We start from the raw sequence: 144179 nt of genomic DNA on the forward strand, positions 1-144179 counted from the left end.
AGGTATGTGTGGGTGTACATTATGTAAAACATCAATAATGATGTGTTTCTTATAAATAAATATATATAAATACAAATATTTTTCACAGGAGCACTTTATTTCTGCAGCTTTCTATTAAACTAAAGTAAATATACTTGCATTTACAGTTTACTGTTATATTAGTGCACTTTATATATAATAAACAAAAGATTGACAAATATTTGGAGTCATTCCCCTTTAAATGACAACATTGTTAAGGTACCCCTCCATCATAAACATAATAAACTTTTTTATACATTTCACACTTTCGTAAAACTGTCGAGGAATATAATGTTAAGGACTTTAATAGGTCAGTAGGGACAATGGTTGCTGGTATAAATTAACCTTTAATTTAACCTGCTGGAAGCAAATGTGCCAACAGAAGTTTTGCTCTTGAAATATGGACTGTTCCAATTCAAAAGCTGGGCACAGGTGGCAGTATCAGTGTTTGGACACCCCACCCTGCCCCTGGACTCCTACTACAACCTTGAAAAAAAAATTCAACACTCTAAAGCTTACTTTAAGGTACCAAATACAAAACCATCGATAAAATCATAAAAAAAAAATCCACTATCAAATTTATAGTTATAGAAAGGTTGTAGTAGGGGTCCAGGGGCAGGGTGGGGTGGTGTGTCCAAACACTGATACTGCCACCCTCTGGTCATATGTGGAGAAATTGGTAATTACTGGTTAGTTACCTAGGAAAAACATATCAGGGAGATAGTTGCTACCTTATAAAAATGTTAATTTAATCAGCATAAAGAAACAAAAACATCTCCATGTTCATTCCAACCTCTTGCAAAAAAAATTGAATTAATGAGACAATGCTAATTTAAATTAGTTGGTAATCTATTGCAATAATTATTGCTGTCATTTTGTGTGGATTATATAATCATATGGGATTAATGCTGTATATTTAAGGTTAAGATAACTATTAAAATCTTTAGAGAACTAATTGTCATAATGTTAGAATTATATAAAATTATTTTTATATTGATGTAAAAATAAATTGCTAGTACTGCAGCGCCAATTCCCCCAAAAGGGCCAGTTGGCCTCTTAAATTGTCATTTCAAAAGTATTCTTAATAAGTGACAGTAATTAAACTTTTCAAAAGTGATAATAATTAATACTGTTACCTCAGTAACAGTGTAAGCATTACAATTTTGCCTCAAAAATAAACAAGATTTACAGTCTCAAAGATTCAGATTTAAAATTGGGAAAATTTGGGTACTCATTGAATGTTTTGCACTCAATTGTTTATTCAGATTATAGCAAGAGAAAAATCTTTGAAGCTTATGAATAACAATTGCATTGCACTGAATGTGGCATCCCTGTGTTTTGGCTATAAAATTTTTGAGGTGCTAAATTAAGTGTGATGCACTCACGTCGCACTGAATTCCGCTTTTTAAAACATATAATTGCAGTTGGAAAATTTCATTAATACAGTATTTTGCAGTTAATAAGTGAAATGTTATGTTAGAATCATTTTAAATTGTAGCGTCAAAACCATCTGAAAGAATATCATGGCACACCCCTGTTTTAAGTAATGCAGGACTATATTAATGTTCTTTGATTAAAAAGGCCACATTTAGCCTTTAATATGCAATAATTTGTATTTTAGAAAAAAAGCTCCCCTTAACAGTCCTGTTACAGTTTCCAAAACAATACTCATTTACCAATAACCCGTAAAATTGAGCTTTCTTTTGGGGCAATTTGGGCAAATAAGTTACAATTATAGTGGTTAGTATTTTATACAGAAGTCAAAATATTACTTTGTTAAACATTACACCTACCCTTTATCAGAAAAATGGTGTTTTCACATTCAGCACTAAACTTTCTTCAGGTGATGAAGCATTTCACATGTTCTTCATCTGTTATTACTGTTTCAAACACATGTTTGCCTTTCCCAAAGAAAGAAAAAAAATCTTCATTTCTGAGGCATAATGTGCCTTTAAAAAAAACTGTTCTTGCATAGAAAAATCTATTTTTGAACAATTTGAGTTGGTTTCATTGTTATAGGGCAAAAATCTGAGCTTGATAGCAAAGACTAAAGCAGCTGAAATAATTCCTACAAGTATGAATTTTATTACCATAAGTTTAAACCCAGATTCAAATATTACAGTTTGAGCCTTCCATAGTTCTTCTGTAATATTGTCAGTTCAAAACATCTAAAACATACATCCTTCAATATTATGCCATGATCGACTTTTATTTAAAAGAGCTGACCTCTAAGAGGTAAAAAAGCCTAAAAACCTAATTGGAAATTCTGTTACACAGATCAACTAAGGCACTTAAATCAGAAAAATATACAATTGTTATTTTATGGAAATATACTCAGAATTAAATTGAAAGTTTTTTCTGTGCAAATCTTAGCCTGATTTGAATTAAAAGTGTTTGAGCCCTTTTCAAAATGGCAAAAAAATGAGTTAGCAAATGATGTGCCATTTTGTACACAATTTATTGGTCAACAGCTATGTCAAATGGGGCACAAATCTTGAAAAATAAATCATGTCCTTACATGCTATAAAACCTCTTCAAAGTCCCTTTAAAATTTGTGTTATTTAACTATTACATTCTTGCCTTGCTTTATTTTAAATATGGCAGTTTGAGTCTTCCATAGTTTTCTTGCGGTAAACCAACACAATCAGGAGATATCATTTGTAAGAATATTGTTCTGTAGAATTTCGAATCATGTTGTAATTGTACAGTAGAAATCACTTCTTCCTAATTGTTTTGCGCTTTTTTACAGCAATTACTGACATGTTTTGGCACAGTGTTTCATTGATGCCAACAATAATTCCGAAGACTTATTACTGTTATTTTTCCATTTCAAACAAAAAATATGCTTAGCAGTCTTTGAGCAGTCTTTAAGTAAATACTTTATACCTTCGCAAAGATGAAAATTATCATAGTGTTAAAAAGTGATCAGATAGATTGTTTTTTACTCTTTTTTTCCTGTGTTTTTATGAACTTGTCTGTGTTTTTATGTTCTTTTCGGTGTTTTTATGTAAAAAAGGCACAAAAAATAAATGCAACTCCTGTGAAAATTATGTGAGGAATGAGTAAAAGCATTCATTATATGCATTTAGAAAAAACATCAAGTTAGATTTGAATAATCCCCATGTGACGTTTGTTACATTTTCAAGTCTCTTTCTCAATGATCACCAAATAATTCCACTTCCATTTAGCATTCAATTCTTGACAATTACACTGTCATTATATTTTTTGCCACTATTCATAAATTTGTTCCTGGTTTAAATGTCATAACATTTTATTTGGATGTTTTGAATTTATTCCACTGTTATGAATTTTTTCTTTCAACTGTTATAAAAGCCATGTTTGTCAGTGTTCATGAATTTATTAAATTCAAAATTGTCCACTGTTATAAAGTTATGTTTTGTTAATGTTAATGACTTTATTCAGCTGTTATAAAAGTTATAATTTTTCAATTATTCATAAGTTTATACTACTGTTATTTAAGTCATGTTTTGTCAATGTTCATGAATTTATTTCAACTGTTATAACAGTTATGTTTTGTCAATATTCATGAATTTATTCCACTGTTTAAATAGCCATGTTTTGTCAATGTTCATGAATTTATTCCACTGTTATAAAAGTCATGTTTTGTCAATGTTCATGAATTTATTCCACTGTTATAAAAGTCATGTTTTGTCAATGTTCATGACTTTATTTCACTGTTATAAAAGTCATGTTTTGTGAATGTTCATGAATTTATTCCACTGTTATAAAAGTCATGTTTTGTGAATGTTCATGAATTTATTCACCTGTTATAAAAGTCATGTTTTGTCAATGTTCATGACTTTATTCCACTGTTATAAAAGTCATGTTTTGTCAATGTTCATGACTATTTCACTGTTATAAAAGTCATGTTTTGTCAATGTTTATGAATTTAGTCCACTGTTATAAAAGTCATGTTTTGTCAATGTTCATGACTTTATTTCACTGTTATAAAAGTCATGTTTTGTGAATGTTCATGAATTTATTCCACTGTTATAAAAGTCATGTTTTGTCAATGTTCATGAATTTATTCCACTGTTATAAAAGTCATGTTTTGTCAATGTTCATGACTTTATTCCACTGTTATAAAAGTCATGTTTTGTCAATGTTCATGACTATTTCACTGTTATAAAAGTCATGTTTTGTGAATGTTCATGACTTTATTCACCTGTTATAAAAGTCATGTTTTGTCAATGTTTATGAATTTAGTCCACTGTTATAAAAGTCATGTTTTGTCAATGTTCATGAATTTATTGCACTGTTATAAAAGTCATGTTTTGTCAATGCTCATAAGTTTATATCAATAATAACATTGTTTGTCAATGATAATTCATGTGATTAATTAATGGACATTTATACTCTGGCAAGGAATTACTTAAGTGTTCCTTTATTTAAAAGTGAGAAAGATTGTGTTTTCTATTGCTAAAAGAGGAGCATTGATGTGATTAATCTATAGTTAAGTCAGAAACATTGGTGTATCTAAAGGTAAGTCAGAAACATTGGTGAATATTATAAGAGATAAGATGAGGAAAATTTTTATATTACCGTAATTTATCTTTGGTTTATTTTGAATCTTTGTTAATATTAGTTCAATATGAACCATTAATTTTAGTTGGATCATTTATCTGTTCAAGGTCAGTTTAATTGGACATCTGCAATATTGTTTTGCATTTTTAAGCCAAATAATATTTGTTAAAGGGAGGTAATTATATTGCATTTATAATACAATCAATTTAAAATCATATAAAAAATGAATAGTTATGATAAATGAATTTCAAAAGGATCTGAGACACACAAAAAAGTATATTATTGTAATATAGTTTTCATAGCACTTAATAATTATTTCAATGAAAATGAAAAATACCTTTGATATTTTTTTATATGTTTATTGTCAAAACAGACAAGACAAATAAAAAATGATATAATAATGAGCAGATTTTATAATGTGGGGCCTTTAATTAATCCTGAACCTGCTAAAATAATGATAATTATTGAAATATTAATGCCACCAGTAGAGCTGTCATTGATTCAGTGCAATTTGCATATCATCAATATATATCAATATCAGATGACAAATATCAACGATACACTGATATCTCAATAATTACCTAAAATATTCACTTTCATTGCTGTTTAAATGATTTCTGAGTTAAAAAAAACATTGTTCTTTTCAGTGTCTTGTTAATAAAAGCCCATTGCAAGACTTTTTTCAAGACAATTCTGTTTTTGTCATGATTGCTGTGAAAATTATTTCCCCTGTGTAACAACAACATAATGTTAGATATGGACACCTGCTTCTGTATATGTTTTGGGTGAAATTTTCATTCAATTTCTAGAAATTTAATTAATTAGTCAAAATTATTGATCTTTTGAATTGTGTATCAATTATTGATCAACAGAAAAATATCAATGATACATCGATACTGTTTCTATGGATGACAGCTCTAGCCACCAGTATAGAGCCAGCCCAGACAAAACCTCTGTAACCTGACATTAGGCTCAACACTGTTGGTTGATATCCCCCCCAAAAAAATTGGCAAACATTGATATTGGACAGTTCCAAAAAAAAAAAAGGTTACTTGACAGGTCCAGTTAAAAAATTCAGCAGGTTAAGGGTTAAAAATGCTGATAAAAGTTTATTTTTTTATAGCCAGAATGATTTTTTCGATTTTCGCAATTATCGGGGAAAGATGAAATCTTAAAAAATATGGTATGATAATATTTTGGTGTTCTTTTCTAAAGTTCAATGCTTTAACACTTAATTAGTCAAGTCTACTGTTTTATGCCATTGTGACTAAATTCTCCTTTAATTTGTTTGGTGCAAAATAAGTACACGCGTACAGTAAGAGGAAAGGACCGATTCCTCGCATTAATTAACCAATTACAATGCTGAAATCTTAATTTAGCAATGGACTTTTCCAAATTTAAAGCCTTTGGCACCAATATAGAGCCTTCGACTACAAATGGACTGTTCAAAATTAAAGTTTATTATTAAAATTCAGCACTGTACAGGTTAATCATTTTGCAAAACGTAGGTTTCTTCGATCACTAAAAATGTGACATAACAGCTGTTTAAACTGTGACATTTTTGTGACAGTGACCCCACAATGTTTAAAAGGAGAAATCTTATTTTATCTACCTGTTTACTAAAATTATTGGCAGTGAAATTGGAAAAAAAAAATCTGTTTGCCTATTGGCTAATGATGATATTTGATACATGTATATTTAAATGATTACATACAAATCTTACCCATCAATCATTTATTTTATCAAAATTGGACTTCATTTAAATTTCCATCAGTATTTTCAATGTAGTCCTCGTTGGCAAATATCACATGTTGTTGATCGAACATATATTCCTCATTTGTCCGCGGTGAAAACCCATCGCTCTCCACCCGGTTGATATATGTCGGGTTTTCAACAGTATTATTAAAGTCTTCATGATAATCGATCGGTGCTGGATATGGTGAATCATCGGGTGGTATATTTGAACAAGGATTAATCTGATTGGTTAAATCCAATATTTCTACACTAACATTTGAATTGGTAACACGATTATGCACATTTTGGTTGGATGAATTTTGTACTACACACATTTCTTGATGCTCTCGGATGATATCCACAAGGTTTGTGCGTCTGTTATCGGAATTATTTCTCGAAGGACTAGGGGCTAATGTATCGGAATCTGTTGCACTTGTTCTATGCCTGGCATTTGAATGATCTACGTTTCGTTGGCGATGCATCATGTTCTGGATTATGTTGTCGAAGTCATGCTTATCACAATATACATATTTGGATAAAATGTTCAAATTGCGGTCAAAGAGAATGTATAGGATTGGTTGAATGGCGCCATGTGACCAAGCGATGAAAGCAAATGCTTGATAGACTTTTGGTGGCACTTTAAAATTTTTGTCTATGATAATGAGTAGGAAGAAGGGGTACCAGCATAGGATAAATACGGCGGTGTTGAGAATGAATATTTTGGCACGATGTGTAGCATCCCGAATGATTTTACGAAGGCGACATGCTGAGCTTGTTGCTGTGTCCAACACAGTGATTGAAGTGCGTACAAGAAAGGAAACTCGGTTTGGTCGGTTAATTTGAATTTCCTTGTACAGTCTATGAATGAAATGGAAGACCGCTATCATGGCAACTGTTGTTATAACAGCCCACATCACATTTGCTACATATCCCGTCTGCTTACCAAAGGTGAATGAACAACTTCCAATTTCCGGTTGAAATTCAAAATGGCCGCCTATAAGTGTTGGACCCAGATGTAGAATGATACTACCTATATAAACTAACACTACTCCGAATGTAACACAAATAACGGTTCCTTTGGAATTGCCGCCAATATTTTTCTCACCAAATGTATACGCTTCGGTACACACCATGGCGACCATGTTGAACACTGAAATGGTTATTAATATCACAAAGGTAGCTCCGAAGAAATTACAGTCAGTGGGTCGGGACTGACTAAGGAGATTGGTAGCTATAGGAATGCAATAAGCAGATTTGGTAAAATCCAAAAAACATGCGTGTATCATGAATCCGCTCGTCATTTTTCGTAGTGGTTTTCGGACAAATATTGCTCCAACTACGAAAATATTCAGGAGCATGCCAGTTATGGCAATGAAGTATAAATAATATGCTTCAGAGTGTTCATTTGATTCCGGGGGCATCACATCGTGTTTCTGGTCATGTGACACAGTGATTTCGGTCCGTGGTTCAGCCACTTGATAGTAGTCATGTAGGTTTTGCTCAAGTTCTCGGGAAACGACCTTATTCACTTTAGAGGTGTTGTACACGTAGTAAGTAGACATTTTTTGCCATGGCACCATGGGGATATAATCTGTTCATTGTGGTTGTTCTTTTCGTTGGCTGATAATTTTCCCGTCTGCAAATATACAAAAAAAGAAGATTAAATGCTTTTTGTTTTTAAAGATTAGAAAATTATTTTAATACAGTTTCTAATATACACTGACTACATACATGTACAATACTAATGAGGTGAGGTGATAATATGATGTTTTCCTATAAAAACCTTGATTACAGCATGTGTGGTAGAATTCTTTTGAAGTGGGTGCATTAATTAGGGGAAATATGGTACTTGTATATATATTTGACCACTGTATAGAAAATTAAAAAATTTTTGCAATGTATTAATTTGTTTTTTCTATTATCACATTTAAAAGAAATCATAATTCTAATTCTTTAAGAATTGATTTAATAGGTGTTTGTAATTTTACATATTGTAATTCATTTTTCTTACAAATTAACCTTTTTAGGGTCAAAGAATTGATTGCATTGAAAAATGACTATCAAATTACAGATTTCTTTTTTGAGGGAAAAGAAGAAACAATACTATACATTGTATTGTTTTAACTTTTTGTATTTATTGTCAATGAATTGATTATTTAATGATTGTACAACTGTAATTATTTTCTATTGTTTATAAATTGTCTAGTTTTCAGGTATTTGGTTTCATTTCATTTTAAAGTCATGTGTTCAAAAATTTGTGTACTACAATGTATATCAGTACACTTTTTTCTGCCTTAATTCTTTATTAAGGTTGCTTATTCTTCGTACTGAAGTTCGATATTATTAATTTCATTGTGTTTATTACAAATACACTGGAAAATCATTTCATTAAAGAAATATTTTTAATTTTTTTTTTTAAGATTTTTAAAATTTTTGAAGTTTTTTGGTCATTACATTAAATTTTATGCATTTAATTTTAATATGGGTGGAGTTAACTCGCGAGAAACTGACAAAAACATTCCTAATGGAGATACAAAACGCAATTATCGAGAGGTTGAGACACTTATAATGTGTCCGATGTGTTTGGACAAATTTACCGATCCACGGATGTTAAAATGTCAACATACGTTCTGCTTCGATTGTCTTAAAAATCAAGTGCAAGCTGCAGAAGACAGCAAGTCGGGCGATATAATATGTCCGGCCCCAAATTGTAAACAATGGATCGTTTCTACGAAGTCACTTCTCTCAACTTCGGTTGATAAGTGGGATTCCTATTTCCCCAAAAACATTACGATTTCTAAAATTCTGGAACACTTGCCAGATGACGAGGAGTACTGTGATTCTCATAGCGATAAACTGTATGAATATTTCTGCGAGACGGAAAAAAAAACTGTGTTGCAGTACTTGTGTTATAGAATATCACAAAAAATGTGACAGAGTATGTCAAGTGAGCGAATTTACTAACAACGGGAATAAATTTGCCGCAGTTTGTAAAAATCTTCTCGGAGAACTGAAAAAATCACGCGGTCAAACAAACACCATGCTGAATCAACTGAATAACAATGTCCGAAAATTGGAGCAGACAAGAGATTCAATTTTCAAAGAGCTTGAAGAGTTTAAAAGGGAGATAATTGCAGTAATTGAAACCAATCAAGAGGCAATTAAAAGTGAAGTGGATATGATCCTTGAAACAAAGTATGAAGAGCTGGAAGCTGTTAAAAAACTTGAGAAGAAGTTTACTGAATATACAGAAAAACTGACAAACCATAAGGAACTTAAGCCGCTGTGGAAATTAAAGACATTGTTTATCATCGATAAATTCTCAGCCGAAGAATTTCAAAGTATGAAAACAGCCCAGAGCAAAATAAAAACAATACACATTGAATTTATGGTTGATAAACATAAAGAAATGATTGTTCAAAAACAGCTGAGCAATTGTGTTAACCATTTGTTAGTGGTTGAACGCCCAATTTATTAACATTTGTAGAAATACTTTATGTAGATTTTTGTACTTTTTTGCAGAAGTAGGGATGTAATTCTTTTCCTTCTATCTGAGATAGTCTGAAAGAGCATCGGATTTATTCAAAGTGTTGGTTTTGGATATTGTATTCTGTATTGCTTTTAAGGTGCGGCAAGGGGTGATGAAAATTGCACCAAACTATAATATTGTCTCCAATTTATTAAATATTTTGGAAGCAATAAATTCCTGATGCCAATAAAATGAATAATCATCATGGAAAGAGCTAATATTATTTGTAAATGATATAAGTACTGGGAAAGAGGGGGCTGTGGGTACTGGGGTGGTTGTGTGTCCGAGTGGGTGGTCAAGATTTTTTAATGGTGGGGGGGGGGTGTGTTGACAGGAAGTTACAAAATATGTTACACAGGTATTCAAAAATGCATGTTAAATCAATATATATTTTTTTAATCATGTACGGTATGTTCCAGAGCATTTGATAAGCAAAATATCTTGAAAAAATAAATGTGTGTGTGGGGGGGGGGGGGATGTTATCTGAGATGTTAGTTACTATCTCAGGTATGCTAGAATCTTTTTTTAAACTAATTTATCAGCCAGGATGGACATATTTTATACATGTTTTATCAAATTTATGCAGAGTAAATGATGATAGATAGAGAATTTTTTTGTTAGATTACCTGATTTTAATTCCACACGCTACTTTGAGTTAAAGTTTATTAGCTCTAAATCAGTTTTGGATTCTGATAAAATATGTTTTTATCGCTCTTTATGTTGTTGTTAAGCAATACATGACTCGGTTTATGTAACAAATGATCAAATTTTCACATCGGAGTGCAATTCCTATAAAATCATATAACCAACTGAACCCATTTAAACGTATATAAACTTGACACCTCTTTACTTAATTGTTCTAGAACAAAATATTATTATTCATGAGCATCATAAAAATGTTCATACTAAATCACCTATAACTTAAACAACATTTTTTTTTCAAGAAATATTTTATAAGAATATCCAAATGATACATTTATATTGTTCTTAATATCAATATTTGAAATATTACAGGAAAATGTGCCCATTGTGGACCTTAAAATTAATGTATGTATGTATTTGAGGCTTAAAATGAGGGTCCATCTGTCCTTTTAGGGAGAAGGGACCCTGGACATGTCATCATTCATGTCCTTAAATTTTATTATCAACCAAAAGCTGACCTATAAATATTGAATTCAGTAAAGTAATTCACTAAATGATACTAAATATGTATTCAAGTTGCTTTTTGTGATGATACTATTTTGATACACTGGAGGCCAATGAGACCATTATATGCATCATGGAGAAAAATAAATGGGACCTTAAATGGGAAACACTGTTCGGGAAAAGTCAAATGTACCATAAAATTCATATTAGGGAATGGGTGTTTAATAGAAATTTTACGGTATATAATATTTCATGAATGATTTTCTATGCTAAATTCCAATTTGTACTAAAAGTTCTGGAAAGGGGAGATCCCTCGGGAGCAATGAGAAGAAAAACTTTTTGTTGAAAAACATAAAATCAGAATAATTAATAGTGCAATACTTCACACTTAAGTGTCAGTTTTTAAATTCTTTTATTTGATTTTGTCTGCATTTCAAATGACTATATATATGACACTCTTGGATATCAAACTGATTAAATGCTGGTTACATTTAATGGACTGGAAATCTGTATATTTCCTGGTGTTTGTTGTCAGTTTTGCAATAATGTTGTCAGAGTTATCTTTTCTTGTTTGTAATATGGTAGTCAATTTTATACAAAGTTTTTCAGAGTATCTTTTCTTGTATGTAATAAGTTTTGTAGTCAGTTTAACTTAAGCTTTGTCAGAGTTATCTTTTCTTGACTGTAACTTGCTAGAGTTACCTTTCCTTGTCTGTAATAAATTTGGAGTCATTTTTACCACAGCTTTGTCAGAGTTATCTTTCCTTGTCTGTAATAAATTGGTAGTCAGTTTTATCATAACTTTGTTAGAGTTATCTTTTCTTGTCTGTAAAAATTGGTAGTCAGTTTTTACTATAACTTTGTCAGAGTTACCTTTCCTTGACTGTAATATGGTAGTTAGTTTATCATAACTAAAAATTGTCAGAGTTATCTTTCATTGTAATTTTTATCTCTTCCTTATCCTGACTGTTCATCACTAATTAGAATGCAGAATTTATCTTATCTCCCCCTGTTTTTTTTTCTAAGAATTTTATCACCAACTACACTGTTAACTAGTTATCATTACCATCCTATCTTACTATACTCTTTCAATAACTTTTTCTTTCCTTTTTGTTGTTTTTATTTCTTTGGGCCAATTTTCTCGGTTAATTATGTATTTTTCTTCAGTGGAGATGGCCTTTTTTCTCTCAATAAAATGCACTTCTTTATTTGAAGAGTAACATATGTTTTTTAAGCAATGATTTGCCCATTTCCATGAACCTTTTCAAGTTTATAGCTATTTTAATGAACCATTATGTTTCAACTTAAGCTACTGTGAATTCTGTAAATTATTATATTGTTTTAGAATAAATTTGAAAAATTTCATATATTCTCCGCCAGTAAAGTTTTTATCATCGTTTGATGTGCCTTTGAGTGGTTGGATTCTTAAAAAGTACAAATTTGATTGCCAAAAAGCATTAAAATTATTGAATAATAAAATTTTTATTCATGTGAATTGTTGCCGTAAGTACTGTTTACATTTTTGAAATGTTAAAAATAGTTCAAGTCACGTATACGGAAAATTCTTTTATCTTGATTTATTTATTAAATAAAATACTTTTGATGTATGGGTATTTTATATTATTGAAGAGTATTTGTGTATTAGCTTAATAACATGAAATAAGCAAAAGAAAATTTGACGATTATTAATTTAACCCTCAGCATTTGGGCTACAACTGATTATAGTTCCATGCAACCAGTGCAGTTCCAAGATTGTTCAACACATCTGTTCTCAGCCTAGCCTGATCATGGTCTGCACTGTTCGCTTTTCAGTCAGTAGATATTTTGAAATTTTTTCTAATAATGCATGATGAATGGTTTTGTCCAAAATTCTGGGTGGAAAGGTTATACTGATGTTAAATTGCAACATTTTGGCATTATATTTAATTATTGCTTGATACCTGTATTATATAAACTTCAAATGAAAACAACAATCATACTTTTTATATGTATGGTCATATCTAAATGATTAACTGTAAAAATAAACAAATGTTTGAAATGCTAATATTTTTCTTTTCATTTTAAATTATATACTTGATAAAAACAATTTTTTTTTGCTTCAAAATGTTTAACAGAAATTGGGGCATAAAGTATACAAAATTTCTATATGTTTTGCTCATGTGTTTAATGTAATTCCTATGTAACCGATTTTCTTACTTTGACATGCATTTTTTCACACAATATTTTAGAGAGTTTTACTTATGGATAAATCTGTCAGAATTGTATTACAGAAAAAATTGAGTGATAAAACTGTGGCACGAAAATCCTGCCATTCATATTTCATAACAATTTATGCCATGTCTGTGAGCGGAAAATGAATTTTTCAGGAAAAAATTGAATTTTGGTTAATTTAGGTGAGAGAGCAATTAAAGTGTACATTGTGTACTTATATACGAATGTAATTATGAGTAAATCTGCTCTATTTTTTGTTTGGTCTTCTGTTTTTTTATGCCGATTTTTGACACATTATTTGGTCTTATCTCGTTGGTCTTTCCATCTTGCAGGGTTTTCCTGAATCAACTTCTCTGCATTTGGCCATCTTGCAGGGTTTTCCTGAATCAACTTCTCTGCATTTGACCATCTTGCAGGGTTTTCCTGAATAACTAACTTCTCTCCATTTGACCATCTTGCAGGGTTTTCATGAATAACTAATTTCTCCATTTGATAATCTTGCAGGGTTTTCCTGAATAACTAACCAGTAATTACCTATTTCTGGACCACATTTGACCATAACTTAATCCAGTATGATATTTGAATCAGTAAGGAGAGACAAATGACCATGTCCGATATCAATTGTCACAGGAATTAAGCCTTGCTAGAGGATGGAGAGACAATCGCACCTGGATGACCTATCCAATGCTTTGAGCTAAACAGCCAGACATCTGCTTTATTGTAAAGGTTTTGATGTATTTTTGTGAATCTTAATGGTTACTAATTTTGTTTGGTGGTAATTATGTACATCCTTGCATTATTTTTACCTTGACACAGTGCTTTTTCTAAACAACTCTGTAACAAACCTCAACTGCAATTATTCTCAACTTTTCCAGAAAATGAATGGTTTAATTTCACAATTGAGCTGTTGTTATAATGTATTTTGTTTCTCAGTTTTCCAAATTTCATGATAAAAAATAATCCCAAAGGGGTTATCAAAGAGGTGGAAAAAAAGTTTTGAAAATGGAAGAATTACATGCGGAAAATGTTTGCTGAATATAATAATGATAATAATAATTGTTAAATACAATACTATATTAAGAAATTAATGCAATAACACTAATGTTACTTTTAGTTCTATGCTGAGTGTTAACTGTTTATAATTGACTTGACTCAATGCTTTTAGATTAAAACTACATGTCCATAATGTTAATGTACAATATTTCAGTAATTGGGAAGCCATAATTATACAGTCTGGTTGACAGTGAGCATGGAGCTACAGGCTGGCCTGACTCTATGCTGTTTGTCAATCATGACCAAATGGTTAACACATCAGACTAGTTAGTAATCTAAGGATTGCAGGTTGTGTGGGTTCAAACCCCGTCAGGGGCAAAATTCTGGATACAAAGTGATCCCTTGGAAGCATTAATCATTAAGCCATTTTTTCCGTGAGCAAGAAACTTTACACGCATTGCTAAGTAGTACCGGTTGGTTACAACATCAAATTCGAGAGTGTTTCAATAAGCTTATAATAGCTTCCAACACAATCAAACTAAATTAAATTAGTATAAACTAACCATGTCTGTAAAATATCAGAGCTAATTTACTCTCATTCGTTGTCAGCTTTAATATAACTAAAATATCTTTATTTCAATAAATACATTTAAGATTGGATAAACATGGCATTAAACTAGGGGCATGAGAAATGTTGCACTTTTACAGCAAAATCTGTCAAACATGAGCTTCTGCAATTGTCACATAATATTTTCATTGCTTTCATGATTTATCCCCATTTCCAGATTCTTTTTTAAAAAGTTTCACATATTAACATTGTACTTTTACATTATCTTTCTTGAATAAACTCAATCAAACAGAGTCTGCAATTTTCACATAATATTGTTGTTTTTATTGCTTTAGGGGGATTTTCCAATTTCCAGATTCTTTTTTAAAAAGTTTCACAGATTAACATAATTTTAGTGCTCATATAATGTACAACAATGACTTATTCTTTGAATTTCTTGAATTTCACAAGTATTGTGCCAGTAAATCTGTGTATATACAGAAGTATTCAACCATAAAGTCTTTTATAATTTCTTATATAATTTCCTAAACAGGATAAGGAACATGGTAAAATTACTCATGTTCCTTATGAATAAAGATGAACGCTTGAATATAATCAATGCAATTTACAGAAGAACATGTTCATGATTTAAATATTTACCAGACAGTAATAAAATGGAACACTTTAAATGCTGTAAAAGTAGTGTTGATTGAAATTGTTGTGTTATCGCAAGAATGCTGTAAGTGCATATGAATGAAATAATTAGATACAATTATCTTGCAATATGAGATGAAATTAATGTTTTAAGAACAGATTTCTATGTGCATGAAGCAGTTTTTTGTTTACATCATAAAGAAATTCTCTGAAAGTATTTGAGTATACTCTAGGATAAGTGTTTCAAATGAATCAAGTTTTTTTTTTTATAATTAGAATTTAACAGTTCTTCATTTCATAGAACTTAAAGCGCATGCCTGCAGATTTCTGCTAATTTTCATGAAAGTTTTAAAACATGATTGTATTTAAAAGTAAAATTTTGTGAAGTGAACAATGTAATTAATTTATACCAACAATCCACGTAAATTACCAAAATGAGGTAAAGAAAAGCCCAATTGAAGTTAGTTACGCAGTAGAAATATCATTGGGTGATCAATACAGCATAATCAGTCATTAATCGCACAATGTAAATTATTACTTGAATCTTATTCCTTTTCTTAAAATATTACTACATTTTTCTCAAATTTGATTTATTGAAATTTTGGCACATCTGGAGGCATGCAGCTTTAAGAGATGTATGTACATTATCTGATGACTTGTTTTTGGAATGTGATAATCACCTTAATATGCCATCTATATTATTTATTTTTATTTTATTATTTATATGCCATCTTTATATTCCAATTACAAATGTACATAATTATATGATAGACTCAACATTACTACAATATCCATGCATATATGCCTTATGATATTGGTTGTGGGTTTTTCCATGCTAATTCCACAGTACAAACAAAATTTTGCCATTATACCATCATAGTCAATCTGTTGCGCTTAATTTCAGAGCTGTAACTATAAAAGTTTGTACCCAACCTACCCCCTAAGTGCCGATTTATTATCTTGGAAAAACCCAAATATTCTTAACTCTGGAGTATGTCTATTCTACACTGCCCCTAGTCCTAGATTTTAGAATTTAACTGTACATAACATTCCAAATTTCATTAATGACAACATTCCAAATTCAGTTCATGACAAGATCATCACATAAAACCAGCAGGAATAGGGTTAATAAACTGAGTTTATTTATTCTGAGAACATAAATCTCATGTTAATTTCTTGTTCTTTGAAAGAGGCAATGTCTCTAGTAAAGTAAATGCCCTCAGAAATTTGAAAGTATTCATGTTGAATTTGATGTTCAACCTGTTTAACAGAAGAGCCAGTGACCTAGAGCTCTTTTCTCTGCACAATTTGGTCTGTAATAAAAAATCATGATAAGCAAATAAAAAAAGCCATAAAATCAGACACAGAAAGGAGTTAAAAATGAGACATAGAAAGGAGTTAAATAGACGAGACGAAAAGAAGGCGAAAAAATCTAAAAAACAATTCCATCTTGTTAACAAATCATCACTCGACTCGTCAGACATTTTTGACATTCTGATTTGTTCCGAAGCCATTAGGCTATTTAACGACTCAGCTAATTGACATCTTAAGTTTTCCGATGCGCTCAATTTCATCCAAAGTTTGTAAGGTCTAGAGAAATAGAGGAGTTCGGTCTTCACACTACCAGCTGTTTATATGATGGTTTGTTTTGTATTTTATTGTGTTTGTTGTCAGATTTTCGGTAATTTTTCTGGAAGATGTCTGGTTCATCTGATATTGTAGGATGATCCCAATGGGTACTGCCGTACTTAATTTTTTTACGGCAAATTTTTACAGCAAATTTTAATAAGAAAAAAAGGTCTTTAACTTTCATTACTTTATTTTACTTGTATTATTATTGTTGGATCATGCTTTAGGCTACTTTAAATGCGACCATATCAGCCTTTGGATGTTAACCAATAGATCTGACCAGAAATTTCCGACTACGTGTGTTAAAGAGTTAAAGTACTGGTGGCCATCAAAATAAAAGTTTAAGTTGATGACTAATGACAATAGCGTACAGCTAGGTTAATCTACCATGTTTGCAGGTAGCGCTACATTAGCATATGTTCAGATTACCATATTCAGTAACAGCAGGAACTACTATCCATACAAGTAATAATGACTTGAATAAATGTCTTGAAAATGTTGAATATATTTGTCACAGTCTGTCACCTTAATGTGATGAAAGTATAACAATGTAGTGTAGATTATCAATGTATTTCCATGACAAATAATGAGGAGATTATAGTTGTATTGCCTTGACAAATAATGAGGAGATTATAGTTGTATTTCATTGAGAAATGATGAGCAGATTATAGTTGTATTTCATTGAGAAATGATGAGCAGATTATAGTTGTATAGCCTAGAGAAATAATGTCCAGATCATTGATGTAATGCCTAGAGAAAAAATGTCCAGATCATAGATGTAATGCCTAGAGAAATAATGTCCAGATTATAGATGTAATGCCTCGAGAAAAAATGTCCAGATCATAGATGTAAGGCCTAGAGAAAAAATGTCCAGATTATAGATGTAATGCCTCGAGAAAAAATGTCCAGATCATAGATGTAAAGCCTAGAGAAATAATGTCCAGATTATAGATGTAATGCCTCAAGAATAAATGTCCAGATCATAGATGTAATGCCTCGAGAAAAAATGTCCAAATCATAGAATGATGTAATGCCTAGAGAAATATTGTCCAGATCATAGATGTAATGCCTAGAGAAATAATGTCCAGATTATAGATATAATGCCCTGAGAAAAAATGTCCAAATCATAGATGTAATGCCTAGAGAAATATTGTCCAGATTAAAGATGTATTGCCTAGAGAAATAATGTCCAGATTATAGATGTAATGCCTCGAGAAAAAATGTCCAGATTATAGATGTAAAGCCTAGAGAAATAATGTCCAGATTATAGATGTAAAGCCTAGAGAAAAAATGTCCAGATTATAGATGTAAAGCCTCGAGAAATAATGTCCAGATTATAGATGTAATGCCTCAAGAAAAAATGTCCAGATTATAGATGTAATGCCTCAAGAAGAAATGTCCAGATTATAGATGTAATGCCTTTAGAAATAATGTCCAGATTATAGATGTATTGCCAAGGGAAATAATATCCAGATCATAGATGTATTGCCTAGAGAAATATGTCCAGATCATAGATGTGATGCCCAGGGAAAAGTGTGATGCCTTGGGAAAAATGTCCAGATTATAGATGTATTGCCAAGGGAAATAATATCCAGATCATAGATGTAATGCCTAGAGAAATAATGTCCAGATTATAGATGTAATGCCTAGAGACATAATGTCCAGATCAACAGTACAGACCTTGATCAAAATGGCATGGATGTGCTAGCTGATGTTGGTCTACACTGGGTTGGTCACATTGGTAGAACCTGCACATGTTGCCAGCAGCAGGCTTAGATTTAACATGTTATACTAGTACCAGCTGTTCCATTTGATCAATACAAAATATTACAAAGATTATGTCTTACAGCTACAGCTATTTTTTTGCATAAAGTAATGAAACAGTGTGCAATGAAAAAAGAATTATCTAAAGTGGGTGGGTGATGTTGTTAAAAAGTTTCAATGTTGTTTTTTTTTCCTGCTTAAAATTATGAATTGCACAGCCCTGCACCTAGCAATAAAGGATGAAAATGAAGACATCAAACTGTATTTGACCAAAGCACTCATTGTTTGGGAGTCTTAAAAGAACTGTGAAACATGGCTCAGCCCTACATATTAATCAATTCCTTAAGACCTTTATTCTTAGATTTATGGCTGCACTGAAGACAATCCTTGCTACCAATATAAAGCCTTTGAGTTATGTGAATTTGATTTTGTTTTAGTTTTATTGTGTTAAAAGTTTTAAGCTTGTTGAAACACTCTCCAGTCTTAACCTGGAACCAACCAGCAATAAATGTAAATCTTCTGTTCATGAAAACAACAGCTTGCACCTAATGTGGTTAATGTACCTGGTGATGCGGCCAGCAATCCTTAGATTACTAGTCCAAGGTGTTAACCACTTGCCACCCTTAGCCTTCCCATTCCAATGTTGTATGAAAATACAATGTTGTATGAGTGTTGATCATGTTTAAATTTAAGAACTTTGGTCTGTAAAACTGCTGCTGGATATTTCAAGGGTTTACTGCAAAACTGCAGTAACTCATATGAAGTAAAGAAGGACTTACATGTACAACAGTCTCATGGTAAACCCTCAATTTTCAAATTTAACTTAAGGTAAGGTAATTACACAAATAATAGGTGATTAGCCCCGTAGCCTGTGAGCGGCAACAGATTATACAACATAAGTCGGCACTTTCATGCATCTGATCAGAGGGTCTGTCACTGTTCACTATCTTGAGTTTTAAATATATATTTTGAAATTTTTCCCTGAAATTTATAAAATTTAATGGTCATGTCCAGATTGAATGATGGACATGATTGTGCATTTAAGATTAATTAACATGGTAATGGTTAAAAATGAAAATTTATAGTTGCAATGTGTATAGTAGTTTTTCTCTTTGTTTTTTCGACAGATCTGAATCATAGTCACAAAACTGTAATAACACATTCGAAATAAAGCACCTGTAAGTGTATAGACATTGGTCTATTTTCAGTTTGCTTTCAACACTTGAAATGAACAGATTTCAGATTCTGATAAATCCAAAAATGATTACAAAAGAATACAGCTTTCTTAGCAACTGAGCTTTTAGTTTAATACAAGTATTAAAAGGATGTCTGTGGTTGAGTAGTAATTATAAAGGTTGTTGACTTCAAACCACTTGCCCCTCATCACTGTGGGTTCGAATCCCGACAGGGACATTGGATTTCCCTCATGTGTCTCCAGGAAGCTGTCCATCTAGCTATTTTGCTGGAAAATCACCATATGACCTACATTGTGTTGGTGCAACATCCCCCCACCAAAAAAAAAAGTTAGATACTTATCAAATATTCAATTTACTGTTTGTCGAAAGTTCATAACTGCGGCACATTTCACTCGGGAAAGCTTACACATATATATAACTACTAGAATAAAATGTGTTTTTATACGATTATCTGAAACCAAGTTGTTCAAGCTATTCAAAGTCCCTTGTTCGTATTTTTGTCTGTAGAAATTTCGTATTGAAAACTCATTAACTTTCTGAAATCGTTTTTAACGAGAAAAACATACTGCATTGTATATAGAAAGTAAATAGTATTCAGCAATTGTAAATAAACTTTGTTATTCTGTAAATAAGATATTTTGTGAAGTAAGAAGGGAAAAGATTATAATAACTGGGCAAAAACAGTTTAAAAATATTTGTTGAATTAGTTACTCTTCAGTAAAAACATTCAGTATATTATCCATAAAGTACATAACAATGTTATTGTTTCATTAAGTATTCAAAAGTGAATTTTGTTGCAAGTATACAAGTTATTTTAAGGGGTATACTTCATATAAAATTTAATTTAAAATTTGGGATAGTTAGCAAAATTGTGTGCTATTGATTGTGAGACCATGATATTTCTGCTACACAGTATCTGTCCAGTCTGGGGACAATCAGATTGATAAACAGTCCCCAACCCCCCACCCCCCTTGCCCACACCCCCCTCAATAATGAATGCCATGATTGTGTAATAATTTGAATTAAGGGGTATCTTCTACAAAAATAGTTGTTGAGATAAATTATCTCAACTGATTTACACAATTCCAGTGGGTGGAATGGTCAGAGGGGTGGGGTAGCTGAAAGAGGGAGGGGGAGATTATTATGCAGATTTTAATAATTCATTTGTCTATGCAGGTGAGAGATTTTTACATAAATTTGCTGTTTTTAGATTAATAAATTGCTACTATTCTCTAAAGATGAGGGAGACTGGAAAAACAAATAAATTGTGCATAATCTAAATTGCACTATGAGAATGGATGCTGAATCAAATTCCTCAGAAATCGTGAAAACTGAAGATGAAAATACAGAATCCCTCCAGGATTTAGTGTAAACATAATACAATATTATGTGGAACAAAACCAATATGTGACTTAGTCATTAGTTGAGAATTTTCTGTGTGCATATACAACACCTACTGTGTGACCTAAATGCATGAAGTTTTAATTACCCCACCCATGACAATTATTATAAGCCGAACATTTCTTGGATTCCTAGGGAAGGTACTCATTATCAGCAATGTTTTTATTCTCTTTATGATTGATAAGCGAATGCTCAATTCTTAGACAATTTGTAGAAGAAAAAAATAATTATGTAAGAAAACTTCAATTTTTTTTCTAATTAGTTAAATGAATGACGATTTTTAGCTCGACTTTTCTATGAAAAGGGGAGCTATCCTACTCGCCCCGGCGTCGGCGTCGGCGTTGGCGTCACACCTTGGTTAAGTTTTTCGTACCACCCCACTTTATTTCAGAAGTATTACAAGTATGGCTTTGAAACTTACCATACTTGTTCACCATCATAACCTCCATCTACAGACAAGAGTACATAACTCTGTCAAGGTTTTTGACAGAATTATGGCCCTTTTTTGACTTAGAAAGTGTATTGAGCTTGGTTAAGTTTTTTGTACCACCTCACTTTATTTCAAAACCATTGGAGGTATTGCTTTGAAACTGACCATACTTGTTTACCATCACGCCCTTCATCAACAGACAAGAGGACATAACTCTGTCAAGGTTTTTGACAGAATTATGCCCCTTTTTGACTTAGAAAATACATTGAATATGGGTAAAATCCACTTATTGCCTTAACCCTTTGAGATATTGCTTTGAAACTTTTAATGCTATTTCACATCATTACCCCCATCTGTACGCAAGAGAAGGTAACTCTGTCAAGGATTTGTTTTAAAAATTAAGGCCTTTTATCGACTTAGAATCTTGGTTAAGTTTTTAGTACCAGTCCACTTTTTGACTGAACTGTTTGAGATATTAATTTGAAAGTTGGAATACTTGTTTACAATCATGATTCCCAAACATGTCCAGGAGAAGGTAATTCTGTCAAGCATTTTTTTTTACTATCAAGCACTAAGAATAGTCGAGCGTTGCTGTCCTACCGACAGCTCTTGTTGTTAATTTTGTGAGTGTGATTTCTATTGATTACTTATAATAGTGCTGTTAACTATTAGGGCCGTTCCAAATTCAAAATGGGACAAGGCTATTTGCACAAAATTAAGGTGCGGGCAAAAGTCTAGTCGTACAGATTATTAGTTATTACACGTATTTATGAAAGTATGAGACCACATACACAGATGGTCACTAATCATTTATATTAAAGACGTCTGGAAATCATGAAATATATGAGAATTTCCATAATACATTCTCATAAAATGTCGTATTTACTTTTTATTCGTCCAATATGCTTCATGCAGACACGTAAACCATGGTCACAGCTTGCCTTATACTCATAGCGGAAATATTCTTTGAAAATGATATTTACAATCAAGTAACCCTACAAAAGCTGTGTTTGATTCATCAACAAATCAAAAGTACATTATTTGTGAAGCATGTGATTTGAATGTGCTGATTGATAAATGCAGTTCTACATTTTGCATGATTTTGTTTTTCCTGAGAAAGCTTAGGGTGATGAGATTTGAGGTTGTTGAGGGGTGAGTTGTAAGGAACTACCTGTGCTTTAGAGTAAACATAAAAACTGTAATCTCAGGACTGGTACATATATAAATTAATTATGCATCTTTGTTGTACGTCTTTAAATATACCTGACTCAGCTTACTGCATTATATCAGTCCTAATAAATTAATATTTTCATTATCAATAAAATACCGTCAAATGTTATCATATCATGACAAAACAAGATTTTTTTTTATATGAAAAACAAATAACCAAACCAAACAAGCAATTACCAATAGGATGTATGCTTTAATGGAAATAATAGTGCTTATGCACTTTTGTTTGTGCATTAAAGTCTGCAGACGCCCTGCAAACTTATTAAATACCTTGTCCTAAGAATAAACCCGGCACAAGCTTTAAATTCTTGTGCTCCTGCAGCTGTTTAAATGCACAAAAAGGGGCCATCATGACCCTCTAATATAATTATAATCATAGCATATCAATAAATAAATTGCAACTTTTCATTGGAAACCTCTTTGTACATTAATTCATTTAAGGAAAAGTGAGCACTTGAAGTGACAGAGAAACAAAATAGTTATATGAATAAATCAAGTGAGCAACATAAGAACAAAATAATTATATGAATGAATCAAGCAAGCCTCAGAGGAACAAAATAATTATATGAATGAATCAAGCAAGCCTCAGAGGAACTAAATAATTATATGAATGAATCAAGCGAGCCTCAGAAGAACAAAATAATTATATGAATGAATCAAGCGAGCCACAGAAGAACTAAATAATTATATGAATGAATCAAGCCAGCCTCAGAAGAACTAAATAATTATATGAATGAATCAAGCGAGCCGCAGAAGTACAAAATAATTATATGAATGAATCAAGCGAGGCACAGAAGAACAAAATAATTATATGAATGAATCAAGCTAGCCTCAGAAGAACTAAATAATTATATAAATGAATTAAGCTAGCCACAGAAGAACAAAATAATTATATGAATGAATCAAGCAGCCCACAGAAGAACTAAATAATTATATGAATGAATCAAGCAAGCCTCAGAAGAACAAAATAATTAAATGAATGAATCAAGCGAGCCACAGAAGAACTAGATAATTATATGAATGAATCAAGCAAGCCTCAGAAGAACTAAATAATTATATGAATGAATCAAGCAAGCCTCTGAAGAACAAAATAATTATAGTAATAAATCAAGCAAGCCGCAGAAGAACAAAATAATTATATGAATGAATCAAGCAAGCCGCAGAAGAACAAAATAATTATATAAATGAATTAAGCTAGGCATAGAAGAACAAAATAATTATATGAATGAATCAAGCAAGCCTCAGAAGAACAAAATAATTATATGAATGAATCAAGCGAGCCGCAGAAGAACAAAATAATTATATGAATGAATCAAGCGAGCCACAGAAGAAAAAATAACTATATGAATGAATCAAGCAAGCCACAGAAGAACAAAATAATTATATGAATGAATCAAGCAAGCCACAGAAAAACAAAATAATTATATGAATGAATCAAGTGAGCAGCAGAAGAACAAAATAATTATATGAATGAATCAAGCGAGCAGCAGAAGAACAAAATAATTATATGAATGAATCAAGCAAGCCACAGAAGAACAAAATAATTATATGAATGAATCAAGCAAGCCTCAGAAGAACAAAATAATTATATGAATGAATCAAGCAAGCCTCAGAAGAACAAAATAGTTATATGAATGAATCAAGCAAGCCACAGAAGAACAAAATAATTATATGAATGAATCAAGCGAGGCACAGAAGAACAATATAATTATATGAACGAATCAAGCGAGCAACAGAAGAACAAAGTGCCGTTTATACCCTGTTTATACTCTGGCTTGTTGGTATGATTGACATAAAGTTTGTTTTATAGTCTGAGAGCTTAATCTGGTACTTCATTAATCTTTGTTTTAAAGCGATGTTTACAGTAGCTTAAGTTACTCCTGTTTAATGTTTTGTGATTTTGTGGCTGATACTAAAACTATCAGATCTTCTTCAGGGTTTTTTTGTAACTTAAAGATGAAGTAGCATTATATAAATGTAAACGTTTTTGAGTGCAATAGAATATATTGTTTTTTTTTTTTATATAATTGGATCAATTTATTTGTATAGTTAACACTTCTGCAAAACAGTTCAATAAGAACTTGTGGTTGATAATAAAATTATCCTCTTCAGGGTTTTGCAACTTAAAGATGAACAAGCATTATAAAAATTTTATTTTTATAAGTACATTTATTTTTGTTTCTTTTTAGTACATTTGTTGTTGTTTGTTTTGTTTTTTACTATAACACATTCATTTTAGCTTGAGATTTTTCTAGAAGCATTAAAGCTAGAATAAGCAACACTCTTATTAATGTCACAAAGGGAGAACTGTGCAAAATTTAGCACAGGTGCCATAACTCTTCATTTACTTATTTTTGTATGATTTCCCTTTACACATGTTTTCACTTTGATTAATGTCTTGCAATGAATCTTTGCTGGAAATAATTTGAAATAAATTTCATAAATATTCATGTAGGGATGTATTACATTATGAGGGAAGTGGGTGGGGGAGTAATTAAGATGCAGAGATGAAAAATATCCCTTGATTCATGATTTAAAAAAGAAAGAATATTCCCATGATAACTTAAATTTCTTAAAATTCAGCAATGAAATTTACTGTACAAATAGCTGCCATGTTAACTCAGAAAGCTCTTAAAATTCAGCAATGAAATTTAGGATACAAATAGCTGTAGAGAGTGTACTTAAGTATTGATAGCTCATCTTTAAGTTGGAATGGATTTGATACAACAACTATCAAGATCTGTTCCCTCCAGATGCTTTCCTGCGGAACTTGTTGTATTTAAAGAAACAGTAATCTTTCAAACATGATGAAATTTTGTGATAGAATATATTTAGAAGATATTCAGCAATTTTGGGATATTAATAGAACATTTTCTAATTTTGATTTTAGTTGATTTTTTTTATATTTTATTTTAGATGTACTGCATAAAAATCTAGCATATTTGAATTATTGATGATTACAATGTGAATATGCCACGCTCAAATGTTAACTCTTTCTGTTATGGCATTCATACTAGGTATATAATTATTATCATTCATTCCAGACAACTATAAATATATAGTTTCAATCAAACATGAAGCAATTATCTACATTTAAACATGATCATATAATTTATATTAAGACAACCATGATCATATAATCTGTATTTCAGATAACCATGATCATATTATAATTTATACTTCAGACAACCAGGATCACATGTTATCCACATTTCAGACAACCATGATTATATAATTTACATTTCAGACAATCATGATTATACATTTATATGATTTATATTTAAGACAACCATGATCATATAATTTATATTTAAAAAACCATGATCATATAATTTATATTTTAAAAACCATGATCATATAATTTATATTTAAGACAACCAAGATCATATAATACTGTATATATTTCAACCAAGAATATCAAAATCTACATTCAAGATAACCATGATCATACAATTTACATTCAAGACAACCATAATCATATAATTGTTTCAGTCATCCAGGAATATCAAAATCTACATTTCAGACAACCATGATCGATCATATAATTTACATTCAAGACAACCATGATCATATAATTTACATTCAAGACAACCATGATCATATAATTTACATGCAAGACAACCATGATCATATAATTTACATGCAAGACAACCATGATCATATAATTTACATGCAAGACAACCATGATCATATAATTTACATGCAAGATAACCATGATCATATAATTTGTATTTAAGAAAACCATGATCATATAATTTATACTTCAGACAACCAGGATCATATAATTTATACTTCAGACAACCAGGATCATATAATTTACATTCAAGACATTATGACCATGATCATATAATTTACATTCAAGACAACCATGATCATATAATTTACATTCAAGACTACCATGATCATATAATTTACATTCAAGACAATCGTGATCATATAATTTACATTCAAGACAACCATGATCATATAATTTACATTTTCAAGACTACCATGATCATATAATTTACATTCAAGACAACCGTGATCATATAATTTATGTTTCAGTCAATCTGTGAGGAATATCAAAATCTAAATTCCAACAACAAGGAATATTGAAATCTATATTTCAGACAACCATGAATCATATTTATATTATCTGTCTGTAGCAGTCTTAGTCCCATACTCTTTAAGTTCATATAACTTGTTAATCATGGAAGAAATGGTACCAATTAACTCAAACTGCTGACATGGCTTATCTAAACTTGCTTAGTATGTACATCGTTTATTTGTAAAAGCAAGGCTGATTATGCAAAGCATTTTTTCCAACATTCAGTTGACATTCTGTATGTCATAAATATCATAAAAAATCATTGCTGAATGTTTTTATAGCAATTTACAAACTTTTGGGTTATTTGTACTACCATCTTAAAGGCTTAGGTTGGAAAAAATACCAGAAGTTTCACTAAGCCCCTGTAGGTACCGTAATAAAACATTGCAGTTTTTACCACATGCAGTATGAAGAAGTCACAGTTATAATGCAGCCGGTGCCATTGCCTTAATCTAGATATCACATGGTTTTGTGGGGTTTTCACTCCCTGTAGCTTGGCAGTAACAGATTATGCAAAATAGCTTACATATTGTTCTTTAATTGCTCATAGTTTCTGTATGCATTTATGACTTGTCAGATTTGATTTATTACCTCCCTGTGTTCATTCATTTGGCAAGGCTTTGTGTTTTTTGACGGCCTTTTTTTTTTGTCCGGGTGAATCTTTTCCTGCACAGCTAGGCATGATGATTTTTTTTTTATTTGTCTAAGTAACATTGGGAGGCAATTAACAAGTGGCACAGTGTCTTCTCAACTTAATTATAAAGCCATTTATTCATTGGAAAGCAGATGGAATAATGACACTGTCTGATAATGATTTTTGGGGGCGCATGCGCAATGCGCCCCCAATGTAATAACGACAAATTCAGATTTACTATGATGTGAACACAATTAGTCAGCTACCTACGCTAAGCAAAATAGTTCCAAAACTTCGCAGTAACTCCAAAATCATAGTTCCCTATCTATTTTAAAATTGACTGGCCAATTTTGTACTAAATTTAGCAATCGTCTTTTAAAATTGTATGTATATTTTTGCTTTACGCGATTTTAATATTACTACGCCAGCGGTCGATCATAGCCAAAGTACTTGCATAAATATAGTACAAATTACATGTAGTCACAAGTTAATAAAGTGTCATAGAACTCAAAAATTTAGCAAGTAATGGAATACGGATTTCAGATCAGCTAACTTTAAAGCTTATAGGGCCTAATGCTTCATAAGTGTAAATTTAAGAAAAACAATGCATGCGTATGAATACGAACTATTTTCGCCCTAACGTCATTTTACCGCAATCGCCATTGTTTACAAGTTCATCCGTGAAAGATAGAGACGTTTATATAGAAGTTCCACGTGTTAAAACGAGTTGTAAGTTTTATCTTACAAAAACCTTATCTCCCATTTACCTTAATGTTGTATAACTTTGCTTGTTTTGCATTTATCCATTTATCAGTGGCGAAATCGTCGTCAAATCGTTGGCGATTCTGGTTGCTTACAAAAAATACAAGGACTTAATACCGGATATGACTTTAAATACAACGTTATTCAAGATGACTGATGTTCATTGTTTATATTTCATAACGTTGATATTTAAGTTGCAATCAAAAGCTGTATTTTTTACAAATTTTCTTCACAATCGGCCATTATCGGGTAAAGCTTTTTTGTACTGAATTGACCTTATCAAATTTTAAGTTTAGCAGTTCCTTCCCTTGAAAGTCCTCCCTCAAACCATTTCCTACCCAGACATTTTTGACCCATTTTTTTTTTATATATTTTTTGGAGGTGAGTTATTTACATCTAGCGTATACATATTGTTGATGCTTACCTTACTGGCATGCGAGCAGTTCCCGTACAAAAATCGTAGTGACTTAAACATTATTTTTTGTTACGCTCACTCACCACAATTTGAATGTTACACATCAATATTCAGCTCGTCACACAAATCATGGAAATTCCATCATGTTCTAAACATAGTATAACCCTTAGTTATGAGGCCTCATATGGGGTACCGAAATTATCCATTATTTTGTATGAAGAGAAGTAGTTCCCGTACATAAAATCTAACCCATTATAATTATACAATTTTATTATATCGGACCTATTTTTCATTTACAATTGTTGAACAGACCATTATCTAAGAGATAAATAGATGTAATTCAGGAAATAGAGCGTAGACTAAACGCGGGTATCAATTACCCGGTACCGTTACCCCAACGCATTCACATGCAATAGCATGCTTGTATGCATTATATTTTACGCATCAAAGCCATAAAATTATTATATATAGTAATATTGGTCAACATTCTGATAATTAAACAAGTTTACATTACATTGCCTACTTATTTGTAAACAGGTGGTATTAGTGGAAAACCCTTTAACAAGCCTCACGTGTAAGTATTTTTGCGCATGCGCACAAGGACGGAATCCCCCAGAGAAAACAAGGTCACGTTTTGACGACGCACAGGTGAAAGTGATTTAAAATGAGATTTTATATACGTACTGCCGAACTGACACTTAGATTTTGTCTCGTTTATGTATCTGCTTGATTTGAAATGAATTTTTGAAGAATGCAAGTAAAAATCAAGCGTTTAAATGAAAAATACGGGTACTGCTTCTGTACGGGAACTGCTCGCATGCCAGTACAGCTTTTTTAAATAAAAAATATACAAGTTCAGTAATGATGTCTTATTACATTTTCTCAAAGAATGAACTGGATCACGGTGCATAATCCATATTTGTACCCTCTTTGCGAAATCTGCTGAAACGGTACCTATCATTCACTGCTTAAAACAAACCAGCGGTGGATAACAATCATGTAAAATTTCATTGTAATAAGGAAAAGAGCTGAGGTATGACACTTAGAAACCACAGAACACTAGATTGTTTTATTTATGTGCTGATTCATCATGTGCCAGTCTCTCATGTACTGCAACTTCATAATAAGCTAAAAAAAATCGACATGTCTTGCCTTGTCCATCACCTCGGCTTACAGACACTTTACCCCCCAGACACTTCACCCTAGGCCCTTTTTTTGCAGACACTTCACCCCTCATTTTAAGAAATTTGAGTAAGGTTATAATTATATTTACACTGGGGATTAGCATTGAAAAACCCTGACATTTGCTTAGTTCTGTGTAACATCTATACGCTACCAGTACAATTTTTTTTGGAAAAAATGCGTTTTGACTCAAATTGATACTACATAACTGACAGGTATTCATGCCACATGGTTAATTTAGAATTTTATCCAGGGAGACATGAGAATTATGCATAATATTTATACACATTTAAAGTTAAAACCATGCATAATATATTGATTTCTTATTGGAGTGAAAAAAATGAGTACATGTACATAAATAATGTTCGGAAGTATAAATGAACTAGGTACAAATATTGCTCTGTCAGATGTAGTTATACTTGGTTTTTATCACATATCACTTATCAATATGAAATCATCCATTTTTATATATGCCAATTTTGGATGGGAATTTTGACAGTAATTTTGGGACTTTAAAAATAAAACATTTGAAAATTTGCTGTCTTTTTTTATTGGGAATGTAAATAGTTTTATAAGGGAAAAATGCTGTTCTATTACAAATAGAATAGATAATAGTTACAAATACTACAAATAATATATCAGGGATTGAAAAACGAAAAACAACAACAACAACAATGCTTAAAAAATATAAATTTCCTACATGTTCTGACTCATTTTTCTTTTTTGAAGACAATTTTTCTTTTTTGAAGACACTGTTTAACTTACTTCTTTCTGGCTAAACATTTGCCAAATATTGCATTGTGACATTTTAAAAAAATTTTGTGGAACATACTGGAATCGCCGCACGGGCTTTTAGTAAGTTTTTACAAAATAGAATCAGACAGTATTAAGCATTGCATTCAACAAATCAACATCAGTTTTGCCCATTAAACACAGGGGAATTATTTTGTGCTCTGTCCTACTAGTAAAACTTGAAAAATGGTTTCAAAAGAATTGAATTCAATTGAAATTTGATTAATTTATGCTAGAAATTTCACACGTCCTGCAGGACGGGCATTTTTGGGAGATTAACTTGTCCAGAGTCATTTTTACTCGTATTTATCATTTATGAGCGGACAAGTGGATTTGTCAAGCCTTGATTAACTGCAAGTGATTAACCACATTATTTCAATAAAACTTATACTACATGTAATTACATTGTTTGAGATAATAAATCATTTGACTTACTAGTGAAATAAGTTTAAGACTGCATAATATTGATATAAAAGTGAATTCAGTTAGTGGGTTCCAAACTACAGGTGGAAACTGTTCTATTTTCTATTCAAGTTTTTTTTTGATGAAACAAAACTTAATCCTGACAACAGTTATATATGCTTAACAGTGTTGTATTTGATTATTTTTAAAATCTGTTGAAAATATTCATATTAAATTCATGAAAAGAAGTTTAAAAAAAAGAGAAAGAAATGAGATTTGGGCATAATTTTTAAGAAGGTAAAGATACTTCAATGAAAAAGTAAGATAGTAACAAAAATCAATCAAACGAAAAAACTCATTTAAATTTCAAGTTGTTCCTGACATGTCTAAGTTGTTTCCTGACATGTCAGAACAAAATTAATAATTTTTTTTTTTTGAAATCTGGTAACCTCGAGCTATGTTCTCTACCGATTGAGCTATGATTCCGACAATTATTACTCACTTTTACAATAATTATTGTTAGTCAATCATATCTGGACATGCAACATTCAACTTACCCATATATATGCCTTTAAAAAGGACTGTTTCGACTATAAATACTTGAAATTATAAAGAAATTGCCCTATTATTCTTTACAGTCTATTGTGTATAGGCTAAATTTAGGAGACACTTGTGAAAATACGCAATGAAAATGAATAATTACATTGAAAATACAGGAAATGAAAATGAGCATTTTACTTTATCAATATTTCTTAATGTTTCAATGAAGTATATAATAAATTAAAAGAACTATTGTATTGATTAGGAAAAAGTTTTTATTTCAGGTTGTGAATAAAGGCTTGTTTGTTAGATTTCAATTGTGGCTCAGTTGGTTGTTTGCTGAGAAGCTGTGAAACATAATTATACAGGCCATTAAGGTAAAAACATGTTAGCTTTTTTTCTGACTTTGATATATATATCCATCTTACTGTAGCATAACAAAGAGAACAATAGAATTCATTCCATAACAATAGAATATGGGGCCATGGCCCTTTAATAAACAAAAGGAAAAAACAATAGTAATGGTCCTTAATCCCTTTTCGGTCACACGGGCAAACATTTTCTTCAAGTAAGACCATACATTATATATGTTAGAAAGTTAAAAAGGAAATGTTCATTGTTATATATATATTTGGTTTGAAAATCTTTGTATATTTATAATTTTGACCAAATAGTTTCTCAAAGTATTTATTTGACATTAACTGACATAATTAGTGGCATATGTTTCTAACTTCTTTTCCAGGAGGTTTTTGTCAGATTGATGAATGTGAAATTAAGAGGACCCATTTTGAGGATGCTTTTTATGAATGGAATCACGAGAGATGAAGTCTAAAATGTGATACTGTCAATGTGACTAACTTGAAGTAAACAGATGACACAATGTTTTTTCAATGTCATGGGCATATAATGAAGAGGTACATGATTATTTGTATACACTTTTCCTTAATAAAATACTTTCTAAATGTTTGACATGTTTAAAGGCCAACACAGGGCTCAAGGTTTATTTAAAATCTGTAAGCTTGGCACTTAGAGCCAATTGTATATTAATTATTTCAATATCTTTTCATTATGCAATCTGTTGATAATTTAGGAACAAAAGTCGATAGCAAAAAACATTTTAGCCCGTGTCATGACCAAACCAACATAATGGGCATCCGCCCAGTCTGATCAGGATCCATACTGTTCGCTATCAGTTTCTCTACTTGTAGTAAGGTTTGTAAGCGAACAGCATGGATCCTGATCAGACCAACCTGGTCTGGATCCATGCTGGTCGCAAACCCATTATGTTGGTTTTGTCATGACATGGCTCATTTGTGACATGTAATTCACTTAAATTGTATTTTGAAATTCAAAGTTTTCATTCCTTTCACCTCAAGGCATTTGACATTGAAATAGTGACTTCATGTAGTAAGCAGTCAGTAAAACCTAATCATCTCATCTTGACTTAGCTGTATATAGATTATCAGAATCACTCACATTTACAAATTTTATATGACTTTAAAAAGTTGTGTTACTAAGCAAATAAATAGATTTAATTGGGGTGACCATAGTCAAAGTAATGCACCTAAACCACTTACCTTTAAAGATATACTATGCTCATCAGTAAAATATTTTAATCATGAAAATGTATTGAATTCTATGCAATTCTTTTTGAATATGTCTAATTTGAATGAATAAACTATGCATTGGAAGCCATGTTCCTTCTTACGAGACAAAAAAAAATTTGGTCCTTCTTAAAAAAACTGTCAGTTTCCTAACAACACTATATATTTATATTGTGACCAACTATAGCATGTGGTGTTTAACATTACATAGCTACTTTATGTAAACACAAACATGCTTATTTTATGTTTACAAAGAGACTGTGTAGCAATTATCAATGTTCTATTATATTTAATATGGATTCTTTAATGTGAGAAAGCAATCCAGCTAGCTTTAAAAAAAGGCGGTGGTTCTACTCAGATGCTCGTTTGTGAATCTGATCAGAGGGGTTGAGCTCTGGCATTGGTCGCGCATTTTTTGGTTTTATACCTTTATAAATCAGAGTAATTCTAACAGAAAAATGCTGAAAAAAGTTAAACATACAAGTATGGAATATCTCGGTCAGCAATAAACTTTTTCAAAACTCTATTTCAGAAAACAGAGATGCTTGTTTGACAGATACAGTAATAGTAGGAGTTATGAGGGAAGATAGAATGCAGTGATAACTATATTGAGGCACCACTTCATCACCAAGAACATGAAATGAATTATCAATGTTTTCAATGTGTTTGAACACCCATTTTAAATAATACAGCTCAGAGTGAATTTTTCAAAATAATTAATTCTGTTTTCAAAGTTTTTTATTTAGATGTTAGTTGATCTTGTCAAGTACTTAATTTTTTTAGGGATGGCAAACAATTACTAAAATCAATACTCGAGTACTCGGTCATTTAGAGTATTCGGTTACTGGGATGATTTCCAATGATCTTTAAATTTTTATCACACAATATCACACCGTCTGCATGCTACCCTTCATTTTCTATTTTAATTCATAGAATTTGTAGCTATAAATAGGATTGCAAGAAATACATATAATAAATATAAGCATAAGAAATGTCATTGACGGCATTTATTATATACCTATAATTTTCTTCCTAAAAACACAGGATTATCTTGAAGCGCAAATAGTTTTTCAACGGTTAGAAAATTCTGTATTATGTTAGAGACAAATACAGTACCATATATGAAAGGCCTGGACTATTTTTATGCTCCCCAAAAATTTCGGGTGAGCATATAGTCGCCGCCTTGTCCGTCCGTCCGTCCATCCCCTTTTCTTGTCCGGGACTTAACTTTGAAACAACAACAGGTATTAACATGAAACTTTGTAGGTAGATAGATCTAATTGAGTAGGTGTGCAGTGCACAAGAACCGTAACTCTGCCTTGTCTAATTTTTGAATTATTCCCTTTGTTTATTTTTACACTTTGAACTTTGTCCGGGACATAACTCTAAAACTATAAGAGGTATCAACATGAAACTTTGTAGGTAGATAGATCTAATTGAGTAGGTGTGCAGTGCACAAGAACCGTAACTCTGCCTTGCTTAATTTTTGAATTATTCCCCTTTGTTTATTTTACACTTTGAACTATGTCCGGGACATAACTCTAAAAGTATAAGAGGTATCAACATGAAACTTTGTAGGTAGATAGATCTCATTGACTTGGTATGCAGTGTACAAGAACTGTAACTCTGCCTTGCCTAATTTTTGAATAATCCCCCTTTGTTTATTTTACACTTTGAAATTTGTCCGGGACATAACCTTTAAACTATAAGAGGTATCAACATGAACTTTGTAGGTAGATAGATCTCATTGACTTGGTATGCAGTGCACAAGAACCGTAACTCTGCCTTGCCTAATTTTTGAATTATCCCCCTTTCTTTATTTTACACTTTGAACTTTGTCTCTAAAACTATAACAGGTATCAACATGAAACTTTGTAGGTAGATAGATTTCATTGAGTTGGTAAGCAGTGCACAAGAACTTTAACTCTCCCTTGCCTAATTTTTGAATTATCCCCCTTTGTTTATTTTTTACAACTTTGAACTTTGTCCGAGACATAACTCTCAATGTAAAAGAGATATCAACATGAAACTTTGTAGGTAGATAGATATCGTTGAGTAAGTTTGCAGTGCACAAGAACTGTAACACTGTCTTGCCTACTTTTTGGAGTTATTGCCCTTTGATCATTTTGACACTTTGAACTTTGTCCGGGACATTACTCTAAGCAGTGGCTTAAGAATTATTACTCTGCCTTGCCTTATTTTGAAGTAATTGCCCTTTGTTTATTTTTACTTTTTGACTTTTGTACGAGACATAACTTTAAAACTATTAGAGATATCAACATGAAACTTTGTAGGTAGCTAGATATAATTGGATAGAACTGCAATGCTTAAAGAACCTAAAGAAAGCCTGGTCTAATTTTGGAGTTTATTACCCTAATTTCATTTTTACACTTTGAATTTTACCTTGGACATAACTCTGATATCATCAGGCAACTTTATAGATGGATAGATCTAATTGAATAGAAGTGCAGTGCAAAAAAAAACATAACTCCGCTTTGCCTAATTTTGGAGTTTTTGCCCTTTGTTCATTTTTTATACTTTCCTGTGTCCAGAACCTTCTCGGGCAGCATCACCCGGTTCAACCGGTTCTTGTTGACGTTGGTTCTGATCTTAGCTGTGTATAACGTAGTATATGGAAACGGCAACCAAAATAATAAAAGGTGTGGCTGGTTTTGCACAAATTACGTATTCATCTGTCAGTCATAATTTATTTCTTGACAGCTACATTTCTTTTTCTGAAATTTCTTATATAAGTGTAGTATAATGAATATCATTTATACTTTCAAATGAAAAGGTATATTATTAAGGAAAATTATGTTTGTAGTAGCTTTCTGAGGCTATGCATTTTTCTACTTGCAATGTTGGAAAATTGTTATCTAGCTCGCCCTTTAGTCTTGCAAGATATCAATTTCCCACCGCTGCTCATAGCAAAATAAAAAGCCTCAGAGAGCTACTACAACATAATATTCTGTATATATATTTTTTTATAATTAACAAGTTTGGGCTATCCTTGAACTTTTTTTTTATTTAATCAAGTTTGATTTTTTTAAAATATATTTATATGAATGCATGCAGCTTTGAAATAGATTTTACTTATGTATATTTGGCAGCAATTTCACATGTAGCTCTTCGAAAAAAAATCACTTGAGCAAAAAAAAATTTATAGGCCTAAAGTGATACCCGTTCTGTCATCATCAGTTTTTGGTTTTTAGCTCACCTGAGCTTGCTCAGGGTGAGCTTTAAGGATCGGTGAATGTCCGTCGTCCGTCCACAATTGCTTGTGAACACTCTAGCAATCGCATTTTTGCCTCAATCATCATCAAACTTGGTCAGGATGCTTATCTAGTTGAAAGCATGGATGAGTTCGAACATGAGTCATCTCGGATGAAAGACTAGGTCACAAGAGCTAAAAAAAAAAAAACCTTGTGAACACTGTAGAGGTCACATTTTTGACCCAATCATCATTAAACTTGGTCAGGTGATAGCTCGGATGAGTTCGAACATGGGTCATCTCTGATGAAAAAGTAGGTCACAGGAGCTATAAATAGAAACACCTTGTGAACACTCTAGTGGTCACATTTTTAAACCAATCATCATCAAACTTGGTCAGAATGCTTGTCTAGTCAATTGCTTGGATGAGTTTGAACATGGGTCATCTCTGGTGAAAAACTAGGTCACAGGAGCTAAAAATAGAAAAACCTTGTGAACACTCAAGTGGTCACATTTTTGACCCAATCATCATCACACTTTGTCAGGATGCTTATCTGGTTGATAGCTCGGATGAGTTCGAACATGGGTCATTTCGGATGTAAAACTAGGTCACCGGAGCTATAAATAGAAAAACCTTGTTAACACTCTAGCAGTCACATTTTTGCATCAATCATCATCAAACTTGGTCAGGATGCTTATCTAGTTGATATCTTGGATGAGTTTGAACATGGGTCATCTCAGATGAAAAAGTAGGTCACCGGAGCTAAAAAATAGAAAAACATTGTTAACAATTTAGCGGTCACATTTTTGCATCAATCATCATCAAACTTGGTCAAGATGCTTGTCTATGTGATAGCTCGGATGAGTACAAACATGGGTCATCTCGGATGAAAAAGTAGGTCACCGGAGCTAAAAATAGAAAAAACCTTTTTAACACTCTAGCAGTCACATTTTTGCATCAGTCATCATCAAACTTTTGTCAAGATGTTTGTCTAGTTGATAGCTCGGATGAGTTTGAACATGGGTCATCTTGGATGAAAAAGTAGGTCACCTGGGGTAGAAATAGAAAAACCTTGTTAACACTCTTGTGGTCACATTTTTGCATCAATCATCATCAAACTTGATTAAGATGCTTGTCTAGGTGATAGCTCGGATGAGTTCGGAAATGGGTCATCTCGGATGAAAAACTAGGTCACAGGAGCTAAAAATAGAAAAAACCTTGTTAACACTCTAGTGCGTCACAATTTTGACTCAATTGTTAGCAAACTTGGTCAGGAAACTTGCCTACGTCATTGCTGGGAATAAATCGAAAACATGGGACATCTCGGATGAAAAAACTAGGTCACAGGAGATAAAAATAGAAAAATCTTGTTAACACTCTAGTGGCTACTGTTGTGATCCAAATATTCTGTTAATTGGTCTAAAAGTTTGTTTTGATGATTTCTAAGTCAAGATCCAACATGGGTCATCTTGATGAAAAACTAGGTCACACGCCCAAATATGGAAAAGCCTTGTTAACATTCTATCTGGTCACATTTTTCGACTCAATTATCATCAAAATTGGTCAGGATGCTTGTCTAGGTAATTGCTTGGATGAGTTCGAAATCGCATGTGAAACTAGGTCACCGGAGCTAAAATAGAAAAATCTTGTTAACACTCTTGTTGCTACTGTTTTGATCCAAGTATCCTGGAAATTGGTCTGACAGTTTGTTTTTGATGATTTCTAGGTCAAGTTTGAATATGTGTCACCTGAGTTAAAAACAAGGTCGCACTGCTCAAATATGGATAATCCTTGTTAACACTGTAGTGGTCACATTTTTGACTCACCTGTCATGAGACTTGGTCAGAATGTTTGTCTAGGTAATTGTTTGGATGAGTTTGATAAGTCAGGTGAGCGATCTAGGGCTATCATGGCCCTCTTGTTTTGTATGGTTTTATTTAAGAAATATTTTGTTCCAGTTATTTACAGATGTTTGTATGATTATTGGATTAAAGTTAAAGTACACTGATTTTCTTGTTATACACTACAATCCATTGTAACATCTTGAAATGTTTTCCATGATATATTACATATATATTTATATATGGAATAACTATATGGTCTCAACCATGACTTTGGTAGTTTTAGCTCGACTATTTGAAAAATATGAGAGCTATTGTAGTAGCCAGCGTCCGCGTCTGCGTTGGTTTAAGTTTATTTTAAAGTCAAATATCTCAATTATTGCTTGAGATATTCAATTGAAACTTACAATAGTTATTTATAGTAACAATGTACATCAGATTGACAAGTTGGATAACTCTGCTTTACAATATTAAAAACTTCACATGCATTTAGGGTCATAATTGTACATGTAGGTTACTGACCAAGATCCATAATTTTATCGAGAATTTAGGCTTATTTTTCTCCCCTTTTTCAACTTAGAATTTAATGGTAAAGTTTTGCTTGTAAGCATGTTATCTCCATAACTACTGAAGGGTTTGTGCCTTTTTTGGGACAATTTTATGCATTCATGATAATAAAGCAGTGATTTACTTGATAAAACATCTTAATCCAAGCCTTTGTACCTTTTCGGTCAGTTTTATGTATTCATTGGTAAGCATTTTTATACTCAATAAACACCCTTGTGACAACTTTTTTCGAATAGTCGAGCCTTACTGTCCTCAGACAGTTCTTGTGTTTGTATATAATAATAACTGAACAAAAGTTTGAAGGAGTTATATTTTCACAAGGTATGCAAACAATAGCTGTTGGTAGGACAGCACACTCAACTATATGCTTAGTGCTTGACAATAGAAGAACCTTGGTTATTTAAAATATTTTAAGTTCACAAAAGGACCAAAAATTTCTTTAAACCCAATATTCTACAGATATAAGCATTGGAGAGAGTCCTAGCTAGTATGCTCGCAAAGAAATGTATAACATTTCAATTTATTTCAAAGCCAGATGTCTATGGAATACGAAAATATCTTGAAGCCATAGGCAATCTTTAACAAATAGGTGCCTGATCGGGATCAAGTGTGCAAAGTTTCAATGCCATATGTCAATGGACTTCGGGAAAAATTGAGGTGATAGACGCCAATGTTCAGATGACTAGGATAATTCTACTTATTCTTATCGAATAATCGAGTAAAAATGTGACATCTGCTTTGAAAGTAGGAATGGCATCTGCTTGTAACAATAGACCACTATACAATCAACATAATGCGCCCCCAGCAGTGCTTTCAGCGCTTTGATTCTATTAATGGAGAGATATGATGCCATACTGTTGTAACTGTCTGATCGAAGATTGTTGTGTAAGGACAGTATTGCATTGACCTAGTAGCATGTTGTCTTATTGTTACCGCAGTTTTCTTATAGACATAAATAAGACAGTATTGATTTACCTTAAATTAGTGGGAGTAAATGAAGGAAACGAAATATAGAAGATTCGACATCCAATTAAGAAAAAAAATCCTCTTTAACCCTTACCATGATAAGTTCCAGTATTGACTGCAGGCGGACCTGTAAATTATCTGATTTTGATACTATCCCTTGTTACTTTAAAGATATAGTCTACTCATCTTTGAGTAAAATAATTTTATCGTAGAAGAAAAAATAATTGAAATCTATACAATTCTTACTAAATATGTCTAATTTTGAATTAAACAATGTTAAAACTATGTATGAGAAACTGCATTCCCTATTACCGGTCAATAAAGTTTTCCCTTCCTTAAATAACTGCCAGTTATTAAAATCATCATGCTTCCTATACTGGTGGCATATATTGTTACCATAGTGCAATAACAGATTAAATCTTATTAAAGGAACTCCACTGAGGTACAAAAGCATAAAGATATAAAATTTGATTTTTTTACAAAGATCACCTAGGGAACTTAAATCAGAAAGATATGCAAAAGATAATTAAGAAATGTACTCAGAAATAAATTTGAAATGGTTTTTTTTTTGTGTAATCCTTAGCCCAATTTGAGTCAAAAACGCTTTTCGATTTTGATCATTTTTCACAATTAGAATCATTATTCAGGAAAAACGGAGCAGACGTTTTGCATATAAGTTATTGGTCAAGACCTACATCAAATATAGAATATCATTCTTGGAAAATTATTTTCAGTTCCATCTAGTCAAAAACACTAAGTGGAGTCCCTTTAATTTGTGTGAGGAATTCACCCATTACATAGAGGATATTTGTTTGTTTGTGTGTAAGATGAAATTTTATTTCATCGAGTGGGCTTTAAAAACAGTATTCTCACGAGTGGCGAAGCCACGAGTGAGAATACTGTTTTTAAAGTTCACGAGATGAAATAAAATTACATCTTACACAACAAACAGACAAATTTTCTTTTTATTTTATGCTTAAAAACAAGTTAAAACGAAATTTCCATAATTTTAACGTTAATATTAAAACTGTTTCTCCCATTGAGAGTCCCATTTATTCGGAATTTCTCATTAAAAAAAAGAAGTCTTGAGCCGAAAAATAAGTCCGCCAATCAACATTAAATGACGGTGATATTTATTAATTTTATTAAAAAAATATGAATGATCGCTTGTTTTGATAATAAAAACAAACAATTCTTGTAGGAGAAAAAGTCCAACCATCCATCCATATTTCTGTTACTTAGTGCGAATTTATATTAGACCTGGCTTTGTAAATTGTAAGCGGCAGCCATTTTTTAAAGTTGTGTATTTCATGGGAGGAAAATAATTGTGTAAGAATCAGAGGGATATAATTTGGATTTGTTAGTCATACACATTTTTAAAAGAAAGAAAACTTATTTGAGGATTGTAACAGACAAAAAATAAGTGTTGACAGATGTGAAAACATTCAGAAAAGGAGCTAGGAAAATGGAAAACTTGGAAACCTGCTCAAGAACGCTGGGTTGATTTAACTTATTCTTCGAGTTAAGGCTGTCAATGCTTTCAATTTTTCATAAAGCATACGGCAGTTATTGCTCGTAGGATACTTTAATATGCCCAAATGTCATCAAGAGCAGTTTTGCATGGGGAAGGAATGTATTTTTGAGACTGTCAAAATGAAACAAAAAAACGAAATTTGGTGATTGGAATTTCATGAATTTGAATGAATAGAAGTAAGTTTTCTTCTTTTTATTACTTTTGACATTTAAGTTATTTATCAATTTCAGTTTTGCTTTTTCTTTAAACAGCCTGACATTGTCAGAATTGTCAGCAAAAATAAAATAGAGGTACCACATGGGGAAAATCTTAAAAAAGTAATTTCGTCATTGAAAAGAGTGAAATTATATTTTGATAATTTTCACTGTGAAATTACCAAATATAATTTTCACGGATAAATCAGTAATCCACTGAAAAGCATAAAATAAAGTACAATAAAGTGATAATATAGACAAATCATTTATCATAGCCAACATTCACCTTGATAACATTTTATTTTTTGAATAATAACTATAATGATAATAATCTTTATTTATTATTTTGTGGGGGAAAACTGTAAGATATTGTTGATTATTTTGAAAATATGGGAGTTTGAGATTTTTTTACTATTTCAAAAATTAGGAAGTTGAAGACGTCATCAAAATTGAAGACGCCATTTGACCATAACAGATAAGACTTTCACCCTTGTTTGGCCGTAAACCAAAATATCAGAAAGTAAAATAAGAAACTTAGTATCATTTCATAATAAGCAGAATATTGTCCTGGGTTACAAAAATATTTGTGTCTGATGTATTTGTTGATTATTGCAGATAATAGAGGTCTAGATATATATACTGTACCCCAATAAACAACACTGAACAGTTATATTTGAGCCGTGCCATGACAAAACCAACGTAATGGGTTTGCGACCAGCATGGATCCAGACCAGCCTGCGCATCAGGATCCATGCTGTTCGCTTACAAACCCTAAAGCAAGTAGAGAAACTGATAGCGAACAACATGGATCCTGATCAGACTGCGCGGATGCGCAGGCTGGTCTGGATCCATGCTGGTCGCAAACCCATTATGTTGGTTTTGTCATGACACGGCTCATTTCTGTTTTGATAAATGGCCAAAGTATCAAAGACAGATGACCAGTGCTTTATTGCTTCAAAGTGACTTGGCACTTTGTACCAGAGATGTAATGGTTCTCTAATTGTAGATGTACTCTTTATCACAAACAGTGCTGTAAAGTCACCTTCAATCAATAGAATTATTTAGTAAACAGTCTGTAAGTAAGATAACATGGAAGGCAGTCATGGAAAATATTGTAAAAATATATCAGTTTGATGTTACATAACTTAAGTTATAATCATTAGAAGTGTCAGGAATAAATTGATTAAGAAACTGTCACAGGAGAAACTGTGATCTCCTTGATTTCCTTGAATTTCTAAGACTTAGTATCAATTCCCCTCATTTTACAGATAGTACATTATGATGGTGAAAAGTAGGTTCAAACTTAGTTCCTATTAATTCCCTGACCAAATTTTGTTGCTTTCTGGTGAGGGTTAGCCAATTTTGGGAGTATAGGGCTGATTATAAGGTGACTGTGGTGTGATAACTCATGGAATTTTTGGACGGTGTGCTAAAAGTTTAAGACACATTTACACTTCTGGTAAACAGAAAAAGATTTTTGAGGCCAAACTCTAATTATCTAATATAGCATGTTCTTTGAAAACAATGTGGAAATTATTATCAGGGTGATAAATAGCTAATAAAGAATAAAAGTTATTATGAATACAGTTTTTCTCAGCTGGTACCCGAGTACTGTCTGATTGTAGCATTATAGTAGGAGGAACCGATCAAAGGAATGTCAGAAAATAATATATCTGGTGCATACTGGTTAATAAACTGTAATAAACTTTTCCCATGCTGAAATGGTAACATTTTTATCACTTTGAAGTTGTGTCATGTCAAATCAATCAAAATTACATAATCTCATAAAACCTGATAACTGAAGATGAGATTAAAGAAATTAAAAGTATGAATTTTATGAAATATTACAGATATATTGCCGAAAAATCTTGCTTGCAGGGTACTAAAATGTTATAATCCTAGGATCCAGGATCTAACCTTTAAGTGTCAATATAAAATTAAAGCAATTTATCAATATGGTACATTATTTTGATTAATGTATGTTATCTTAATGTATTTTATTATAAGAATCTTACACCCAGTCTACTGGTACAGAAATTAATATATAGGTAGTGCCAGCTTACTGCTTATGATAATCAGTTACCAGAGGATGTCAGTGACCATTTAAGGACTCAAAGCAATGATCCTTGGACTGACAGTCAGGCAGCATTAGGACTCAAAGCAATGATCCTTGGATTGATAGCCATGTACTAAGGACTTTAAGCAATGATCCTTGGATTGAAAGCCTGGCACCATTAGGACTCAGAGCAGTGATCCTTGAATTGAGAGCCAGGCACCATTAGTACTTCAAAGCAGTGATCCTTGAATTGAGAGCCAGGCACCATTAGGACTTAAAAGCAATGATCCTTGGATTGAGAGCCAGGCACCATTAGGACTCAAAGCAATGATCCTTGGATTGAGAGCCAAGCACCATTAGGACTCAAAGCAATGATCCTTGGATTGAGAGCCAGGCACCATTAGTACTCAAAGCAATGATCCTTGGATTGAGAGCCAGGCACCATTAGGACTTAAAGCAATGATCCTTGGATTGAGAGCCAGGCACCATTAGGACTCAAAGCAATGATCCTTGGATTGAGAGTCATGCACCTTAAGGAGTCAATGCAAGGATCCTTGGATTGAGAGTCATTGCACCTTAAGGAGTCAATGCAAGGATCCTTGGATTGAGAGCCATGCACTATTAGGACACAAAGCAACAATCCTTGGATTAAGAGCCAGACACCATTAGGACTAAGCTAGTTATTGAAGGGTTTAGATTAAATTGAGTAACATAGTAATTCAAGGTTACTTAATTAGGTTGCTGTAAATACCAAGCAGAAAATGCAGACTTTTCAGTGTAACACTTTTATTATTGAAAAAGTACTATTCTTGTCCAGTCACAAGAACTATTGAAAAGTACACAATATAAATATATTTCTATCTATTTGAGACTGACACAAAAAGAAATTTGTTATTTTTCTGGAAGGAATTTTCTCATTATCCTGTGTATATTCAGAACGCCAGACTTTAGTTGAACATATAGTCAGATCCTATAGTTTGATTACACATGATTTATTTCCATTCATTTCAAATACATAAAGAAGAAGAAGATGTGTTAAAGATTCAATAAAATTTTACATTTATCAAGAATTCGATATAAAGTTTACATTTATAATGTAATGTCTGCACCTCTAAGGGAGGTCTGTGAACAGTGAATTTCTTGTTTCTGTTTTCCTATTTCTCATTGTTAAGAAACAAATGTTAACATTCACTCACTGGTAAGAAATTTCATGATCAAAATGATTGTTTCTAAACAAAATGTTTAATAAAAATATTACAGCCCTTTCATTATATTACAAACATTTTAAAGCATATTATATATAAACATGCATATATTATGTGATTTTTCAAACAAATAATTATAGAGAATTCTATGTCTGTATTATTTGACTGTAGCTGAGTTACAGCCCCTGTTTTTAAATTCTTAAGCATGCAGAGTAATAGCCCTTGCAAATTATTTTAAGGCATGTGTACATGCATTACTGTAATTGTCCCATTTTGCAACGAAAATTTGGCTACATAATTACATATTCCCTCTCTGAATTATTATAGAAACAGATTCAGTGAAGCATTCAATCAAAGTCAATATTTTTTGTTTATTAATTAAATCTGTAATGAATATTTTCATGTTTTTCCATTGTGAAACAAATTCCAGAAATTGATAAGTTTCGTGCACGTTCTTTGTCATGTTTTTGTAATTGAAGAAAATGCTTTCAGATTAAGAGGGTATTTGTTTCGTTTTTTTATTTGCCAAAATATTTGATAACAAATTTATTTCTCTTTTCCTATTCTCATAAGCGCTAAAGGTTGCCAACTTATAAACGAAAGTCAAGAATCTGTTGAAATTTAATAAATGTGGAATGCATTATTAAATGATTCTTGGCATGTAAAAGAATTTGAGAAAAATTTTTGAATGAAAATTTGATTTGAATTATGTTTCATTTACACTATCCTCCAAAACTTCTGTCACACATTTTGTTTTCTTATTCAGATTTGGAGTGAAACCCTTAATCTGTTAAATTTCTTAAATTGACTTATGTCCAGTGAACACTTTTGGAACATTACATATTAATTTAAGGGGATATCAAGTAGAAAATACCAACAGTTTAGAGTTTGGCCAAACTGACACTCCAGTCATTTTTGTTCCAGCAAGGTATAGGTTAAAGTTTGTCTCAGTTCGATTAAGGTTATTTACCTTTGATTTGCAACTCTGCATGCCATTAAAACCAGTTTCTTAATATAATTTTTTTTTAAATTTGGTAACATTAGGAATAACCGAATCAGATGCATTATTTTATGCAAGAATAGATGCAGTCTCAGGCTTTAAATACATCATTGTGTTTCTGCATAATAAAATGCTAATGCACAAAAGAAGTGTTTAACTGTCAATTGTAACAATGTTTCATACTATTCCCCTATCAAACACATAGGGCAATCATCATGTGCAAATATCACATGATATATGCACAGCACAAAAAACGAATCCTTACATGTCATATGACTTCATATATGACATCAATAAACTAAACAACGTTAGGAAAATTACTTCTAATCTCAGGGCTAGTTCAACATATTTTTATTCAATTCTCTTTTTTTAGCATGTTAGAATGGAAATAGATATTAATTTTTTTGGCAATATAGTAAATAGTTTTATTATGCATGGTTTATTTTTCAAATGCTTTGTAATTAATCACTGGGATCCATGGCCTTCATGATTAATATTCTTGCTCATTTAAACTCAAACCGTGCAATTCACTCAAAATTAGTGTTTTTTCCTAATTAATTTTTTATGACAAATATTCATGGTCTTGAAGTGTAAGATTTTTAAAATGAATGACTGTGAAAATATTTTATTATTATGTTATGAAATTATTCATATGAATTCATTGTTTAACTATTTCAAAGTGATTCATTATTAACCAGGTTTTCCGAAGGAAAAAACTAGTTATTAGATTGAGGTTAGTCGGCGGGCGGGCGGGCAGATGGGCGGACGGGCGGGCGGGCGTAAACAATTTCTTCTGTGCGCAACTCCTCCTACATTTTTCATAGGATTTTGACCAAACATTCACAGAAGCTTTGTCATCAAGTGACCTGGCGCATATTGTCGGGGTTTTGTGATTGGATAATATTTGACCTAATTATGGCCCTTTGTTTTTTTCCTTATATAGAATATATAGTGAATAATTTCTTCTGTTCCCAACTGTTCTTACATTTCTCAATGGATTTTGACCAAACTTTCACAGAGGCTTTGCCATCAAGTGCCCTTGCGCATATTGTCAGGGTTTTGTGATTGGATAATATTTGACCTTATTATGGCCCTTTGTTTTTTTTCCTTATACAGATTATATAGTGAACAATTTTTACCATGCGCAACTTCTCCTACATTTGTCAACAGATTTTGACCAAACTTTCACAGAAGCTTTGTTATCAAGTGCCCTGGCGCACATTATCGGGGTTTTGTGATTGGATTATATTTGACCTAATTATGGCCCTTTGTTGTTTTTCCTTATACAGTATATATAGTGAAAAAACTCTTCTGTGCTGAACTCCTACATTTCTCAACGGATTTTGTTCAATTTTTCACAGTAGCTTTGTCATCCAGTGCCCTGGCGCATATTGTCGGGGTTTTGTGATTGAATAATTTTTTATTTAATTATGGCCCTTTGTTTTTTTTCCTTATACAGAATATAATTATAGTGAACACTTCCTCTGTGGCAATCATCCTCCTACATTATTCATGTTTTACATTGCACATAGTTACATTGTTTGTTGCTTGTATTTGTATTTCAAATACAACATATTTATCTACAATGGTGATAATTGAAAACCTGGTTTCATGGCATTGCCATGTTTCTTGTTATGATTAAATTAATGGAGAATAAAAATCATGTTAAATACACTTAATTGACAGAAAATTTAGCAATAATTATCACATGATACATCTTATATAATTTCTTTGCTGTAAGCTGCATTGGGACTGTATAATTTCTTTGCTGTAAGCTGCATTGGGACTGTATAATTTCTTTGCTGTAAGCTGCATAGGGACTCTATATTATATTATCCCAGACTTTTTTTGTAATGATTTGATTACAAAGTTTGTTGAAGATACATTGATTACTTTATAATGTAGTTGATTATGTTCTAGAAATATCTTTATAGAAAATTTGTGAAAGAAAATAAAACTAGGCACAAGAGCAAAAATAGAACAACTTGCATGGTGCAATTGCAAGGGTGTTCTATGATTTCTGGAAGAAAGTTTTGGATATGATAAACGGAGAAATTGTCATGGTTATAACTAGGATAATTATGATCGCCAGACCGAAAATTAAAGAAAAGGCATTCAATAAAGTGAAGGAAATCATCAAGGAACAGCTCATTAGAGCCATTATATATATGGTAGCTGATTTCTGCCATTTCTTGTCTTTGCTCCTCAAAAGTCAAAGATGAAGATACGATAATATGTTCACTTATTATTTCTTCCCCTCATTTTAGGCAAAAAATAACAACATTTTAAAAGGCATAGACACAAGATCTTCTGTAGAATTATTGTGTCAGCGGGTAGAAATCTTCGTATCGGAGCCCTATATTTTTGTGTCGTTGTGTATTCGCCCCAAAAGGGGAAAGGCGAAGACACAATAATTGACCAATTTATTGAGACTTCATGTTGTTGTGTCTTTGCCCCTAATTCTTACTGACAAGTATTTGGTGAGAATAATATATTTTATATTAATATATTATAAAATGCGTTTGAAGAATGCTGTCAATATAACAACCGGAAAATACTAGTAAATTGTTGGCTGAATTCTGGTCCAAATTTTGTTATCATGAGCATCTGTTATAATTATCACAGCAGACAATAATTTTTGGTCTGAAATAACAGGTGGCATCTTAATTAGGAGATTATAAGTTGATTATCAGTACTTACACATGTTAATTGATTTAATGGAATAAAGATTTATGAGTTTTGGATAGGCATCAGTTTTATACTTTCTAGATTTAGTCATTACTTGCCCACGGGCAGTTTGCTTCTGATAAACAGTATGTTCTTTAATAAACACCCCACCCAAAAAATAATATAATTATATTTTTTGGTATTTTTTGTTTCCATGGCAAATGATTATAAAAGAAACATAATTTTTATATCAAAATACTACATTGTACATAATATATCTTATAAATAACTTTATAACTGTTATATTTTTGTTTATTTATAACAATAAAAAGGGAATATATGATTTTAAATGTTATGGCGATAACACAAAAATTAGAATATTTCCTTAAATATCAAGCATTTTAAAAAATCTTTTTTTCAGCAATCTAAAAGATGTTGTTCTACCTGAAAACTGGTCCTAACTCATTGTCGCCCAGATACCCTATTTAGGCCAAAAATTTCTGAGCTTGTCACAATAATAATTGCTGTCTAAACCTACCAAGTAGTGTGCTAGTCATATTGAAGGAATTTTAAGCTCTTGTTTGTTTATATTGTCTTTTATAATACTGCAAGTTTGTAACGTCGCTTTTAATTCGATAATGGTAACGTTTATAGACAAGGCTGTTGTTGATTTATGAAGAAATCTCATGTTTTTCTTTAAAAAAATGATACTTGCATGCTGTATCATAAATTTGTTAAAAATATTTCTAACAGGCTATAAGGCCGTATATTAACAGTTATTTGCAATATAATGCTCGCCTTGTGGCTAGGGTTATATTTCCAAACAACTGTTTATATATGGCCATATAACCTGTCAAAAATCTTTATAACTAATACTATACAAAAGCAGAATTTCTATAATGATATCCTTTGGTAGCCGAAAACCATTGAAAACAACAGATTATTATATCATAGCCTTAAAATGCTATATTACTGGAGGAATTAGTTTTGCCATTCCCCAGGCATCTATGGTATAACATCATATATCAACATGTCTAATAGAATTTGCAGATACTGTAAATATATCATGAGATGTAACAGGATAAAAAACAAGACATCTTGTTTGTTGTAATGTAAGCTGTTGACAGACAGAATATACCCTCTTGTTTACAAGGAAACTGTCAACATCATAATAAATTGTTGTTGTAAAGCAATAACTATGTTTCCTCTGGGAAACAAATTCCCTTAAGATGTCAGTGTGCCATGTGGAAGATGGACAATTTAAAGTTTCTAGAGTAACTTTAAGACAGTCAGAAAAGATATTGTTTAAATCAACAAGGGACATTATACTATGGGACCAGCAACTACGGACTGTATTAGCGACCTTAGATATTGGTGTCAAATTGGCAGCTGGTCAAGCGATATTAGCCTATATAATATAAGAAATTACATTGATAAATTTACATAAAATCATTTGAATACTGTTTATATACTTAACGACATTAAAACCTTGGCTTATATCTTTCAATCTCATGTAATGATGTAAATGGCGGAACATGCACCTGATTGGACGAAAAGATAATGCATCACTAATTTCCAGTTGTTTGTCCCCCAAAAATCAACCAAAATTTGTCCAAAAAAAAAGAAACTGATGTAGATTTATGACACAGAAAAAATTTGTAACTGTAAATTATACAAAAGTGTTTACAAATTAAGGTACAAGTATTTAACTCTAAACATTATCAGAACCCTTTAGATACTGGTGATGATTTAAAATTAACTTGCAGATGTTACCAGTGTTATAAAAGCATTCAAACAAAAGTGATTAGACTTTTAACACCATTGTAGATCCAGGCCAGCCTGCACATCCGTAAAGTCTGACACCATTGTAGATCCAGGCCAGCCTGCGCATCCCTAAAGTCTGACACCATTGTAGATCCAGGCCAGCCTGCGCATCCCTAAAGTCTAACACCATTGTAGATCCAGGCCAGCCTGCACATCCGTAGAGTCTGACAAGGCTCTTTACTTTCGGCTGACTTATATATAACTTTAATTTCTTTTTCTTGATATCCCCACAAAAATGGAAGCTGAACAAGTCAATTTAAGAAATTCAGCAGCACATACTAAGAGCTATAGTTACAGGCTTTAGGATGATACTTCAGAAATATATTCTCTTACTTACAAGGACATAATGTCAGCATTAAAATAAATTGTTCTTGTAAAGCAGTAATAAAGTTTCCATCGGGAAGAATTTTCTCCTATATTGCCAAATGTGCCATATGTAATAAATTCAAGCTTGTCACACAAAAATGATAAAATAAAATGCGATCTTTATCCTCTGGGAAGAAAAGTATCCTACAATGTAAGTATGTCTTGGAAAGGAAACTGTCCACATCATAATTGTTGTCTAGATAATTGATAATTAAACATCAGTTGGGATCAAAATATTCTGTGATATACAGTCAGTAAGTTTGTAAATTACCATACATTTATAACAACAAGCTCAGAAGGGAGTTTCAAATTGAAATTGGGACAAAAATAAGCAATGTATAGTTACAAAATAAAAGCAAGGCATGCAAACGCAGGGATTGAGCAATGTACAGTTGCAAAAAGCAGGGCAAAGTTAGCAATGTACAGTCACATATTAAAAGCAGGGCAAATTAAGCACTTTTAACAGTTGGATATTAGACATCAGGGAAAAAATAAGCAATGTATACAGTTTCAGGTTAATAGCAGTGCATTGAACAAAGCAATGTACAAATTGCAAAAAGCAGTGCAAAATTAGTAACATACAGTCCCAAATTAAAAGCAGGGTAAATTAAGCACTTTTAACAGTTGAAAATTAGAAAGCAGGGTAAAAATAAGCAAAATTAACAGTTGCAAATTTAAAGCAGGGCACAAGTAATTAAGCAATGTACATTTCCAAATTAAAGGCAGGTCAAAAATAAATAAAATACAGTTCTAAATTCAAAGCAGGACAAAAATAAGCAGTGGACAGTTCCAAATTAAATACAGGGCAAAAATAATCAATGTTTACAGTTGCAATATACAAAAGCAGGGCAAAAAATAAGCAATGTATAGTTCTAAATTCAAAGCAGAGCAAGTACATTAATAAACTATTTCTTTGGAATGATCAAATTGATGAAACCTTTGGAAATTGCAATTTAAAACTTTTTTTGTTTCTGGAGGTAGAATTGCTAGCAATCAATTCAATTGCCAGTTTCAAGTAATTGCCATTATGGTGTAGAGATAAAAGAAACCTAAAGTAAGAAACTGTCAGGTTACATGCTGGTACATGCTGGTGCATGCTGGTACTTACTGATACATGCTGGTAAATAACATCATTTAGGTGTTCACATGATTGTTTCTTTTTGGGAAATTGACATTTAAATCAAAGCAGACAATGAAGCTAAAGTCGGTGAAATAGAAAAAAGTATTTTTTAGTAGTTGTAATAATTGATGCATCAGGCCAGAGTGTGACCAAATTTTCTTCATAGTGATTTTAGTGTGTGGTATTATATTTGAATAAAATGGACCTGAGTATTGTAAATTGACCTTTTCTGTTTTATTTTGAATTGGCTCATCAGTTATTTTGGAAAGTTTGAACATAATACATGAGGGTATTTAAGAAATTTTGGGTATTCTCTGGGACATGAATACTTTTGGGTAACTTAAATGGTGCTTCTGCCATAATGCAGAGTACAGCTGCACTGTCATTTTTATGCACCAGTCAACCATAGCAACTTGGGAATGGGACTGCAGATTCCAATCATGTATTTTTTATGGTTTTGAAAAATGTTTCTCCTACATCTAAATACCTTTTCATTTTATTCAAGTGTATGGTCTCAAAGAATATAATATCAATTAAAAACAATCTGTTAGTTTTAAAATTGGTCAAATCTTACAATATTACTAATTATACCATAAATTTGAGTGATTTTTAAACTAGCAGATTATATTAATTTAAGATTATATATTATCAAAAACCACCCACTTGGATAATATGAATTATATTCAAAGGTCTGACAAACACTATGTAAAGCCGGTACAGACTCGTTTTTATGCGCCGCAATATGCGGTCTTGAGTTTCCCCTAGTTCCTATGCAGTCAACTGAATCCTCTTCATCTCACTTGTCAATATGACTGCTAGCTCCATTTTTTTTGGGTAACTGCTCTATACTAGACTTCTGCATCTGATGTTTTTGGTGAAGTATTATGGACATGAATATTTCATTACCTATGTTAATTTCTTTGAGTCCATTAATTTAAACATCTAGTATGCCTGCAGTGCTTGAGACATGGGAGAAATAATTCCTTGTTTGTCCATCATGAAGTCAAATATTGATATAACTCTGTTCAGGCAGATCTTTTAGCCTTTAGCTTGTCAAAGAACGCAAGATGACAGCTTGATATTTACATTCCATGAGAACATAAGATGCATTGTTCAATAATCTGTATAAGAATTATGTCCTGGAAAGAGGGGATGTAGAAATTTAGACCATTAAGGTAACCATTAAAGTTCTTTAGGATGTAAAACTATTGCCCTGAGGTACCCTAAAGCTCTTTGTCTTGATGGCTTTAAGGAAAGGGTAATCTGATTATGATAGACTTAAATATTCCACCAGTAAAGAACAAGGCCAGTGACAGCACTTACATGGAGTTTCACAAGATTCTGTGCTTTTGGTTCTTTTAGTACTTTTGGTTTTGAAATCCTGCACTATAAATGAATCCTGGACAGTTGTAAACAGAAGCAAAGATAATTTAGCAAGTATAATGTTACCGAAAGTAAATGGAAAAATGTTTGTATTAATTCACTGAAAGAATATATACATTTTCCTCGAAATCAATGTTAAATTGTGTGTTAAAATCAAACTGTCATGAAAAAATCTACCATTTAAAGACTAGATCCACCGAAAACAAGAGCTCCAAATCCAGATACTTTTTCTTTTTCAAAAACTTACTCCATGCTTGATTATCTTTTTGCATAGAAAAAAAGCCATTCAGTCTTCAAATTGGTTCAAATATTAAGAGCGAAAATGTTTAGCAAAGTATACCTGCCAAACAGACAATGATTATACTATACATAATTATATAAGAAATAGAAAATAGATGAGATCTGTAAATTGTTTCATACAGAAATAAATAACAGCAATAACGAAAAGCCTGCCAGAAAATTTGTGAAACAATGCGAAAATATCTCTTGATTTTCGTGATACTATGTCTGTTTGAATTTGATCGAGGATTGAAGAAAATATTTAAATGCTCTTGTCTATATACTCTATATATCCAAATTGTTACCATTTGATGCAGTACTGATGTAACTTAATGGATGTTGAAAAGTAAATTAAGACTTTGTTGCGATGAACTTTTGAAGTGTTTTGAAAAAAAGGTGGGAGGACTAACTGGAGTTGATTTTTTAGCTTTAAGTGTTGAACATTTTAAAACAGCATGGTGTTGTATAATGAGAATTGTTAACACGTAAATGGCAGTCGCTGTGATATGGCAGCTTGCACATTGTTCTTAAGAACATTGTATGTGAAATATTGTTTAAAATATATATATATTTTTAAGTGGATATAATTATATGAACAAAGCAATGCAACTGATTGGCCAGACTTTTTCTTATTGTTTTGTACTTCATAGATTAATTATTATGAGAATTATTTTGTTTTGAGCAAGTGAGTTAAAAAATAATCAGCATTGATCAATTATAAGTTGAAATTTTGGAAATTTCATAATGTTGTTTTCTTTTTTTTGTTTATTTTTTTTAAAGGGACATGTTTCTTTTAGGTCATTTTTGGAAAGGGCAAATTTACCAGGAGACCCGGGGGCGCATAGGCATATGAGCACTCTCATGCAAAAAATCTTATACTTCAAATAACTTGGCTGCATCATGTTCCTTTTTACACACCCTTTAACCTTAAAACGGGGGGTTTTTTCCAGTACAAAAAAAGATAAAATTTTGCTTTTTTTTTTATGGATCTTTTTTTTTTTTTTTTTTTTTTTTTTTTTTTTTCCAGGCCGCACTTTTTCCTATTCACCCATTACTTTTTATTTTGTTAGATTGAAAGACCAACAGGTTTGTTTGAGATATTTTAATAGTTGGGTGAGGTATAAGCTTAAATGAACTGGATGAAACCTTTTGATTTGTTTAAATGCTTGTCCTTTGTTTAGTTTTTTTAATATCCCAAAAAAAAAAAGAAATAAGGCAGTCCACAGTATATCAGTTCAGAACTGTGTCAGGACTTGTCCAACAGAAGCTTTTTATATTTTTATTTAAAAAAGGGGGTCTTTCTGTTTAACTGTTAATTAAAACCATAAAATTGTAAGCATGTTTGTTAAATCAAAATTTACAGAAAATCGGACAATAAAAATATGTCATGTTATCGCTGGAATATCTAATAATGTTAATTCTTTATTTACTCATCATCTGATACAAGCATGATGATCAATCAAATCTGTTTTGGAGACAAGATGCTTAAAGTGAGCATTTATAGATACAGGCTGTATTCATCTCTCTACAGAATCTAAACATTCTATATTGACAATATCAGATTGCTGGCTTTACTGAATGCCATTAGGGTAACAGCTATATAAATATGAGTTGTTTATTTTAAGTTTTTTTTTTTTTTTGCTTTACATCAAAAGCAATATGGGCGCCTGTGACTCTCCGTACAGCCTGAAGATCTGATTGTGCAGGACTGTTTAGTTTATTAACTCTAAAATACCCTAGGTGACTAAATTGTGTAAAAAGGACTTGCCCTGAATATTATATTTTAAAGGAACTCCAATGAGGTCCAAAAGTCTAGAAAAATACAAAAATTAAATTTTTTTATATACTGTAGATCAGCTGGGGCAATTATGCAAAAAGATAATGAAGAAATATACTCAGAAATAAATTGAAAATCATTTTTTGTGCTATTCTTGGCCTGATTTCAATAAAAAGCAATGCAACACTTTTGGGTCATTTTTCAAAATCGGATATTATTCTGGAAAAAGGGAGTGATCGAATGATCTGAAATTTTGTACGTCTAGACTTACATCAAATGGAACAATAATCCCAAAATATTATTTCCATTCCCATCATGTCAAAAAACTTAAGTTGTGTCCCTTTAAATTTGTCCATTGTCTTGCAGAAACAGAATCTACCCATGCAAGCAGAGTATAGACAAGCCCACCACCCAGCATAATCCATGCTGCCTAATCATGATCAACTCTGTTTACTATTGAGTTATATTTCAATATTCCCTAAAAATGATAAATGGTTTTGTCCATATTGAAAGATGGACAAGTCCATTTAAGATATTAAGTGTGACAAGGATAAATTTAAAAAATTCAAGGTCATCATGCATTGACCTTTTAAAGCTGAGAGCTAAAATCAAAGTGACCTCTTTTTATCGGGTGACAGGTAAGTTAATTAATATGATGCCAATATTTAAGTAAAATTTTTGCTTTAAATTTTTACATTAAAACCTAGTTTTAAAATAAAATAAGACACTCACATTAATTATTGCCCTTTTAGTGTATGTAGAATTTTTTCAAATACAAAATTTGGTTTATTATAAATTTTTTTTTATCAGACGACGTTTTCCCCAGAATTTTACGGCCTTTTGTTAACATTTTTACGTACTGTAAATTTTTGTTCTGTAAAAAATTAGTTTATCTATTAATATTCCCCACAACTAAAAATAATGCCCACTTATTTTTCACAGTTAAATTTCTAAAGGCACACGACACTTAAGGAAATTTTGTTTCCAAGAAAAAAATTTATTGTTTACAACAAAATTTTAAGATTTTTACATTTTCCTGAAAACAAGGGGGTAACTGTCTTCAACAGCACATTACAACAAACAAATTTTGTTTTTTTTCCTGTTTCTCTCAGAATTTTACATACTGCAAATCATTAAAATGTTGATAAATTTCTTAACCAAAGATCCCGGGGGAAAGGCAAAAATAATTATCCATAAAATACATTTTTTGGGATGATATAAAATCTTTGTTCTCAAAGCTTAGGGGCAGATTGTATGTTACAGGCAGATTTTAAATAAAAATGTTGTCATTTGTTTTTAAAATAATTCAAAATGGGAGATTTTGTAGATTCATGTTTATTTCTTTGTATCAGAAATTTTTATAAATAATTTTTAATATGCAAACATGAACCATTAATTTTTTGACCCTTCACTTAGTTTGGTAAATTTACCCGGAACTATGATTGTAGCCCTTTATTTAAAAAATTTTTTTCTCAGGTGTGGCCCTTTGACTAAAGAAGCATTTTCAACTGTTGATTATAGCCCTTGACTTAAAAAGTTTGCTATTTAAGTTAAGAAAGAGTTTTTACAGAGATTACCTTTGACTAAATAAAAGTTAAACATTGACTAAAAAAATAGACATACTTGAATTGTAGCCCTTGACTATAAAAAAATGTAGATATAGGGTAAGTGGTGACCTTTTTAACCAGGTTTTCCGAAGGAAAAAATGTTTTAGATTGAGGTTCATGTCCGGCGGGGCGGGGGACATCAGGGCGGGGCGGGCGGGCGTAAACAATTTCTTCTGTGCGCAACTCCTGCCACATTTCTCAACGGATTTTGACCAAACTTTTCACAGAAGCTTTGTCATCAAGTTGCCCTAAAGCGCATATTGTCGGGTTTTGCGAATTAGATAAGTATTTGACCCTAATTATGGCCTTTGTTTTTTTTTTTTCCTTATATAAAATATATAGTGAACAATTCTTCTGTGCGCAAACTCCTCTACATTTTCTAAACGGATTTTTGACCAAACTTTCTCAGAAAGCTTTGTCATACAAGTGGCCTGGACACCATATTGCCAGGGTTTGCGATTTGGTATATATTTGACTAATTATGGCCCTTTTTTTTTCCTTATATAGAAATTAGTGAACAATTTCGTCTGTGCGCAACTCCTCTACATTTCTCAACGGATTTTGACCAAACTTTCACAGAAGCTTTGTTATCAAGTGCCCTGGCGCATATTGCCAGGGTTTTGCAGATTAGATATATTTTGACCTAATTATGGCCCTTTGTTATTTTTCCTTTATATAAAAGTATATAGGTGAACAATTTCTTCTGTGCGCAACTCCCTCCTACATTTCTCAACGGATTTTGACCAAACTTTCCTCAGAATGCTTTGTCATTCAAGTGCCCTGACACATATTGCCAGGGTTTTGGCGATTGGTATTAATTTGCCTAATTTTATGGCCTTTGTTTTTTTTTTCCTTATATAAGAATATATAGTGAACAATTTCCCTTCTGTGCGCAAACTCCTCATACATTTTCAACGAATTTTGACCAACTTTCTTTAAGAAGTTTGTTAATAAGTGCCTGGCCATATTGGTCGGGTTTTGGGTGAATTGGATAATATTTTGAACAATAATTATGGCCTTTGTATATTTGATTTCCTATACAGAATATAGTAGTGAACAATTCTACAGTGCTCACTCTCCTACATTTCTCCAAATGGATTTTGACCCAAACTTTCACAGAAGCTTTGTCATCAATGATGGCCCTGGCGCTCACTAAATTCCCATGTTTACTTTCAAGACATCATTCAAGTATTTTTTTTAAATCTGTGAACATTACTTTTTTGATATCGCACAAAACACCACACGCCAATATTGTTGACAAAAGAAAATGAACAAGAGACGCAAAAATGCAAAAAAATTATAAGCAAAAATAAAGGTACTGTTTACCTTTCTAAAACATTTGGGAAAAAAAAGGCGAATAGTACAACATAAAATTTCTCAATCATTTTGTTTGAGGAATATTAAAAAAGCCATAATTCCTCCTAAAAAGTTTCAATTAAAAACAAATGCCCCTTCATTGACAAAAGCTTTGTGAAATATTTTTGCTGAAAACGAGCTGGGGTTGGCATCGCATTGCGATGTTCCCTTTGTTTTTAACCAGGTTTTCAATTTTTGGAAAATCCTGTTATTAGATGGGGTATGGGCGGCGGATGGGCCGGCATGGGCGGCTTGGGGATGGGCGGCTGGCGGATGGGGCGGGTGGGCGGGCGGCGTCAAACGAAATTGTGTCCGCTTCTGTACTCTTCAACCCCCTTTTGAAGAAATTTTGATGAAACTTCAGACAAATGTTTACCACATCAAGATACGTGCAGAACGCATGTTCCGCGTGGCTGGCTCCAAGGGCAAGGTCACAGTAAATTAACATTTAAAAACCTGTCCGGTCTTAATCTTCAACCCTTTAAGAATTTTTGATGAAACTTCAGACAAATTTTCCACATCAAATACGTGCAAACTATGTTCCCCATGGCTGGCCCCAAGTCAAGGCACAGTGACATTAAAAAAAATCCCCGTTTTCATATTTTAACTTTGGGGGCAAAAAAATTTCCGCTCTTAACTCTCAACCCCTTTGAAAATTTTTTATGAAATCAGAAAATTTTACCAACAAGATGAGGCAGAACGCAGTTCCCCCAGGGTGGCCCAAAACAAGGGCACAGTGACATTAACTGAAAATTTTCCGCTCTGTAATCTTCCCCTTTTAAGAAAATTTTTTAAACTTAGACAAAAAGTTTACCCAAAACAAAATAGGCAAACGCATGTTCCCGCATGGCTGGCTCCAAGGTCAAGGTCACTAGTGACATAAACATTGAAAATCCTGTCCGCTCTGTAAACTCTTCAACCCTTTGAAGAATTTTGATGAAACTTCAGACAAATGTTTACCACATCAAGAATGACGTGCAGAACGCATGTTCCGCATGGCTGGCCTCCAAGGTCAAGGTCAACAGTGACATTAACATTGAAAAATCCGTTTACAATGATTTTAACTTGATTTGGCAGTCAAACGGTCATATCAATCCTTTGGAGGTAAATTTAAAAAAGATATGATATATTATTTCATGTCTACCTGTAAATTGTTTTTGAACAAATTGCTTCTGTGCTGAACTCGTCCTACATTTCCTCAAGGGATTTTGTTCAAACTTTCACAGAAGCTTTGTCATCCAAGCACCCTGGCAAACATATTGTCGGGGTTTTGTGATTGGATTAGTTTTTGACCCTAATTATGGCCCTTTGTTTTTTTCCTTATACATAATATTATAGTGAACACTTCTTCAGTGGCAATTCCTCCTAATTATTCATGTTTTACATTGCACATAGTTTACAATTGTTTGTTTGCTTGTATTTGTATTTCAAATACAACATATTTATCTACATGGTGATAATTGAAAACCTGGTTTCATGGCATTGCATGTTTCTTGTTATTGTTTTCTGGTTGGAATTGTTGATTTGTGTTAGCTACAAGTTATAGAGATTGTAAGCAAATAAGTTTTAAACTACTGGTTTTGTTAGTTTGTTTGATTGGGGTTTTATGTCACAGCCAACACAGTATAGGTCAGGATATGGCGACATTCCAGCTTTACTCTGTGGAGAAAGAGCTTCAGGGCCTTCCTTGCATTATTTCAGGCATGAACGGGCACCTGAAGTAGATAACACCCAAATTCCATAAGCCCTTGCGTGATAGAACTTCCCTCACATGAAAGAATCCAATAATCCTGTCGGGATTCGAATTCAAAGCAGTGATGGGCATGTGGCTTGACGTCAATGGACATTAATCACTCGGCCACTGGATGCTCCTAAACTACTGGTGAAATATGTTGAAATTATTGTTGGGTAAATAATAATTCTTAAACATATTTTGATAAAAAAATTGTCATGTTTTAATAATTGATTCAGAATGTTGATAATAAATTAGAGGATATTCAAGTTTTTTCTATAAATAATGATTTATTTTCTTTCGAGGGTAGGGAAAATAAATTTTTCATGAGGGCGGTAGCCACGGGGAAATATTGAAATTTTTCATCCCCCCCCAAACAAAAAAAAATTAAAAATAGTTTTTTTAAAAAAATTTGAATTTCGTTTATTTTTAACTTTTTTCTCTTTCTGGACTTTAAAAATTGAAAAGTTTTCCCTTTTAAATTTTTGGGAGTACGGGCGGGAATTTTAAAAGAAAGGCCCGGGCAAACACCAGTGAAAATACGGAAAATAGTTTCACTCCCAGTAAAAAAAAATTTTTTTACATGAAAATCGGAAAATAAAAATCGCATTTTAAATTTCATCAATATTTCTAAAAAATTTAAATTTAAAATAGAAAAAAAAGTGAATTATCTTTAAACCATAAATTTTTGAATAGCAACACTAAGAAGAAATTAAAAATTATGCAGGTTCACATTTTTTTCTTTTTTATTTTTTTATTTTTGCATAAATTGTTGAAAACCCGGGGGTTTTCAACGGGGGAGGGGACACCCGAATCAAAATCATTATCTGCGTTTAATTTGTTTTCCAACGATAATTTCCCAAAACAAAAAAAATAGACGGGAAATTCTCCGACAATTAAATTTTTCCCCGTTTTTAAACAACAATGACGTCACTTTTGATAACCCCGTCAAAGTTTCCCAGTTGGCATCGTTTCCTCGATCGCAACTTTTCTTCAGTTTTTGTTCTTTTGCCTTATTTTCTTAACTTTACACTCAATTTTTTTGCTCATTCTTTTCCGTTCTTTTTTTTCCATTTTGTAAAATAATTTGCAGGTAAATTATTGCCACAGATTTTGGAAGATATAACTTATTATAAGGTTCAAGGTTGATATAAACACCTACGCTATAGTGGAAATTGGAATACAGCAGCAACTTGATTCAAGTGTTTAATGTAAATTTGAAGCATAAAATGTTTGACAATTCATCCAAACTAGCTATCTTGCTGTTTGTACATTAAAAAAAACAGAAGCAAAAACTGGACATAAATGTATACAATGCACTTAAGTTTGCAAACATATAATAATAGTAATTAATTTTCAGCTTAAATTTTGAAGCACAATTGTAATTTGTAATTAAATTTTGTTGCATTGTTGCAGTTTGTGACTACATTTTGGTTTAAAAAAAGTTTTTTATTTTAAAATCCTTTTTATTTGCAATACGGGTAATAATTCTTTTTTAAATTTTTCAAGCATTTTAAAATATATAAAAGGGGTTACTTATTTTTCTAAATTGTATAAAATTTTTTTTGTCCCAAAAATTTGTTTTCCAAAAAATTTTGGCTCATTAAAATTTTTTTAAAAAAATTTTTGCACATCAAAAAAAAGAACTGCGATCTTTGAAAAAGATTTTTACATTACCGGGAAAATGGGCCCATTGTGGGTTTTTCCCACCACCCCGGTTTGAACAACGAAGCTTTTGCCGTAATAACTTTTTTGTTTATTTCTACGGGATGCCAAAAATTAACAAAAGGGGTGATCAAAATTTATTACAATATATTTACCAATTTTTAAACTTTTAATTTTTATTTTGTTTAAAAATATAAGAGGGGAAAAAACTGACATTTTTCAAAGTTCCTGAGTACTAAATTAAATTCCCAAATTTTGATTTGTATTTTTTTATAAATAAATTCTGGGGCTGATTTTTTTAATGCATTATTTTCCATAATGCGAAATTTGAAATTTTCCGCGCAGCTGCTATGCAGCTTATAGTAAACATCATAACAAGTGTTTCTCATGCACCGTTTTGGTTTTCCCTCATTGCATTAAAATTTTATTCTTTCAATGGGATATAAATTCCTGTATTTCTGAATTTAATGCAGAATTATTAAGATTTAATTGGTTTTCAATGTTAACAAGTATGAGTCTGATGATATGAAGCCAAAACATAAAGATATTAATTATTCATAAATATGAATAAGTGCAAATGATTAATTTAACAGTGAGTGTAAAATGGTGGCAACTAGGGGACATCATTTGCTGTAAATGTAAATCGAATGCTGTTTGGCAAATATTAGGAACATTATTTATTGTAAATGTAAACTGCATACCATCTTACACTATGGTGGCAAATAAGGAACTTCATCTGTTGTAATGCTGTTTTTTACTATGGTGGCAAATAAAGAACATTATTTGTTGTAAAAGTAAATTGCATATAAACATCATCTTGCACTATGGTGGCAAGTAAGGAACTTCATCTTTTGTAATGCTGTTTTGTACTTTGGTGGCAAATAAGGGACATTGTCTGTTGTAAATGTAAATTGTATACCATTTTGCTCTATGGTGGCAAATAGGGGACATTATTTGTTGTAAATGTAAATTGCATAGCATTTTGTTCTATGATTGCAAAATTCAATAAAAAAGTAAGTAATTTTGCATTCTGATTTTAGAGCAAATTGATATTCATTTAAAAACAATCTTTGCATCAGTATTATTTTAGTTAAAGATACAGGAAAGACATTACACTAGAGGGTTAATGCACACCTTTTTTGTGCTTTAATTAGTATCTGCAGAAGCACAAGGATGCTTTTAAAGCCCAAGTGAGGAGAGCAAGGTGTTAAATAAAGTCAGAGAGTGTCTATCATTGACAAAACGGGTATGTCATTAAAAGTGAAACCAATTTGTCCAACTGTGACTATAATAGTATTAGGCTAATACACCTGAAAACCTCCCATCTCCTGCACATCTGATGCAAGCTTAAGAATGTTTTGTTGGCTATGAGCATTACCAGCATCTATTAGGTACTGAAGTAGGCAATATTAGACCATGATAGTTCTCTTGCTTTAACATAATGAGTGAAAATAAATCATAGCCAGTCTATCTGTTACAACATTGAAAATTGGAATGAAATTAGACCCTTTAAATGTATTGATTGTAGTATATTAGATGGGACATCCAATATTAGTACAAAAAACTTTCACTAGAGCCAGAAAACTTAATTTTCTCCTCATTTATATCATGCGCTGAATACAAATGAACCTGTTTAATTCATTGCCTTATATTATGGAATTATTCCAGGCAACTGATTGCCATTGTATTGGGTCACATGCACTGGTGTAATTTCTAATTTGAGAAAATGGATTTGGATGTTAGTTTTTCTCAACTTTCTGAACTAGAAGACATTAGTGCTGTTTTTTTTTGTTGTTTTTTTTAATTTTGTGATTTGAATGACAACAGTTTGATTTTATATTATTAGTGTCACAATATTCGTTGAAAAAAAAAAAACCCAAAAAAACCCCTTAAGTATTGATATATAATCATATCACCACTCTTTGGTCTGTAATATGCCATTTTGTCTTTCTTTAACTGCTGAAGTTGCCCCTGTCTGCAATGTTTCCGGCATGAGTGTATGAATATGCAGGTTGTACCATCGACTTTCCTGCTCACTTAAAGAAATTCATTGTCTTTAGCAAGATTCAAACCAGAGGCAGTGAACTTGGCAAAAACTCATATCAGTAATAACTATCCAGTTGCCAATAGTGGCTATTAGATTAATAATCTTTGTATGAATGAGTAAAACTCTTTACAAAGCTAGCGGCAACTAACTCTGCCGTGCCACTAGGACAAGACCATTGTACAAACTACTTGTAGCACATAGTGAGTTCAGGGTTTTAAATCAGGACAAGACCATTGTACAAACTACTTGTACAAACTACATTGTAAAACATGTAGAATATAGGGAGTTCAGGGTTTAAAATCAGGACAAAACCATTGTACAAACTTCATGTAGCACGTAGTGAGTTCAGGGTTTTAAATCAGGACAAGACCATTGTACAAACTTCATGTAGCATGTAGTGAGTTTAGGGTTTTACATCAGGACAAGACCATTGTACAAACTACTTGTAGCACATAGTGAGTTTAGGGTTTTAAATCAGGACAAGACCATTGTACAAACTACTTGTAGCACATAGTGAGTTTAGGGTTTTAAATCAGGACAAGACCATTGTACAAACTACTTGTAGCACATAGTGAGTTTAGGGTTTTAAATCAGGACAAAACCATTGTACAAACTACTTGTAGCACATAGTGAGTTCAGGGTTTTAAATCAGGACAAAACCATTGTACAAACTACTTGTAGCACATAGTGAGTTCAGGGTTTTAAATCAGGACAAGACCATTGTACCAACTACTTTGTAGCACATAGTGAGTTTCAGGGTTTTAAATCAGGACAAGATCATTGTACAAAACTACATGTAGAACATAGGGAGTTCAGGGTTTTAAATCAGGACAAAACCATTGTACAAACTTCATGTAGCACATAGTGAGTTCAGGTTTTAAATCAGGACAAAAACCATTGTACAAACTTCATGTAGCATGTAGTGAGTTTAGGGTTTTACATCAGGACAAAGACCATTGTACAAACTACTTGTAGCACATAGTGAGTTTAGGGTTTTAAATCAAGGACAAGACCATTGTACAAACTACTTGTAGCACATAGTGAGTTTAGGGTTTTAAATCAGGACAAGACCATTGTACAAACTACTTGTAGCATATAGTGAGTTCAGGTTTTAAATCAGTACAAGACCATAGTACAAACTACATGTAGCACATAGAAAGTTCAGGGTTTTAAATCAGGACAAGACCATGCATTGATCAAACTACATGTAGCATGTAGTGAGTTCAGGTTTTTACATCAGGACAAGACCATTGATCAAACTACATGTAGCATATAGTGAGTTCAGGGTTTTAAATCAGGACAAGACCATTGTACAAACTACATGTAGCACATAGTGAGTTCAGGGTTTTAAATCAGGACAAGACCATTGTACAAACTACTTGTAGCACATAGTGAGTTCAGGGTTTTAAATCAGGACAAGACCATTGTACAAACTACATGTAGCACATAGTGAGTTCAGGGTTTTAAATCAGGACAAGACAAATGTACAAACTACATGTAGCACATAGTGAGTTCAGGTTTTTACATCAGGACAAGACCATTGTACAAACTACTTGTAGCACATAGTGAGTTTAGGGTTTTAAATCAGGACAAGACCATTGTACAAAGTATTACAGAGGGTTTGGTTTTAGTTCAGGATGCATCAACAGATACAGTTATATAGCAACATTTCAGCTAAAGTTAATGTAAGATTTATTTTCAAGCTGTATGATTCCCCTTAGAGTGATGTTTTGTACAAACCAGAGTGCAGTAATGTGACTTGTGAATGCTGACAAATAGAGCACATTTATGGAATTTAAACATTGACCAGTAATTCATAAAAATTTTGCACACAAAAAAATGGCATTGTAAAATCAAGTTTACAATGGTTTTATTGAGTGACAATACAATACACAAATGTAATTTGAAATGATCTTTATAAGTTTGTTGGCATTTAGTTTTGATTTACAACAGCAAAAAGACACGTTGGCAAAATCATTGGAAATATTAATTATTATAGAATTTATGGACTGTCTGATATAGTTTTAAGAGAAAAGAAAGTTCCTACTTTCTTTGGGATCTAGTTCTTGGATTAAATTACAACTTTACAGGAAATAATTATGTTTTTTCATAATTTAAAGAGATTCTATCATTGCATATGTAATCTTCTTCTGCAAATGTCATACTTTACAACTTTTGATATGGGACTTGTTAAAATATGGTACTTCTTTGCAAAAATGGTGCTGACATTTAAAATATTGATGGATATCCATGTAAAATGCTGCTTCTTATTTCAACAACTGATGCACCTATAAATTACATAATTGTGCAAATCAGAAATATCTGTTTCCATTTAAAATATGTAGCCCACTTGAAATATGACTATATGACACATATATATTTTTAGAATATATGTGCCCATTTGAAATACTGATGCCCATTGCAAATATGTGCATGATTGTGCTCATTTAAAATACTTGTACTCATTTAAAATACTTGCACTCATTTAAAATACTTGTACTCATTTAAAATACTTGTACTCATTTAAAATACTTGTACTCATTTAAAATACTTGTACTCATTTAAAATACTTGTACTCATTTAAAATACTTGTACTCATTTAAAATACTTGAAAAAAAAAAAAAAAAAAAAAAAAAAAAAAAAAAAAAAAAAAAAAAAAAAAAAAAAAAAAAAAAAAAAAAAAAAAAAAAATTACTGTACTCATTTAAAATACTTGTACTCATTTAAAATACTTTACTCATTTAAAATACTTGCACTCATTTAAAATACTTGTACTCATTTAAAATACTTTGTACTCATTTTAAAATACTTGTACTCATTTAAAAATACTTGTACTCATTTAAAATACTTGCACTCATTTAAAATACTTGTACTCATTTAAAATACTTGCACTCATTTAAAATACTTGTACTCATTTAAAATACTTGTACTCATTTAAAATACTTGCACTCATTTAAAATACTTGTACTCATTTGCAACAGATTTGCACATATGAATTATTTTGCCCATTTTAAATTCTTAATTCTGGCCATTTGTGTGCCCATTAAAAATACTTGTGCCCATTTGAGATAGTTTGGGTTCATAATATTGCCATTGTGCTCATTTAGAAAACATTTTATTTGAAAAAAAAACTTGTGCTCATTTAAACATTACTTTAGATACATCTTGCGCAATCAAACTTTTTGACACAAAGACTGAAATTGAATTTTATGTCCAGATCAAGACTTGAACTTATTTAATATTGGGGCAAAGGGAACCAAGTGGTTCAAAAACAGAAAACATTAACACCAGAAGAGTGCAGGCAACCCTAGGAGAGATAGCATTAGATTCAAACTTTGACACAGAACATAAGAAACAGATTTATTGCAACACCAGAAAATAAAAAAAGTTTTTTCATCTGTTCTCCACAGACAATCTAGAGTAAAAAACAAAGCAAACTTGTCTGTTTTAATTAACATCAAGGTACTTAGACAGAAAAAAATGCCAGTTGGATAATAAGGAAGAATAAAACAGTTCCTGTAATCAATTTGGACGAATTACAGAATGGCTAAGTATACTAACACTTTAAGTGATTTCCCCGTACCATCCATTACTTAATATCATACTTCGTTTTCTGTTGTTTGTTGTTGTTTTTTTTTTTTTCAAATAAGAATGAAAAAAGGGGTTGGTACAAGTCATATCCCCCATCTGTTTGAAATCCAGGAGTTTAGATATAAAAAATTTTTTCCAGTGCATTATGATGAAAGATGTGCGAAGAATTTACAAAAAATGAAAAAAAAATTTTTCTGACATAAAATGGATAATTCAATGAAAATAGATTTTACCCGGGGAACTCGAAAATTTTGGGTTTTTTTTTCCCCAAAGAAACCCCCCTGTACAAACAAATTTTTTTAACTACTATAGTTTTTGGGGTCACTTACCCGACACAATAGATTAGTCAACCTTTGCGCTTAAAGCTTAACTGCAAAATTTTTGTTTGCACACCCCCGATTAGCTAGGAAAACAAAAAAATTTTTTTAAATTTTGGGTCCCCTAAAATTCCTTTTAAACGCCCCCGGGGTAAACTTTTCCCAAAAAGGGGGGTTTCCCCCGAAAACAAAAAACTTCCCACCCCTAAAAAAGCAGAATTTCCCGCCAGCTATTTAGGCGTAACCCGTCTAAGGCTTTTTCAGGTTTAAAAATATACAGATTCCTCCTATAAGCGGGAATACGCTGCAAAATATGCAAATTTTTTTAGGAGGAAAAAGGGGGGTAGCAGGAAAAAAAAACCCTCCTTAAAAAAATTAAAAACCAGGAAAAAATCAGTTAAAGAAAGCACTACAGGAAAAAATTCCGCTTAAAGGAAAAATTCTTAGGGGAAAAAAAATCCGCCTAAAATATTTAACTAGGAAAAAAAAAACCTATTTAAAAAAACTCATGCAGGAGAAAATTTTTCCCAAAAGGAAACTAGCAAAAATCCGCCTGGGGAAATAAGTTATTCAATTTTTGATAGTACAAAATAAAGCTAAATTTTTTTGATGGATAAAAACATTTTTTTTTTGGGCTGCGTAAGAATAATTGGAACCCAAAATTGCAGAAGAAATGGGTATCAAAATTTAAAAAAAGTTTTTAAAAAGTTATTTTTATGAGTTTACCTAATGTTTTCTACATTAGGGTGCATGTACAGTACGTAAAGATCAACAAAAAACAGAAAACGATTTAAATTTTTTTTATTACTTGCTTTTGTATTGTTTTAATCCAGGGCAAATTATTTCATTTTTTTTTCACTGTAATGTTTTTTGTTCACCAGTTTTTTTTCTTTTCTTTTCCAAGCTTTAACTGTTTTCTGTTTAACAAATGGTATGTAATACCCTTGCCTGCTCCTCCCCCCCTTTTCTTTTTACACCAGCTTGGACATTTTCTAAAAAAACAAAAAACAGTCATCAGTAAAACACTGCCACCACTATATTTATATTATTGTTTCTTGTAAATTGTATGCATTTAAAAAATTATACATGCATTTAATTCATACAAAACTTAGTTAAAATTTATCTCAAACTTATGAAATTATTAATTTATTTTAAATAATTTTAATTTGGTTTTGTTGCCCAAAATTTACTTTCCTATTTGAGATTGGTTTTATGCTTCATTATCCCATTGTCCCATTTAAAACATTCATTTAAAAATAAAATTGTCATCATTCAAACAATTACTTTTTGTACTCTTCGCAATTAAAAATTCTTTTTACACAACAAAAACTAAAAATTGAATTTTATACCCAACAAACTTTTAACTTATCAAAAATATTGGGCAAAGAGGGAACCAAGTTTTCCCAAAAATAGGAAAACGATTAAAACAGGGTGCAGCAACCCTCCTATAAATAGCATTAATTAAAATACCAGAAAATAAGAAAAGATATCCAACAACAAAAATATTAAAAAATTTGTTCATCTTTCTTCAACAGACTCGATAAAAAACAAAGAATTTGTTGTTTTAATTTAACATCAGGAACTTGGACTGAAAAAATGCATTGACACTGGTGTATATACAGTTCTTGGTTAATCATTGGGTAGAGATTACAGAGGCAAGTTTTTATTTAACCTGTTAAAAAATTTTCAGCGTATCCATGAAATTATATTAATTAAAATCTTTTGTGTGTTAGTTTTTTCCAAATTTAAGATATAGAAAAATATTTTGAAAAGTCATATCACCATCTTTTTAAATAGAGTTAGATATAAAGTTTTTTGTGTTTTTTTAGTGAAAATGTTAGCGTATGTTAGTTTACAAACAATTTATTTAAAAAATTTACAATGAATCAAGGAAAATAATTTTTCTCTAATAATCGATTTATTATACTCCTGTCAATCTGGGTTTCTCCAAATCAAAATCTGTCTAGTAAAAAATTTTTACCTAAGCTTTACGGGTTTGAAAAAACTTACCCGACATAAAAAAATTTAATTAAGTCTAATGTTTGCGCTTTATTTTCAACCCTTACAATATGAAAAAGGTTTTTTTGCACACCGTGATTAGTCTAGGAAAACAAAATATTTATTGGAATTTCGAGCGTTTTCCTTTATAAGGCGGAAACATTTTCAAGGGTATTTTTACAACACATTTTTTCCTAAATCCAAAAATCATTGTAAATACATTTAGTATTAGCAAGTGTTGGTAATAACATTAAAAAGTGTTAAAAGCTTTAAAGTTTACTATGATAAATTTTTGTGTTTACTATAAAATAAAATGGATTCTGAAGGATTTGAATAAAATTATGGATTTACTCATGAGTTCAGCACTGATGAGTAGATTTTTCCCATATCAAAAAGCCTGGGGGGCCTTTATTAGGGTAGGGGCGTTTATAAGGAATTCTACGGTAAGTCTATTATGATAGAAAATAAGCAATCATCGTTTGTCAAAATACATTGTTTGTCAAATTTCTATTACCCTTACAAGCTAAATATCTGTCATATGGGCTTGTCCATTTTTGTGTCGCCTCTACATAGTAGTGGCGACATATAGGGATCACTTCTCCGTCGTCTGTCCGTCCGTCTGTCTGTCCGTCCGTCCGTCACAAAACTTGTCCGGACTACTCCTCATAAACTACTGGTGCAATTTCATCCAAACTTTACAAGAATGATCAGACCAGTCTAGTTTTTGCATATTGTAGCATTTTCCGGTTCAAAATTTTTTTCAGTTATGGCCCCTTTAATAATTTTTTAATTTTAAAATTTGCCGGACTACTTCTCTTTTTCCCTAATGCAATTTCAATGAAAAATTTTCAGGATTGATCTGTAGCTCAAATCCTTGCGATAGCACGGGTTTTCCGGGGTTTAATGATTTTTTGGGCCCAGTTATGGCCTTTATAAAAAAGGGGTTTTTTTTTTGTGTTTGCCAGATACACAAAAGTTGTCCGGACTATCCTCATAAACTACTTGTGCTTTCTCTAAACTTTACAGGAATATCAGTACCAAGTCTGTTGTGCATATTGTCAGATTTTTTGGTTCATGATTTTTGTCAGAGTTATGGCCCCCTTTAATAAATTTTTTTTTTTAAAATTTGTCCGGACTACTTCTCTTTTCCCTATTTCAATTTCAAAGAAAATTTCAGGATTGAAACTGTAGCTCAAGTCCCTTTCGCATATTGCACGGGTTTTCTGGTTGAATGATTTTTTGGGCCCAGTTATGGGGTTTGATAAAAAGGTGTTTTTTTCTGTTGTTGCCAGATACGCAAAAAACATGTCTGGACTACTCCCCATAAACTATTTTGAATTTCATCCAAAATTTACAGGAATATCAGTACCAATCTAGTTGTGCACTGTCCGTTGCTGTTTGTTGTCACAAAAAATTTTTCCCAAATGAAATTGGCCATCATGAGGCGACACATGTGATTACTGATCGCTCTTGTTCAATGTTAAGAAGAATTTCCATTGTCTAAAGGGTAAATTTCCAAAACATGAACTGACTGAATATAGCATAGTGCACAAATTACCCTTACAAGCTAAATATCTCATATGGGCTTGTCCATTTTTCAATGTTAAGAAGAATATCCATTGTCTTAAGGGTAAATTTCCAAAACATGAACTGACTCACTGAATAGCAAATGTATAAGCGCGTCAATGAAAAGGATTGCACGGCTGTGCTGATATTTTGACGTGGCATCATTTATTTTATACAAACATAGCGTAAAGACGAGCTAAAAGTTAGCATGTCAATGAAAAATTGATTCTTTTGCACTTTAAACAGTCTTTGATGAATAGAAATTATATTCATGTAGGTTTATAACTGAATTTATTGAATTTGTTGAATAAAATAATATTTTGCTCGTATAATATAATTTTATTCACATCGTTCAATAAAATTCAGTATTAATTGAACATTACCTTTTAGGTTTGTGCTCGCTTGCACTGGTTTGCACTAGTTGCATAAGTAAAGTTAGTGGCCGCTACCAGAGTAAGCATAGGTAAAGTTAGTGGCCGCTTCCAGGGTAAGCATAGGTAAAGTTATAGTGGCCGCTACCATAAAGTAAAGGTAATGAGCTTTTTTTCTGGCATATATTAAGATGTTACAGATACAGCAAATGTAAAATGATTAAGATTGTTAATTATGATAACCATCTGTCACAAGAATAGGTCACTTAAATCATTTAAAATTTTATGTGAAAAAGAATAAAGAAATAAAATGATAAGTTGAGACTTCGGGTGACTTCTTTCATTTCCTTTTCTCTCCTTCAATACAATAGGTGCTTTGTAAAAGCAATTTTGATTAACGCTCTTTTCAAATGAACACAATTAGTCCAAAGAACAAATTTATCTTTTTTTCCTTTCTTTATTAACCCAAAGAGCAAATATTGATTGAAACGTGCTTAAGTAAGATGATACTTCATTAAAACTGTCGGAATAAAAAAATGCAAATTTGCTTTAATAGTTCTTTATGGACTTTTAACTCAGCTATTGTTTACTTGCATAATGATATGTGTGGATTTGTGGGAAATAATGAAAGTTTATTAAACTTCAGACATTATCTAATGACTTATTTGCATAAAACAGTTTTTTGTATTCTCCTTGAATGAAATACAAAATGGGAGAAAAAAAAAGAATAGGGAAAAAGCTCATTTAAAATTATTGATTTAGGGTTGAAAATATTTAAGATTTAGTTATAAGTCTTTGCTTAAGATTCTGCACTATATGATTTTTTACATTTACTGTGATAAATATCATAAATGGAATTGTCCATCTTTCAATCTTGATAAAAACATTCATTATTTTCAGGGAAAATTTCAAAATATATATACTGAATAGTGAACAGTGCAGATATCTATGTGCCTGGCCATGGTCTGCACTGGTCATATGGTCTGCACTGGTCACATGATCTGCACTGGTTGAATATCTTCCTATTTCCCTTCGCGGCGTGAACGTCGCTAGGAATTAGGCATAGGTCACACCAGATGAGAAGACCTCTGTTGCGGCTCTACGATCGGCAATGTTGCGAATTAAGTCTTCTGTTGCAGGTTCTACGACCAGCGACGTAACAGAGGCCGATAGTCTTGGACATATGGGAAACCCGGGTGCCCAGTATAAATAAAACTAAACACACAACACGATCTGCACTGGTCACATGATTTGCACTGGTCACATGATTAGCATCTATTGCTGCCAGTAGGCTATGGTTTTATTTCTTTGCCACCATTGGTGGATTAAAATATGTCAGTCAGTAAATGATCTTATTAGATATTTGGACATAAATCATTGGACAGCAAGAAGTTTCTTGACAAGTAATCATGCTGTAATTGACAAATGATCATTCTGTAGTGATTTTCTAGTGATCATTACTAAGAAATCATACATAGTGATCATAACAAAAAGATTATTAACTAGAAATCATTACCTAGTGAGCATTATGTAGTGATCATTACCAAATGATTTAGCTGGTGATCTTTAGCAAGTGATCATTACCAAGTAGTTATTAGCTAGTGATCATTAGCAAGTAGAAATTAGCCATAAGTCATCATTACCAAGCGTTCATTTAATCCTTATGGTCATTATGAAACAATAATAAGCTAGTGATCTTTAGCAAGCGATCATTAGCAAGTGATCATTACAAAGTAGTTACTAGCTTGTGATCATTACCAAGAGATTTTTAGCAAGTGATAATTACCAAGAGATTTTTAGCAAGTGCTCAATACCAAACATTCATTACCTAGTGATCATTACCAAGCAATAATTAGCTAGTGATCTTTAAAAAGCAATCATTAGCAAGTGATCATTACAAAGTAGTTATTAGCTTGTGATCATTACCAAAATTTTTTAGCAAGTGATCATTACCAAGTAGTTAGCCAGTTATTATTACCAAGCAATCATTAGTTAGTGATCATTACCAAGTGGTTATTACCTTGTAATCATTACTTTGTAAGCAAATGATCTTGACTGACCAGATATCTTTATAAGCAAATTATCTATACAGACAAGAAATCTTTATATGCAAATGATCATTACTGACCAGAAATCTTTATAAGCAAATGATCATGACAGACGAAAAATCTTTATAAGCAAACATCTTTTTAAGCAAATGATCTTTAATTTACAGAACATTAACGAAACAGATCAGGAATCTTTATAAGCAAAATTTAATGATTATTACAGAATAGACCTGAAATCTTTATAAGCAAATGATCATTACAGACAGAAAAAAAATCTTTATAAGAAAAAGATTGCTACAAATTAGAAATCTTTATAAGTAAATTATCGTTGCAGGTGAATCTTAATAAACAGTTGTCTATAATATCTTAACTGTCCCTTCTTGCTGAATTGTCTTTATAAATTACTAAGCTGTCTTTCAAACAGAAAGCTCAGCAATATATCTTTATAAGCAAGTTATTCCCATTACCACATTGTCTTTATGATTAGCAACTTGTTTGTTTTCATTTATTTATCAAGTTTATAAGGCAAGTGCTCTCTTGAGAATTTGGGATATTATTAATATGTTGATAAAATAAATAGAATAGAGATAAATAATTGTTATACTTATTTATTGATATTTTTTACAAGCAAATGATATTTTTTGTCTTTTTAAACAAAAAATTAAATTAAAATAGGTTTGATATTTTTGCTTATTCAATCATTATAATAAAGGTAATAAATGTGTGAAATAATTTGTTTATGCATATTTTGGCAGAAATCACATTTTAACCTCTTTACATCATTTATTAAATATAAAAGAAATATTAAAGTTTTATAGACACAATTACATGATTGTATAGGTTTGCAAAATAGTGTGAAAATAAATATTATAGAAAAATTGAAATAAAATTTCTCTGTAGAAAAATAAAACTTCAACACTTACTTCTTTATTGATTGCTCCTGTTGTTTTACTCCATGAAAAATGTTACAAATAAAAATAAATATCGTAAAGAGTTAATATCCTATACCAGTCAGTGTAATCAAAGTGGTACAAGACAAAATAATCTCTCATCCAAAGCAACACACTGAAAATTTTCTGTAATCTCTAATGCAAAGTTTTGTTACAGAATATTAGCACGACCAATACACCAAACAGTACTGTAGCTTCTGTGATACTAGGATAGAAGATAGTTCATAGAAGATAGTTCGCTAGAACTGGTGAAATACACCTATTCTGCAATGATACAATTATTGTGAGAATCACTCCTTGAGTTTCACAGGTAGCAAAATCTGGCAACAGCTGAAATAGTCCTGTGCCTTACTGCAACAATAAATCCTAATTTCCCTGGTTCTCTCATATGCGATGGCTTCACATAGTCGAGAAATTTCATTCCACAGCTCGATACAAGCTGTGCTCTCATATGACTCGGATTTTTTTAATCAAGTACAATTGTGTTACAGCGATTAATAAAAATGTTAATATAATAACAAGTTTTGTGTGGAAAGCGTGATAGTACTTGAACGTTAATTTGATTTTGAGGTATGAAACTTGCACCACCTTGCATATTCATGTAAAGTAAACATTATCACAATGCCACATAAAACTTGCACCTTTTAACAGTTCCATTTGATAATGATCATAGGTAATTTTATCATTTTTGGATGGATGTTTTTTTCCCTCATCTGTAGCATTCACTTGTGTACCTGATAGAAATCAAGAAATGAAAATTTTGATTTTCAATATTATATGTTATTGCTATTCGATATTAAATATAGTGGACTGTTATAGTGTCTATATACATATGTAAATGGGCAGCATGCCTCCAGATTAATGCTTATTTTCATGAAAATTTTGAAATCATGAAAATGTATTTAAAAATGAAATATTTTGAAGTGAACAAAAAAAGTAATTAACAAATTGCAAATGGCTCTAACAATACATGTAAATTATCAAAAAGAAGTAAAAGTATGCAAAAATAGCCTAATTCACGCAGAAGAAATATGGTGGTAAGTACCGCAAAATCAGTCATTAATCACACATAACATGTAAATTATCACTTGAATCTTGAATCTTTTACTTTTCTTAACATCTAAACACATTTTTCTCAAGTCTGAACATTCAGGATGGAACCTGTTTGCAGCCATACTTATTTTTAATATTTTGCTATTCAAACCATCATAGGACAGTCAGGATAAGTTTATGTCACAGTTTCAGAATATAAGAATATAAGAGTTTTTTTTTTTTCTATAATAACAATATAGAAATTTATGTAGTATTCAAGGGTTTTAACTCATATGTTCAAGGATTATAAATGTATATTGAACACTAAAATAGGAGCATGGTTTCTGTTGTGAATAGAGTTGAACTCCTTTTGGAAACTGTAAATTTTACCAATAGACTAACTCCGGAATGAAGAATATTTTAGTTTGTTCCCAGCTAGTCTGTAGGTACAAACAAACTTTTACAGTTACAGCTTTGAAAACAAGCTAATCTATTGTGATGGGTAGTGCACTGTGAAGCTTTAATGGTGAAAGTTTGTATGTACCTACGGATAAGCTGGGGAAAAAACCCACATTTACCGGATTCCGGATAACATCTTTTAAATCAAAGTACAGCCTTGGTATTAAGAAGCAGAGAGGAATGCATGATATCTTGGACAGTATGGTTATAGCTATGTAGCAATGGTCCACTAGTGATGAATTACAAGTCCAAAAATGAATTATGAAAATACACAAAAGAAGCCAAAATAATAACACGCAAAAGGAACCAAAGGGATACTGAAGAAAAGAAAACACACCAAGGGAATGAAAAACACAAAAGGAATTAAATCATAGAAGGATATAAACAACAACCAACAACGCAAATAAACAAAACCACCCAAGTTGCATAATGTAAAGCATTATGTAGGTGTAAGAATATTGCCTTGAAACTCAGTTTGAACCCCATTATAATTATTATTTTTGTTGGCATGACATTAAGCTGTCACTTAAAAATCCATTCTGATTGAACTTGTCTACTTGTTTGAAACAGTTTTCTAATTAAAATGTCTGTTATAGGAACAGTTTGTGACATTTGAATATGGTCACAGCTGTGTGAACTAATTTAATGTTGTAAAGAAATAAAAGAAGGTACATAAGTTAATTACATGTTGTCACTATTGTCCAGAAAGATTTTAAAGAAATAGTGATCAAGTTTCTCACTGATATTCTTGCATATCAGACTGGTGTTTCCGTTAGTTTTACCCATGCCGGAACCTTTATATGGCATGGGGGGTGCCAGATGAGTCGCATGCTATACAATGGCATGCTAAGTTAGGATGATGTAATTTCGCCAATGTGAATGAAGTTGTAATTTTGTATGCTGTTGTAAGAAAATAGCTCCGGTGTAATGACATAAACTTCCATGGAAAATAGTTTTCGATCCTAACTGGAACATATTTTACAGATGTTATCATTCTATGTTTTCTCAAGTTACAGTTAAACCGGCCAGGCTGTCAAGAAGTTCACCTGAGTACTTACAACAAACGTGTATTATACTTCTGTACATGCCAGAGCAAAGGTACAGTGGGAATGACAATATAAGTATAATCAATCATCCAAAATTAATTGTGACCTCCACTGCCTTGGAATTGAACCTGGGTTGCCCGATTCACAGTCCAACACTCTACCAATTGGGCTACGTAACTCGATGGTTAAATGATTGTTTTGGTTTTAGAGATTTTCTCTTACAGCATTGACACAAACAAAACATCGCTCCAAAGCTATATGGTGACTATGTTTGAGCCATTGAAGAAGCGGCTTCTAAAATTGCTCCAATGTCCAATCGTGGATGCCTTGAAAAACGGTGATGAAACACAAGCGAACAAAACTTTGATACTAATATTTTTTGTATAGTGATCATATTCAAAATGTCTTAAATCTTGCCAAAGTATGAAAAGATATCAAAAAAGCATTTAATACCATTCATGAAAATTGTCTCATTTTAAGGAAAAGAATAACTATAAGAAAAGAAATTTTTTTTTGAAAATTTATTTGTGATTAATATAAAATCATATAGCATTTTATCTTGAGAACACTGGTACAAGAATGTTATAATATGTGAATTTTTGTGGAATTTTCTTCCTCTTCTAATTAATTAGTTGTGTTAAGGATTGTAAGAATGAAACCAATGGTATGATTTGTGGGGGAATCAATCATAGGATTTAAGATATTTCCAGTGTGCATTCTTGAGCATATGTGTAAGCATGAATAAAAGCTATTTATTACAGCTTTAAGATAATTGTATGCACATGTTATTGTATACAATGCATCTTCATTATCTATAGAGATTAAGCATTTTCAAAGGGACTGTTTAGTGTTTATTGTACTGATATTATGGTTTATTCATTGAGTTGTTTAGTTTACAGTAAATAATTATAAGTATATTAGGTGGTCTCACATAATCTACTGGTATCCATTTTTTTGAAACTGGAAATTTTAATAATATTGTTAAAAGAGATTGATGGTTTTATGGAGGTTTGAAGGTGTCTCTAGATCTGCCTCTCAACCCAGTAATTTTGGGTTCGAGCTCTAAAGTGGTCATGACCAGGTTTTCATATTGGTGCTACCAGTACTGGTTAGTTTCTGAGGATTAGTGTGTTCAAAAGTGATTCTTCGACATCAAGTTTTACTAAATATTTTTAAAAAACTAAACATGTTAAGACAGCCTGAAAATGAAATCTAATTATAAACTTGAGTTGAACATACAAGTAGTGAATTAAATATTATTTATAAACACAATCTGAAAATGATGTGATAATAGTTAATAAACCTTAACATATCCTTATGATAAAACATAATAGCTGATATAATTTACTCCCATGAATATTGTACTTATACATGTACATTACTTTATGATAAAAATAATAGATGCCAGATATAATTTTTTGGCATAAACCTTTTTACTTATGCATAATACCTTATGATGAAACATAGTAGCTATTATAATTTACTCCTACCAAAATTGTACTTATGTTGGTAACTGTGATATTGGTAAGCAGTCATGACATGTCAGTGTACTGTGAATGACATCAATTTGATGCCTGTGTGATAAAGGAAAAAGCTCTTACATTTTACTCCCTTTTTTGTCTGTTGAATATTTAAGAGAGGTTTTCAATTGTAATGTGTTAAGTGAAATATAATGTTCGTGCATTATATATTTTTACTGTGTGATAATGGAATAGAATCCCTTACATTTTACTCCCTTGTTTTGTCTTCTGAATATTTCAGAGGTTTTGAAAGTCATATTAAATTGCTATAATATGATAAGTGGAATATACAGTCATTGCATTATATATTTGGTTACAGGAATACGATACAAAAATCAAGAAGATTCAAAGCTTTTTTTTTAGATGAATTTAGTAACTTTATTCATAGCAATCCAATAAAAAGGTAACAGCTTAAGGGTATTAGAGCTCAAAGCAGCTTTTACGCAAAGTATTTCAATTGTTAAATCATGCAATCCTGTCAACATGTGCAGGCTTTATAAAATGTATAGGAAAAAACGTTCAGATTTCTTTTTCTATTGTTCAGAGTGACTTCAAGTATTTTGTTATAAGAAACTTCTGTAGTAACCTTGATGTAACAATATTGTATGCAGCGCCATCTGTTGTTGATGAATTGTTTAAAAATTCTCATAAAATGTGTATTTGTATGTACACAGGTCGATTGAATTCTTAAATAACAAAATAATTAATGATTAGAAAATGTCTATATGAAATGTTTTGTATTCATGATAGTTTGTTAATATCAAGTCTGTGAAGGCTGACAGTTAGTATAGGTTATATACAGAGTTTTAAGAAATTAATTTTTGAGCGAACAAAGTGTCGAGGTGAGAAAATTAGTTTTTTAAAACTCTGTATATAACCAGTATAACTGACTTACAGTTAAGCCCTGCCCATGCAAATCGAGTGCATTATGTAAATAGGTGGAGTCTATTAAATCGGCTTTTTTTAGTATAAATTTAATACAGTTGAGTTAGTACAGCACTGTATGGTAAATATTTCAGCAACATTTAAACAAAATAGAGCAATTTCATTGGCAGACATACTTTGGCGAACTGTAACAGAAATGAAAGTCAGAAGTAATGTTTGCTATTGGTTATTTTTTATTTTATTTCTAACTTAACTAGATAATAATGGTAAAAAGTTCAATGATAAAAAAATCATATTGTTTTAAAACAACATTTCTAGTAAAATGTACTGAAAACTTTATGCTGTCAGCTTGTGTAATACACGTATGTGTGTTTTGTAGAATCTTCAAAATGCGGGTATTACACCACTAAGTTTTAGTGGTCCGATTAAAATATATTAGTGCCTGCTCACTTTTCTTTTTTGTCCGTCAATGAACATCATTGTGATAGAATATTTAAGTATAAGCTTCTTTGTTATAGAATTCTGACCACTGGCAAAACTGATTGTGTATGAAATTAAGATTTGCCACTTCATAACATTGAAAATGACACTTTTGCATTGTAACAACAATATGTTAGAGCTTTTTTTGATAGAAAAACTCAAATGTATGTTATTTTGTATATTTCTAGGTTCTGTCCTTCACTAGAGTCAAAGATTTTAAGATTTCCTGGAAGAAAACATAGGGTTTGGCTGGAACCAGAAGGTAACAATTGATCATTTGATTTAAAAATTTCAAATTTGCAATTTTTAAAACACCCTCAGTACTACTTTATAATTTTAATTGCCTGAGGCAGTGCTTGCTAAATTGTTGAGCCTATTGTGTCATATGAACTTAAAACCTGCTGGACAGGTTAGCTCCCATTTCTGAAACTTGCATTTAAATGAAGCCTGTGCTTACTTCTCTTTGCTTAATTCTAGTAATTCAAAGGATATATAAAGCTACATTGTATCATCTTTTGAAATTATTTTTATGAAATTCGTCATCAGTAAAATTATATTGTTTCCATAATCATATGGCTGACACTCGATAGAGTTAAAATTGTTACATAGAATTGTTTTAACACACATGAATATTGTATGTAAACACCCGAACAAAATATTTTACTTTTACTATTTTAAGTAGAGTTTCGCTCCAACTGTCAAGCAATGATTTCATATATGCGCCATTTGCTTTTAAGGCAATATATTATGATTATATTTCTTTCATACAAGCATTTTGGAAGTACTCTTTTTAAAACTGAGCGGCAGATGTTAGGTAGCTTTATATAGCTGGAGACTTCTCCAAAATTACAAATGGACAGAGACCGCCTCCGTGGTCGAGGGGTTAGAGTTGATGACTTCTAATCCAGTTACCTCTCTGGCGTGGGTTCGATCCCCGGGAGATGCTTTGGTAGTTTAGCGCAGAGGAAGGGAGTCTAGTACTGGTGTAACTCTCCAGGAATGATGGATAGGAAACTACCCGCCTATATAACTGAAATACTGTTGGGTAAAGGCGTAAAATGAAACAAACAAAAAAAACAAATGGACAGTTAAAAATCATCATAGTGCCAGTGAATTGTAACATAATTTCCCTGAGGAACTGATTTTTATTAGTTAATGACCTAAGATAACTAATTTTTATATTATATAAAATTATTAGGCTGATTTACTGTAGATAAAGCTTAGCTTTTTTGTCATGCCTACAAGACCTTCCCTATCATTTTGTAATGAACTTGAGCTACTTTGAATTTGGAAGAGTCCATTTTCAGTTTTAGAGATTTCATTACAAAATATTTGAAAATAGAGCAGCCAATTGAATATGATAAAGGGAAGGCAAGGTCGTAAGTGTTTGTGATGTCTGCCTTGGTGGTTTAAACCTTTTGGTGGTCTCATAAAACCTGAGTGCACTGTCTTAGTCCAAGGAAGCAAATTGGACAGTGGTTGATATATGTTGCAAGAACTTGCTGAAATGTTTATGCTATATTACAGTTATAATGTACATGTAGGCAGAATTACATTTTTTTTAAATGTTAATTATATCAATGTACATATAGGCAGAATTACATTTTTTTTTAAATGTTAATTATATCAATGTACATATAGGCAGAATTATTTTTTTTTTAAATGTTATTTATATCAATGTACATATAGGCAGAATTATATATTTTTTTTAAATGTTAATTATATCAAAGAGAGTCTTCAACTTTGGTATCTTTTGGTATCTTTTACTTATTTATTTATTATGTATCTTTGGGTTAAATTCCATACACCATCTAAAAATGTACAGACAAGACTGATGTAAATTAGAACAAGGCTTGATCTCCTGACGTTTCCCATTATAGAAACCTTTTTTGTTAAATATTAATGATAATCTTATTGTCCAGTCAGGCAGTGTTTGATTGTACAATCCGATGGGGTGGGTTTTTTTCTCTCTATATTCAAAAACGTCCGGCTGTAGAAGGAGTTTCCATTGCCTGACGTTCCATTACAGGAACCTATTGTTAAGTGTCAATGATTATTATTATCGTCCAGTCAGTTTTTGATTACGCAATCCATTGTTTTTTGTCTATAGAAGTCCAGCAGATGAATGAGGAATGAGATGGGGGGGGGGGGGGGGGGGTGGAAAGACAGATTTATCTTGATATTGGTTCATGATAAGATGTCAGCAAACTGATACTGTCTGATGGAATTGCCCAGACATTGATTTATTTCACTGTATAGAAAATCAAGGGTGTGTATGTAAATTATAGTAATAGAAACACTGGTTGATAATGGGGTTTTCGCTCCAAAAAAAGTAAATCTGTTATTTCTTAAATATCAAGAATTATCCTTTAAGGCCATAAAATCAAATACAGTTGAAGCTTCTGCTTTGTGAACGATTGTCTTTTTTGTTGAATTGTCCATACAGATTTGTCTTTATGCTCCCTAAAAAAATTTGGGGAGCACATAATTATACTTTATCCATTTGGTGTTCCTATTGTACTTTCCTACAGTTTCTCTTAGGAACTTTATCTTCCATTCCCTTTTATGGTCTTCTTACATTGGATGTAGTTTTGGGTGACTTGAATCAAGGTCAAGGTCATGCACTGGTGCAAAAAAAAAGACTTTCAAACTTTTTTTCTCATACAGCCTCTATATATATATTGATTGATGTCCTTCATACCAATGTTAAGTAGATATCTTTGATGGTTCCCTATAATAGAGGTAGAGTTAGGGGCCATTGGATTCACGGTCACCGATGCTTAAAAATATATTTATTTGCTCATACATATACATTAATCATGTGTATGACAAATGTGTATGACAAATTAATTTCATATCTGGTACAAGTATTAGTAATACTATCTCTGAATAAAGATAACCCTGTTAATAAAGGCCATCTTTTTTGATAACCCTTTATTGATAAGATGGAATAAAGTTGTGGTCTTTAACGATTGAGCATGGCTATGGTCTAGTGAACATTTGTGCCAAGTTTTATCAGTATTGATGCATTTTTCTTAGTTTCATAGCAGTTTGAACTTGTTACAGGACTGCTTTTCAATGAAAACGGACATTTTTCGCAATACACTAATGGGGTAAAAGGTTAACATAGGTTTGACTATAATAGATATTTATAGTTCATTTGTTATTCTATAAATGACCTAATGATCCTTTTTTGAATGATTTTGTTTGCAATCTTCAAAAAAACTGCATGTAAATAACTTGTTTAACTTCTCCTTTCTGTAAATATTGGAAATTAACAGTTTTTGTGGCATTTACTGTTCCTGAAATTATTTTGATACCAGTTTAATGGGGGATTTTTTTTCTGTAACAGAACAATCAATATTATAAAATAGATGCAATATTGTTGATGATAGAAAAGATGTCTGGGCAATTTATTTCAGTTCTTGACTGGCAAGTTTTCTATTTTATAGAATCCCTGAGGCCGGTAGAAATATTGTTAAGGTCTAATAGCCTTATAAACAATTAATTTTCTTTCCATTTTTTGAGACTGCACAAGAATTAGTAGTATGATGCCTATTTTTTTTTTCTTCTCAGAATACTATTTTTTTTTCTCAACCACAGTGTTTCACTTAGGAACTTATGTGAGGAAGTTTGTAGTTACACAAAAAGTAAGGTCAATACTGGCACAAATTCCAGGACCACAATATTCTTAATTAATTTTCTTAAAGTATTTTTGTTGTTTGTGTTTATTTTTTTTTAAAGTTTTTTATGCTCCCCCATTATATATATGCATGTAGTTGCAGGTCTGTCCTTCCTTCCTTCCTTCCTTCCTTCCTTCCTTCCTTCCTTCCTTCCTTCCTTCCTTCCTTCCTTCCTTCCTTCCTTCCTTCCTTCCTTCCTTCCTTCCTTCCTTCCTTCCTTCCTTCCTTCCTTCCTTCCTTCCTTCCTTCCTTCCTTCCTTCCTTCCTTCCTTCCTTCCTTCCTTCCTTCCTTCCTTCCTTCCTTCCTTCCTTCCTTCCTTCCTTCCTTCCTTCCTTCCTTCCTTCCTTCCTTCCTTCCTTCCTTCCTTCCTTCCTTCCTTCCTTCCTTCCTTCCTTCCTTCCTTCCTTCCTTCCTTCCCTTCCCTTCCCCTTCCCTTCCCTTCCTTTCCTTCCGTGGTCGAGGGTAGAGTCTATGACTTCTACATGTAATCCAGTTACCTCTCTGGCGTGGGTTCAATCCCTGGGAGATGCTTTGGTAGTTTAGCACAGAGGAAGGTATTCTAGTACTGTTGTAACTCTCCAGGAACGATGGTTAGGAAACTACCTGCCTATGACTGAAATACTGTTGGGAAAAGGGGTAAAAATGAAACAAACAAACAAACAAATCCTTTCTTCCTTCCCTCCCTCCCTCCCAATAGGCTAGTATGGCATCTGCATGGCAAATAGGGCACCAGTATCACAAATAGGGGAACCAATTTGACAATATATAACACTATCACAACAGACTTAGCATGGCAATAGCACAGCAAATAGGGCACCTGTATGACAAATGGGCAATAGCAAAGCCAAAGCTTAAAAATGAGATAGGGACAATAGCAGTAGTCAAACTTAAAGTCTTAGAGTAATTTAGAGGATTGACATGATTAAACCTTTGTTTTAGACACTAATACTGCCTTGTATTTCTATTTTGGTAATGCACTGTTATCATTCTCAATAATCATGGATTACTCTTTGATCATGAAACAACCTTTACAATTGAAATAAGAAGTGTTATAGTACAATATAAACAAGATTTGTTTAATAATGCTACAGAATTCTGTGAATTGCAGACAATCAAAATTTGATTTGTCATAATTGACAGAAGATAGTTTTAAAAAAGAAAATCATATACCAGGCATGATTGATCAATATTGCCTATATTAAACAGGGTAATTATAGCCCCCTTTGTTTATTGTCGCTGTTCCTGGATGGCGACAAGACTTGACAATTTCCACCTTTACACCGCATGCCCTAGCGAGCCAATCAGAATGGAGAATTTAATACCACTTGATAACAATAATGGATGACAAAAGACCTCAAAAGGGGAGCCTGGGTGGCACGCCATCTGCCATGTTTTTTGTGTCGGGTTACCTTTAATGTAAAAAGTTGAAATCTTTATGTGCAGAAAAAATACCAGTGTGTAGGCTCCTGCGGGGTAAACAATGTTTGGAATGTTTGTTTTCATAGAAGGAAAAGCTCTATTGTTAAGGATAGGTTTTATTTCATGAAATGATTTTATTTTCCGAAATACTCGGCTGAACTGCGATTCCTAGCTAATGGAAATGCTTATCCTTGTTTTTACACAGAATTTCTTTGTTTGTCATAAGTCACTAATAATGTACATGTTTATTGTATTTTTCAGGGTTTGACAGTGACCTGATATATCCTAATGGCCTTGGTTGTACTATGCCAGTAGAATATCAGCAACAGATTATCAATTGTATTAAAGGCCTTGAAAATTGTAAAATTCTTAAACCTGGTAAGCTTTGTTGTTTTTTTCTTGAAATAAACATTTGAATTATCTGTCTAGGTCAAGTAGTCATTTATTGAGTGATAAAAAATAATCAATGATTGTTTTATTTGAATTTGATCGTTCATGTAGAAATGGATTTAATTTTCAAAATTATGTAATATTATAAGCATATTTAAACATTGTAAATGTTAGGTAAAATATGTTAAAAAAAATGTTCTTTCAGGGTAAATAAACAGAACATTAGTGGGTTTAAATGTATTTTTAGCTGGACCAACCAAAGAATAGTGAGAGCTATTGTACTCACCCAGACGTCGGCCTCGCAGGTTACAGTTCCATTAGGTTTTTTGTGTTTAAGTTGGTATCTTCAAAACTACTGAAAGGAATGAAACTTCACGCACATTTGAGAGCATAATAATAGGGCACTGGCCAAGGCCCTTAACTCTAACATGGATTTTGACAGAATTATGGCCCTTTTTTTAACTTGTATAATTTGTTTTCCAGGTTATGGTGTAGAGTATGATTTTATAGATCCACGTCAACTTAAACCATCACTGGAAACATTACTTGTACAAAACCTGTTTCTGGCTGGACAAATAAATGGTACAACAGGCTATGAGGAGGCTGCAGCACAGGTTTGTAGTTAACTCAAAAATATTTGAGCCGCGTCATGACATTACCAACATAGTGTGTTTGCGACCAGCATGGATCCAGACCAGTCTGCGCATCCGCGCAGTCTGATCAGGATACATGCTGTTCGCTTACCAACTCTATTACAAGTAGAGAAACTGATAGCGAACAGCATGGATCCTGATCAGACTGCGCGGAGGCGCATGCTTGTCTGGATCCATGCTGGTCGCAAACGCATAATGTTGGTTTTGTTGTGACGCAGCTCATTTCTTCTTTCACACTTTATTTGGGCTGTAGATACATGGACCTTTCTTACTTTGAGTGGAGTAAGGTGTCACTTGTCAGGTTGCCAAGGTCAATGTTACCAATGATAAAAATAGATTTTAACACCTCCTCTTGCAGCATGTATTTATTCATTGACTGATTTCTTTCATATTTAGTAGTTAAATACCTTAGTTGGTCCTCTAAGCTTGAGGTGTAGGAAGTGGTTACATGTGTGAACGTTAAGATTTTTACACTGTTACTTAATAAGGCCTGCTTTTATTTAGGTCTTATTCATAACTTAGGTGGTCCTCTTAACTTTGACTGGACATTGTAGTCTCTTGGGTCAAGGTCAAGGTTACCAGTGATATCTCTTCTTTCACGATATTTGTGGGTTTCTTTTAGGAATTTTTGTTTCATAAAGATCAAGACAAATCTGGAGGTGTGCTGCTTTAACATTCTTGCCTGTAAATAATTCATTTAATGAGCCCATTGTCTGGAGAATTTTGTTTATATTTGGAGACCAAATTGTGTCTGAAGAGATACATTAAAGTGCTCTTTGGTTTGTTAAATGTCCCCATTGACCTCATGAAATTTTGTCCTGCATTTATCCAAACAGACTAAAATATAAAATATCAGTGTCTGTCATTCAAGAAGATTGCCTTGATTTCATTGTGTCTATGGAATGGCATATTTAGTGAGGTTTTAGTGACTTGAGGTTTTTCTTCTTCTAAAACTTGTTGAAAAGTATTTTTTATTGATGCTTAACCTGCAGGAAAAGTAAGTGATTAGTCTTTTCCACCATTATACAGCCAGGCCAGTCTGCATACCAGTGTGCAGTCTGAACTGGTGGTGGTGGTGTTGGTAGTTTTCACTCCGGATCACGGCTGAGTAAGCCACATTGAATTTACCAGAGCTCATTTCAGCCACCGCATCATTCCTAGGCAGGCTGTCAAGCAGTTTACCAGTACTAGTTACCTTCACTTTTGCAAGGAACTGATTACTCATGTACATGCCAGAGCAGAGGTACAGTGCAAATGGGGGGGTTAGTATTTTTGTTAGGTTATTATTACTTGTTATAAACTTATTTGTTGGCCTGTTGGTTTAAAATCAATTGTTACCATTACTTATGTAATGTTGTCATCTTTTTCACCAGTGACAATTTCTTTTGATATGAATTTTCTTTGCCACCCAAAACAAAAACAACAAGAGCACCGCTAGGCGGAGTATTATATGCCTGAAAGTGTGTTGTTGTTTTTTTTAAGTGAGGATGAAGCATTTGTAAGACATGGGAATTCTATAAAGTATTACCTCCTTCAAATAGTAATCCTCCTATAAAGTTTGAATATTGTGGGCCAAATGGAACTTAAGTTATGCTCCGGAATCTGTTTTCAGTTTTAAGATAATAGTGACCTTTAACTTTGACCTTGTGACCCCAAAATCAATAGGGGTCTTCTACCGAATATGGACAATCATCCTATGAAGTTTGAATATTGTGGGCCAAATGGAACTTAAGTTATGCTCTGGAAACTGTTTTCAGTTTAAAGGTAATAGTGACCCTGACCTTTGACCTTGTGACCCCAAAATCAATAGGGGTCTTCTACCCAGTATGGACATCATACTATGAAGTTTGAACACTGTGGGTCAAATGGAACTTAAGTTATGCTCCGGAAAATGTTTTCAGTTTTAAGGTAAGAGTAACCTTGACCTTTGACCTTGTGACCCCAAAATCAACAGGGGGTGTCTTCTACTCAATATGGACAATAATCCTGTGAAGTTTGAACACTGTTGGCCAAACCGCCTCCGTGGTCGAGGGGTTAGAGTCGATGACTTCTAATCCAGTTACCTCTCTGGCGTGGGTTCGATCCCCGGGAGATGCTTTGGTAGTTTAGCGTGGAGGAAGGTAGTCTTGTACTGGTGTAACTCTCCAGGATCCATGGTTAGGAAACTACCCGCCTATATGACTGAAATACTGTTGGGAAAAGGCGTAAAATGAAACAAACAAACAAACAAACTGTGGGCCAAATGGAAACTAAGTTATGCTCCAGAAACTGTTTTCAGTTTTAAGGTAATTGTGACCTTAACCGTCGACCTTGTGACCCTAATATCATTAGGGGTCTTCTACCCAATATGGACAATCATCCTATAAAGTTTGAATATTGTGGGGCAAATGGAACTTTAGTTATGCTCCAGAAACCAAATTGCTAACGAACGGACGTCCTTTCATTTGTATTCTTGCTGGGTATTTTAGTGTAAAAAAGTACCAAAAAAATACATAAAAATTCATTAAAAACACTCAACAATACATATGGAATGAGTAGGATTGGTAGTAGTTATTTTGTACCCATCATATGTGTGCTCAGACAGAAATCATCCAAACATGGACTTTTTACATAAATCTGCATGTTCTTGATACATTAATTTCATTAGATTTAGAATAATGTGGAGCTTGCAAAACAGAGAATTTACAAGGGGTCAGAGAGTATTATTTCCTATATTGATGTGAAGATGACTGAGCTCAAATGTTTTCTTGGTTATTAAAGTAGAAAAAATAAGTTATTTAAAGCCCTATCATTTTTAGTTCTTTAAAAACTTTTTTATTTTGGTATCTTGTTACAGTTTTGAAAAGATATACTGATTTGCCCTATAAATGAACTATCTATGCTCTGTTGGCAATTGGTAAAATTACAGTGAATTAGTATTGTGTATGGAAATCAAGATACTACACTTTACTGCATGTTAAGTGCTACTTTCCTCCATTGTTTAATTTACATCTAGCATGCTCTAAATCCATTATTAGAACATTATTAAATGCATGTTTGACATTTCTAAAGAATTAAATAGATAAGGATTTCTAGGGCAAAATGTGCCTTTAAAGATTCTCCCATGGGAGTTATTCTTACGACTTTATATGTATACAAGATAACTAACAATTTTGGTTGAATTTCTTCACAGACAAAGTGGTAACAACTGCAATTAATGATGATGGTTTCTCCAGAAGAATCAAATTTAAAAAACATTAAGACCTCATTGATTTTACAAGGGAAATTAATTTGGTGATTTATTCCGGGCAGCTGCTTTTTATTTACCAAAAAAAAAATTATTTGAGAATGAAAAGCAGTTTTGAGAATTTTTTATAACATTATTTGATAACATGTATTTGTAAATTGGGTTGCATACATAGTACATATACAATCAAACATGTGTTAAAGGACACTGTTAGATTAAGACCAAAACTGCAACTAGATTTCTAGTTAATACTCAAAGACCACCTCAGTTTAAGGACTATAGGAGTGAATCAAACATATTCTGGTTAGAATGTATGGGAGTTAAGAAAGACCCTGCTGTAAACTGATTACATTTAATTCTTCCCTCTTTGTAATTGTGGAGAAATGGGTATTTTAATGGATAGGTATCTAGGAAAGAGGGTTAGCTGGACTGATTGTGTAGATATAACCAAAGATATGTTGAAATCGGCATAAATAGGAGACAAACAAATAAAATAAAAAAGTAATGATTGCCCTTGTCATAAAAATGGTAGAAAAACAAAGTAGTATTATACTGCACTTGAACATTTGTAGGACCTTACAAAGATAGAGTTTTAATGCTTAGTTTGTTGATTTGTCTGTTTTTTATGCTGATTTAATTTTGATGCTGCATTTATTGGTTTGTTTGGTTTTTATGCTGATTAAAATTTTATACTGAACACATTTTTGGTCATAATAATCTTGATGGTAGGTCCACATAACTGACTTTCCTGGAAAACTAACCAATAATAAGCAGTTTCTTCACATTGTGAGCAAATACTAATCTGATTCAGCGTTGAGAGACAATTACGCTCATCTATCACCGGGAAATTTCGTCTTGCCAAAGGATTGAACAAGCAACCCCAGGATTTAAAATCTGGTACTCTGAAAATCTGATTAAGCTGAGCAGGCTGACAAGTTTTGATGCAACACTTATGGATAGAAAAAGGATTAAATGGCCTAATGGTTAGAGTTCTTGCCTCTTTAACCACTCTGGTATCATGGGTTTGCTGATATGAGACTCACTAGAAAAGGTATTTCATTTAAATTCAAGGCCGAGGTATTTCTTTTTATATTGAGACCAAAATTTCTGCATCCTAAAATTGAGTCTATGTATATTTCATTTTCAACATTAGGTCAAAGACATGTTCTCAGTTTGACTATTTGAATTGTGATCACCCAGGTGTAGGTTTTGGCTTCACACTTTGAACCAGTTTTTGCTTGCAAGTATGTATCTTTAAAACTACAGAAGGGAATGGGTTGCAACTTCACACACTTATTTGAGAGCATTATATGAGGTCACAAATTTTAATGAAAAAATTATTATCATCAAAATGTGACTGCAACACCAAGTGAGTACAATAGCTCTCCCTATTCTTTGATTTATCAAGCTTAAAACTGCTTAATAGGGTGTTAAGCAATAACTATAGTATTAATTATTCTTTTTAAATTCCAAAAACTTAGCAGATAAAATTCCTCTTTTTTCTTGAAGGTTATGAGGCTGGATGTGTCAGTAAGCATAGATTTAACATGGCTACACAGATTCAAGATAAACTGGAAGAAAACATCGCTCTGTTACAGTCTATTCAGGTACCAGCCAAACAGTGGACAAAGTTGCAAATATCAAAATTATACAAGGATAGAACAGATAACAAAAGGTATTATATTAAGCCCTACCCTGCTGAATTTCTTAAATGGACTAGTCCATCGTCTTAATTTTGGAACTGTCCATTATTAATTTGTGGATGTCAAGATGAAATTATTATCAGCTAGCACTATTTTCTGTCGGTAAAGCTTGAAAATTGCACTCTGACCTTAAATGGAACCAAACAAGTTGAAAAATGATGAAAGAGTGAAAGTTATTTATTAAACACACTCTTGCACCAGGTATTTAGTTTGGTAAAGATTTTTTTTTTATATTATTCTGTTTCAATTACAATTTCAGTGCAATGGATGCTTTAAAGTTAGCTGGTGTTACTATGGAAACATTACTGGATTTATTTCCTGATCAACTTGGACATCTAAAGGAAGATTCACTACTATATACAAGGCTTGGAATTGAAGGTAGGGTTCATTTTTTGTATTAATTTGCACAAATGAGCTGCGCCGTAACAAAACCAACGTAATGCGTTTACGACCAGCATGGATCCAGACCAGACTGCGCATCCGTGCAGTCTGATCAGGATCCATGCTGGTTTCTCTACTTGTTAAAGGGTTTGTAAGCAAACAGCATGGATTCTGATCAGACAGTGCAAATGCGCAGGCTTGTCTGGATCCATGCTGGCCGCAAACGCATTATGTTGGTTTTGTCATGACGCGGCTCAAATATACTTTGTATCTTTAATTGAAGTAGAAGATATATTTTGAACCTAGTAGTTTGTACATCCTTCTTTTATTCTATTTTACTGTTACTTGTAGCACAGTCTTAACTTGACAGATATCTTAGATATCTGTATCTTGACAAAGACCCATAACATGTTGTCAAGGAAACAGATGATTAACTATAAGCAAATTTCAGAAGAATTTTAGCCAGGTTTTCCAAAAAAAAAACATTTTCCTTAAGGGATTTTGACGAAACTTTTACAGAAGCTATGTCATCAAGTGCTCTGGCTAAAAAAATCTGTTCCTACATTACTATTTAGTGTTGTATTACTGCGGTGGTATAGCATTTTTTACAAATGCAATCTTGTTTTTCTTTTATCAAACAGCTGTATATAGGGCCCATGTAGGTAGACAGTTGGAGGATATTGAGAATATGAGGAAAGATGAACAACTTATACTACCAGATGATCTGGATTTTATGGGGTATTTCTTTTATATTATGCTTACCCTAACCCTGCTAATTCAGAAAGTGTTTAACCATTGTCATCAATATATGAGCCGCGTCACGACAAAACCAACATAGTGGGTTTGCGACCAGCATGGATCCAGACCAGCCTGCGCATCCGCGCAGTCTGATCAGGATCCATGCTGTTCGCTATCAGTTGTTCGCTATCAGTTCGCATTATGTTGGTTTTGTCGTGACACGGCTCATATAGCCACGCCAGCCTGCACAGTCAAAGCTGCTCTGCTTTTATAGAAAAATTATTACTATTCAGTCAGTAAATATTTTGAAAATTTCACTGATAATAATGAAAGTTTAAGTTCAGATTTCAGATTAAAAGATGGACAAGTCACTTTAAGATATTTAACATGGTGAGAATCAACAACTGTAGAGCATTAGGAAAAATCTCAAGGCAAAACACCAAGAGTGATTTGTTTAATAAAAACAGCCTCTATATACAAATACTACTACTTTTACAATGCAATATGAACTACAAATGAGTATGTCATGAAAAATTGTGGATATGTATATTTTATTAGTTATAAAGATTTTTGACAGGTTATATGGCCCTATATATAAATGTTTTTTTTTAAATATATATAACCTGGGCCATTAGATGAGGGTTATACCAATAAATGCAAACAACTGTTTATATTTGGTCATATAACCTGTCAAGAATCTATATAACAAATTTATTAAACAGCAAACTTCCTTTGTAAGGGAAAACAAATTTCTTTGTAAATGAACAGCACTGATGAGTATAATTTATATAAACTTCATGATTATCCAATGAAAAGCATTGTTACAAACATGCAGTTTTATATTTAAGTCTTATTTGTAAGATATGAAAAACACGCGCACATTTAATCATGATATAACAACTGCAAAATTTGTATGTTATTTGAGCCGCATCACGACAAAACCAACATGACGGGTTTGCGACCCGTATGGATCCAGACCAGCCTGCGCATCCGCGCAGTCTGATCAGGATCCATGCTGTTCGCTTACAAACTCTATAAAAAGAAGAGAAACCGATAGCGAACAGCATGGATCTTGATCAGACTGCGCAGATGTGCAGTCTGATCAGGATCCATGCTGTTCGCAAACCCATTATGTTGTTTTTTTATCGTGACGCGGTTCATTTGTATTTTTTTATATCAGAATACAAGGCATATCAACTGATGCCAGGATGAAGCTTGCAGAGTGCCGGCCACATACGGTGAGTAATTTACTGTACAAAGTAATCCTAGGGTTTATTTGATAAAGCTGTCAGTTTAAAACTTTTTGCTAATTCCATTCTTTCGATTTTATATTAACATGTTCTTTGCTATATACTTTTTACCTGGTGGAACTGAGAGTAATTAGTCCTTTAAAGGAACTCCACTGAGATTAAATGGCTTAAAATCATACATTTTGAAAATTTTCATAAATCAACTCGTGTACTTAAATGGCAGCTATGCAACAGATAATATATCAGATAAAAAATCATTTTTTATATGCCTTTTTGGCCGATTTGAGTGAAAAGCTCAGGGTAAGTTTGCATAATAGAATTTATTATTTCAGAGAAATGGAGTGAGAGAATGATCACAAATTATTGGTCCAGCCCTTCATCAAGTTATACAAAAATCTTGAAAAATGTTTTCCGGTCCAATCATGTCAAAACACCTCAGTGGAGTCCCTTTAAGGAAAACAGGTTTTTCCCACATCTTGAATATTACATCTGTGTGTAGGATAATTAGACTAGTTTAAAAAAAATTCATTTAACTGATCAATAAGATTTAAAAATAGTAGATACTGGTTGATGAATTTCAGTTCCTAAACAATTTCAATCTGTGTGCAAGTTTTGAGGTTCAGAACTGTTCACTATTTTGGGGAGAGGATGTGTAAGCAGCCGGATAGCTCAGTTGGTAGAGCTGCAGGACGGTATTCCTAGCATCATGGTTTGGAGCCCCGGTCAGACTGCATCAGTCCTTTTCTTCCCGAAATCTGAGAAAAGTTCTGATATGTGACACAAGTTCTCTGACATTTTGCCAGGGATTTCAATTAAACTTTTCTAGAATGCTTGTCATTAAGTGTCCTCATGTACATTGTTCCGAGGGGTTCTCTATGGCCCAGTTGTTAAGGTGTTTGTCTTTAAATCACTGTCCCCACACCACTTTGGGTTTGTATCACATCAGGGGCTTTTGATTCTTATATTTGAAGAAACTATAAAGCTAGCTAGCTTACAGGAGGTAAAATGATTCTGCTATGATACCTGCTTGTGCCTGGAATAAAGTGATAAAATGGGTAAGAGGATGTCTAGGGTCAAGCTGGAAAGTTGCCATAATTGTCATCTTTACATTGTCCATTTGACTTTAAAAACCAGCATATCTAAATATAAAATGGGATGTTTTTAATTTGATACTTTTCAGTAGAATTATGGCCCTTTTGTGTTATTTTTCATTTTACTTATGTAATATTGGTGAGAAAGTCTTGTTTGATGACAATACCCTATCAATTGTTTAAACATATTTTGAATATGTCATAATTACTTGCAAAAATTAATGGAATCTGACTAAAGTTCAGATCTTTTGTCCAACATTAAGTGTAGTGTTAAGTAGGACCATATTGTCATAAATTTTTAATTCATTTTTGAATTATCTATGTTTCAGATCGGAGCTGCCAGTCGTATTCCAGGGATGACACCAGCAGCCATTGTAGCACTTCTAAAATTTGTGAAATATAAACAGAGACAGACTGTATGACGATATAGAAATAGATTGCCAATTTGTCATTGAGAAAATTTTGTGGTTCATCCCTTACATGCATAACCAGGATCCGCGGTTTATAAAGAAATTCTCAAAGCTCAATACTCAGATCTCACTTATTTGATTGGTCAGAAACTGCCACAGCAAGTATACTGACCAATGTAAATCCTGAGATTTGAGACAGAACTCAGGAAAAAAATGTTTATTATCCTTTAGGCCTGAAGCATTGTATATTATATAAGAAAAAAAACAACAACACTACCATATATAGTGCTGAAATGCTTAAACCCAAATAACCTCAATAATTACCATTATTGTTAGTAGTTGGAAAGACTACTGCACCAGTGTGAATTTAAATATTTTGCCAGTAACAAATGTAGACAAGGCTATCATTAAAGAAGGCCCATAAGGCATGTACCTCCAACAGCCCTTTGTGACTGAGGGGTTGCCGTTTATGGTTGAGGCATAAGAATTGTAGCCACTATTTATCCCTGCATGATTATAAGGGAAGAAAAACGAGTCTGAATTACTGGAGTCTATGCATCTGTTAGCTGCAGTAGGTGAGGTGGTTTTAATCCCTGTTGATGCTTTTAAGTTTGTAACATCCGAGATCAGCCAAAATCATCTTTTCTGTTTCGGCGCCATAATTATGTTTTGGTGCGCTGCAAAACCAAACAAACAAATAAACAAAATGTACCACCATCACTATTCTGGTAAAAGCTTCTTGTATAAAAATAATGTTATTTCATAGTCAGTTCCTCCATGTTACAAAAATGTATTTACATACATATTTTTGGTTGTGTGTATTCCTATTTCTGCTATTTTCTTGTTACATGACTAGTGTGGTGTGTTAACTCATTTTTAAAGTTTTAAACAAAAAATTTCCCAAGAACTTTTTAAATAAAGTGATATTTATGTACTTACATGTTGTTTTTGTTCATTACTATCCCAGAAAGACAAAAGTATGTAAAGGGAAATAACATGTACATTAAGTGTTTGCAATTTTATACATGATTACTTCCCTTTAATTGGGTTTTTATCTGTCATATATTTGTACATCATTCAAAAGATTCTCACGGTGACCAGTTGATGATCACAAGCAACAAGGTGTGAGTGAAAAACGTGTTGCTTATTTTCCGAGAAAACACAATTTTCTGTTGCAGTTGCCAAGAAATTGTAAATCTTCTAGGTTAGGTAGATCTAGTTCTATTTTATTGTGATACATTGTATGTATGGTAAATATCTGCAGAAGTGAGGATAAATATCCTTGCCTGAAACAAAAGTTTCAGAATCTACTTAAAATGTCAATTTATTTCGACTATGCACAATGGTATGTACCATGGTTTGTGCGTCTGTGATTTTCTGAAGGCCTAAAATACATTTTAAAAATACCGCCACCTGTGATTAGACGTTTAAAACGCTACAATATGATAAAAAAATAATAGACAAAATTGGATTTTTAACTTTTAATTAGGAACAATGAACAACTTTGTACCTCTAAATAAGTTTTAATTAGGAGAATTATAAGTTGGACTTTGTATCTTCTTATTATAAGTTGAGAAAGAAAGTCTTCATTAGCATTTTCCAAGTAAGACTGTTAGTCCTAATAAGGAGAGACGATATTCTAATTTCGCTTTTCATACCGAATATGTTAGGCATTTTATTTCTCCAAAAACCAATTAGGATGTTAAGCTTTTTGTTTAGTTACACAACTAATTAGGTTTTTATTTCTCCTATATAGGAGTGACAATCTTAACTAGGGAGAATGGGACAAAGTGCTGTCCGCCCCGTTTTAAGAGGGTAGACATTTCCTGATTGCTATGGATAAGGTGGTAATTTTCACATGTCTGTTTGGAACATTCATTTTTCGTCTTTTTAAGTTCGCTATGAAATTGTGAAAAGTTCGTACATAACTTTTAGGGAAATCTTGAGTTTACAATTTTTCTACATTGTATTTTATATACATAATAGAATTATTTCATTTTTGCAAATCATGAACGTTTCAAAAATGTTTTATACGCATGTATCAGGGAGATAGTTTCTCACTTTGTTTGCAAATATTTACCTTTGTGGGCTTTATTTGCCAAATAACGCTCGATTTGTGATATAAAAAGTAATGTGACGGACTGCAAGAAAAATCCTTCCGACTTCCCTTCTCGACGTGCACGCAAGGCATAGATCACACCAGATGGGTGACCTTTATCTGGTGTGATCTAGTTGGGTCACTTAGCTGGTGTGACCCAACCAACGGCGTAGGGTGTGGCCCTACAAAGAGCTGCTGCTCCCGGAAGAGGTGCCTTTCCTCTATATTGTCTACTGCGTTCAAGACCAAAGAATTCACTGGGTCCTAGAGAAGATCTACGACGAAAGACGGCATGAGAAGACCTCCGTTTCGGCTCTACAATCAGCGAAGTTAAAGGCGAACTAAGTCCTCCGTTGCAGGTTCTACGACCAGCGACGTGTCAGAAGCCGATAGTCTGGGATATATGGCAAAGCCGGCGCCTAGTATAAACAAAACTAAACACACACACACTGCAAGAAAAATAGATTTTTAAAAGCTTGAGCAGACGACAGTAATCCTCAACCTGCTGCTGAATGTGTGAAAATAACTTCTCAAGCTTCCATTTTATTTTTGGAACTGCCCTTTATATTAATCTGGAAATATGAAGATAGAAATTTGATTATAGGTCACCCAGCATTACAGAACCTGGTTCAGACCGCATGGATGTTCAGCCCGGCTTGGCTCTGTACTGGCTGTTTCATTTCGATTCCAGCAGGGTAAAGATGCTGTATTGTTAATGTCAATTGTCATAATTTACACTATTACTTTTGATCAAATACGTCGGACTAGTAATCTAAGGATTGCTTGCTGTGTGGGTTTAAGTCTCATCAGGGGCAAGTCGTAGTTCCTGGAGCAAGAAACTTTAATTAAACTCAGTGCTTGGTACCCAGACCGTATTTACCTGTGCCAGTGATTACAAATTGCTGCAGCGATGACAAAACTAAGAATTTACTGACTATACTACAATAGGTTTTAAATTTGGTTGATATATTTACTAATTACGCAAAAAAACTGGCCAAAATTCATAATTTTATCCTGAAAATTCTTTTTTAAAACTTATTAAAGGATTTTTCAGAATCATTTCAACTATTTAGTACATAAGAAAAAACAACAACAAAAACACACACACTTAAAATGTTTCTTTATCATCTGATTACACATTTCTAAAAGATTTTGTAAAATATTGTCAATTTTCTATTCCTTATGGTTCTTATTTTACCAATCTAAGGCATGAGCTGTTCTGATGAATAAAAAAACAACACTAAATTGAATTATCAACAGGAATAAACTCTGTCATGTACGTAAATTTTGCCTCTATAGGAGAAGCAAGTAAATGACTGCATACATTGTGTTAAAATGTAATAAATTCGAAAAAATTTACGAAACTAAATTTCAACATTGGTACTGTGACGTCATATGATGACGTCTTGAAAAAGAACGCATGACGTTATGCGGCAAAATAAGTAAAAATGACTTAAATCACTAAAAAAGACTGGTTTGACATTTTTGCTTGTAAAATATATCAGAATGATAAGAACTAGTCGATAACAGAAAAGATCGATAACAGGATAAATAGAATGATTGGTCCTATGGATGGAGAACTATCTGACCAAAGGCTCACCCAATAAATTCCTCCGCCTCGCCAGATCCAAGGCACCAACCTATTAATTATTCTCTATCACTTCAGACATCAAGAAAATGGTGAACAATGCAATCAAAAATGTAAAAATGTTTAGTGATACATGTATTTAAAATAACATTGGTAATACAAATATAAGATTCGTTTCTCCCCCTCTGCTTTTACCATGGCTTGGGACATGCTAGAAGTTAAAACTGCACACATCCAGATATTTTACTTCCTTCAAAAATCAATCAAAATTTAGGAAAAATAAAACAAAAAACAAAAAAAACGGACATGCATACTTCTTTGATTCAATTCAAAATTAGCTTATTACAAAATTTAAAAATATTGTTATATTAATTCTAACCACTTATTAATGAATTCAAAATTAGCTTATTACAAAATTTAAAAATATTGTTATATTAATTCTAACCACTTTTTAAAGGAATAATATTACGCAATGTACATAAAAGGAAATAAATATAACTATAAAATATAGATAAAATATAATTTTTTTGTAGTTTTCTGAACTTCAAATCTTAATATTTAACTTATTGATGGAACATATAATTATTTTCATTTAAAACAATATGAATCTGGAAGTGTGCTCAGTTTACAACTAGGCAGCATTGGGAGAAGTGTAGCGATTGACCTTTTTGACACATACTATTTTCCGGTAGTTACAGATTTAGCTCTGGGGGATTACACCTAATGAAGTATAAATTATACACCTTATGAAGTATAATATTATAGAGGATATTCAAATTTTTTTTATAAATACACAATTTATTTTCATTGAGTGGTATGAAAACAAATATTTCATGAGTGGCTACAGCCACGAGTGAAATATGATAATTTTCATACCAAAAGATAAAAATAAATCCTGTATTATAGAAAAAGACTTGAATTTTCTGTTTATTATATACATTTTTAGCTCGACTATTCGAAGAATATGAGAGCTATTGTAGTCGCGTCGGCGTCAGCGTCGGCGTCCGCTTTGGTTAAAGTTTTTTGTAAAGTCAAATATCTCAATTATTACTTGAGATATTCAATTGAAACTTACAATACTTATTTATAGTAACAAGGTACATCAGATTGACAAGTTGGATAACTCTGCCTACAATATTGACAGAATTATGCCCCTTTTTAACTTAGAAATTTTGGTTAAAGTTTTTTGTAAAGTCAAATATCTCAATTATTGCTTGAGATATTCAATTGAAACTTACAATACTTATTTATAGTAACAAGGTACATCAGATTGACAAGTTGGATAACTCTGCCTACAATATTGACAGACTTATGCCCCTTTTTAACTTAGAAATTTTGGTTAAAGTTTTTTGTAAAGTCAAATATCTTAATTATTGCTTGAGATATTCAAATGAAACTTACAATACTTATTTATAGTAACAAGGTACATCAGATTGACAAGTTGGATAACTCTGCCTACAATATTGACAGAATTATGCCCCTTTTTAATTTAGAAATTTTGGTTAAAGTTTTTTTGTAAAGTCAAATATCTCAAATATTGCTTGAGATGTTCAATTGAAATTTAAAATACTTTTTTATAGTAACAATGTACATCAGTTTGCAAAATTGCATAAAGGTTAAAGGTCTTCAAAGATATTTACTTGAAACTTTACACATGCACTTAGGGTCATAATTTGAGGGTCATAATTGTATGTGACCGACCAAGTTCCATAACTCTATCTTGCATTAAGGCTGATTCATATCCTCTTTTCTACTTAGTCTCTTGGTTAATGTTTACATGCAAGTTTTACATATCTCAATAACTATTAAAGATATTTATTTAAAACTTCACATATGCATTTAGGGTCATAATTGTAGGTCACTGACAAAGATCCATATAATTCTATCTTGCATTTAGGCTGATTTTTCTCCCCTTTTTCAACCTAGAAATTCATGGTTAAGTTTTGCTTGTAAGCTGTTATCTCAATAAGTACTGAAGGGTTTGTGCCTTTTTTGGGACAATTCTTTGCATTCTTAATAATAAAGCAGTGATTTACTTGATAAAACATCTTAATAACAAGCCTTTGTACCTTTCTGTCAAATTTATGTATTCATAGGTAATTAGTATTATTATACTCAATAAAACACCCTTGTGACATTACCTTCCGAATAGTCAAGCCAATACTGTATAATTAGACTCTCTCTAAGGCCTATAACATGAATTTATAACAAAAAATTAGCCCTTTTGTCAACTTAAAAAATTTATCATTATCAAGGCTCTTTTACTATCAAGCACTTAGAATAGTCGAGCGTGCTGTCCTACCGACAGCTCTTGTTTTATATTAAAATTTGAAAGATTACTTCTTAAATTTTGTTCATTGGCTGAATTTAGAAGAAAGTAATCCGGCAAGACACAAGTAAAAATATGTAAAATATGTTTAACTGCAGTGAAAAATATATCTTTTACAGTGAAAAATACGGAAAATGAAAATACAAATTTTATTTCATATTTCATTTATCAGTATATAATAAACACCATTATTATGTGATATATCTATTTTATCATTATTTAACAGTTTCAGGTGGTTACTATCTATCGCATATTTTACACATTTGAGCTGCGTCATGACAAAACCAACATAGTGGGTTTGCGACCAGCATGGATCCAGACCAGCCTGCACATCCGCGCAGTCTGATCAGGGTCCATACTGTTCGCTTACAAACTCTATAACAAGTAGAGAAACAGCGAACAGCATGAATCCTGAAATCAACCTGGTGGTGGATGCGGCAGGCTGGTCGGATCCATGCTGGGGTCGCAAACGCATTAATGTTGCGGTTTTGTTCGTGGACGTGGCCCTCATTTATTTGTTTGACATTTTTGTGTTAGAATTGAGGAAATAAGAATATTCCAAAAAGTGATTTTATAGCTTGAAATAAATAATAGTTTGTCATTGAATGTGCTCATTAAAATATCGACTCGGTTGCTATGACCTTGTGATATTATCCATCCAAAATCTCCAAAACAGATGATTTTTCTTCACCAGCTATAAAATCACCTCTGATATTGAGGACTATTATATATCTTCTAAAAGCGAGGAAATATCTCATTTTATTTCAATGGAATACATTGATATTAAATACACAATGATATTTCTAATATTTTCTAACAATAAGAATATAATTGTTTAATAATCACTTTTTAAATCCCACAACACGACCTAAAACTATAGGAGTTGTTACATTATTACACAAACATTTTAGGCTGAATTCCCGAGAAGCCTGTACAGTAAACACGTACCGAGGAATGGTGTTTAGTAGTAATCATATTCAATAGATTATTAACCTTTGATTGAAGCTCTGAAGAATTGGTAATCTGTCCTGTACCCAGTCTATAGTTATATATGGTACCTGTTTGCGTTATTGGTTTAGCTACACATCACCCACATTCAATTATATTCAGAGCTTCAAATTATCAATATTTTACCAATTGTCTAGACCGAATTTGAGCGGGAGAAAGTTTTGGCAAAGATTAGGCCCTTTAAATTTTAATCATACAAAGTAGTTAACAGAAGTTGATTGGTTCGCAACTAGGAAAGTCCCAATGGCTTATGGTCATTAAAATATGAAGGTGGATCAAGGTATTGGTTATGACTAGTAGAATTGATGTTGATCAATTGATTAAGTTCCAGTCTAAAGGTATAATATCATCATAAAGGGTGTTCAGAATCATAATTCAGGGAACACTTTGACCCCATATAAGATTAGATGTAGAGGTTTGTCACTGACTAGTAGATGTCTTGTCAATAAGTGTAGAACACTGTAAAGGTTAGTTTAAATAAGATAAGTTATGAGTAAAGGATATTTTAAAAATAAAGAGGTCAGAACAGTTTATTTCAAAGGAATAAACAAATTAATTTTAAACTGCATGGGGGTCGTTGGCACTTTCCACTTCATTGTTAAGAAACCTGGCCATTAAAGTGGCTAGAACAGTTCGTAAAGATAAAAACACTAATAGGGGAACAGATATAAGTATGCTAGAGAAAATAGAAAAAATAACATTAAAGTAGATATTTAACTGCAAATGGTCTAGCCCATTCCTTTCCTCTTCGGGGATGAATGACACTGGTCAACAGATAAGTGTAGAACAGTTGTTTAAAGATATAACACTTATATAAATTGAGACTGGAAAAAAAAATAGAAATTCAAAAGTCAGATGAAACTGCATGGTCTGCACTTCCGTATGTGTGATGAATTCGGGGCCAAAAGTGTAGAAAACAGTTGTAAAGATATTTTAAGTTATACACATAGAAAAATGTGTGTGAAACCCAGTCAAGAATGAAAAAGTTGGAAGCCTAGCTGATTTGTCCAGGGCCTGTTCAGGGGAATTATTTATAATGGGTGTGTTTATATTAACAGAAAATATTGTTGGAGTGAAATAAACAGTCCAGATGAAAATAGTGGAAGGAAGTCAATGCGTGATGAGTTAACAGGGCTGTCCAGGGAAGAAATATAGGTCTTTTGTAAGTTGTGTATATTTATGGATAAAATTGTGATTGAAAAAAAAACAAGTCCAAAATGAAAAAGTGGAAGTTCACCTAAATGAGGTTTCAGGGGCGTGTGAGCAGGAGAAGGATAATTATTTTGATGTTGTGTAATGATAAATGTGAGTGGAAAATACCAAAACAGTCCAGAATGAACTAAAGTGGATAGGTCAAGCTTGAATTATGGTCAGGGCTAGTCCAGGAGATATGTATATAGTTCTGTGGTTTTTTAAGCTCACCTGTACAAAAGTGAGACACCAGGGGTGGGGGAGAGCTTTTGTGAATCGCCTTTATTCGTCCGGCCCGTCCCTTTTCCGTAAACTTTTTAGCTTTCAAATAACATCGTCTCTATAAAACACTATGCCAATTTTCATCCAAACTTCACAGGTTTAACCACTGTTCCTTTTCGTGGGTACACCTTTCTATTAATTGTTCAAAGAATTTAATTCCATGCAGAACTTTCTGGTATGCCATGGCAACCGAAGATTTAAAAAAACTTTAAATTATGCTTTCTTTTAAAAACCCAAAGAGGCTTAGAGCTTAGATATTATGTGGGCCATGAAAAACATCTATTCTAATGAGATGTTCTACCAGTATTGGTGTTTAATAATAAAATTCCCTGGGGGTCAAAATTGGCCCCGCCCCGGGTCATTGATTTTCCCTTATATGCATATAAGTTAAAAAACATTAAAAAATCTTTAATAGACCATTCAAAGCAGCTAGAGCTAAATATGTTGTTTCGCATGAAACTATCTTCTAATGGGTGTCCTACGCAAATTTATGTTTTCAAATAATTTATGCCCTGGTGGTCAAATGGTCCCCGCCTCCGGGGGTCTATCTTGAATTTCCCTTATATGTGTATTTAGCAAAAACTTTAATAATTCTTACCTTTGACAAGACTCCAAAAACATACCAGAGTTTTAGATATTAACAAGAACACATCTTCCCATAAAGTTGAGGTGTCTACAAAAGTTTGTACAACCATAAATGAGCCCTGGTGTTCTAATTGGCCCACCTCCGGGGGGTTCATTTGATTTTTACCCTATATTGCATATACGTAAAAGAAATTAAAAACAATCTTCTTGAGAAAAATCCAAATAAGCGAGAGTTAGATAATAAAGCACGAATACAAATCTTCCTAGTAAATTTGTCTTACAATGTCTTTGTTCAATATAAAAGGCCCTGGGGTTCAAAACTTGGGCTCCCGACCAAACAAGGGTTGTCATTGTTTTAACTTTCCTATGTTTGTGTAGGTCTAACCATACTTTGGAGATAAAATCTTTTCTTTTAAAAAAACTACCAATTGAATCTTAAGAGCTTTGATGTTTTAGCATGAAATATCTTCTTATGGATATCTCCAAGGTTTTGGTTCAATAATAAAATTAGCCTTTTGGAGTTGAAAATTGGCCACTGCGTGTGGGGGGGGAGGGTAGGGGGAGGGGTGGGGTGACGTTTGAGGCTAGTTGTAGATCATTTGTTTTTCATTACATGTGTGTAGTAAAAAACCTTTAACATCATTGTGAAAAATTACTATCTATATAAGTGTCCCTTCCAACGTTTGTTCATAAAAATAAAAGCCCTTTGGCGTGTTTAACTTGGCCACGCTTCCGGGGGCCTATATACATAGGTGAGCGACCTCAGGCATCAATGGCCCCTGTTATAAACTCGCTGAGCCATAAAAAGTCCCCAGAATGAAAAAGTGGAAGGTCAGGCTGTGATTGCAGGTTGCGGTCTCCAGGGGATATTGTTTGGGTGTTGTGTAGGATTGATAAATGTGAAGTGGAAAAAAAATAAGGTCCAGAAAAAAATGAAAAAGTGTGAATTCCCCAAAGCTGAATTGTTCACGAGCTGTCGAGGAGATATGTATAATTTGGTGTTTTTATAATTGTGAGTAAAAAAACATCCCAGAATGAAAACGTGGAAGTCAAGTCTGAAATTTGTCGAGGGAGCTGTCCTTAGGGATATGTTTGTGTTGTAGTTTTTGAATAAATTTGTTAGGTAGAAAAAGAACAGTCAAGATGAAAAAATTAGAAGTCAGTGCTGAGAATAGTCAACGAGCTGAGTCAGAGGGATATGTGTTGTGTAATGTTAGTAATGTGAGTGTAAAATAAAACAGGTCCATTGAATGTAAAAAAGTGGTCAAGTCAATGCATAGACTTGTAAACAGGGACTAGCCCAGAGAGTATATGTTTTAAGTGTTGTTGGTTTTTATCAATGTGAGTTAAATAATCAAACACGTCCATTCGAATGAATAAAGTGAAAGTCATGATGATTGTTCAAGGGTGCTTTGCCTGAGCGGGAGAAATGTTAATGTTCTTGTTTTTATAATAGATCGAGTAAAAAACACGTCAAAAGTAAAAAAGTGGAAGTCAAAGCCTTGATGGGTTGTTCAGGCTGTTGCCAGGAATATTGTTAATGTTTGGTGCTTTTTATAAAATGTTAGAGTAAAAAAACATCCAAAAAATGGTAAAAAAAAATAAAAAAATTGGGGGAAGGGTTTTTCAAGTGCTGATTGTCCTAGGGCTGTCCAGGGGATTACGTTTGTGTTGTTTGCTTGGGATAGAATTTGGAGTGAAAAGCAGTCCAAGAATGAAAAATGGGGAAGTCAACATCTATATCTCTGGGCTGTCAGGGGATATGGTTTGTGTTGTATATAAAAGAATCAAAGTTGAATAATAAAAAAAAAACTGTCCAAAAATGAAAAACTGGAAGTCAAGGTCTGATATTGTTCCAGGGCTGTCCTCTAGGGGATACTGAAGTGGTGTTTTTGTGTTTGATGAAAATATGAGCTGACTCTAAACAGTTTCTAGACTATGAAAAAGTGGAAGTCAGGCTGATTGTCAGGCTGTCCAGGTGATTTATGTTATCGTGTGTTGTGTATTTGAAATGATAACCCTATGAGTGAATAAACAGTACAGAATCGAAAAAGTGAATCAGCGCTGTTATTGTTCAGGGCTGTCCAGGAATGTTATGTGAATGTAATATATGAAGTGTGAGTGCATTAAAACAGTCCAGGATGAAAAAGGTGGAATTCAGGCTGATATGCTCATAAGTGGCTTGTCCATGGGAAATGTGTGTGTGTTGTCAATATAAATACGCAATAAGAGAGTAAGTGAATAACCCAGTCCAGAATGGGGAAAAAAGTGGAAGTCAGACTTTAGTTGTCAGGGCTGTTCCAGGGGATACGTTTGTGTTGTATATTTTTACGAAATGTGAGTTGAAAAATAAAACCAGTCCAGAATGAAAAAGTGGAAGTCAAGGCTGTATTGTCCAGGGCTGACTCCAGGGGATATGTTTGTGTTGTGTTTTGTTATGAATATGAGTGATCTAAGTCCCGAATGTAAAAAGTGGAAGAATCAGGAGCTGATTGTCAGCGGCCAAGTCCCAGGGGTATTATGTTTTTTGTGTTGGTATTTTGATGAATATAGTGACTTAACAGTCCAGAATGAAAAAAGTGGAAGTCTAGGCTGACTTGTCCCAGGGCTCCGTTAGGGCATTAATGATCGTGTTCGTGTTTTTGATGAAATAAAGAGTGACTTAAAGTCCAGAAGAAAATATTGGAAGTCAAGCTGAGTTTGTCAGGGTCTGGCCAGCGAGATTATGTCTAATGTTGTGTTTTTTATAAATGCTTGAGTAAAAAAAAAGTCCAGAATGAAAAAAGTGAAAGTCAAGATGATTGTCAGGGCTGTCCCAGGTGCGAATAATTGTTTGTTGTATGTGTTTATTAAATTAAATTGTTTGAGTTAAAAATAACACATCCAACAAATGAAAAAGTGGAAACGTCCATTAGTCTGATTTGTTCAGGGCTGGCCAGGAGATATGTTAATGTTGGTGTTTTTATAATGTGAGTAAAAAACCATCCCCCCAAAAATGAAAAAGTTGGACGTCAAGCCTGATTTGGAGGTCAGGGCTGGCCAGGGGATGATTGTTTTTAATGTCTGTGTTTTTTAAAATAAATGTGATAAAAAAAAGTCCAAAAATTTGAAAAAAGTCCGAGAACAAGTCAAAGCTGATTGGAGGGTCACAGCGCGACTGTGTCCAGGATAATAGTTTATGTTGTGTTTTGATGATTTTGAGTGAATAAGCAAAGTCCCAGAATGAAAATTGGTGGGAAGTCAAAGCTGATTGTCAGGGCTGTCCAGGGAATATGTTTGGTGTTTGTGTTTGAATGTATGAGTGACTAAATCGTCCAGAAATGAAAAGTGGAAGTCCGGCTGATTGTCAGGCTGTCCAGGATATGTTTGGTGTTGTGTTTTGTATTGAATTGAGTGAACTAAAAACAGTCCCAGAATGAAAAAAAGTGGAAGTCAAGCTGATTGTCAGGGCTGTCCAGGGGAATATGTTTGGTGTGTTGATATTAAACGAATGGGAGGTGGAAAAAAAACAGTCCAGAATGAAAAAGTGGAAGTCAGGCTGATGTCCAGGGCTGTCCAGGGATATGATGTGTTGTGTTTTTTGATGAAATATGAGTGACTAAACAGTCCTAGAATGAAAAAGTGGAAGTGACAGGCTGGGATTGTCATGGCTGTTCCAGGGGAATATGGTTTGTTGTTGGTATATTAAATGAATGTGAGTGAATAAACGAGTCCAGAATGAAAAAGTGGAAGTCAGGCTGATTGTCAGGGCTGTCCCAGCGATGAATATTGTTTGTTGTTGTATATAAATGAATTTCGCCCTCCGCAGTGAGGAATAAACAGTCCAGAATAAAAAGTGGAGAGTCAGGCTGTATCTGTCAGGGCTGTCCAGGGGAAATTGTTTCAGTGTTGTATACTAAATGAATGTGAAGTGAATAAACTAGTCTCCAAGAATGAAAAACGTGGAAGTCAGACTTATTGCCAGGGCCTGTCCAGGGATACGTTTGTGTTGTATATTTACAGTGTGAGCTCGAACAAAAAAAACAACAGTCCAGAATGAAGAAAGTGGAAAATGTCAGGCTGATTCGTCAGGGCTGACCAAGGACTCATGTTTGTGTTGTGTTTTTGATGAATATGAGTACCTAAACAAGTTGGCAAGAATTGAAAAAGTGGAAGTCAGGCTGGATTGTCCAGGGCTGTCCACGGGGATATGATGGTGTTGTGTGTTTTGTGAGAATATGAGTGCACTAAACAGTCTTAGAAGTGATTAAAGTGGAAGTCAAGAGGACTGCCATTCTGTCAGCGGCTGAGTCCAGGGGATATGTTTTATTGTTGTGTTTTGATGAATATTTGAGTGAATACAAACAGTCCAGAATGATCTAAAAGTGGAAGTCAATTGCTGCTTTGTCAGGGCTGTCCTAGGGGAAATGTCTTGTTCGTCTGTCTATATACGATGAACTTATTGAGTGGATAAACAACAGATCCAGAATGAAAAAGTGGAAGTCAAGGCCTGATTAGTCAGGCTGTCCCCAGGGGAAATTTGTTTGTGTTGTTATGATAATGAATGTGAAGTGAATAACACCAGTCCAGAATGAAAACAGTGGAAGTCAGACTTATTGTCAGGGCTGTCCCGAGGGGTAATATGTGTTTGTGTTGTTGCTTTTCTCCTGAAATGTAATGATGAGTGATCTAACCACACATTACCAGAGATGAAAAAACGTGGAAGTCAGGCTGATTGTACAGGCTGCTGTCCAGGGGATTATGTTTTGTGTGCTGTGTTTGTGGTATTGAATATATGAAGTGAAGAACAACAACAGTCCCCGAATGAAAAAGTGGAAGTACAGGCCTGATTACTTGTCAGGGTCTGTCCAGGATAGGGGATATGTTTGTGTTGTGTTCTTTGTATGTAGATATCAGTGAAATAAATCATTGTCTACACACCCGCTAAATGTAAAAACAAGTTGGAAGTCAGCCCTGATTTGTCAGGGCTGTCCTAGGGATAGTGTTTTGTGTTGGTTTTGATGATACCATATGATGTGAATAAACCAGTCCTAAGAAGTAAAAGTGGAATCAGGCTGATCTTGTCACTGGTCGTGTTTGTGTCTTTGTATATGTGTATGAATATGCTTGTGTGGCACAAAAAAACATTCCAGAAAAAAAAATGAAAAGTCGAGAGCCGATTGTTTAATTATCATAAATCATTATATTTTATCTAGAGATTTTACCTGGGGTACAAACAAAACCAACATTCCAATCTCATTTCTCAAACATATACCATATGTTTAACAAAAGTTCCTTTTTAACTAAACAAATCACAATTTGCTTTGTTTGGTTCTTAAGTCATTTGATGTACTCTCCATCGCTCTTATTGTTGCAGAAAAAATATGCCCAAAAATGGTCAGACAAGGTTGCAGATAAAAGGGTAGAAAAGGGTAGAACCACAGATAAACTACCCCCGATTCTAGTCTACTAGCTAAAGTATGATCATTTCCTATCAAATTGCCATACTGACTGTGTCCATCATCTTGCTCTCCACACTGAAATAACTTCCAATGTACAAGTCTACCAGCACAGAGATGTACCAAGCTATATTTGTTTTGTTGGTTCTCAAGATTCATATGGCGACTCTCCACCTTTATTGGCAGAGAAAAATATCCCCAAAATGGACAGACAAGGGCGTACTAATTTCTGAATTATTATCATAATTCATGATATTATTTATACAGAATTTACCAATGAAATCAAAGAGCAAGGTTTACCGTACAATGCACCGTGTCCAACTCTCCACACTGAAACAACTTCCAAACATTCATAAGTTCTTTTACCATCAAGTTAAATTCTGTTTAACCATATTTTAAGTGCACCCTGCTACAGATTATTTTATGCTACAATTGTTTTCATACATTAACCAAACCGCCTCTTACAGCCCTTTTCGTTATTTCCCAAGTTGACGCAAATCTATTGATTCGGGTATTATCATTCAAACTTTTTTTAACACCGGTCTACAAGAAGTTTTGATGCTTAGGAATTTACCACAAACATTATCTTTCATCTAATAATCAAACGTACTTTATATAACAGGGAAGGACTGAATATAAGAAGAATGTTCATTATTCAAAAATACAACCTGGAATCTGAGAATCTGATTGGTCATTCTAAAATAAGATGTAAAGGAAAGTTCTTACCATTCAAAAAATAGTTTTTACCATCCTAAAATAAAATTTCAAGGAAAGTTGTCACCATTCTAAACTTAGAAATAACCAGTTTTACCTCGGACGAGTATCTTTGTAATGATAATTCTTGTTTTCACCTTGTTGTCGTTTATCATCCCACACGCAACAAAATTCTTCTTTTTTTGCAATTGATTTTATCCATTGCTTATTTATTATCATTATTAATATTATTATTATTTATTATTTATTTATTTATTTATTATTATTATTATTATTAAAATGATGAAAATATTGATGGGTAAACAACATTCGAATTCGAGAAGCAAGCAGTATACTGTACATAGTCGTGCCTGATACTAAGTTTATGGACAGATTATAAGGCCGCATGTTTGAGAAATTTATCGGAATATTCGGAAAAACATACATGTACATTCTTCAGAAACTGTTCCTATTTTCGTATTTGATTTTCTTTTTAATTTCCATGAACGTTAAACGTACATGTGAGTGTTTATTTACAAAGACCAAACAGGCATGGGCCCAACTTTCATTTAGCTATACTGTATAGTCTGCGTGTCGGCACCCTTAAAAACTGAGGACGAAGACAAGATAACTTTAAGTGATCATATATATATATATAATATATATATATATATTATAATATATATATATATATATATAATATATATATATATATATATATATATATATATTATATATATATATATATATAATATATATATATATATATATATATATAATATATATATATTGTTCAGCATTCACAGACGGCCCATTCACAATTCCAAAATGCCAGCTTCACAGCTGAAAGAAATGCCACTTTCACAATTCACAAATTCTTTAAAATTTCCAGAAATCTGTATTAAAAAACAAATTTGAAAGCTAGTTTTGGAAGTCACCCTAAAACATTCCAAGTTATAACAAGTTGTGTTGAAATATCTCAATGAATCACATACTGGTTGTAATGAAAGTTGATGGAAATCATTTTGTAATAAAATGTTGGATAGATATAGTGTTCCGAGTTTTTCTATAATGAAAATAAAGATTTATTTTTCTTTGAACAAGCTTGTGTAAATATTGTCTTTCAGCTTTATTATAGCCAATGTTGTAATGTCTCTCCCAGTGTACGGAATTTTTACCATTTTGAAAGGTGAGCGGTGTGGGGTGTCTTTCTGTATACAAAAGACCTATTGCTTATGTTTGTACCACATTCCTAGTTGCTTTACCAGTTCATAATGATTTCTGGAAGTACATGTGTATATTATTTTACTATTTTTGCTGCTTTTTATTTGTTAATTGCTTACTTTACTTTTTACTGATACATTTATATTATACAGTAGAATATGTTATTAAAAAATAATTAATGTATGTGCAAACATTTATGTATACAGTTGGTCCCTATAATTTGGTGTATATTAGATTGGCTTTAATTTGAAGAACTTTATACATCTGCATTGCATACCAAACTATATTTATCTATATGTATACTATGGTATACCCTCTGTGTTACCTTTTTATACACAACATTTTTTCCTCAGTTTAAAAGTGCTATTAATTTTTGTTTTGTTTTCCTTTTTTAATGGAAGAACAACATTTTAATTTATAAATTTTTTATTAGTTTATATTTTATAGGGAAAAAATGCCTTATTTGTTGGACGTCATAGGCACTTGTGAATTCATCATATGTAAGTTTAAGGGATGAAAAATACTACATAATTTACAATTTACAACGTTTAAGTGCTATAGTGTAGGAGATGCAATATTTAAATGGAGCTTGAATTATAGTCTTAGGTGATTGAACTTTTTTTTGAAATTTTGCATCAAAATCCTGTGAAAAAACATCATGTTGTGTGTTAGGCTAAAATAGCTTTAAGTTTTAAAAGTTGATTAATGCTGTACAAAGTTCCATTTATGTTTTATCTCAGAATGGTAAATCTAAATGACAAATATGGGGCCAATTATGATAGCATTAAAAAATATAGAAATGTGGTAAAGAAATCTTTCTGATTTTACCTTAGGTTGTATTGAAATTGATTGTGTTTGTTCTGACATAAAACTTGATGTAGAAGTGTATGGTAGATTGATTTCAGGTACAGTAATAACAAGGTGAGGCATTCATTAGGGACATTGATTTAGTAAATGATTATTGAACAGTCTGAACAATGATGTCAATCCCAGTTACATGATATACCACTGAGATGGGAAACATACTGTAAATGAATCTCTTCTATCATTTAGATTTCTGTAGTGTATTCCAGCTTTGAAATAGATCTATTTATAAATGATTTAATATGTAAGTACAATATTTTGATGACTGACATGCAGAGTTTTCTGTATGTGTCACATAGATTTTATTTCCAAAGTTTCTGTTAGCTTTTGTAAATTGTAATTTGTTATAGTCTATTAATGTTTTGTTGTTTATTCTTGATATTTTGGACAGTACAGTACACAAATAATCACAGTATCTTTTATCTTAGAATCTCTCTCTCTGATATGACTTAGTTGTTATAATTTGTAATAAGAAGCTCTTGTCTTGTAATTGATATGTCATATACAAGTTTTGTATATTCAGATTTAAAACTATTTTTATACTAAAGAGATTTAATTAACCTTGATCACTAAAAAAATACTGCATTTCTTACATGGGTTCATCCAGCTTTAATATACATGCATATATATTCACTGACTATCGTCAATTTTGAGGATATCAAGGAAGAACTAGAAAGGTGGTCAATCAACAGTATAAGAGACTGGTCAGACTGTTATCATGTGCTGGCTGACCTGGCTCTATTCTGAAGGTAGCAGGTGTAAAACTTCAATGATCAGATCTATGTTAAAAGTATCTTTGATAACAGAAGTGTTCATGAAAGTCCTGAAGTTTGAATTTTATCATGACAATCCTGAAGTTTGAAATTTATTTACATTTTAATGCATTTAATTATTATACTTATAAACAGAATCTCTTGTTTAAGCGCAGGAAAGACATACTGTATGTACATAGTAAAATGTATTCAAGAATCTGTGATTATATACAAGAAATAATGAGAAAGATTAAGCAGAATTGTTATAAATTCATATCATCCAACATCAACATTTTATAGATATCCCGTTACAATAAAATATAATAGATTTAAGATTTTACAAGGACTTCTTTTCACAAAAAATGTTACGAAATTTATCTTTGAATAGTTTTCAAATGGTAAAATCAAATATGGTAATTTTAATGAAACTCTGCAATTTAATACAGTAAAATGCCTCGCCACAGTTCTGATTTTTTGTAAACACTTCTGCTTCTGGATCGTTGATGTCACTTTTATTTTAAGTTGTTGTTATTGTTTTTTTTTAATTTCCCAGCTATCAATGGATACGTTAGACTTTACTATGAAAACTGTTATAGAATCTATAAATTTGTTGTTGAAGAAATCAGTAAAGAAATATGTTTTGATGCTATGTATACTACATTTGTAATCTTATTATGTCTGTGAAATTGTTCAAGTAATATGGTGTTAATACGGTGTTATAGTGTTATGTGATAACATATTTGGAAAATAATGTACATGTATATAATGATTAAAGTTAATTGTTATACTGCGCTTTCTTGTATATTATAAACATATATGATGAACTTTTGTGATGGCAAGTTGTATCCCCGGTGTCATTCTTAAACTGAACCACATTGTAGATTTCGACCAAACGTTATATCAATGAACCTTTGTTTGATCCTCAGCAAAAGTTACATAATTGATTACAATTTGAGTGAGATGGATAAGTATGTCACTAAACAATGTACCTTAAATAGGCCGAAAAAGAAATATTTAAAATTTGGCCTAACCTGATCATACTTTGGTTTACACAGCCTTACATAACTTATGTTAAACTACAATATCAATAAAAGAGTGTAACATTATCTTTTGGATCTCTACATAAGTTATATAGATTCTACCCCGAGAATCAAAAATGGCTGCCTCATTTGTATGAACCCATATGGGCCAGAATAATTGCTCACTTACTGGTCTGGTCGTAGAGCCCATATCAGCGGCGACTTTTCAAGCTGAATCTCCTCTGATTTGTTTTTCCTGCTGTACTTCCGGGGCATCATCTAACAAAACTGCTCTTGTTAGCGTCACCTTCCCGGATTAGTCACGACAGGTCAAACAATCATCTTTGGTACTTTGGATGACTTGACACTGACCTGCCGTGTGCCTTTGGAGGGATTTGGAGAAGCGGCTGCCTCCATGTATGCACGTGTATGTATTTAAGGCTTAATGAGGGTCCATTCGCTCTTTCCGGCACTGAGAGAACAGACCCTGGACATGATACCATTCATGTCCTTAAATTTTATAATCTACCAAAAGGTGATAAATTTTGAATTCAGTAATTTACTGAATGATACCAAATATGTATGCAAATCGATTTTGTGGTGATTCTATTTTGAGGCACAGGAGGCCAATGAGACCATTATATACATCATGGATACAAATAAGGTATTGCTTTCAAAATAAATTATTATTATATCTTTCGAACGAGCTTGACTGACTGATTACGTTATGCAACTCGGACTGTTACCGGACGCATGTTTTCCGTATGCAAGAACATTCTTTCCAGTTTTTCACATGAATTTTTTTCCACAACTGCGGTTCTTTTTTTAATTTTGTATAAACTGATATTAGTATAGAGAATACCCCAAACGGGTGAAATATAAAATATATTATAGCTTTAGGAAATGATATAGAACAGATCATTTTATTTTGTTTTCCTTTTCATTAAGGGTAACTTTATTCAAAGAGGGGGAGGGGGCTTGTCTCCATTCTTTATCATTCTTCTCAGGTAAACTGAAGTTAGCCCATATGACTAGCTCATATGACTGTATTTGCTAAGTTGGTGGATAAGTATCGTCCATATTTTTAAGAATATGTCGCATATGGGGTTGCGATGTAAAAAGGCTGTATTTATTTGTTTTCAATGACCTTAGCTTGTGCAACATTTAGTGAAGTTGACTCATACAGGAAAGAGCTTTATTTAATTTGGTCTTTAGGCATACTGAAGGACCTTATATTGTCCAATCTCATATTTTCCAATATATATATATAATCTTTTAATAAAAATCATAATTTGTGAAACTACAACGTTCAGAGCTTAGATATTTAACACTTAGTATGGTCTAGTAAAGGTAACATTAATTTTGCCCAAGTGTTAACGCTGGTCTTGCTCTGGTGTCACTTAGTTAACATATAGTTTATAAATATTTTAAATCCCAGAAACTGCACTGACTATAGCTATGCTATCTGACATGTAGCATGACATCGTGTCACTTAGATAGAACTCCAATATTAAAGTGAGAATTGCATTTACTATAATCTTGTATCAAGTACTAACAGTACCTTAAGTTCTAGATAGACGCCGGTCATATCTACTCGATTAAATTGACAATTTTGTTGGACACTTTCAGATAACAAATTAAGAGCACATTGAATAATATTATAAGACATACTCTTTGTCTTTGTTTTAGAGTGATATATGTGTGATGAAACAAACAAACACAAATGTTTTGTACACAATATTTATTAGTAGAACAAATGTCCTTCTAGACAAGACAAAAAAACGAAAATTAGAGAAAAAACAACAATAGCAACAAAACAAACAAATAAACAAAAACATGTACATTTCTATAATGACTTAAAATTCTTTGATGTACTCGTACCATGGTTCGCACATTGTTTTACATTGTTTGATATCTGTATTTTATGAACTAATCTGTTAAATTAACATTCTTACATGCAATGATGTCTGCACATAAGTTAGGTCAGTGCTATCTTTAACTTGCCTAAGCCTACCACATCTTTTATTACTTATACTTGTATGCAATTTTGTAAAAAAGAAGATTTTTCTGACGTTTTTAAGTGTAACTGCCCTCTGTTCATTTGTCCGGAATTATAAATAAAATAATCAATTATCATAGAATTGCAAGCAATCCATAAATACCCTACTGGTTAGAACCCCAGCAACATTCTGATTGGCCATTGACCATTCAATTATACCACAGAATAATGAAGTTAAATCTGTTTAGTTCTTAGTTTGTCTGTACCATAGTAATGTGTTAAGTTTTTCCTGCTTAGTAAGGAAATTATGTTAATACAACTGATAATCATAAGGTCCAATTTTCTCACAGTGAATAACTAATGTTTTAACTTTTCCCTATTGTAAGTAAATTTGTTGGAAATTTTTTTTTAAAAGTGATCTCACGAAACAGGTTTTATGAACAGACTGAAGGAGACACTTAAGTTATTTTTTTTAAACTCCATGTTAACAAAATGTAATATTTTTTAAAGAAAAATTCTTAGAGGAGATAACTCTTGAAGTAAAGATGCTGTATTTATGAACATTGTCATACATGATGTGAGTGTAACAAAGCACAATTATTTTAAGTTTAAAGATACCATTTATAGTCACACAGAAGAAAAGTAAATAAATAACAATTTTCAAATATAGCATTAACATGTATAGTAACAAAGATGAATATTAAAAAAAAAAATAATGTACTGTACTGTAGGTGATAATGAATGTTTATTTTGAATTTGAAGTAAATCCATGAAGAAATAAGAAAGTTAAAGAATGAATAAGAAAAAAATCAAAGTTTAAGGAGGAGATAATTCTGGAAATATGGATTCTAGATTTATAAACCTTGTCATATTATTATGATGTTAGAGTTTGAAGTAAATCCTATAAGAAATGAATAGGTGGAGTAAAAAATACCAATTTCTCGAAAATAATCTAAGTCCAAGGGGGATATAACTCTGGAAATAATCTTGCTACAGTATTAAACCTTCTCACAAATGTTGAGTGATAATAACAAACATATATATGAAGTTTGAAGTAAAAATTAAGAAATAAAGAAGTTATTAAAAAAAAAAACACACAAAAAACAACATTTTTTCCATATAATACATAATACAAAAACAACGACGACGAAGACGACAGCAACATCAACAATTAGTAATAACAGGAAAGTTCCCATTTTTTACTTGATCTAAAGAAAATGTTTTTCATCTTTAAATGCCAGTGCAGTGCATTAGCTTGGTAAATTCATGGCGATCGCTTAGGGTCATACTGTGTTTATAGAAAACTTAAAATTTTCAGAGAGACATTTTTGATGAATCAGTAATGACTCGTTTAATTGTAATTAATTCATTATTATGTTGAACAATGTTTAAGACTTAGAACGTAATTAGATAAAACACAAATGCAATACTGAAATTACAATAAATAAATGAATAAATAAATAAATGAATAAATAAATAAATAAATATATATATATATATATATATATATATATATATATATATATATATATATATTATATATAATATATATATATATATATATATATATATATATATATAAATAAATAAATAAATAAATAAATAAATAGATAAATAAAATATTTAGAGTTATTTTATGAATATAAATAAATAGGCTTAAATTACAATATACATGTGTTTGTCTAACACACAGTTTTTAAGACTTTAACCACAACATCCTATAAACGCCTGCTCTTTTTCTGCTTGTTACATTCCGTAATAATATGTTAATTAATTCTTCTTCTTGTTGATTAATTTATAATTAAACAGATAAAAAATTGAAAATAAGTAGATAAACTTTACTCACAACAATTATAAAGAGACAAATAAGGTTTAAATCAGAGCACTGAAAACACTTGAAACCTGCGACGCATTCAAAATTGAAATAACATCATCTTTTAGTCAATTTCTGTTGCAACGATAGTTAGTTTATACGTAAAAACCGGTGTTCCGACAACAGTGTACTATAAAAAAAACCATCAATTTGAAATACTCTTTACAGTTAAAATGTGTTCACAGTAAACTAGAATAGTTGAAAGCATTATCTATCTAAGCACTATATAATTTTTAATTGTAACATGCCACTTAAGTCTATTACACCGACAATAAATAGACTGAAATTCAAGGTTATTTCTAAAGTATTTTATTATTTATACGCATGCGATTCACCTTTCAAGAACCGTTGGTTGATGGAAAACAAATTTTGAAATGTTCACCGGTTAGAAGACCTTTTACTAAAACAACAGTGCTTTAGGATACGCTTGTTAAAAGTTATCCAGTTATTTAGTTCCACAAAACTGTCGCTTTTCTCTTGCTGCTAAAAGACCTTTCATTATCATTCCTAGATGTTTGATCCTCTCAGTTTTATCCTCTGGTTTATAGGATATAAACGGTACAGCTTTAATTCTCAGTAATCCTGTAAGCTAAAATAGAGAAATGCATCAATTACATAAAATGTAAATCATTGGTAGTTTATGATACATATGAGCCGCGCCATGACAAAACCAACATAATGCGTTTGCGACCAGCATGGATCCAGACCAGCCTGCGCATCCGTGCAGTCTGATCAGGATCCATGCCGTTCGCTTGCAAACCCTATTACAAGTAGAGAAACTGATAGCTAGTCGCATTATGCTACTTTTGTCATGGCGCGGCTCATTATTGTACGTGTCATATAACTGTTATTCCAAGGCCGCAAACCCTTTGGAACTACCTGTTTATGATGGAAGAAAACAAGCTGTAGAGTATCTGTTTAGACTTGGTAGAATTGCTAGGTTTCATAATGGTTGCGTAAATTTGTATGACCAAAGCGTTTATTAACAGGGCAGAATGTTAAATAAGGCACAAGTACGGATAGTCTAGGATTTTTACTGTTAAATAGTTATCACTAACACCATAATTATACCTTCCATGAAAATGATGTTAGGCGCAGAAATAACAATAGTGGCAATCTAGTAGTATCTATTATTTTATACGACAAGGTGTGAACAGGTGCTCGTAATGGTCGTATGTTTCAAAGTGGTTCAGAAAATCGATACATAAATCGGAATATTGTGCTTATAAAATCATTTCTATTGGATTACATATGTCCTAGAGTCTTTGACTTCTGATGGCAAAACATAAACGGAAAAAGCGCAGCAACGGCAGTGACTCGGACTCGAGACAAATTCGGATGTAAAAAAGTAGTGGTGGTTCGGATTCACTGATGCTTAGTGAAATTCTTAAAAAAACAAACGGGATGTTATATGAAAAGGATCTAAGTTTATCAGAGTCTACTACAAGTGCCGATGAAAGCAGTGTATTTAATCAACAAACATCAACGCCTATAATAAAGACAAATAGCCAAAATCAGACCAAAATTATGGCGGGAATTGATTCTCCAGGTAAAGTTGTTACAACGAACGAAAAGCAGCAGATAACATTTTGGGTACAGGCTGTTACTAAAATTAAATTAGGACAAGATAGCATGAAAAAGAATGTTCGAATCTAAATTACATAAAATGAGAAGCAAACTAATTGCAGATATTGACTCAAAAGTTTGAGCATTGAAAAATGTACTGAGTTTTGACATTGGAAGGAAAACCTGACGTATTGATGACGTGTTGACCAATGTTCACGCGATAAGTGATGGTTAAATTAATGTAGAAAAATCAACTTTCTAAGGTAATAACGTCTCGGCCATTAACACAGATCAAAGATCAATAATTGAGCCGCGTCATGACAAAACCAACATAATGGGTTTGCGACCGGCATGGATCCAGACCAGCCTGCGCATCCGCGCAGTCTGATCAGGATCCATGGTTTCTCTACTTGTAATAGAGTTGGTAAGCGAACAGCATGGATCCTGAGCAGATTGCGCGGATGCGCAGGCTGGTCTGGATCCATGCTGGTCGCAAACGCATTACGTTGGTTTTGTCATGACACGGCTCATATTCTGTATGCGGGATAATCCGCTTGACACTCCGAACCGTCACGGCTAGGGCATACATGTTACCCGATCAGAGGACTTGATTAACGAGGCACACAACGCCCTTGGTAAAGAGATTAGCTCAATTGTTCGATTATCAGCCGCTGTTCGTCTTCCCGCGAAAATGTATGATCACCCGCCAATACTGTAATTTAGTGTACAGTCTCTTGAGCAAAAGCAAAAAGTGATTTTACTTAGGAACAAACTAAAGCTTAGATTCATAGACTGTTATAAACACACCCAGATACAAAGCAGCAAATCATGAATTAAACGTCTGATTGAAATAAATGCTCGAGATGTTATTTAAAACCTCCCACAAGGGCGCTCACTGCGCGTAGACGCCAGACGTCGAATTACTACTAGAAGGCAACCCAAAACATAGACAGCAGATCTTAGATTTATCGAACCCGTGTGTCACGTGATCAACAATCCGGAAGTCATATAAAAAGTGCTGATGTCCCGCCAATGACCAATCAATAGGACTTTTCCCAGCCAGATACTCTTAAGTCTAGTACATTTAAACCTTGCGGAATGACTGAAGACAATAATGACTTATGCACTTGTATAAGCTTGAATTGTGATATAATCATTCCGGGTAAAATTAGCAATCAAAAAAGATTTAAAGTGCGCCCGATTCCGGACAATTTTATGATTTATGGACATTGGCCGTTTATCTTTAACAGATAGCATGAACATATTTGAAACATGTCGCAAGATACAGAGTGTGTTATGAACGTTTTATACAGTAATTTGTGCATTGCAATTACCGAGAAAATGGACAGACACGATCGAAAAACGACTCAAAAACTACAAAAAGCGGCCCAAGAGTAAGAAAGCCGAATTGGAATGACGTATTGACTGATCTCTTGAAAACACTTCGACAAAAAGAACGTGCTTTTCTAAAAATTTTCCGGGAGTCATACCGTAAAAACAGCTTTGCGTCATGAATACATAGTTGCACGTGACTTATTCGACAATACTTTACGCAAGACAGAGCGGGCCTATAGGCGGTCAAAAGCCGACGATATAGAAACGCTATACACCAATAATCCAAGAGAGTTCTTGGACCAAATAGACAAATTAGGCCCGAGAAATGACCTGTGAGATCATATATGATAACAGTGATGTTATTCGAAATGAAGGCGAAGAAATGGAAAAGTGGCGACGCAATTTTGAACTAGAAATGTGTCATCATGCCACGGATGCCCCCCCGCATGCAGCCAAAATTTCAGATGGTGCATTAATTATTTTTTTCATTTTAAGTTCAAAGCCCTTAAAACTTTTCAATGTTAACACAAACCATTTTCATACAATGTTCAAGGCACTGAAATTATTCAGTCTTAACCCTTTAAAAATAGCATATTGCATATTTGTAGCCAAAATAATGGCTAAAAGTATGAGTGCTGAAACTGAAAGTTCAAAATGTTTCCAACATTCAGGAAAGATTAGTTTGTCTAAAATCATTGAACCACGACCAAATTCAAACTTAAACTGCTTATTCCTAAGATGTATCTATATTATTTTCAAAGTGAAAGGGACATAACTCTGCCAAAAAATCATCAAACCATGACCAAATTCCAACTTGACCTGCCCATTCCTTTGACATATCCATATGTCAAATTTAAGTTGAATATGTGACACTGTTGGGTAGATAATGAACAGAAACTGTAAATTTCATATTATTTTCAAAGTGAAAGGGGCATTACTCTGCCAAAAATCATTGAAGCATGATCAAATTCGAACTTGGCCTTCCAAAAACATATCCATATGTAAAATTTGAGTTGAATGTGTTGTACCATTGGGGAGATAATAAACGGAAACTGAAAATTCCATATTACTTTCAAAGTGAAAGGGGCATAACTGTGCCAAAAATCATTGAAGCATGACCAAATTCGAACTTGGCCTGGGCATTCCAAAAATATATCCATATGCCAAGTTTGAGTTGAATGTGTTGTACCTTTGGATAGATAATGAACGGAAACTGAAAATTTCATATTGTTTTCAAAGTAAAAGGGGCATAACTCTGCCAAAAATCATCGAACCATGACCAAATTCAAACTTGACCTGTATTTCTTTCATGACATATCCATATGTCAAGTTTGAGTTGAATGTGTTGTACCTTTGGGGAGATAATGAACGGAAACTGAAAATTTCATATTATTTTCAAAGTAAAAGGGGCATAACTCTGCCAAAAATCATCGAACCATGACAAAATTCGAACTTGACCTGTATTTTCTCATGACATATCCATATGTCAAATTTGAGTTGAATGTGTGCAACCGTTCTTAAGATAATGAACGGAAACTGATGATGACGGAATGACAGAATGACGGAAGGACGGAATGACGGAACAGGGTAACACTATATGCCCCGGCCATTACATGGCGGGGGCATAAAAACTGTCTGTATAACGGCAAAGATTGCACAGAATTTGATAACTCAAAAGGCACATTCACAGTTACTTGAAAAAAACATGGCGGACCAACTTTATTCACCTAACATTTTGCTCAATAAACATATATCATTAGATGAAATAAGCTGTGTAATTATAACAGCAAACTTGAAATCAACGAGCGATATCACGATATGTGTTTTTTTTTTTTAAAAAATCACATGTCACTGAAATGAAAAAATAGTTACTAACTAACTAACTTACCTACCTACCTACCTACCTACCTACCCACCTTCTTACTTACTTAATATCTGTTCAGTTTGGAGCAAGCTGGAATTATTGCAACATGAATATGTTATAAAAATTCATACAAACCTATAACTTATCAATAATACATACAAAAATCTAAGGGCTATACTATTATCATAAAAATGAAAGAAACATGTACATGAAAACAAAATGAATAAAAGAAAATTTGTCTTAGATTACCTGTTTACTTCTGACACCAACAAACAAAGAGCCTTTGTCCAATAGACTTATATCTAGAGAGCAACTTTGTAATCCTTCTAATGTATGTGCCAGTGCCTTACAAATAGATAAGATAGACACGGCTGGTATATCTACTTCGTCGGGAATCATAGTGATGTCTTCATAGTCATGGCGACGTATCGACCTTGTTAAACAACGGCTGGCATTTAAACATCTGATTGTGTTCTCTCCTAATTCTAAATGACAAAATAAATTGTACGCTCATTATCAGTGAGATTTAATTGCAACATTGTAACTTGTTTCTGAAATCGAATGAATGATTTTTTTTCTAATTTGTATTTGGTGATATAGTTATTTGAAAGAAAATATCACATCTGAGAGGTAAACTTGATATCAGTGATTTATTAGAAAACTCCTAATTTCCCAAAAGACATAAAATAGGGAAACAAACATAGACCACCTAAAATGGCAAAATTAAAAAAGAATTATTCAACATTTATATATATAAGATAATTTTGAAATTCAGAATTTAGAAAATTTGCAGATGTTTAGTTTAAACATATTTATTCCCGAAAGTATATATAATGTTCATACAAATATATAACAAACAAAACATTTTTACACAATGGAAAAGGATGAGAATGAAAGACAAGTCTTATAGAATTCTTCTCCTTTGGCGAACTATATGGTTTGTCTTAAATAAGTTTATAGTTAGTATAATTATACTAGACAAGGAAATAAGTATTAATTATACACACACAAAATATATATTTATATATAAACTTATATAGAATAGATTAACTACAAGTAGATGTCTAAAATGTAAGAATATATATAAAAGAAGATAACAAAATAGTGGGAAAGAGAAGAAAGAGGGTGAGAGAGGATTATAGTCTCAATAAGAAAGGATCTAAGTAAATCTTTTCGTTTTTTCTATATAATTTTGTACATTTGTATATATAATAACGTTGTCCTTGTATGTAAGAGATGGGTCACCATAGAGAAGTTTATGAAGCTTTATGCTGAAGTCTTGCAGGTTAAGGAGGAGTGTTCTGTGGACGGCGTCGTATGCACAGCACTCGAAAAAGAAATGTTGGGTAGTTTCAATTTGCCCACAATATACAAAGGGGTAAGAGAAATGTTTTTAAAAACAGGTGGTGATTTAATGCGCTGCAGTTCGTTCGAAGCCGAGTGTGAAGAGCCTGCAGTTTACGACTACCTGTATAAAAGTATTTTGGTGTATATTTTCTGTCCTTGTTTAAGAAAGTTTTAAATGAAGATATTGTAGGGCAGTTTCGTATTATAACAGGCAAGTTGTTCCAATCACGAATAACTGATGGCAAGAAAAAATTGTTGTACAGAGTAGTCATTGATGTAATTCCTCTGATATCTTCAGAGTTTCGTAAGCTGTATCGGGATTGATCTGGATTTGGTATTAATGATGAGAGATAATCTGGAGTTTTGTTCGACTGCATAGTGTAAAACATAACTAGTTTGTGTTTATATCTTCTTTCGGATAACGATTCCCAATTAATTTCTTTCTGCAGAGTTTCTAGTGAGATAAGCTTGGTTGCACCTGCAGTTGCAATGCGTGCACATTAATTTTGAATCTTATCAAGCTGTTCGAGTTCATATTGGGTACAATTACACCAAATTACATCACCGTATTCCAAAATAGGTCTAATGAATGCTATATAGATAATTTCCAAAGATTTACGATCCAGAGAGAATTTCAGTTTACGCATTATATTAACCCTTTTCCAAGCTATATCAGTTATGTATTCAATATGCTTGTGCCATGTGCAGTCAGGAGAAAGAAAGATGCCTAAATGTTTGTGTTCAGAAACTTCTGGAATTTGTTGGTTGAACATATGCAATGAAGGGTGATGCTGACGAATTCGCTTTCTGGTTACAAGTAGGGATTCCGATTTTGAAGAATTGAAGGTGACTAACCACCTTTCTGCCCATCAAGAGATTTTTTGGATGTCAGACTGAAGAAGTGTGGCTGCTGTGTTAGGATGTTAAACTATAACATAAAGACTGGTATCATCAGCAAAGAGGTTTATGAAAGATTCGATTTCATTAACAATATCATTTATAAAGATCAAAAATAATAGGGGACCAAGTATAGACCCTTTGTTTTCTATCAGTAAGGTAGCTATTGAACAAAGATAACAAAGATCCAGATATACCTGCGTGCTTTAGTTTCGAAAGGAGGCCTTTATGCCAAACCTTGTCAAACGCTTTACTGATATCAAAGAAAACCACACGAACTTCAAGGCCATTGTCAAGTGATATACAAAGCGTATCATAAATGAAGGCCAGCTGATTAACTGTAGAATCACCAGGGATAAAACCAGACTGAGCAGTAGACAGAAAATTATTTTTTTTTTACTTTGAGAAAGTTAAAGATGTGTTTAAATACAAGTCGCTCAAATACATTTTCTGTAGTGTCCAAAAGTGATATGGATCTGTAGTTATTTAGGAGAGATGTGTCGCCCTTTTTGTGAACTGCAGTGACATTTGTCTCTTTCCATGTGATTGGAACTTCACAACATCGTAGAGAAGCATTGAATAAGTCACACAAGGGGAAAGATAGTTCATGAGAAGCCTCGCATAAAATTTTATTACTTATACCATCTGGACCTACTGCTTTGTCAACTTGTAACGAAAGAAGAACATTTTTTTACTTCATGAGGGCTAAGCACAATATCGTTGAGACAGGAATGTGGTGAACTAAGGTAAGGTGGATCTCTGTTCTCATCGTTAATAGACATTTGTCCTACGAAGAAGTTATTCAGAAGATTTGCCTTATCGTTATTTGAGTAAACAATATTTCTGTTTAAGGGATCTGTCAGTGGTGGAATGCTACTATCATTTGTTGATGAAATAAAAGATTTCAGAGTCTTCCACCAGTCTTTAGACGAAAGTGATTTTTCAGTTTATTTGAGAGTTTACAAAAATAGTTTGACTTGGCTTCCCGTATCAATAATATTGTTTCATTACGAATGGATTTGAATCTTTGCCAGTAATATTGTGAATTTGTCATTCTAGCTTTTTTATACAGACGTTTTCGTTTACGGATATTAACTCTGATTGAATTAGTAATCCATGGAACATCTAAAGGTCTTACTTTAATCAATTTGTTAGGGATGTTATTTTTAGCATTTGTTTGTATCTGATTGGTTACGTTATTTGCATATATGTTAACATCTGCATCAAAGCAGTTTTCCCATGTAAAGGTATTTATATCTCCACGTAATGCTTCGTAGTCAGCATGTTCATATTCCCAAACAATGCGGTCAAAACACATTTGTCGCGGTTTACGGAATTTCAGAAAACCAAATATAGGAACGTGATACCTTAGTTCTTGTTTTAGAAAGTGATCACCAACACCAGAATGAATAACATTGTTTTTGTTTGAAACTAATAAAAGGTCGATCAAAGAATTTGAATGTTCAGTATAATGTGTTGGTTCATCAATTAGTTGTTCTAGTTTGAATTGTTGAGTGATGGATGTAATTTTGCGGTTTGATGAATAACAGTTTACAGTTAGATTGAAATCACCCGTAATGATGATGTCAGGTATATTAGTGTCAATGGCTAGACCAACAGAATCTTCAATAAGATTGTTGTATATGACATCTGAGTTAAGCGGGCGATAGAAGATACTAAATAGAATATGACGATTGTTACAAAGGATCAACTCGATCCAAATACATTCTATCCTGTTTAATTCTAGATCTGTTGTACGTTTGTAGTGTATATTGTCTTTAATGTACAAAGTAACACCACCATGAGCATCCCCAATGCGATTTTTGCGTTCAGGGGAATGGTACGAGGAAAGTAGTAAGTCTTCAGTTGATACAGAACTTTTGAGCCAAGTTTCAGAGAAAGCAAGAATATCAAAATCGCAGAGTTCCGAAAAAAGGATATTGAGTTTATGTTCAATACTCTGAACATTTAAATGTACGAAAGAAAGATGATTTTTTGAATATGATAAATTTCCGAAGGAGTAGAGGTCATGGATGAAATTGAAGAAGTAGGTGAGATTGGACCAGGATTCAGATGAATGTCTCCAGATACATGTAAGATTACTACTAGCCAGGAATAGTACACCAATACAAATACCAAAGTTAAAGTATTACTGGTAAATTGTATGTTATTATAAACTCTAGTGGTGAATTTCATTACCTTTTTTGAAGAGAATCTGACGAGAAACAGTTTATTTGAGGATAGCCAATAATGCATTGAAAGCACAAACAATGGGATACTACAGATAAATACCAAAAGCAAAATATGAAAAGTGATTGGAAAATGAAGTGACCTATATATTTTGTATGATTTAATGAAGGCTTCGCAAGTGTTTCGTTTCATATAAGACTTATGAGATAGCTGTTATAGCGAGTAAGAACTTTTGCAAAGCCAACATTGACAACTTGTGTGTACAAGGGACAGAAAAGCATACGTATGCAGAGTGATGGACAACTAAAAATGAATGTGGATATGAGACTGATAATAAACATAGAGTTAGGAAAAAAAAAGAAATAGCTAGTATCATTAGTAAGTAATTAGTAGGAGAGATTTTAAGGGACATTTAAGAAGTAGATAGGAAGCTATTTGTTGTTGGAAGCGGAAGTTCGATAGGACAAGTCTTTAAAATATTGTGCTGGATAGATTTAGGTAAGTATGAATGTATTCTTTTTTTATCTAAACCGAGGATTGGGTGAGGTAAGTTTGATGAGATAAGTGTGTAAGTTTATTAGGATGGTCTATTCTAGGTAAGTATAAAATTAGGTTGAAGCTCATTCAGAATAAGGTCCGTTGAAGTATGTATGCAAGACAAAAATGATAATAGACTATTATTTAATCAAGTTTATCTTAGTCTAAAATGATAATCTAATGAGGTGAGTATATAAGTTTGTCATTATTTGGGTATGTCTGTAGTTATGTTGATCGTATATAATAAGTTATATCAAATATATTGTAAAATATTGAGCTGGATAGATATAGGAAAGTATGAAGGTATTTTTTGCGACGGACGCGCCCTCAGGCGCGTTCAGAGCTAAGTCATCTACACATGGGATTTCGTTGGCTACACTCGCGCAATGTGTCTTAAACCAATTAACAGCCCAAGAAATAGTACATGAATTTGATCCTTCAAAACTCCCATACTTTGTCTGGATATCTTAATGTCTTCCATATTTAGCCTTTTCAATTTCAAATTAAGCTATCCAAGTTAAAATATGAACGTATATTATTGATAAAAACGTTGTAGTCCCGTAGTATTATTGCGCAATATGCAAATTACTGCTGAAACGATTTACCGCTGTCGAAAAAGTAGGACAGCAAATTATACTTCAATAAAGGTGTAACCTCTGAGTTCCAAGACATTATTAGTAGGAAATAAATATTTCTACATTATACAAAACATTATTATTAACAAATCAAAAGTTTTTCGTGACTCTAGGATAACTCGCGCATTAATAAAAAGAAGAACTATTTTCGTGACTCATACGCGGGTTTAGCTGAATATTCAGCAGTTATTAATATATTAGATACAGTACAATGGCTAGTATAAATATCTATTTTTGAAAATGCATGTAAGACACTTTACCGCCATGTAGTCTTTCATGGTAAGGAAGTTATAATATCAGTTCTACTTCCGATTCTTGTGGTTTGTTTACATATTTTACTAGGTCATGATATGAGTTAACCTTCGCTATTCTAAAAATAGATTCTGCTTAACCTGTACTGATTTTTGGACAGGTTAATAAACCAGCGGATTGTAATGCAATACTTTTAGAAATGCTATACAATTGTAAGAAGCAAACAAGTTGAAAATGGAATTTAGTGTGAAGTTGAAAAGGACAACTAAACACTGTAGTGCTTAAGTGACATTTAAATTAAAATAAAAACGATGTGCTCTGGCCTCTACATCTTTACCTTGTAAATAAAAAAAATCTAAGAAATACACTATTAATTGCTGATGATTTTAACCAATTTTTTTTTTAATGAGACATATCCAAGAGAAATAAAAATACAAATGACTTATATTTTATTGTCTGTATGCCCACTATGATATAACACGAAGCAATTCTAAATAGCATTCTCAAATGTATAATGTATTATGTTTGAAGTTTATTTGCCTGGATTTATTCTAGAAATATTTCGTTGATAGTTTTTTTCTATTTACATAACATTTCTTAGAATAAATCGATAAGGACACTGATTTACAAGTTTGACCAGAGTTTTTAGGCATACATTTCATTCTGTATTTAAGTGCTTGAAAGTAGAAAATCTGAATTATATCAATTTGGGACACAAAATATATTGCTCTACAAATCTCGAACTTGTATGGAACAAATTTTCTCTGTTATATATTTTGTGTTTTGTTTTTGTTTTGTTTTTTTTTCTAAAAGAAGCCTTAATTAATGTCTCTCCGGTTGAATGTCCGTCGCATTCAGTGCTGCAGCACTTTGATTTATTTTGATCTAAAATGACGATCGGATGAGGTAAGTTTGATGAGATAAGTGTGTAAGTTTATTAGGATGGTCTATACGAATTAAGTAAAGAAATTGGTTAAAGCTGATTCAGAATAAGGTCCGTTGAAGTATGTATGCTAGACAAAAATGATATTAAACTATTATTTAATCAAGTTTATCTTAGTCTCTAATGATAATCTAATGAGGTGAGTATATAACTTTGTCGTTATTTGGTTATGTCTGTAGTTATGTTGATCGTATATAATAAGTTATATCAAATATATTGAGGTAGTTTTTATAAGAAATTTTGATTCATAAAAACGATAATAAATACTTTTGTTATTCAGATGAGGTAAATAATACCGTCAAAGGAAAATAAAAAAAAACGTAAATGATAAATTCCAATAAACAATAGTATAGATAAAAGAATTAGGAAAATAAGTTCACAAAATGTACAAGACGCATATCAAGTACTTATCAAAAAAGGTGAGAACACTCATACTATCCTACTTGCGAATAAAATATCGAAATCATTATAAATACAAAGAAAAATCAATACGCTTGAGCATCATCGGATGCCTATCCAAACATGGCTCGTATACAATTAAGTAACGAATAAAGAAAACAAATGTTAAAAATATAACGAGTAAAGAAAAAAATGTTTTTAAAATAATCACATCAAAGGGAAAATATAGTTAACGAATGTAGAAAATATTTGCGATGCTAGTTCATACAAATGATTACAAAAATATTAATCACAAGTACGTTAAAAGAACGAAAAGAAATATGTTACAAAATAACAGAGTTTAAAATATTTAGTTTTTGTGCATCAAGTAACACTTAGTTTAAGCGACTATCGGTAGATTTCATTTAGCACGAAAAAGACAAGATTTTATGTTCCTCTGACCTGTGTCGTCTGCAATCGATGTAAATTAACATAAAGAAATACAACCCGTAGATTACCAGACATACAGGTATGTTTGTTTACTTATCTTTAACTAGTGTTGTGAATAGGATTTATACATATCATACAACTATAATAAACAAAAATATATACAAAATATTTAGTAGCACGATAATAATACAAATCAAGAAACTAGGCTGTTAATTATGAAGAAAACGAGAAAAGAATACCTTACTATAGGTTAAGTGTGATTTGTTTGAAATTAATGTAGTTACGTACTTTATAAATTCAATGCATCAAAATGTTTTAAGGTAAGTTCGAAACAGCAATTTGGAATACATCAAGTAATTTTTGTAAATTTTACTTTTTATTCAAAACAAGTGAGCTAGTTGACTTAAACAATGGATGATTTTAGACTAGAAATATCCAAAAGCTAAATTATATTTAATTTTTTGTTTACAAGAGTTATGCACATAAAGAGACTTAAGAGAGAAAAATGTACAATTATGTAGTCAAAAAATAAAATAAAATACATGTAGATAGGATATATTTTAGGCAATATTACCAGTATATGTAATATAGCTTTAATCAGCATAATTGGTAGCCACTCCACTACATAAAATACCTGTGATTTCACGAGAAATAAGTGCAAGGTAAGGAAAAATGTAAATGTAGCGTTATAAAGATGTTTTCATACGGTGGAGACAATGAACCTTCAATGTGACCCTTTTGTGCCATTTCATGAAAAGTGGCGTATGGTCCTCAAGTAAAGGAATGCTTATTTTTCTTAAATGTAAAAATGAAAGGCAATAGAAAATGAAAATTTTTGTCCATACATTTTAACCGATGTCGGATTAAAAGGCTTTTCACATGTTATCGATCACGTACGAGTCAATGTAAAACGATCCACCTTTATCATATGTAACACAACTGATGCCCTGATTAAAAGTAAAACTATTCTAGAAAGGAAAACAACAAACCTTGTGTCATTTGTTTCAATGACTGTTCATCAGTACTGGGACTGAATTTCTGAAAATATAACAAACATAATAGTTTGCAGATATGGAAGTTACTTAACGATCAATCCATTCGCTGAAATATATTGCAATCGGTTGAACAGAGTAACTGCAAATCTGTCACTCATTCAGGATTTTTACTAGAGAATTGCAAACCTAAACACAAATTTGAAAGCACTCTGATTTGTGTCTTATTTTCGCTCCACATGACCCCATACGAAAACACGACATTCGTATTTCTAGTCTGGCGCCCTGCAGAGCAAGAGTACGACAAATTGATCACATTTGTCGTAATTTCGTGTTTTCCCTGGCATCCCGCAGAGCAAAAGTGCAAGAAAGTGATCACTGTCTTTTTTTTTTTCGCTTGGAGCCTCGCGGAACGAAGGACAGAATCACAATAATATGCGACAGTGGTCACTTTCACTTGCTTCTGAAATATGGTCTGGCGCACCGCGGAGTGAAAGGCTAAAAAAGTGATAACTTTGTCGTTTTATTTAATGTTTTTCGCAGAGTTTTATTTGACATTTTAAGTAAATGAATAAAAAGCTTACGTTTGAAGCATATTTTTTGGTTGCAAGTTGAAACAGGAAAAGTTGTCCGTTAGCAAGTAACAATGGCATAAAATAAATCCTCTGTACTTATATACATAATATAACAACTGGCAGCCAAGCTGAAATGTTGGATTGAAACTTTTTGAGTTTACAGACCTTACATTTGCTGGAAAGAAATTCATAGTAAATAACTCACCGTTCCTCCAATGATGGCACTTAATGTATATAGAATAGGATTAAGAGCCGAGTTGACTGGTAGAATAAAAACAGCTGCCCATGCATATACCTCTCCAGATATCACGTGACCATACAGCGCAAACATTGCTAGAATTAAAGATACAATAATTATTAATTTAATAGTACATTTCTTACTTTCCCTGCTATGATTGCACTAAAATAGAATTGAGAGCCGAGTTGACTGGTTGGTAGTATAACAAGAACGGCGCTCGACATTGAGTATAATAATGATTACCTATATTGAATACAAAAAAATTGTCCCAAAAAGGTTCAAAGCCTTGTTATTAAGATGTTATATCGAGTAAATCACTGACTGATATTATGAATGCATAAAATTGTCACAAAAAGGCACAAACCCTTCAGTAGTTATGGAAACACCAGCTTACACGCAAAAACTTAACGAAGTCAGAGTTATTGGACATTTGCCAATCATGTTAGATAATTACACAGAACAAGTGCTTGAAGTTTCAATCTATTCCCTTCAGTAGTTATGGAGATACCAGCTTACACGTTAAAACTTAACTACAGAGGCGCCGACACCGACACGACGCCGACTAATTTTCGGCCAGCTCTATCATTTATGTGTAATTTATCAATTAAAATAACTTCTTACCCATGACTCCTATAGGAAACCAGCACATAAAATCAGTTGCTACAACTAGCAGAAGATTCCTTGCAACTTTAAGGTCCCTTTTTCTTGAACTTTCTACAGTGGTGGCGATTCCAGAATAATTGCGAATTTCAATGAAAATCGAGAGCTGCCCAACTGCGACTAAGATAAATGTAAGAAAATTCAGGCAAACAAAGACAGATAAGGAATATACCCAGCCAGGTGGACGATCTCTTGTTAACGGTAAAGCAATGCAAACACCAGACTTTGAGTAGAATTCGTTTTTAAAATATCCTTCATAAGCAAGAGGAAATATGGCTGCAGTAACGGAAAATACCCACGTGAAAATGGCACAACTGACAGCTTCTGTCTTTGGTCAATTTTAGCTCGTCCAAATGGAAATTTTATTACCAGAAGCCTATCCAATGTAATGAGACAAAGAAATAAAACGCTCGCTTCTGAAGAAGTGGTGGACAGCATTCCCCGCGAGGTTACACCATATACTGTGCCTCCAGTAGTCGTCCATAAATATGTATCTTTAAAAGAATATGTTCAATTTGCATCACAAATGACTACATAATTTGTATAAGTTTCAATTGTACTATAACTTACAAAAAATGTTGAGCACACCCTAATACTTGATTTAATGTTCATGAGGACGCACGACTATAATGTAAATACAAAGTACTATTCAACAGAAAAGACAATGAATCAAAACTTTTGGTGCGAGACTCTTTTGTCCCGATATAAAACTTTTCACGACTAGGGGAGAAACTATGTAAACCACCTGAAAGCTGGGTCGATATAGCTGCAAAACGATTCCCGACGCCACTGGTTCGAATCCCAATCAGTCTGCGCATAGTTTTCTTCCTCAGACATTTTACCTAATAATATTCATTTTAATTTATTATATATTTCGTTGCATTGATTCATATCGGCCCATATTGAATCAGGCAGAGGCATCACATAAGTATAATCATTAATGTTAATATCTTTATTACAATTCGGCCTTTTAAAGTCACCTATATATAGTATATAATATCTTAAGTGTTACTTTTCTGTTTCAGGAATATCACGTGACTTACCTTTTCCGAAATGCAGAATCGGCAGCAGCTATAATGATGAGAATATATAGCCATTAGAAAAATCGGCAACTGCCAAGTTTGTAACAAATATGCCAAAACCAATTTCAAACCTTTCTCTATCATATTTCAGCCTGTAGAAAACCGTCAGAATATTTCCAAGAAACGCAGTGATTCCTATTAACCATATCAAAAACTGTAGCACAGAATGTCTCATAAGGTCATCACAAGATGAAAACTCGTCTTTTGGAGGATAACAGTTTTCTTCTTTAACATAATTAGGTCGTATACAACAGAATTTGAACTCCGGAGTAATCAGGTTTTCTAAACCAATGAGTCCAGTAAATATTTCTGTATTAAATGATTTAATACTATTTTCTTTGAAACTGATAGAGCGTATAGATGCGCCGCGGAAAGCAAAACTTGCCAATCCATGTAGCTTGTTGTTAGATAAGTCTAATTTGTGTAGACTCATTCCTGAAAATGTGTCTGCCAAAACTGTTTCCAGTCTAGCATTGGCTAAGTCCAGTTCTCGAACATGGACCAGTCCAACAAAGGCATACATTTCTATAACTGATAGCTGATAGTTACCTCGTAGATTAAGGACTTGTAGCTGCTCTAAGCTGATAAACACAAAATCTGGTAAAATTGTTAATAAGTTGTAACTTAGATCTAAATGGCGGATATTCTTCATTCTTTCAAACGAATATGAATTTATACGCTGTATTCCACAGAACGAAAGATTAAAGACGATTAAAGTTTGCAAATGTAAATAAGATTCCTCCAAGATAGAACTGAGTCCAATGTTAGAACTTAAATCAAGATACCGGACTGTATCTGGTATTGTTGGTAATAAAGATAACTGAAAGTCAGTGTTGCTGCAATCAGCAACATACCCCTGGCATGTGCAATTATCTGGACATCTAAAGTCACAAATTGCTTCATCGTCACCATGGATACAATGAACGATCCCGTCACAGACTTGATCTATCAATAAACAAGCATGACTCCAAGCACATTTGTAACCATAGGGGCAGTGAACCTTTGTTGTTACTGAAAATAAAAATTGTTGCTGTGAGTGTCAAAAGTCTACCATACAAACGAAACAAACTAATAAATACATATATGCACATTGAACTAACCCACACTTTGTGTCATGACAGTACATCTTCATACACACAGTTAGGGTAAATGATTTTTGGTTGGAACGTTTAGAAAATTGCTTTATCATTCAGAGTTTATACAGATCATATACTTAAAATAACTATAGTCTTGGGCCTGATCATCCGATATGACACATCAATGTATGGCAGTTAATAAAATGTTCCAGAACAGAATATTATTATTCATCACATATATGTTCATATTAATTCATTTAAGAACTCTATCAACTTTTTTATTTTCGAAAAATATTTTTCATCAAAAAAGCTTAGTGCTTAGATACGTTGAAGTAAATTGTTTGTTTTCTGTTAAAGTCAAACTTAGTCAATAAAAAGATTTTTTTTTCAAACATGCATTATGGTTTGTTCAATTTCACTATCTATAACAATGTAAACCTTACTATTGCATAGGTCGCTGAAATATTCTGCACCAATTCCATTTAGACTCTGCCATCTTCTAACATAAAATTCTAAAACATTTTCCGAACTTGAAGTCTTTGAATAACTTGACACATTAAAATTCTCGATCACCCTGTAAACTTTTGCGTTTTGTTCCAAAATAAACTTTGTTTCTACGATTTCCTTAATTGACTTCTTCTGCAACCCCTCTCGTTTGAATTAAAATAACACCTTTCAGATGATCGTTTGTAAAATGAACTGACTCTAGAAGATGTTTTGCCATGGTTTTATAGCGACAACTGAACGAATTTTCAGTATCTTGTGCTCTACTTATTTCCTTATCAAGAACGTCTAGCAACAAATTATTGTTTCCATAAGCACTGAATGGTTTTGTTGCCTTAAAGCTTAATACACGAACAATATTTGTTGGAGTGAAAAATTGCTGTGCAAACCGAAATATATCTGGCCCATCAGTAGTTTCCTCGTCGTGAATAATAAGAATTTCATTTTTTGATGGGGCACATCCTGCAATTTTACAATAAACCGAAAAAGAAAAAAATAAACAATTAAGATCCGCCACAAAAAAAAAACGAGAGTAAAAAAATGTACGACAGCTGCAAATGTTTAAACGTAGATGTCATTAATTCAGTTGTTCATCTCTTTGAAGGAATACAACTTAGCATGGTATATTCTAAAGAGGAGAGTAACCATTGTAACAATTTGATTTCTCACTCTCTCCTCCCACTTTCTCTTGCCAGCTACCTTTATATTGCATTTATTTTTCTTGGGAAACAATCTATCAATGATCTTTAAGATTTTAAATTATTTGAGTTATTAGTATGGTTGTATATTACATCTAGTTAATTTATGTTGTTGATATGACTTTTATCTCTGAGCTGCATGCCTCCAGACAAGCCCTTAAAGTATTTCAAAAAATCCAACTTTAGAAAACTGTAGTAACATTTTAAGTAGCTTTAAAGGATTCAAGATTCCAATAATAATGTCCTTGTTATTTTGATGCAATAAGATTCAAGATTCAAATAATAATGTACATGCATTTTGATTTTGCAGTATTCATTACATATTTTTACTGCTTGACTAACGCAGTGGCGGCTATATTTGCATATTTTGACTTCTCTTTGGTCTTACGTAGATTATAATGCCGTTTTGCATTGTGTAAATAACTTTCTTTACTTTTAGATACATTTTCAAATTTTCATTAAAATTAGCATTATTGAAATGCATTCTCCCTAAAATGAATTTGAAATGACTGACCGCAATAGTATTCATCTTCCCCTCCCGGGCAATGTAGAAGTCCATCACATAGAAACCGATGTGGAATGCAAAAGCTGTTAGGGCATTTAGCCATACCCTGTGGACATGTATAGTGCTCTGTAAAACATAGATCGCACAATATTTTTCCATCACAAGAGAGTAAAACGTTTTTACATAATAAACAACAAAAAACAATATCTGATCCAGCACGAGATAATAAATACAGTTAAAAAATATCATAAATATAATGAACTTTCTGAGATAAAGCTTTTTGACATTTGATATATTTTTGTTAGATATTTATAACCAAGATATTTATAATTCTAATCCAATTTTCATATCAAAAATAATATTATTTGATATTTAATCTGTCGTAGAATATTAATCCTAAATATTTTTTGTCACAACAAGCAACACTGATTTTACCTAAAATAGTTCAATATAAATCAATTAACAAAGCCAGGATTTTGCACGTTCGTAGTAACAAAAACTCGACCTTACCAGACCCAGTAGTTAAATAGATGTTGCATAAATAACGATACAAAATATAAGATGAAACATTGTCAAAGTCCTAGCCAATAGAAAAACTGGAAAAAGGGCGATGTAAACAAACATAAGAACTGCGGACTTGGTTTGTCTGAATCTGGCACTCATCAATAATTCTAATGAATGCAGTTTGATATTAATGATGTGACCTGAATCCAGACTGACGTTGGTATAGAAGTTGATTTTTCTCAAGGTATTGCTTTAAATGTGAAATGACATGACGTTCAAGAATAAGTGATATCAAGGGAAGTATGGAAAATGGCCTATAATTTCTTTTATCACTTTTAGAAATTTTGATTCCTTTTTATGTATATGAATGACTTTGGCATTTTCAATAATATTTAGGACATGTATTGTTTAGAATGCTATCATTGAATATAGTGGTAAGTTTGGGAGCAATAATATGGGCCGATAACTTTAGAAACCTTGCACTGAGATCATCTGACGCACATGACTTTGTAATATCAGAAAGAATTACAATACTGAAGTACGAACTACCACATGGCACATTTTATCAACTGTTATGAAGTCACATATATAGATAATGTATACATCGAAATCTCGTTGTGACATGCCTTAATCAGACTATCTTTCAAGTGGAAAAAGATGCTGATAGAACAGTTCTCTCTTACTTGTTTACCTCTAGATTATTAGATATCTCTCATAAGGACATTATTCAAGTATGGAAAACATACAATAAAGGCATTAAATTTGGCTGACTGATATACAGTCTTCACAAGAGACAAAGTTTATAAATATTGAACATTGAAATAATCTGTTCAATTCTTTCTTTCACCTTCTGATAATGATGTGTCTTAACTTTCATTTAGACTTTCTGATAAAAGGAATGTTGTTTCGGAACTATCATTGACTTGTTTTGATTTTGTTTGACCACGTGTTAAAATAACGATGTCCTTCATGAACGTAATTCATCATGCACTTTGCTGAATCGTTATTGGCATACTATTAGATTATGTACATACCACAATTGTTTAGATGACTCCCATCTCTACAACCAATAGGAAAGCCGGTTTCGTCAATGTTATAGATACATCTCATGGTTTTTGGAATATGTTTCCCGTTTATATCACAAATGAAATTGTCATCTACGGCTTGGTAATCTAGTGCAGTGTAAAATAAATTTGCTATGACCTCGTCAATTTGAATATGTGATCTACAGCAGTATGATGGAATAGATGTTGCTATGACCTTGATAATTTGAATATGTAATCTACAGTAGTATGAAACAATAAAAAATTCTGCCATGACAATGTCAATTTAGGTAAGTAATCTAAAGTAGTATATAACGTTTTACATCAAGAACAAAATTGTGCTTTTTCAAAAGTTTGAGGTATGGATCTGGACTTTCAGTGCAAAATATTGACAAATGCTAGGACAGCACATGCAACAAGAAATTAATGAAAGAAAAACAACGAAATAACTCCTGTGTATGTGTCAACAGAAATACATTTGATAGCTGTTGTCACCATTTCAAAACAACAAAAAGTGCCAAATACAAAATAAATACACGGTACGGTCATTTAAAAGGTATATTTCATGTCCAATACGTAACCTTTTCATTGATAAGGGCATGTGGGCGATTCACCAATGACATTCCATTTGCTTGGGCCTGACTTGGAAACATACCCTGTAACATAACATGTTAGGGTTTGACATCCAAGAGTTACTTTGATCTTGGAAGTATGGGGTCGGATGTTGCGCAGGACACGTCGCCTTATTATTGTGAACATGTGTGCTACGCAATTTGCAACATTATTTGATCTGTGGAAAGTAATGGACCGGATACAAAATCACCTTATAAAATACCTATTAAGCTTTGATCTCCAATTGTCACCTTGAGCTTAGAGGTAGGGGTCCAGCAGGTGTTGCGCAAGATACATCGTCTTATTATTGTGAACATTTGCACAATCTCTTGATCTACGAAACAGTTATGACCGGACACAAAATACTCTTTATTACAGACCATGTTACACTTTTACCTCCGAATGTGACATTGACTTTCACGGTAGGTATCTATAAGTCGTCTTATAATTGTGAAATTTTTAGTATCTAGTATTATCAAAATCCTTGATGGATGAAAAAGTTTCGGACCGGACACAACATATACCCTCAAATAGACAATGTTGACTTTAGATAACCAAGTGTGACCTTGACCTTGGAGGTAGGGGCACGGGTGTTGCACATGGCACATCGTTTTAATATAGCAATCATTTGTGCAAAGTTGTTAGTAAATTCATTCGATAAATGGCTTAGTGCAATCATTTGTGCAAAGTTATTAGTAAATTCACTTGATAAATGGCTTAGTTATGGACCGGACACGAAAGTGTGACGATTATACTGAGTTACTGACGTCCCCACCATTTGTGACTTTTGTGACTACTCTTTTGTTTTCTCTACTGTTCTTTTAGTCACTTAAGAGAAAAAAAACCACGCAAGAGATTGTGGAATGAATGACATCAATGAAAAAATATACATGTAGTTGGTTATTACATATTTTTCCTCTAGCCAAGTAAGGATCCAAATGGTTGTTCGGACAGACAGACGGAGCCCATTTCTATATCCCCTTTTTCTCCGAAGAGGCGGGGGACAATTAAGCTTTGGAATTAAAAACAGTATATAAACTATTTAAAGAATTTTGCCGTGACTTTGTCAATCTGGCTTTGTAATCTAAAGTAGTTTGAAATATAAGAGTTACCATGACCCTGTTAATTTGGCTATGTTATCTGCAATAGTAAAAGGTAAAGGTCTTGTTTATTATATTGTCACCCCTACTGAAAGGGCCAGCAATTTCTGACTTATGAGACTCCTTTAGCTTGCATACCATGTACCTTCCAACTCCTACCACTATGCCAGGCGCAAAGCGGATAGAAATCGGTAACCATTCATTTTAACTACCTCGCGGCTAACGAAGCGGCCATTTCGGAACGAGTCCCACGAGAAACATTCATCCTTTAATTAACGCTTCCCTTGGGGCCTTCGACCTCCTGATCCTAAGGCGGACGCCTTCACCACTAGGCCAACGGTACCGATAGTGTGAAATAATAAAATAATTGCTGCCATGACCTTGTCAATTAAGCTATGTAATCTGAATGAAGTATGAAGTAATTGCTGCTATGAAGGTGACAATTTTGCTATATATAAATCTACATTAGTATGAAATAATGAAATAGTTGCCATGATCTTGTCAATTTGAGTTTTTGAAGTTCTTTTCTGCTGCTGCAAGTTGCTTGCCAAGTGAAAAATATCATGTTTGTAGAAATATATGAAATCTAAATACATCTATCTTTTTATAACAATAGCCCTTGAAAAAGAATGCATCAAACTGAAAAGAAACAGATTTATTGTCATTTTACAAACATTAAAACTGTTATTAATTTAGTCCAGGCCTTTCCCCGGGAATTTTACCAGGCATTGGGGCAAGCTTTCGCGGAAATGGGGGTGGGTGTGGGAGGACCCCCGTCCCACGTTCAAATTTATTTTTTCCTATTTTTATGTTTGCTTCATCAAAATCTACTGTATTTAAGAGTCTTCATAAACAAAAAAGAAACCACACAATTTATTACACTATTATCATAAATTTAGGAAAACAACACAATGAAGATATTATTTTTTATCCCCCGCCGAAAATTTTCGGCGGAGGATATAGAAATAGTCTCCGTCCGTCCGTCCGTCCGACCTTCCGTCCTTCCGTTCGTCCGTCCGTCCTTCCGTCCGACATTTTTGTCCGGAGCATATCTCTAAAAGTATTTGAGTTATCAACTTAAAACTTCATAGTTGGGTAGACCTCATTGAAAAGGAGTGCAGTGCACAAGAATGATAACTCTACCTTGCATGATTTTTGAGTTATTGCCCTTTGTTATTTTTCAAAATTGATTTTTGTCCAGAGCATAACTCCAAAAGCCTATGAGATATTAACATGAAACTTCATAGGTGCATAGATCTCACTCAGGAGGTGTGCAGTGCACATGAATGATAACTCTACCTTTCATAATTTTTGAGTTATTGCCCTTTGTTATTTTTCATACCTAATTTTTCACCTGAGTGGAGCATAACTCAAAAATAGTTTGAGATATCAACATGAAATGTCATAGGTGGATAGATCTTATTGAGGAGGAATGTTATATGTGGATAGATCTCATTGAGGAGGAGTGCAGTGCACAAGAATGATAACTCTACCTTGCATGATTTTTGAGTTATTGCCCTTTGTTATTTTTCAAAATTGATTTTTGTCCAGAGCATAACTCCAAAAGCCTATGAGATATTAACATGAAACTTCATAGGTGCATAGATCTCACTCAGGAGGTGTGCAGTGCACATAAATGATAACTCTACCTTTCATAATTTTTGAGTTATTGCCCTTTGTTATTGTTCATACCTAATTTTTCACCTGAGTGGAGCATAACTCAAAAAGTGTTTGAGATATCAACATGAAATGTCATAGGTGGATAGATCTTATTGAGGAGGAATGTTGTGCGCAAGAATGATAACTCTTCCCTATACAATTTTTGAGTTATTGCCCTTTGTATTTTTCATGCTATTTTGTCCAGAGCTTATCTCAAAAAGTATTTGAGGTATCAACTTGAAACTTCAAAGGTGGATGGATCTCATTGAGGAGGAGTGCAGTGCTTAAGAATGATAACTCTACCCTGCATTATTTTTGAGTTATTGCCCTTTGTTATTTTTCAAAATTAATTTCTGTCCAGAGCATAACTCAAAAAGCCTTTGAGATATCAAAATGAAACTTCATAGGTGCATAGATCTCACTCAGGAGGTGTGCACTGCACAAGAATGATAACTCTACCTTTTATAATTTTTGCCCTTAGTTATTTTTCATACTTAATATTTCAATTCAATTTTTTTCTCAAAAAGTATTTGAGGTATCAACTTGAAACTTCATTGGTGGATAGATTTTACTGAGGAGGGATGCAGCACACAAGAATGATAACCTACCCTGCATTATTTTTCAGTTATTGCCCGTTGTTATTTTCAGCCATCAGTATTCACATAGGTTTCAAATCTGTAATCACTATAGCCATCAGTTTTCATTACCAAAAGACCTCTTAAAATGAAATTATTCTGTTCTACTACATATACATTCTTCCAATGAGCAAACACATTCGGCGGGGGATGGCCATGTTGACATGGCTCTTGTTTATAATATATATACATTAACTGTCTATCTTCACAATCACCCTTCACTGTTTAAAACTGATAGTCTTTCTTTAAAATAGTATAGGCCTAAACATCAATGTCGAAAAAAAACAAGATGCTGACCCATTGAAATACAGGGATCTCACTAGGATTTTCAAAATACTCCCAAGCCAGAAAAGGAGGAGTCCCAAATCATGTTGACTATGCTAAGCCATCTTTGCTGCATTTATGCAGTTGATGTATATGATAAAAAACAGAATGAGGGAGTCAGAGTTTGAGCAGAGGAAAATGCTTATTTAGGAAAATGGTAATATGTCCGAAATGGGAAGGGAAACACTGTATCATAAAAAAGTGATTGAAAAGATCTGACATATAATTTCTAATATCCTACATCATCAGACCATTCTGATTCACTCCACACTCCCCCCTTTCACAGTCTGAAAGACAGCTAAATCCCCTTCAACTTTGAACATTAATGTGTACTTCTTGACCTTTTACCAGCCACGACCTTGATGTTATGTCATGCATATCATAAGCACATAGTCTCATGATGATGATTATTTGTGCCATGTTATTTAAAATCTTCAATAAAGTCAAAAAGTTATGGAGAACATATAACCTTGACCTTGGGGGTAGCAACCTAGATGTTGAGCTCTGCAGATTGTAACATGGTGATGATCATTTGTGCCAAGTAATTTTAAAACCTTTGAATTGTCAATAAGTTATAGAGCGGACATGAACAATAGATGTTTTAACATTGGACCTGTGACTTTATTGTGCACTGCCAATAGGGTCATAATACTGATCATTTCTGCCAAGTTATCTTAGCGGTTTAAATGTTATGGACACAGACGAAATGTTTGACCTGTAAGTGTGAACTTGACCTCGGTTATTGCGCTCTGAAATTCAGTTACCTCGGAAATTCAGTTATTGCGCTCTGCACATTGACTCATAATTTTGATTACTTGTACCAAGCTATTTAGAAAAAAACAGAGGTTTAAAACTTATGGAGGGGACAATAAATGTAGAATTTTATAAATTTGACCTTTAAGTGTGATCTTGACCTTGGGGGTAGCAACCCAATTTTTGTGGTCTCCACATCGTCTCATTATGGTGATCACTTGTGCCAAGCGATTTTAAAAGAAACTCAGCGGTTTAAAAGTAATGGAGCAGACACGAATTGTATACCTATTAACACTTGGCCTTAAAGTGCGACCTTGATCTTGGGGATAGCAACCCAATTATTGCTCTCTGCACATTGTCTTATAATTTTGATCACTTGTACCAAGCTATTTAGAAAAAAAACAGAGGTTTAAAACTTATGGAGTGGTCAATAAATGTAGAATTTTATAAATTTGACCTTTAAGTGTGACCTTGACCTTGGGGGTAGCAACCCAATTTTTGTGCTCTCCACATCGTTCACTTGTGTCAAGTGATTTCTAAAAAAAAACTCAGCGGTTTAAAAGTAATGGAGCAGAGACGAAAGTGTTACGGACGGACAGACGGAGGAAGTTCTAACGGGACATTATAATTTGGCTACTTTATTGTTCTCTTTATTGTTCTTTTTAGTCACACAAAATCACACAAAAAAGCCACATAAAAGCAATACGGAATGGATGACATCAAGAGAAAGAACAGTTACATATTGTCCCTCTAGCCACATTATTACTGTCCCGTGAGAGCGGACGGACGGACAGACTGACAGACGGAGGTCATTCCTATAATCCCCTTTTCC

The 144179-nt window shown here is 32.7% G+C and overlaps 3 protein-coding genes and 1 long non-coding RNA gene across 4 annotated transcripts; 2 read left to right on the forward strand and 2 right to left on the reverse strand.

The window, feature by feature from the left end:
• Positions 1 to 4230: 4230 nt before the first annotated feature.
• On the reverse strand, positions 4231 to 75270 carry LOC132730142 (beta-1 adrenergic receptor-like). The gene is made up of 2 exons (XM_060715998.1): positions 74657 to 75270; positions 4231 to 7933 (listed from the first exon to the last, which is right to left on the reverse strand). The coding sequence occupies exon 2, from the start codon at positions 7875 to 7877 to the stop codon at positions 6306 to 6308; it is 1572 nt and encodes a 523-aa protein (XP_060571981.1). The 5' UTR covers positions 7878 to 7933; positions 74657 to 75270; the 3' UTR covers positions 4231 to 6305.
• Positions 32109 to 34148, forward strand: LOC132730143 (uncharacterized). The gene is made up of 3 exons (XR_009625721.1): positions 32109 to 32218; positions 32584 to 32755; positions 33978 to 34148. It is a non-coding gene; the product is annotated as an uncharacterized LOC132730143 (long non-coding RNA).
• Positions 75271 to 80212: 4942 nt separating the features above from the next.
• LOC132730144 (protein MTO1 homolog, mitochondrial-like) lies at positions 80213 to 95982 on the forward strand. Its single transcript, XM_060715999.1, has 9 exons — positions 80213 to 80367; positions 85470 to 85586; positions 86082 to 86212; positions 90501 to 90528; positions 90987 to 91152; positions 91440 to 91558; positions 92203 to 92299; positions 93480 to 93537; positions 94970 to 95982. The coding sequence occupies exons 1-9, from the start codon at positions 80268 to 80270 to the stop codon at positions 95060 to 95062; spliced, it is 909 nt and encodes a 302-aa protein (XP_060571982.1). The 5' UTR covers positions 80213 to 80267; the 3' UTR covers positions 95063 to 95982.
• Positions 95983 to 118095: 22113 nt separating this feature from the next.
• LOC132730145 (G-protein coupled receptor GRL101-like) lies at positions 118096 to 134586 on the reverse strand. Its single transcript, XM_060716000.1, has 7 exons — positions 134006 to 134586; positions 133896 to 133923; positions 132814 to 133180; positions 132160 to 132287; positions 131377 to 131425; positions 123008 to 123243; positions 118096 to 118582 (listed from the first exon to the last, which is right to left on the reverse strand). The coding sequence occupies exons 1-7, from the start codon at positions 134584 to 134586 to the stop codon at positions 118439 to 118441; spliced, it is 1533 nt and encodes a 510-aa protein (XP_060571983.1). The 3' UTR covers positions 118096 to 118438.
• Between the last annotated feature and the right edge of the window lie 9593 nt (positions 134587 to 144179).

This window comes from Ruditapes philippinarum, unplaced genomic scaffold, assembly GCF_026571515.1.
Source record: "Ruditapes philippinarum isolate M1 unplaced genomic scaffold, ASM2657151v2 ctg4701_1_1_1_1, whole genome shotgun sequence".
Lineage (NCBI taxonomy): Eukaryota > Metazoa > Mollusca > Bivalvia > Venerida > Veneridae > Ruditapes > Ruditapes philippinarum.

Bases quoted from the DNA above. Each gene is read 5' to 3' on its own strand.
- LOC132730142 (XM_060715998.1), bottom strand. From the start codon at position 7,877: ATGGTGCCATGGCAAAAAATGTCTACTTACTACGTGTACAACACCTCT.
- LOC132730144 (XM_060715999.1), top strand. From the start codon at position 80,268: ATGTATGTTATTTTGTATATTTCTAGGTTCTGTCCTTCACTAGAGTCA. The intron at 80,368-85,469 runs GTAACAATTGAT...TGTATTTTTCAG, and splicing joins GGTTTGGCTGGAACCAGAAG to GGTTTGACAGTGACCTGATA. The intron at 91,153-91,439 runs GTATTATATTAA...TTACAATTTCAG, and splicing joins GATAGAACAGATAACAAAAG to TGCAATGGATGCTTTAAAGT.
- LOC132730145 (XM_060716000.1), bottom strand. From the start codon at position 134,586: ATGAAGAATATCCGCCATTTAGATCTAAGTTACAACTTATTAACAATT. The intron at 123,244-131,376 runs GTTTGTTGTTTT...TTTGTCATTTAG, and splicing joins ATTGAAACAAATGACACAAG to AATTAGGAGAGAACACAATC. The intron at 118,583-123,007 runs GTAATCTAAGAC...TCTCTATTTTAG, and splicing joins TTGGTGTCAGAAGTAAACAG to CTTACAGGATTACTGAGAAT.